This window comes from Cygnus olor, chromosome 1 (genome assembly GCF_009769625.2).
Source record: "Cygnus olor isolate bCygOlo1 chromosome 1, bCygOlo1.pri.v2, whole genome shotgun sequence".
Classification (NCBI taxonomy): Eukaryota; Metazoa; Chordata; class Aves; order Anseriformes; family Anatidae; genus Cygnus; species Cygnus olor.
The window spans coordinates 143,224,863-143,369,041 of record NC_049169.1 but is presented as its reverse complement, the minus strand read 5'-3'; the positions used below and the strand labels follow the sequence as shown (position 1 = coordinate 143,369,041).

Here is a 144,179-nt window from a genome sequence, read left to right as displayed (position 1 = left end):
AACCCCTTCCAAAAACAACAAGAACAAAAAACCACCACCGGCAACAACAAAAACACACCAAAACAATTAATATTCCTCTCTCTACTGTGGAATTCTGACCAGCACATGGACTTAAACACCACATCAGTACAGTTCCCACAGAAGACAAGGTCAGAGTCTGACCCTTCACTTTATTTTTAAACACCCTTTTTTGCATTTGAACATGTAAGTAGTAATAGTTTAAAGAAAAAAAAAATGAAAAAAGAAAGCAGCAAGGAATCCATTGATTCTGATTCATGTTGATGCACTTCATGTCCTTACTGTAGCAGTAAGACCACTGTAGTTTGCTTTTAGTGTGATGATTACACACAAGTATTTCATTAGTATGAAACATGTCTCAGAAGATGGAAGAACTGGAAAAAAAAAAGAAAAAAAAAGGAAAAAGAAGAACACAAGCTATGAAATGAGGACAAATTCATGATTTGCCTCTAGTCAAGAGAATACATAAGATAAATCAGTGAGAATAGAAAGATCCTATATGGAGTTCTGAAGGTGGGCAAAAGAAGACTTTCATTGAAGTGCCTTGAAAGAAAAGGAGACTTTGGGAAGAAAAGCTTCTTAAACATCAAAAGATAAAGGGCACAAATCAGGCTTAGTGAGCGAGTCTTTGAAAAAATGGTACCAACCTCCAAGTCAGCAAAACATGCATAGATTTAAATATAACAGCACAATCTTCTCTCGTACTTCTGAAACGTTACTTTCACAAATGAGACTGCAAGCCACTATTAGCAAAATTCCCTTTTCTGCAGTGTGCATTTCTAAAAATAAACCAGTAAAGCAGAAAATCCTAATGTCGAGAGAAAGCCAGAGGACTTTGCCTCAACTGCCTATTAAAAATCTTTTCCGAGGTTGGATGCATCCACTTGCTTACACATGCTGGTGCACACCTAATTGCTGCAGAGGACGACCCTATTCCAGCACGTCATTCAGATACATGTGCAGTTTAGGTGATATATTCTCAAAAACGGGCACTGTACGAAACTCCGCTGAGCTTGTCAGCCTCGGATGAAGTGCATGAGGCTGAGTGCAGAGCACCTTCCCTTCAATCCTCCAACAGGAGGGTGTTTTAGGGCCAAATGTCAGAGCCTGGTTAGAAGGGCAGGGGCAGGACAGCCATGGTGCTGGTTGTCTTGCTCAGCTTCCTCAGGAGCAATGCATTTTACACCACCACGCCCAGCCAGCACATACACGTCTGCATTATTGGCTTCCACGAGATAAATGGAGAGATAGAAAGCACAGTTTCGCTTCCAGCTAGCGAGGGATGATTTCAGGGAACTTTGAGAACAAATAGGCTCACTGAAGTGATGAAGCACGCTTCCCAAAGTGATGAAGTATGTTTGCCAAAGGTGCTGCAACACAGCCAGCAGAAACCACGCTGAACTTTGCATGAGCTGGACACAGCACAATGGTATATATTGTGGCATAAGTACTTTATTTCTTATATGCAATTTCTGAGGGACTTACCCCACACTCAGGAATGATGTAGGACAAAAGTGAGCTGAGGGAAGAGGGGAAAAAATGGCACGCGGGCCCACTGTTCTCCTTGCTTATGCCGAAGGAGTGGGGCACTGCGGTTGGCAGCCCCAGCTCGCTTCTCCTGCACTCCCTTGACCCCTCACCGCTTCTGATTTCCACCACACCAGGGCGGCCAGGAGCAGCTTCCTCCAGCAGCACCCGGGGATGGGAAGAGCACGGCCCCCTTCCCCCTCTGGGGAGACATTCATGGAAACCGTCCACACATCCGAGGGGGCCAGGGAGGGAGGCTCGCTGTCTTTCCTGCTTCAGAAAGAAAATTATATTATCGTTTTGTTTTGCTCCCTCTAAGGAAGCGTGAATAAGGGAGAGGCAGAAGGAAGATATTTTCCTATTAAAAATAAATGATTCACACATGAATTTTTGAGACTTTAAACATATGGCTGAAAAAATTCTTAGGAAAAAAAAAAAAAAGCCCTCCTGAGACCGAATTTCCTTTTGATCGGAATTTGAGCAAGGGTGTGCTCACTGGGGGCCTTTGAGAGTCCCTGTCAAAGCAGACGTGCGACTGCTCACTGGTGGCGAGGACACCTGGCTCTTCCTTTCATCCGTGATTTGGTTTAGGTCTCCAGGATCATGGAGAGCCTCTGCCTTCCACTGGCACACTAGGGATCATGAAGTACACTCACTGCAGAGGGTGAGAGGAGCGGGCTCCTGGGAGAGGAGAAGTGGGTCTGGCCACCTGGCACTTGCAAGGAATGGAATAACAGCCTTAAATGGACAAGGTGATGCGTGCTTTCTAATCAATGTGTCATTTTTTGCTTCAATCCTGAAGTGTCGGGATCTTGCTCAGGCAAAGGGACCACAGCATAGCGAGGGAAAAGCACCTCTGTGGGGAGGTGGCACCAGGACCCACCTGGGACCAGCGTGGGGGAAGAGGACACAGCCCCTGCATTTCAGTGGTGTGGGAGGGGACAGGGGGTGCCCCAGCAGCTGTAGCAAGTTAATGATTTTCCAAATAGCAAAGCACAGGGGGAAGGAGGGCAGCATAAAGCCCTCCGGCTGCACGAGCTGGTTAGGCCACGAATCTTTAAAAAGCAAAGATAGATGAGAGGTCGTATCCCGGGTCAAACTAGCCTGACACGATCGCTGGGGAATGACAATTAATCTGTAATTGGTGTGCACACACTAAAAAAAAAAAAAAAAAAGAAAAAAAAAAAAAGCCCCGGGGAGGAGGAGGATGGGAGGGCACCAGCCCTGAGTCGTGCTCGCTGTCCCCAGCTGTGTGACATCCAGCTGCACCGGATGACAAGCAGCCCTCCCATGGCTGCTTTTTTGGGGGGGCAGTTTTGGGGGTCAATCATTTCTGCCCCAAGAGCCTGGGGACAGAGGTGACTGGGGGGATGGCAAGTCTCTGTGTCCTGGGGCGCAGGCACAGCCTCAGGGGACGTGGACACGTGGGAGGAGAGGGGCATGAGTGCTTTGCTTGTGTCAAGCCTTTCTCCACAAGAAGCCCTCCTGGCAGCAGCCACATCCCCTTGTACAGTGCTCAGCTTTCTCCTGCTACCCCCAAAGCCCCATCTTGCTGTTACTCCCAGCAGCAGGGAAGGCAGCTGCTGGCCATGAAGCCACCTCTGCCCCAGGTGGTTTTGTTCAGCAGGCGGTGGCAGTCGTGGGGCTGTCACCACCTGCTCCCTGCAGCAGAAGATGAAGATATCGATACCCCAGCTCCTCCAGGGCCTGCCCTGCCCGTGCCTGAGCATCCCGCAGGTGACGCTTCCCATTTCCTTGTGCTGCTGTCAGCAGAAACATTAGTGCTGTTCTTGCTGTTCCTTTCCCTCACTCAGCTCTGCCTTTCTTGCCGATTCCTGTTTGCTGCACAGAGCTCTCCCCCTCCCCGAAACGGCAAACTACATTTTAGTGCAAACCCGAGTGCTGCAAAATCCATCACCAGGCCTTTTGTACTCACCCCGACTACTGCAGGGATTAACCAGGTACCCAGCGGTGCTGGGCTGTGCAGAAGGATCACTGCTTCGTTTTGCACATGCTCTTTCTCCCGTGAGAATTTCTTGTCACAGCAGCCAAACACCGAACTCCCACCCATGTCCTTGGGCGCTTGTCTTTTCAGCAGGGGTGTCCAGCGAGCCAGAAGCCAAATTGGAAATCCTCCTTCACTGCGGCATCTGGTAAACATTATCAGCTAGAGGTCTCCGGGCTTTGATTCAGGTCAGCTGGCATCAAAGGGGAATCAGGAGTGTTTGCTTTCAATTCCAGCGGCGAACAAAATAATCTATTTTAAAGCTCCGGCCTTCACCTGCCCTTGATCGGAGGTCGTTTCTCACAGGAGGAAACACCAGAGGGAAGAAATGTGCTGGGCGAAAGCCTCTGCTTTGTTCTCATGTGTTATGGCTGGCACCAGCAGGCCTCCGAGAGAGGGAGGTAACCACCCTGCCACTTGTTCAAATATTTTGAATAATAGAGATGTTATTTTAATAAATCTCCAGGGGCAAGAGTCGCCTGAGTTCAACGTTTTCCCCTTTCAACCTCGAGTGGCCGAGACCGATGGTTAGCAATCTCGGAGCGGGGGCAAGGGGAGAGCAGGACCAGGATTCAGCTTCTATAAGAGGTTTCTTTTGGTTTTGCTTTTGGCTGTAAGAGCCACTGCTGCCAATGTTCTCCATCTGCTCCCTCCTCAAACCCAGGGTGGTGGCGTGCGAAGCTAGAAAAACATTCTCTCCCCGTGCTGTCTCAGCTCAGCGTCCATCTCAGCCCAACCATTTACCTTCCTGACCAGGCAACTTCTGTGCCTGAAAACACTGATCATTTCCAGCACCTTTCCATGTTATTCCCGTCTGGCCATTTCCCTACATCTGAAATTTGTGTTGGAGTCCCCATCCCTGGAGGTATTTAAGAGACATGGGGATGTGGCACTAAGGGACGTCGGTGGGACTTGGTTGGTCAGGTTGATGGTTGGACTGGGTGATCCCAAAGGTCTTTTCCAACCTCGATGATGCTGTGATTCTGCGAGCACCAGCTTTGCTCTCTCCCAGGCAGGGCTGGACAGGCTCTCCCCATTCACTTCTATTTCCGATGGAAAGGAAGAAGAAGGGTGTTGGGGGACCCTTCGCTGTCAGGCTATCAAATCCCCTGCTCCCTCAGGGAAAAAAAAGCGATCAGAAAAGCAGACGGATGTCAGCGTGACCCCTGCAGCTGACGGTGGTTGCAATGCTGCTGCTGTGAAACCAAAAGTGGAGCAGCTTTGACAGGGAGGTGAGAGAGATGCACCTGGGGAGCCCCAGGGAGGGAGGAGGAAGCGAGCCCACCTTCCCATTTACCCAGCCACCGGGTAAATGCTTTCAATCCAGAGCCAAGGCTGTGAAGCAGAGCGTGACACTTTCTTGTAGCCTGGGTGAAGGCAGCAGGATGTAAGATGTGCCCCGTCCTCCAGCATGTCGCATTTTGGGGGCTCTCTGTGCTGCAGGGGGGACCCTGAATGCCCCACTCCTGGCCCCACTGGGGAACAGGACATGCAGTGGCTACCACATTTTCAACTTGCAGTATCAGTGGCGGCCATCAGTCCTTCGTGCCGCCTGCTGGAAGTGCAGTTTATAAGCTTCCTAACAATTAAAAGTAATAGAGCAGGACCTCCGGACATACACCTGACTTCTGCACTGACAACGGGCATGTTGCTTGCTGTGGGTATACAAGCCACTATCCTCAGCCTTTTTCCTGTTCTAGACAAAATGTTCCTCAGCTGATTTGGTCCGATGAGTAGGCTGTGATCTTTTGTGAGCATTTGCAAATGCTGATAACTGAAATGTGTCGTGCTAACTATTAGCAAATTGTTATTCCTGCTGAGGCCTCATCTATTTCTCTCTCCTCTGTGTGACCGCTTACTCAGGTTTGACAACGCCATGGGCTTACCAGCAATACCAGCTAAAGCACCCACCCTAGCCTAGTTCACACCATCTCAACACCCATAAACAAACAAACAAACAAACAAACAAACAAACAAAAAACACTCATTTTACCCCTTCCCTTCCCTTCCCGCTCCCTTCAAGCTCTGACCCTCGAAGCACAGCCCCGTCCCCAGCAGTGGGATCAGCACAGCAGAGGTGGTGTCAAGCTGCCCTGGGACAGGAGAACCTCGTCCCTGGACGAAATCACCGCTTCACCAGATCACAGCCTGCTTGTTAATTCACTTACCTCACACACAAAAGTGTTTTGGCTGTGGTGAAAGGATTGGGAGTAAATAATGTGTCTTGCTCCAAAGTGTTGTTTCTATTATAACGCAGCACATTTCAGGATGCAACCACCTGACAAATAAGCCTTTCATCATCGACCTAGCGAGCAAACGAAACAGACACGTGCCGGGGCTGAAGATTTACTGCTTTCCAATACCCTGCCGGCTGCTCTACCTGCGCGCCTGCTCCATCACACATTACTCCCCTCCCTGCCTTTCCCACTGCTGCCTCTTACAGCCGGGCTGGCTGTACACAGCACCTCCGGCCTCTTCCAACCCTGCCTTGCACCCTATTCCTCTCCCACGGCATGTGGGACTGCACGACAGCTCAGCAATGGGCACAGCTTTGGCTATTTCACTGCGAGCTCACCCCACCTTTCCCCACATCAGTCTGGTTCTTGGCTCCGAGGAGCTGAAAAGATAAAAAATGCAGCAAAACAAGGATTGCTTTTTTTTTTTTTTTCTCCTAACTGTGATACATGGATTGTTTGTGTTTGCTTTTTTTGTTTTAACAGCTTTACTACCTTTGGGTAAGGAGTCCTGATTTACTGCCGGTGTCATCGCCGCGGTACGAGCTTTCATGCGGGTTGTAGCTGGATCAGCTGGGAGCAGTTCGTGCCCATGTAGCTTTCTCTGCTAGGCACGTGGGAATTGGGTGCTGCCAGTGTGACCGCACCCGTGCCAGAGGGCTGTCCTGCTTCAGTTATAACAGATGTATGTAAGGCACTACCAAAACCACTTAGGCAAGCCCTTGTGTGTCAAGTGAAAGTGCAGCAGGGCTCTCCCTGCTGAATGAGGGTGCTCCATGTAGTCTATTAATTTCCACCCCACTATAGCCCACGAGTGAGGTGTGGGCACTTACCGTTCATCAGCCCTATACCTGCTATTTGCCTACAGGAACCCTTAACGCAGCAGTTTTCTTCCATGTCAGTGAATTTTTCCATTTTTCCTCCAACTTTCAGACTCATTTTCCCTTCCTAGCCTCACACCCTCAAGCCTTCTGAAAAAGCAGTTGCATTTGCTGCAGGCTCACACTGATTTCCATTGCATTGGTCTAGGTTCAGTCCTCAAGCCTTGCGTCATGGCTCAGATTAGGGACTCAGAGCCTTAAATACAGCTGGGTGGATCTGGAGAACCAGGTTTCCTTGTTTTGATAAGGATCTGAGAAGCCACAGGAGATAACCCTTACTTGGAGAAACATGAAACAATCTCCACCGGGCACACCAACAGGGCAATGGTTTGTTAACATTTGCTGTTCCACTTTCTACACGTGTTGCATTCACTTTCCTGATGGAAACTAGTTCTCTTAACACTTGCTTTTGCCTTCTGGCTGCCCAACACCATCTCCTGAGTTCCCTTTTTTCAAAATAACAGGTAACTCACGGCCCTACAGTTTCATCCTGGGAATGGATGACTTTGCTTGCAGAAGTACGTAAGATTTGGTGATTTGCATGCACAGAAGAGAAAACCTCTGTGGTTGTGGACGGTGGAGGAAAGCAGCCATCTCATCTGGTGACAGGGATCACACAGCTCATAAGTAGACCTGAAAAAGGCCCAAATATCTTCACAGCCTTGTTCCTGATGGGCAGAGGGGAGATTTGGGTGTTTGTTCATGTATGACTCACTAGTGTCACCTCCTACCAGCCCTCCCATGTGGCGACCATCCCAGGGCAGATGGGTGCTGAGGCTTCAGTACATCGCATTGGGATGGATGCCCCAGCTTTCCCAGCATTAAAACACTACAGAGAAAATAGCGAGCTCGATCTAGAGGCCCCCTGTTGAACTCCTGTGCCTTGAGTGTCTTGGAACATGTTGTACCAAGAGCTACAGAGAATATTCTCTCCAAATATGGGAAGCCTTCCCTTTTATTATTATTAATACTTTTAAGTTACTTTCCAACATGGGCACACACAGTCAAAGATGCAAAGTGCTCTCAGGATTCAGATGGCAGGGATCCGTGGCTTGCTCCAGCTGATGGGTGGGAGACACCACGTGTAAATAAACAGGCTGTTCCTCTCGGCTCTAACAGTAGGAACAACGAGAGACGGATAAAAAAGGACACAGAGCTGGTTAGATCCTTCTGTTCTGCCCAGCTGAACACCAGGAGAGAATGGTGCTTGCCCTGCACCTGAATGGACAGGATGATACTTGATACCTGGCCTTCCATCCTCCCTATAATTAATCACAGACACAACAGTGCTACCTGGCAGATGACTTTTTTTTTTTTTTTTTTTAAATTAGAGAGAATGAACCATAAACAGCAGTCATAAAAGCACTGCCAACACATGGCTCTGTTAATAACCTATAACTTTTATAGCATAGCTGTGGTACTAAAACAGAGTCAAAAGGAAGACGGGCCTTAAAATGTAAAAGGGTGTCACCTCATAACTAGGATGAAGGCTAGAAATTGTCAATATCTCAGCACTAGAATAGCCTGGTTATCCCCTAAATACCCCAATTTAGGGATAGGGTTCAAGTCAAAATTCGGGTTACTGTAACAGTAATGATTTGGAGAGGGACAAAACCTACAGATCCTGTTGGCATACAACTGTCAAAGCAATGTGTAGGCTGAAAAAAAATGTATCCGCTGACAACTTTTTCACCTGGGCCATGGATGCAGGCCTTTGGCTGTAGATAAGCTCAGGTAAGAGCATGGGGTAGGGGTAGGTTTGGGAGAGGAGCTCCAGTTGGCATGGGGCTGCCATGAGGTTTCTAAAGTAAGGAGCAGTCAACAAAAATATTTCTCTCCTGACATTTCTTTTCATTTAAATGATGGCTGAGGGTCTCGGCCCAGGGCTCATTCCACGTCTAGTGTTAGGGTTAAGGTATGAGTTAGACTTCTAAAAGACTCTGCATCTGACATCTTCATCATGACCGTGGCTGGTTGTCCCTGGCTACAGTTAAGTCACAGTCAGGCTTTTGCTTTAGGAGAGAGAAACCCTAAAACTTCAGTTGATGTTGGGTTTTTCACAGGCTGCCAAAAGAAGCGGTGTTCTTCCAAAAGGTTCTTCCATTCCTTTGACAGCTTGGTTTGGGCCCTTGGCAAAGGGCTCATCCCCACAGCATTAGAGTTGGGTTAAAGGTAGGGAAAGGGACAAAGTTTAAAACTCCATTTAGCTCAGCAATGCAAAAGGGCTTTTGAAGGCAAACACAAAAAGACATCTTCTGATTGCTTTTTCATCTGGAACTTTGCCCCGGGGTGCCCGGCTATGGATCAGCCATGCTCTGGCTTTAGGGCTAGAATGGGGCTAGGAATGGAAGAGGGACAAAGTCTAGAGCTCCAGCTGGCATGGCAAATGGTTTGGAAAAGGCTGGATTGAACAGCAAGGAACTTACTCACCTGGTAAATTTTTGTCTGTTATGGCTGAGTATTCACATCTACAGAGCAGCCCGCACCTCAGCTTAAGGCTAGTGTGGGGACACCTACAAGACCTACAGCTCCAGTTGGCATGGGATTGTCAGTGCACTTCAGAAGGAAGGTGGGGGGGTCGGGCTGCAAAGAGCTTTCTCCCCTGACAACTTCTTTATCCTGGCAATGGTTTGGTCTCCTCAGCGAATTCTCAGATTTTGGGTTAATTTTGGGAGAAGATCAAACCTTGAAGCTCCATGGAGTGTGGGGCTGCCAAGGGACACCTTCAGGGGGAGGGATGGGGTTCATTAGGATTTTGCCACTGTCAACTCCTTCATCTCTGCTGTGGCTTTTCTTCCTCAATGACATTCAAGGCAAGGTCAGCATTTAGGGTTAGGAGAAGGACAAATCCTGGAACTCCAGCTGAGTCAGGGCTGAAGAGGGAGGTGCAAAAATATTTTCCCCCTGATAGCTTCTTGATTTGGGTTATAGCTCACAGCACTCCAGGGGCAGTCATACGTGCAAGACATTCAACCAAACAGGCCATAGTACATGTACTTGAGCAGGTCATGAAAAGCCTTCCACTTTTTTCTTTCACTGGGAGGGTTCAATAGCCCTGAAACCTAAACGATATTTACTGCACGTTCAAGCAGGGAGTAGAAGGAAGTAAAATAATTAATAGCATGTTCTTGCAGCCTGGCTCTGCTACGAAGGTGGTGAGGAGAGGAAGGGCTTACTTCAAGAACCTGTAATTTGAGTACTGCAAGAAATCCAAAAAGCTCTTGAAGCTAAATAAATTCTCCCTGGCAGAAAAATTTGGAATAAGGAGAAATGAGGGAATAATAGGAAGGGTGAAATTATTAGGAAAGGAATCAGTAAGGGGAAACAAGAAGGCCAATGGCTCTTGTTTAAGGAAAGGGATAGTAATTAGCTATCTTTAAGGTTCCTTCCAACCCAAACCTTTCTATGATGCTATGATTAGAGTGGGTGTGAGACAGAGGAGACCCCTCAGAACCACTGCTGCTTCTCACCTGCATCCGCAGTAGGAAAGGGGCCAAAGAACGAAGCTCCCAAGCTAATAGCAAATGGGTCAGGTGCTTGAGTGATCTAGTGGGACAAGAAAGGATGCTCATGTCTGGCACTTACCTGAGGCAGGCTGGAGGCAAAAATAGATTTGGTATCTCCTATGCGTTTGAAGATATCTAAGCCATTGGGTAACAACTTGCCAGGTTTTCATGGCAGATAACAGGTCTATGACTTCTTTATCAGAAACCACATGCTCCAAGCATTTAGAACGCTGAACACAACCAATGTTAAAATTCATTCAGAAACACGTAGCATCCTTTATCTTCACCATACCACTGCAGTATCTCACGCACACACCTACATAAGGTCAGCAACTGCCTACATGATCCTAGGTAACAGGAAAAAAATGTGATTAATAGGAAACCCTGTGAAAAAAAATACCACCCTCATCTAGCTTTTCATGGATGGCAAGCTCCAAGTCACCACCACCTGTGCCTGCTGCTGACAACCTCCACAATGCGGATCACCGATGGTGCAAACATCGCAGGTGGCCTTGCATGACCAGCCCAACTGTGCTTGGAGAGCCGTGCTCATGGCACGATGAGGCCCAGGAACAGGTCTGCCTCCTCTAGCACCCGGTAAAACCATTCTCATGGAGAAAGCCAAAGTGCCGCGGTTGATTCCCAACAGCCATAACTACCTTCAGATATCAGAGGTGGCACTGCAGGGACTTGTACCTTAAATTAGTATTTCCTTGTTTGCCTCTTTGAGTGTGGTGCTTTGGGAAGATGTTCACAGCTCAGCACTAAAAAAGGCCGGGGCTGGCCAGGGCAGGTGGGCACAGGGTTTGTTTTGTAGGTTGTTTTTCATTGGAAATACAGTTTATTACACAGTAAGATGTGCTAGTAATCCTGTCATGTACTTGCACCTGTGTGCACTTAAACGGTTTGTTGGATTGAGGCCACAAGGAAAACATTCACTGGGATGGGAGAGGAGAAGGAGGAAAAGCAGGTGATCAAAGCGAGGCATTTGGCACTTGCAGGGCTAGCATTAAGCAGCTGTTTTGCAGCCACACAACCCCAGCTTTTCCCCAAAGCACGCAGAATGGGTGCATCCCATGCAGGGAGCAACCTGTCTCGGGTTGCACTGCAATCATCGGGGCTGTCCCGCAGGTACCAAACCAAGAGGAGTTTCTTAGAGGCTTGGGTGCAAAGCCAACGTGAGCCAGAGGTACGTCGGTTATGCCCTAGCTCAAAAACACAACGTTGGGATCCTATTCAGAATTAGCCCAACAAAATCAAGCAAACTTAATAGCTCATATCAGAGTTGGCCTCGCTTCAGGAAAATTTCTTTTGCCTTTGTAAACACAGCTGAGTCTCCACTTTTCTCCTTCCTATTGGCAACGTACTCCACTTGCTAAATAAAGATATCTAAACAGTCTCTCTTTGTACAATAATTTTTATGTTTTCCCCATCGGTCTACTTCAGTCAGCTACCTTTACTCTGTGCAGCATGCTGCAGAGCAGTGTTCAGAGCATGCATTAAAAATGTTTGGGTTTTTGGTCAAGATAGTTGCTGGGAAAAAAAAAATCTGGGTGTAAATCCAGGGTGAGAGAAAGCCCCTCCTTCATCACGGTCTCTAAGAGACAATGTCCTGCTATTGATTCCTTTACAAAAATCTCATTTTCTGAACAAAACAGATGGTATAAACTTATTTCAGCGTAAAGTCTTGCACTCAGAATCTATTAAAAATCTTTTCATTGCATAAAATAGTTCATTCTTCTAGTTTATATCCTAAAAACACTGTTGCTCAAAAGACATTAGTTATTTCTGCAACACAAACATTTACTCCACAATGAAATTGCTTTTATTTTTGCCTTCCCTTGGAACCCCCTATAACTAGTTTCCATTCGCCCTCTCTCCCAGAGGGGAGTTACCCTAGCCAGAAATACCTGCTTGAGGACAACTGGAGACTGATAGCTCTCCGTGCCCAGTCATTTTAGACTTTACACCAATGAACAGAAATTACCCCTCAGCTGACCGCCGCTGACTTAAACAGGCTCTTGTTGAGGGCAATCCCAGAAGCCGTCACTCCAGAGCTTCCCATCCAGGTGGCACAAGTGCACGAGGGAGCAACAAACACCTCCCTGCACCTCCAGCTGCATCAATAGTGCTGCTGCACCCGGCCTGCAGCATCTGCCAGATATTGACCCTAGAATGCAACAGGAGCACCAGCTTTGATGGCTAGACGGGCTAGGCAAGACCCTAGTCTAGTAGTTTCCCCTCTGTCAATCCAACCCCAGCTTTTCTCTAAATGTCATCATCAGATAAATGGAAACCTCTGTGAAACAAATTACCATGCTGCTGGCGTAACCCAGTCCCTATTAAAACAAAATGGAGGTGACAATGACAGGGCGCACACATCACTAGGTTAAGAGGGATGAAACCTGTACGCTTACCGTGGTGTCACCTGAACAGCAGCTCTGTGACTGATACGGGACATTTTAGGCACACATGAGGCACTACATGCTTCAGGGAAACAGCAGCTCCTCTGAGACTGGGGAAAAAGGATTTACTTGCCCCCCTGTGCCTCAGCTTACAAGTGCACTCCATTAATTCGGTTTTAAATGACTCTGAAGACAGCGCACAGTTCCTGCCTAATCTGATCGAACACATGCTTTGGGTAAAAAGAAAAGCTGTTGTCATTTCTGCTCGTGACCCAGCACACTTCCAGTGGGTGGCACAGGGGGGCTGCCAGTGACCCGGCAAGGAGGTGGTGGGCAGGGGGATCCCATGCAGCGTGCCTGCCCCATGGCTAGCCACCCTCTGGATGGGGGGTAGAGAGACCTTCCTGGTCTCTCCTAGCTCCAGGTTTCCTTAAAGGAGGCATTTTTTTTCCCTCCTCTGGTCTAGACCAAGATTTCTGCACGTGACCGGTGCAAGCAGGTACCCAGGGGTGGCAGGACTAGAGGCCCTGCATGTAGAAACCTTGGTCCACATGCTGGACATGTGCTGCTGTCCCCATGTTCCAGCACAGAAGATGGCCAGTGTCAGGACAGAAAGAAGACGAAAGGTCTGCCTGATTTTTCCATCCTGATCAGCTTCAAATGGACTCTGGAAAGATTTTCTTTTCCCCCACGGGAAGACAGAAAGAGCCTTGAAACAAGTACTGATTATTGGCCCTATTTGCACTCTTATTGCTGGAAATAATTTTGCATTATAAACGTACTTAAAGCAGAATGTGCATGAACAGAAGCAGCACCACCCACGGAATGATTCTAAAGGACAAGGTTTGGTTTAGCCCCCAAGTTACACTCACAGCTTAAACAGCCTCTCTGCTAGGATCCAAGATTTCTCTTCTCTTCTCTTCTCTTCTCTTCTCTTCTCTTCTCTTCTCTTCTCTTCTCTTCTCTTCTCTTCTCTTCTCTTCTCTTCTCTTCTCTTCTCTTCTCTTCTCTTCTCTTCTCTTCTCTTCTCTTCTCTTCTCTCTCTTCTCTTCTCTTCTCTTCTCTTCTCTTCTCTTCTCTCTCTTCTCTTCTCTTCTCTTCTCTTCTCATGACAAGAAAATGCATAAAATGCATGAGCCTTAAGAATTAGACAACACAAAATGTTCACATTTTCACGTGTTACTGAAGCCAGATCCAGACAGTTGGAAAACTGCTATGAAGAGGGGTAAAGAAGCAGGTTTTTATGACTAGCAAGTGAGGGCTGAGATGGAAGGAGAGCAATGCTACCAGTTAGTTCGCTTCAGTCAGCTGCACAACTTCTGCTTCATAAAAGTTCATGCTCACACTGAAAGCACAATTGCTAACATCCTCTGCTGACATGAAGGTTTCTTTGGATCAGGGGAGAGATGCTCAAGTGAAATTAAACTGGCAGTTCAATTCTGCTACTGTACAGCGCCTGTGTTACAAACAGACAGCATCTAAATCGGGAACTGTCAATCTGAAACCTTTAATTTACTTCAGAACTGAAAGCAAAAAAAATTTATAAAAGAAACAAAAAAGGTGTAGAATGCCTCACAGTACAGATACGTATCTGCAAAATTATAATAAGAATGCCTCAATCACACAATTTTACACAATAGCAGACTAGCTCCAGAAATGAAGCAGAAATGAAGACACCTTTTTTGGTCTTTTCTTTCTGCCTACTTTAGTTGCATTAGACATGCAAACTACCTGCAAAATACGTTTGCTTTTTCAAATGGACACAGAGAAGGCGATGAAGTAATCCTGCCTGTGGCAGATGCTGGGTGCCCACTTGACTCCTTTGTATCGAGGCAGGAAGGAAAAAGCTCTCAGATTTCCCAGAGCATTTCAGTTTCAAGACTAATGAAAGAAGAAACAGCCTCAGAAAGGGAATCGATACAAGCACATCAGCAATTTTTGCCTTAAACGGTTTGTTTCAAATGCTCTCCATGTAATAAAAAAAAGCTGTTTTTAGAAACCCTTCCCAAGGGGGTGGTTAATACCTCAGCAAGAAGCTCTCTGCTCGTGAGCCTACCCCATGGGTGTATGGAGCGGACCCATCCACAGCTTTCAGCAAACGTGCTCTCAAAGGGGGCACTTTCTCCTTCCTCTCCAAAAGCCTCTCCAGCAGCACTCAGTCATGGCACACAGGCCTGTTAAGAGACACCAAACCGATTACACATGTTCATACTTCAAAACTGTGCTCGCAGGACGACTTAATTCCCGTTATTGGCACTTGACACAACAGGGGGTTTCTCTCGACATGACCGCGGCTCCTCTCATCTCTCCTAGACCACTCCAAGGGCCACGATCCTGAACTGCTTTGGGAGCTCGCCCACACCAGAGCAAACTGGCTCTCACCTCCAGAAGGATCAGTGCTGATGCCTGAAAGATGCAGGGCGTGCGGCACCGCGCAGCATCACTGAGGCTAGCTGGCTCCAGAAGCTTTTGCCGCTGCTCCACTCGCCCATCGCTCGCGTTAGCTGCCTTGCTGCTGACTGCTGGCATGGTCCAACTATAAAAGGCCTCCCTGCTCTGCTATGCATCTTAAATTATACAAACAGAGCTCTGCGACAGGAGAAGAGCGATCAAAATGATTTATTTCTGGGTGAGCAGAAAGCGTCCCCCTTGTCTCAAAACAGTAATTACCGCGGGCCACATTCCACGACTGTCCTTAGTCATGTCAGAAATGCCTGGAATAGAGATCATTTAGGTAGCGAGGTATTTTTTAACAGGTATCAGGATGTAGGCTTTCAGCCCTTAAGCATCTAAGTTAAATACCACGTCTTTAAGTATTTCAATTTATCTTTAATCAAAATGCGTAACTGTAGTGCCTTCCTTTCTCTTTGCTGATAGCTGTTCCCTTAGATACACAGAAAAACAATTAATTAGTGCAAATTTTAGAACAGAAATAGCTGTGCAGATATCTGGGAAGATGTTAAAAATGTCAGGAGAGAAGCAAGATAAATGTCGATGTTATTAAAAATAAATGTCTGCTTAATGCAACATTTACCTACATGTTTGCCAGGAAAACAGCAAATACAGAGTTGAAATCCTGCTGTAGCACCATCACACACACAGGCTCAAAGGATAAACTCCACCCCTGCACTGAGAGGCAGCCTAAGATGAAAATCTCATTCAAAACCTAGATGTTATCTGTGCTAGTCCTCTGCACAAAAGTGGATTTTATCCAATGTGCAGTGGCTCTGTAAACAATCTACTTCCTTTTACCAGGACTGTGCTGAGCTTTCTAACGGTTCCCTCCACATCTGCAACTGTGCCTTATCAAATGCTACATGTTGGTGAGGCATCAGGATTTATATTCCCTTTTCTATGTCAGGATCCCCCAGTTACTCCTCTCCAGAACCAAAGCCCCAGGCCCCAAAAGACCTGCTGCCCCGATTGCTAAATACGAGCCCCTTTACTGGGCAAACCATCAATGAGCCCTTCCTGCATTCTCCCAGCTTATCGAATAATCCAGATGGCTCCTCAGCGAGCCGAGTTATTTGTTACCTCAGCAGTCTCCAGCCTGCGTGCACATCTGCAAGCATTATCAGTAATGGCTTTGTTTTCGAGTGAGCTATCGACGCAAGTGTTAAACAGTGAAACGCCAACAAATGACCTCTGGGGACCCCTGCTAAACACACACCAGCTCAGAGATGATTCCCTCCATCTTCCTCCGCGTGGAGACCTGTCGGTGTTGAAACCACTTTCTGTTGGATATTGTTCATTTTGTCTCTTGATCAAGATGCAAAGGAGTCATGCTCCAACTCTACTGCGCCTTTTATCAGGAAAAGCTTGCAATCTCAGTAAAATGCACCAAGCTGTTTTGACAAAATCTGTTTTCCTTAAGGTCAGGTAGATCGACATTAACCAAGTGGTCCTCCTTTAGTTCTTTATCGAAGAGTCTTATTTCAGTTGTTCCATTATTTTGCTTTGGATCGATGTCAAGACTTGTATCAACTGCCATCACTCCATTTTCATAAAATGTTAACAAAAAGCTTTTTTTTTCCACTCGGTAACTAAAAAGCAGGGTTCAGAGCTCCAAAGAGCTCCTCTCTCCAGCTCCTTAATATGAATTCCTTGCATCTGATGACTCTAAAATATTAGGCAGCAGCTGTCCTGTGTAACCTTCTCTAGTTGCTGCCTTGATGGAAAAATACTTGACTTTCTTCTTCTGTGTTACAGATCCATCTCCTATTTTCTAGAGCATACAAAGCCCTGTACATTAGCAGTGGCTTGAATGTGAGTCTCAAGAGCAATCCCTAAGGGTTTGTTCAACATTTCCACCTGAAAGGTTCCTGGGAGGTGGGTTTCGGTGCCGCCCAAAATCATCCTCTCGGCTCCACAGGAATAACTGCTGGTTTAGAACAGCTGAAAGCTTTTCTGGCTGAGCTATAGAAATTTCTTTGATGCCTGCATGACGGACTAGGAGGGAGCTTAGAGGGCTTCATGCCAAAGAGAGTTAAACCTCTCCTAAATTAGACCAAAATAAAAGCTTTGTTTTACTTGATTTGGGTTACGAGCAAGAGCTTAGATCACTTCCTAATTTGAGCAGGCTGATTTATTCACCCCCAAAAAGCTTTGCTGGCAGCGATCACCATGACACCAGGGCAATGCTCAGCTTCACACACACCCTGAGAATCATGGCAGAAAGCAGCAAGTGTCCTCACATGCACTGGCAGCTCCTAACCCTGCAGGGGTTTCGCTGCCTGACAGGACCTCGACACTGCTCAGACTAATAAGCACATGCTCGACTGAGATTTGGAAAGCATTTGCAATTGCCATCTGCATTATTCACCTCCACTGTGGTAAGAAGAGTGGCAGGCCCATGTTTCTGGAATATTAGGGGAGGAAATTCAAGATGCTCTTCACAGGTTGAGGGTCAGGACAAGCTGTAAAAAATTCCCTTCCCTTCCCTTCCCTTCCCTTCCCTTCCCTTCCCTTCCCTTCCCTTCCCTTCCCTTCCCTTCCCTTCCCTTCCCTTCCCTTCCCTTCCCTGTTGCCCTACAGAAAAGAAGCTGAGGGAAAGGCGTGGTTCTGCTGAAGGAGAAGCTCACATTGCCAAAGCTCTCGGAGAATAGGCACCCCCCCTCTTCCCCCATAACATTTTAAAATCGGCTGCAGACTTCACTGGAACCGCTGGCAGGGACAGAAAGCACGCCGCCAGTGTAGAAGAGGGAACTGCAATTTAACGCACGACGAGTGCCCGCTTTTGTGCGAGCAGGCTGTCCTAGAAAGCTACATAAACACGCTCCCAAACAACAGCTCTTTTGTTTGGCCGTGACGCTGCCCTCGTGGTGTTCGATCCAGCTAAGCAGATGAGACGAGCCCGTGTCAGTACGGATGATCTCAGAGAAAAGCAGCTCCGGGGAAGTTTTCCTGCAGAGGAGGCTGCAGCCGCGAGCCCCGATGCTGGCTGCCGAGGAGGGGTGTTTGCTCAGCACATTCCCGTGGTTTCTGGGATGAAGCCAGCATTCCCGGGACTCGAGATAATCAAGCGGATGAAGTCATGCTGTCCGGGTGCTTCAGGAGGGAAAATGGATGGTTCCAGTAGGGAGGGGGGAGGAACGCGTTCAGCGTTACCACACGGAAAAGGAGGGGGAAAAACCTTCCCCTTTTAACAATCCTACACACGAACACCACAGCTGGCATTGCTGACAGAAAAGTATTTGAAGGGACGAGCCATTTAACACAGGAAGGCCCAGACCTGCAGGCCAAATACAGGCCCTGCAACGGGGTAGCCAGGCCTACACGCTCCTCCTGAGGGACAGCGATCTTGGTGGCTATGGGGGACGCCATCTTGAGACTACATCAAAATAAGACGGGAATCGACGTGGCCACAGCCCCTCCTGCTTCGGAGCCTGCTTTGGGAGGTGACCGGGGCAGAGGAGCCCCTCTCAGCAGTGAGGCCTAGGCTGGCAAGCAGGCCGGGACGAGATATCAACGACCACAAAGCAGTTTCGAAAGCAACCCAGATCTCCAGACCCCTTGGGTTTTGGAGTTCAACTCCAAGTGCTTAAGGGAGATAGATTTTCAGCCCTATCTAGAAAATCCTACATTAGTTGTTTAAAAGCTGGGAGCTCTGCGCTGACCTGCCCCTGAACTCCTGCACCTCCTTTTTACATTCGTCTCTGCCGGCACTCTCTCCGGGGAGGGATCTGACCTTCCAGCGCAGCACATTTCTGGGGCTTACATTGCAATTATTATAATAGACAGCTTTCTGTTCAGGCTGGGAGAGAATTTGGTGAAAACCCTTTCCACTCGCATGTGTTTCCAATCATTTTTTTTTCTCCTTCTTACACACACATCTCTTTCCAATTCAAAAATACATCATTTCCCTGCAGATAGCACAGCTGGAGGGGTACAGCTCATTACTTTCTCAGAAGTTTATTTTCTTCCAAATTTCTTATATTAACTCTTGCTTTGTTCTTTCTTCCATCTGTGCATGGATCTGGGACACGGTCTCTACTGCTGGAAGCTAAATAGATGAGTAGTATATTCCAGCTATCCGCTGTGCATTATATACAGCCACCTCTGGATAAAGGGGAAAACTGCAGAGGGAGCGTGTTTTGGAAATAAAACCCATACCACGTACCATTCCTGAGATTCTCTCTGTATAAAACACGCAGCTCCAGCAGCGTGTAATTCACTCGTATTTCCATTGTTCCCATGCATCAGAGGAAACGGCAGCATGAAATTTCATCAGCGAAAATGGTTTAGGCTTCGGCATCCCAGCCCCAGATAAAGCACACCTAGCTTCTCTGTTGTCAACCAGCCCGCTGCCTCTCACCGCAGTGATTTTGTTCCATGCTGAGTCTCATGGCAAAATCCCTGCACTAATGAAGTTAATGGGAGTCTCACCCTTGGATGCTGCGGGGTTGGGATTTCACTCAGACTCTGCAGCCATCAAATTACTTCTGCTCACCTCTGAGCAGAAAGGATGCGCCCGCTACGCCCAGCATGGAGGATCAGGGCTGAGCCAACAGCCATTTCAGTCGGTGGAAAGGCTCCCACCAGCTTTAATGAGGGCTGAGATGGATGGTTAGAGGATGGGAATGTTTTATTTGACAGAGCAAAAAATGCACTAGAAAAAAACAAAATCTGCCTTACTGTAGTTGAGAATATGGCACAGCCTCAGTTACGTATGCTGCATTGAACCTCTCAGCATTAATATCTCAGCTGCATCAAAAGCTTTGGTTTTCCCTTATTCTTACCCCACAGTCTGCTTTTCTTCAGATACTATTCTAGAGGGCACCTCCTTCAAAGGGCTTACTTGCATTGTTTACTACTGCTGATTTATTTCCAATCCCAATCCTAAAACTGTGAGGACAATTTCTTTCATTCTGGATGATGCAAGACACAAGAAAAGGGGTTGTGCTCATCATCCAGGTAAAATGAGGTCTGACCCAGCTCTCTGAACCTGTGGGACAACTCTGGGTGGAGAGCTGGATGACACCAAAGTCCATGGGATCTTCAGACAAATCTTCACTGTGCATTTCCTTCAGCTGTCCAAATGAAATAGGGCTTTTCTGTTTGTCACCTCTTATTTTTACCACTCTCTTTAAGCCCTATCTCTGTATTATGGTATACTTGAAAATGGGTTATAAGGTACTAGGTGGGTTCGATCTGCTCCAAGCACGGGGCTGAAATGGCAGTAACCATTACCTGAAGCATCAGCCAAGGGTTTTTAATTCCATGTCATTGGAAAGAAAAGCAATTCAGTCCTGACTTTCCTGCCTTCAAGCCCCCACTTTCCCATTATTATTTTGGGATTCCAAGTGTGATCTCTGAGCAATGTATTCAAATAGGAATGAATAATCACCAGCTTAACAAAAGTCATTAATCCCCTGTAAGCACACTTCTGCAAAGATCTATTAATTCTCATTTCCAAGTTTTCAGAATTAAAGCGTTTGATATAGTACATGCTACCTATTCTCTTTAATTAAAAAACCTCCCACTGTAGAAGTGGGTAAAATATTTCATCAGTCAACAGCACACACAGTTGTCATGGAGAAAATTTCTGGGTTTGTCTGACACACAATAAAACACTGAACATCAGCCGAAGTTTCTCAATTTGCACTAAATCCAGTTTGTGCCAGAAGCAGCAAGGGAATTAATTCCCTTGCATCTTGACAGTATGCACCTAAAGAGAGAATTGCACAGTTCAGATTCATCTTGAATAGCCTCTGCATCCTTCTTCTCCTTCTAAAGTGTGGCTCAGATCAGCAGCAAAACCAAGTGATTAATAGCTCTGCTAATTAACTGAATGACAGCAAATCAGCAACCTCTATGAAACAATTCCGCATCGGTGCAATTTCAAGTCCATTCTCTATTGCAATTCATCACTTTGAAGGCCACTCTTGCAATGGAGGAATACACCAGCTACGCAGAGGTGAAAAACTGGGACCAGCAATACCCATACTTCATGCTGCAAAGCATGTGGATGAAATGCAAGCTCTGACAGCAGGTAGCAGAAGATACAGAGGACCACTTATTTTTCTAATTCCATTTTTAATTTTTGCTTTTTGGGGGGTGTGGTCTATAAGGTTATATAGCGTACAGAAGTAATCTTGGATATTTTTATTCATTATGATAACTAAAGGAAACACACCACTCCGTCGAGAAAGTGAGTGTTCATCTATCCGATGCAAGCAAAAGTCCATGGAGGGTTTGAATGGTGTCTCACACACAGACCCCCCAAATTGTGCTTTTTGTCCAACATGCTGTCTAGAAATCTCCCATTTTAAGCCCACAGACACTAGAGAAGGCCATGATATCGGAAGCATCAGGGGTGGTGTGGACATTTGAGGTTATTGAGCTCGTGCACAGGCAAGCAGAGTTGCAGAGCACGGGGCGAGGCGACACGTCCAGAAGAGCCTGGGCATGTAACAGCAGTGCTCCAGTAACTTGTGTTTTGGGGCCCAGAACTGACAACCGATGATTGCTTTGAGACTTCTAAGCTTTTAGGTCACTTTGAACAAGCTTAAGTGTGTGCAACTCCAGCCATTCCCCAGAGACCCAGAGGGCTGACACCAGTGCCTCGCTGGAATTGGACTACAAGGAAAACTTGGGTCATCAAGAAACATCATCTAATAACAAAGCCATCTCTGGCAGTCCCAGTAGACCTCAGTGTAGGAGGCTGTGAGTCACTGAAGACGTGGGAAAGTAGCAGCGAAAGGAAGGAAAAAGAAGACTGGTTTGCAACAGATAAACAGGTGTAAACTAGCTAGATCCTTCTGCAAGCAGTCGCCAGAACCTGATCCCTGCACAAAAACCTCACCATTCTTCCCTTTAGGTAGCCAAGCTCTGATACTAAAAATCCTATAATGAATTCTGGAATAATTACTGCAATATTAAGGTGTGAATCCAGTCAGACCCAACAGCAGAGAAGAAAAGAGTATTGCTAAGCAGCAAGAACTGTGAAGGCGAAACAAAGAGAAACCCAGAGGGACAACCCTGAAACCGCCAAACTTCGTCTAAGCTGTATGCTCTATCACTAGCTCATAACAAAGATAAAAATCAAAACCCAGGAGATAAACAAATTGAAACCCATCACTCATAATCTGCTTTTGTAGTTGATTCACATATCCATGAAGTTTTCACTACAGTAATGTAACAAGAGACTACCTCGAACACGGGTCCTGAAACTGTGACTGCTGTATAATTCCAGAAGACTGATGGAAATAGCTTTCTATGTCCCCCCCCCCCCTTTTTTTTTAATGCTTCCTTTTTATAGGTGAATGAAATGTGCAAATTCCCTATGGGATGTGAATGTAGGGTCCAAGAGCGCAGGCATGATAACACACAGGCATTCCTTCATTTGCAAGTTGAAATAAATAAAACACGAAAGCAATAGCATCCTTTTTTCCTCCAATCTGAGGTCCGTATGTCCAGAAGTGTGATACCCTTTAAATTCTTACTAGGAAGGTTTTGTCTGATAAAAATATATCCATCATTTAGAACACTCTCCTCTGGCAAGGGTAAAATAGCATTAGGAAAGGGAGCTCTGGAGCTGGAGGGCTGAATTTTAATCCTGGAAAATCTGGAAAAAGCCATAGTGATTCTACAGCAGAAAACACAGAAAGTCAGGTTCAGTTAAAGAACACTGCAACAGTTTACAGCAAAGCAAGCACGAAATCCTCTTTCACAGGACATTTTCTTTGCCAATTTGGCACTGTCTCCACTTTTTTTTTTATCCTTTTTGCCCCATTGATAAAGTATGCTTCCTGTATAATAGTTTAGAAAACACAAACATGATTCAGTCAGATTCTCCGGAACAGAAGTTTACATTTCTGATACCCTCTATCCCCTAAAATTAGGCCTCCTGAACTCATAAATGCCTTAGTACTTTCTGATATCAAACAGAAGTCAGTAAGAAACAAATTGTACTGGAGTTTGATCCCAAGCCAACTGTAGTCCCTTTGATCTTTCCATTAAATTTCAACCTGCCTTGGTGTAAGTCCTTGGAAAACACGCAAAGTGAACGTTGGTGCTATGCTCTCTGTGGCTGCTGCATGAATGTTGTGATTCTCTTTATAAATTGTTTCCTGTTTTTGCATCTCAGTTCATGTCCACTGTCTATTAAAACTAAAACATTACCAATGCTTTGGTACCAGACGAAGGATAGTATCTAGGTATGGAAAACAGCCACATACACAACGGTTCAGGTAGAAGTCTATAAAAACACACCAAAAATTAAGTAAACGCTATCATGTTCTAACACCTGAAAGAAAAGTGTTCAGAAAATATATGCAGAGGCACCTGTGTGCGTACCTGCATCACTGAGGGTTAATAGTTTTGTGTCTGTGCTTGAATGGCTGTACAAGAGTCTTGCTGATGTTAACAAGTTTGCATATTCAGTATACACGGTGAGTGTAAATTGGAAGCATCTACCTTAAGACTGTAGCAGGACCAGCCTGTTTCCTGAGCTCTGGGGCACGAAGTAAGGAGAGGAGCACAGAAACTGCCCTATGAATTGGAAAGGCTGTCAGCACAGGGCCTGGGAATGGCTCAGTTTGGAGCAGCATGCTGGAAGTTCACAACTCACCTCTATGTGACCGGCCTGGGAGGAGGTGGGTTACTTCGAGAAGTCAGAAGGCCCCACAAGAACTGATGGGGAACCACCAAAAAGACAGGCTCGGTCAACACAAGTAACAAGAAAGGTGTATTTAGGTCCAGAAGTGAAGGAGATGATAAACAAAAGAAAAAAAAAAAAAAAAAAAGAAGTCTAACCTACTGAAGGTAAGGAGAAGATTCACTATTATGTTCTCCAGCTTTACAAAAAGCACTGCAGTGAATTTTGGTGCTTTTCAGGCATCACATCACACGTCCACCTGGTTACAGCAGTGGAAAACCAGGTTCTGTGGCTGGCATTTGTATGAGTACAAAGCCGGTAATTTTCCATATCCAAAGGGAAAGGCTGGTGTGAAGAGAAGCAGGATCAAGGTTTACTTCCAAGCATCAGACTTAGATGTTGGAATAAATTTGGACAAGCAGCAGGGCTGCCAAACAGATCAGAGAAGGCGAAGGGATATGCTTCCCAAAGCAACCAAGGTGGTGGGGAAGGTGGAAGAACAGAGGACTTTGAAGGCAATTGTGGGCACAACTGCAATTGTTCCAATGCCGGCCCTCCCTTCAGAGAGCACTGAGCTCATCCAGAATTAGTCACCCCTCTGCAGCCCAGGGCAAGTCTGCACACATGTTCAAATGCAATCAAACCTTTCCCCAGCGATCGCACTGCCGCAGAAAGGTGTGTACGGACTCTGAAAGGATAAGCAAGCTAATTCTGGAACGATTCAAATTTGAAGAAGGCTTTTAAATGGACGAAAAGTAAGCCTGCGTGCACACATCTATCTGGGACAAAGGGGATTTCTTAGATGTCTTCATTTCCTGCTGCAGAAGCAGAGACTGATTGCTTATTCAAGCCTGCTGTTGTTTATAGCCAGTCTCTGCATCTCAAGAGAGAGAGCAAGAACCGCTTCAGAACAAAACTGCATTTCCTCCCGCATGGGCCCGCGGCATCTGTGCTCTTAGCAAACGCCTTGTGCAATCGCTCTCAACTTCCCTCCTGCTCTCCCGTGCCAACACATGTATCATCGCGTTCGTGTGGGCCAGCGCGCTCCTAATAGCGTTATCTGTCACCAGTCCTTTATGATACTTCATCTCCATGGCTCCTCGGTGTATGCTCTTTGTCTGCTTTCCATCATTATTATACAGTAGGCTGCAATTATTTTGGCTGCTCTCTTCAGTTTGAGTTGTTCCTTCCTTTTGTACGTGGGCTGAGGGCATTTTTTTTTTTTTTAATTAAAGGGTTTTGTTTTCCGTATATGGCTCTTGAATGAGGATTTGTAGCAGGCCCCATAATTATAATAGTCCCAATAAACTGCACAAACTATCATTTACAGCTATAACACAGTGTTAAAAGTTATTTATATGCCAGTAGAACATCTCCACTATGTCAGACTAACCATACATCAATGCACTTCAAGCAAATCGGATCTCACAAAACCAGCTACTGCTGAATTACAGCTCTCTTGGAGGACTCCTTTGTGTTTCCTCTCTTCAGTGCCAGCAAACACCATCCAGTAGGTTAGGGAGAAGAAGCTTAGGCAAGCAGGAAAGGAGGGATGGGCACTAAATTCCTTTCTTTACAACAAAACAAATGCAGCTGTACTCCTCCTCCCCTAAAACACCAGAGCAACTCCAGAATTTCACAGCTCATTTTGATGAGCATGATGTGAGACGTTTGGGGTAAATCCACACAAATACTGACCATGTCTTTTTCCCCCCCCTGTTGCAGAGTTGCAGCCACTTGGCCCATTTCAGCACCAAGTGATCCATGCTGCCAACACATGCGCTCAAGCCCTCAAACCAGGTCGCTGATTTAGGCTGGGATTACCATGTCCAACGAACCACCCCTGTGAATGATGAGAACAGGTTTGCTCAAGCAATACAGTTGCTTGGTGACCTACTGCTTGCTGTGCCCACAACACAAACACACCTCTACCCAGGGATGTGGGCCTGCTTCTCTACAACCTGCATGTAAAAAGAACAAGCGTGGAGAGCAGAGCAATCTTTCCTGTCTGATCAGTAGGCTCTAAATATTACAGTTGAGAATGGAGGGATAGTCCACAGTAAAAAAAAAAAAAAAAAAAAAAGGAGGAGCTGAAAAACTTGAGAAACCTTAGGGCAAAGGAGATTAAGTAGAGGGAAGGGGAAAAGGTGGTCTGGGAGACCACGTGCAAATGGGGCAGGAAGTCAGTACAGACGAGCGAAGCACAGGAGCAGCAGGATAACTGGAAACTCAACCACTCGAATGGAAGCAATGTCAGACCACATGGAACTGCGTTAGAAAACACACAAACAAAATCATTCATCCAGCTAATCATAAAAATAAAATCACTGCACTAACTGAAAAGTAAGTAAAATATTAAGCTAGATGACTGCGTGCTATCCTGCCCTCAAAGGTTCAGAATTGTATTTATTACGCACAGCTTGGTTTTAGACGTGTTTCTGTAGGTGGTTGATTTTATTTTTCAAAAGTCCTACTGGTATTGAAGAATTAACATCCTGTTAATGCTGAAGAAAGCAGTCTCCTCCTTCCCTTGGTAAAGTAGTTCCAGACATTGCAGTGTCATAGAATCATTTAGGTTGGAAAAGACCTCTGAGATCATCAAGTCCAACCTAAGCCTCCCCTGGAGCAATTTGATGCCATTTCCTCTCGTCGCATTGCTTGGGAGAAGGGACTGACCCTCACCTCGCTACACCCTGCTCTGAGGTATTCAGCAAGCTTCTTCATTTTTACAGTTTTAAAACAATTCACATGCATTTAAAAGTGTTTTGATTTAAACCAGAACTGAACTAATCCCCTTGTTTTTTTTTTTGAAAAATGGCCAGAGTTCATTCCATTAGCATGAAGTGCTTCAAAGGACGAGCATAAAGTAGGAAAGCACCGCCAGTTCTTACTTACCTCACCAGAGGATCGTGCCATTCAGCAAGAATGGCATTACTTCTCATTAAACCAACATTCAATGAAAACTCCGTCACTGCAGGTGGTTTACAAAGTTTCAGAACTGACAAGACGACTTTCCAGGAAGCAAGAGGAATGCCAAAGACAAATGCATGTGCATTTTCATGGAAAAGGTGTTGGGGTGGAGGACAAGAGAAGAGAGGAAAGAAAAGAGACTAGGGAGAAAAAAGCAAATTTGATGTTAATTTAGAGACACAAGTCTCCAAGATCACAGTTAAAAACAGGAGATATTATTACCATCAAAGGGACCATGACTGGCATTCTGACAAATATTCACCACGTGACAAATGACTGAGCTGAGATGGTTAAGTTCTGAAACACGTTCGGACCTCTCCCTTTTGCAGAAGAGGTAACACCAACCAGCATCAGAAGGCTGGTGCCTGATATACTGTAGATCAGAAGTGTGCTGTACATCAGAAGTAAGTGCGTGATACACTGTGTCAGAAATGACAAGTTAAAAAGGTAATGATAATTTTTTAAAATCTGTCCTGAACTTCAGGGCATTACAATTTCTCAGAGAGAAGCCAGAAAAGTGGCACGCCTGATCAAAGCTACCTATTAGCACAAGAAACTACTCTGTGCCTTATTAACACAGAACAGTCAAACACTGACAGCGTTGGCTAACTTGCTCAGTTAGCCAGGGTAAAGGACTGAAAAGTAACCGGATTAAAAGACTCCTCCACGGTACCCATCTATTACTGGTGAACACTCATTTACCAGCTTGCTCTTCACCTTAACTCTGTGCCTAGTCAGTTGTACAAGTGCTTCGACTGTATTATGGCAATTTGCTCTAAGACAATCACTTTGTCTTAATGGAGACAGGTTATGCCAGCACAAGGTCAGGCTGACACTGGTGCAAAGTCAGGTAAACACTGAGTATCCCACTTTTTACTGGGATATAAACCTAAAAGGATTTTCAGTAGGAAAGCTGGCACAAAAAAATCGATACTCATATTCACTTTCATACATTAGCTGTGCATATTCAGATGGAAATAAACGTTCTACAGAAACCTTCAGATACTTGCTTTGTGATCCCAGGAGCCTGTTCACTCTGCCTGTCTGCTGGCGCCCTTACCCTTGACTCCTTCTTTGCTGTATTATCATCATCTACAGACTTAGTATTCTAAACATACCAGCCACCACAACTGAAGGACTTCTTTGCATTACAAATTGTAATTGCTCTGAATGCACTACTGGTTCTGCAACATAAAAAGGAACAAAAAAAAATAATCATTACCAAGCTTATTTCAACTTTATGGAGTTGAACTCAGGTGAAAAGCTAAGTCAGTAACCCACAGTATTCACTGATCAATTACCATATAGATATATGTATCCTATCTGATGGAAATCAAAATAAAAAAAAAATAATAATGTAACCCATTATTCACTACCACAGTTTCAATTACAGCTGGGAGGCTAATTCAGTTCAGTTACCTGTGGACTGGCTCACACCCAAAGAGATGCTTCTCAGAAGGCAACAGAAAATTTGTTCAGATGCAAAATTTGGCTTGAAAATTGAAGCAAAACACCTCTTCATAGGTCTTCCTTCCAAAAGTGTTTCCCCCCACTCCCCCAAAAAATTCAAAATTAAAATTGTCCCCTTTTGAAGATCAGCATTGTTTTCTGAGTATGACATTGAGATTAACTTTTTTTTTTTTTAAATCTATTATGATTTTATCTGTGAAATACAACTAGTGGTCACTATCAGGGCAAAACCACCTTTCAAGGGGTTCAAGAACCACACAATGCTTTGTTTCATCAATAAGAGATACAGTAGCAAGATTTAACGTGTGACACATTAATTTGTTAACCTTTCTAATGCTTCATGCATCAGTGCCATATGATGTCAAGCTGAATTCCAAACTGAATTCACACAAGGAAATAGAAGAGAACATTTCTTACCTGTAGCTTTTTCCTCATAACTGTGGACTCCCACTACTGAAGATAATCTGTCAATTTAAAGACCTTTTTTAAACCTCCCACTCCTAAAGCACTTAATATTACCACATAGGAAAGAAAAAGCAAAGAAAAACTTGTCTAATATGTGAAAGGCTAAATGCCACTTCTCTTAGTCAGCTTCTGTATAGGAGCTTGGGTAGGTACCTCAAACAACAGGGGAGACAAAAATCTGTTTTATAACAAGAAAAGAAGCATCAAGAAAACATACCAGAGAAACTGGTGTTTTAAAATATCAAAGCAGCAAAGGGCTCCAGAGCAAAGGACCTCTATATAATACAGCTTAAACTGGAATATTTCACATTAGGTAATTTGAGGTCCATAAACATTCTCTGTATGTGTGTGAGTGTGTGTGTACATATATATATATATATATATTTATTATGTCCAACAGTTATGGATATGAATACGCAACTAAACCAGACAATAACCCACTGCTTCTGCGAGACACTAGCACAAGAAGGTACAAATGCAAGGCATTATTGTATACTAAACTTGGTGCACATTGGGTTGGAATTGCAGTATGCTTTCTAGGATAGTACTACACAGCTGATCTACTTGTTACTTAACAGCCTAATCCACCTAGGAGCAACTAGTGAAAGGAATAGCAGCATTTACCTGCATCTTCCTTTCACTCTGAAACCTTTTATTCACGTGGTCCAGGTGATCTATAGCGCTACGAAGGACCGCGCACTCTGCACTCTTGCTGCTTTATACTTTTCCACTTAAAAACCAGCACCACATTTTGTTAGGACTGAAGAGAAAAGAGTAGGAAGGCTCACGGTTCCTAGTGCAATTTGCAAGAGCTGAGAGTTACTTCAGCAATTTATCTTTCACAGCTTATCGGTATGAATATGTTAACAAGTTTTCATTTAAAAATGAGTCATCCTACCCTACTGGAGTAAGAACACAGAACTCATAAGATTCAGATCTGGAAAGATTGCGCAGGTTTCCCTTACTTCCAAATTACTGAACTGGTTTAAGACCAAGAAGAAACAAATGTCCTTCCAATTACTTAGTAGGTTTTGCCAAGCAAAATGCCAGACTTAATCCAAAAGTAGTGTGGTCCCTTTTTCTGGTTTTATTTATTTAGGATTTAAGCAAAACCTGGTCATTTTTTCTAAGAAAAACTGTACAGTGGTTTTATAATATTTCAGCTTCGTTATAACAAAACTCATCATTTAAGTGTAGATCTCGATTTGCCCTCAGTGAAAGCATTAAGCCAGGCGGTCAGTTTTACAGTATAGGAAAGCTACAATAAAGGCTTGGAAGAACCGCTGTAAACTTAAAATTCCAGATAAATTTGTAAGATAAACAAATCTGAAGAAAACACTAAATAGAATTATTAAAGACCATGACTTTATAGTCCATTCACGCTGTTCATATTCACGTTAATTAACCAACCACCTCTTCTCTCCCAAAAGGGAAGGCTAAGCAAACCCTTTGCTATTACAGTACAGTAGGACCAAAGTGAGTTCACCTGGCATGCTCTTGGTTCATTTTTCGCTTAATCCTTCAATAATCTGCCTGCAGCTGCTGTGTGACTACCTTCAGAACTAAATCAGGTCAGCTGTGGCTATCTGGAACCAAACTGTGACGTATTTTGCTGACAGACACCCTAAATCAGCTGAAAGCTGCACAGCGGTCTTAAACAGTTTCTGCTGTACTTCTCTGCAAGCCTTCCGGGCTGAGACTCAGCGTCATGCTCCAGGTTCACGCTTCTTCCAGTTTGGAGCTGGCTAGAAACTGCCTGGCTTGGGGCCTAAGGAGAAGCTTGTGTGCATTCATCTGCAAAACAGAGTAAACCCTGAAGCTCTCCCAGCACTTTGGCCAAATACCACCATCAGTAACAGCAGCATGGCAGCGGAGGCTCAATGACAAACAGCACCAGCTCCCAGCTACGCACCGCTCTGAAGCGGCCAGAAAACAGAAGCAAAACATCTCTTTGTCTTCCCTCCAAAAATAAAACAAAGCACTGGTGATAGCCAGGCCCTACTCCCCACCCATCTGGAAACTTTGCATATACACATACTTTTGTAAGACTCGACAGCATAAAAGCTTAGACCAAGGACTAAGATATTTAGGAAGAACAGTAACCACAGCATCCTTTAAATATAACACTCTTAGGAAAGGAGTGCTACAGAATTGAAGAGCAAGGATGTGCAAGTTCAGAGGTGACAGGATTTGACCGTCTTTTTGTCATCAGAAATTATTTGAGCCTTCAATGAAAACTGCAGTTGAAGAAACTCAGGTAACCACATTTCCTATAATCTTACAACAAAATTCACATCCCAGTCCTAAGTTTTGGTAAAGAGGCTTTAAGTAGTCAAAAAACAGGAATGCAGTTTTGTCAAAAGATAGGAAAAGCGAGGTAGAAAATGAGGGGAAAAAATCCATGTCATACTACACCTTTATTAAGCTGTTACCACTGAAGATTTTTAATGCTTAAGGCCCAGTCCAGAAAACGAGGTCAAAAAGGCAGCAAAACTTGCAGAAACCTATCTTAATTAGCAAAGACTGGGAACGACTGAAGACCTATTAATGAGCCCGCTGAATAGACAGCATGTTGATTAAATACAGCGTGGGCAAAAACAAGATGAAGCTTGTTTCAAAAAAAAAAAATAATTCGAGCTAGTCGTTCACAGTGCTGGGTCATAAATTAACTAACTGCTTCCAAAACAAAATACTTCAACAATTTGCACCTCTATACACAGAAGCTCTTCGCAAGGCACCAGGTGAAAAAACAAACAAAACCCAACAAGATTAAAAATCCCTCAAAGCATAAGGCATATGGTAAAAACTTCACTTGGAAGTCTACTTGATTTAGTTCTAAGTTATCAAGACTAGAAAGGGGTTAGGAACTACCAGAGCTTGTAAAAAGAAACTAGAAAAAAGTGGATTTTTTGTTTGTTTAAAAAAACAACAACAACAAAACATAGCAAGTGTATAATTGACTTTCTTAACATCACTGCCATACTCAAGGCACACGCTCAGATTTACCTAAATAAAGAACTAGATGTTAGATGGCAAAAAAACCTACATTCTCCGCAGAATTCACTTGTGAAGATTAAGAAGGAAGCCACTGTGCTGTCCTTCTGCAAGCAGACTGTAAACAACTGGCACTTCTCACCAACTCCCTAAGGAAAGCTGCTCTGTTCCCAGAACACAGCCATAGGTAGTGCTCGCCAGAACAACACACAACTGTTCTGGGCTGTCCTGAATCTCTGCTTTCCTTCATGAGGCTGGACCAAGCAGGAGTTTCAGTGCTCAATTTTTAGCTAACACACATACAGAAAACTACAGTTGTTAAAGAAACAAGATTGCAAGAGCGGTGGGAAAATAATATGCATGTAGAACTCGAAAAATCGTACCTGCCTGCCAGGGCTGAGCAAGAGGGTGATTTCACTCCCAGAGGTACCAGTGCAGTCTCCTGGCAACGGTATGGTTTGCACCACAGCAGACCGGTGTCTGCTCTGCCTATGCTGCAGCTAGGCACATAATACTACTGGCTGAAATATAAAATCTGTAAGGAACGTGTTTTAATCGAGAAAAGGTACCAGAAAACAGCTCCCTCTTGCAGTTTTCATTAAAGCTATGAACAGACTTATCACAGGAAGAATCACCATGGAGGTCGTTAGACGCTGCTTCATATCAAACTGTACTCTACGGTGGCAATTTTTTTTTTTGTTTTATGTCACACAAATTCCAAGAGAAACTCAGAATTTACTCTATTTCACCTTGCTAAAGGAACACCGGGACTACCACCCAAGGATAAATGCAGTACTCCATCATGACATAATACCTTTTTTATTACAATATCCAAAAAACTGAGTATGCAAGATTTGGAGATCCTAAGATCCCCTTCTTCAATCTCAGGAGTGTGCCATCTAAAGACTGTATATTTAAACCATAAAGGAGTTTAAATGTAAAGAAAAGAGAGAAATGCATTTTCTTCATAAACATTCTGTGTGTCTCTTCCTACCAATCACACCATCCTCTGTAAAACCTGAAGATTTCTTTCTGTAAAGCAAATATATATATAGTGTTGGTAGCCCGCCCCACCCATCCCAAGATCATTTTTTATTAATCTTCTGTATTAGTGTCAACAATCAGCTACAGATACATATTACTTTGAGAATTAAATACATAATTGTTTAATTCAAACAAGCAGAAGGGCAAGAGGAAAAAGCATTATGTGGATGGCACATTTGGTTGTAGATTACCAAAACATTCAGTCTTTACATTTCAATGATTCTTTCTCTAGTAATCAACTTTCAAATAAAATTTCTCTTTCTTGCAATTACAGACCAAAATACACTAGATAGTTTTCTTTTACTACAATCTTACCATAGTAGTTTAGGAAGTACTATTACAAAATGCTTTAATTAGTGTACTCTTTGCGAAGAGTCAGAGAGGCAATGTAATAGCAGAGTACAGTGTAAAGAGTGCTTCTAGGAGCTAGGAGTTTCTGTAATACGGGAAGCAAAATAGCTACAGAACTCACAGCCACAACCGTCATGTCTACTGTATCTCACTCACTCAGCTGCAGCCTCAGTGCATTCAAGCTGTGCCCGATGTCTCTTAACGAAGAGTTCTGTCTGCGTGAGCCGCCGGAAGAGGTTAACACTGCTTTGAATTGCAAACCCCCCTCCTTCTCATCCGAGCTACCTCCGTAAACGTACGCAGAGGAGGGGGGTTTAGAACTCGGTCATGGAAGTGAGCGCTCGCAACGGCCACCTAGTGAACGGCTCGACCTGAAAGGAGGTGATCTGAGATTAACAGAACTGAAACACAAAAGTAGGCAAACGAAAAAGGACAAATAACAACCAACAGAGCAAACACGTTGGAAAGAGCCTACTCTTTAAGCCTGCTTCAGATATTGCTCTGCTCTATAAAAGTGAATTTAGGACCTAAGGCTTGGAAGTTATAAGAGGCCTGGGCGGCCGAGTCCATCTTCAACGTCACTGAAGTGCTTTCACAAGATATAGCTTTTCCCCGTGTTCACTGGTGAAGATGGGAGCCTTTTTGTAGTGTTCCACCAACTCATCCATAGTATTAAAGCGACGCTGCCCAATACAATAGACATTGTCCACGAGCTGCACCTTGAAATGTTTGTTCTTCCCCGATGCCTTTAGAGATACCGAGAAGTCACTGGGCTGTTGAGAAGAATTCAAAAAGAAAAGAAACAGAGAATTACAAGAAAGTCAACAAAAAGAAGGCACGATTTTGCTGTTTCAGGAACAAACTGTAATAGAGCTGATGGTGTAATTTATGCTAGTCTTTGTGCTCCACAGCTCAGTGCTCTAGCTACTTAAGAAACCCAATAGTCTATTATTCAATAAATAATTGCCATTGTTATTAACATGCACAGTTAAGTCAGTTAAGTGAAAGCTCCCTAGATGCACAGTCTGAAGTTGCCAATTACATGACTAAATTGCAAAAATTATCTTAGCTCCTCAATCTAGAAGCACGAGAATGTCAAGGAGAAGAGAAAAAACTTTCATCATTTTGGTTTCTTTGCTAGTTAGAGTGCCCTGGAGAGACCAATTATTGCAATATTGCCTGGGTGAGGTGAAGAAAATCCCCCTATCACTTTTTCTTTTTTTTTTTTTTTAAATCTGTGACCACTAGAGGGCCGTTCTCGCTTTGTATTGCAAAAGAAAAAAAAAAAGCACCTTTTATCTTCATCACCACGTGTATGAGAAATAATTTCTCCTACTGAGTACACCTTTTTCTTAATAAGATGAAGCTACAGAATTAAAACACAAACCACACCGTCAAGTCCCCATCCACAGAAGACAAAGTTTCAGCACTAATTAAATTATCCAGAACAGAGTAATTTCGCACGGTAAATTTCTTAAGTCTTCACAACTGGTTACTTTAACGAAGAGAAGAAATGAGACCCTTCGCCTTTCTGCACCACATGCAGAGGCAGAAAAGAAGGAAGGTGACAGCTCCCCAGCTCCCACCCTGCTCAGCGCCCTCACCCAGGCAGAACAAGACCCACGAGGGACCTGCCGGCTCTCAGCACTGCTGCCCGGGGCTGAAGCAGAGGTGTGCACAAGCAAAGCTCTGAGCAAGCCCTGGGATGCTGGTGCTTCTGACGGTGATCGTATGTCAGATGAAAACTGGATGATGAGGGTTGGGAGACCCTCATTTTAAATGGAAGAGCTTACAAATGGAAAGTTCATAACCTGAACCAAAACCATGTTTTGTTTGCTTTTAGAAATAGGAAAAGTCTTTATGACAAAGGTTAAAAACTGAAATAACCACTTAGTGCTTCACAATGTTGTCATGTTTTCTAACCAAGCAGTTGTTTCCAGTATGCCAGCATGGGTATGGGTTGTCCAACTTCCTTGTATTCGCTAAGAATCGTAGCCTTTAGACCAGCAAGGTTGCAGCACTGATGAACAGAGAGGTGCTGGAGCAGCTCCTAGACCCCTCTCCCAAGCGCTGGCCATGCTTAGATCTTTGTGAGGTGGCCTGCACAATATGTTAAACACATTTCCTGCCATTTTGGTTACACACTTTAATGAATGAATGTCCTCCTGAACTGCTGTCCATTCTTCCCAGCCTCTGAGCTGCTAATTAGATTCGTGCATAAAGAGAAGATATCATTATTGCTGATTTTTTTCCCAGAATATATGTTACAAAGTTGCTCTTTTCATCCTCTAATTTAATTTTTAAAATAGCGGAAAGGCTGATCTAACTCTTTTGAGAGTCATCATCCGGTGCAAGGAGATGGAAGAGCCTGAACAGCTGTTGCAAAAGCCCCGAAACCCCTTCTTGGCCTCCAATTAGTAAATTCGCCAGGATATGAGAACAAACAGCAAAAGCACCCGGGCCTTGCGTTTCCTTTTATTTTGGTACTTTCCCACTGTAACAAATATGCAAAATGATTAAAAAGATTATCTCCAAAAAAAAAAAAAAATCTGTAGATAAAGCAGTGCTTTTAACACTGCTGTTCCAAAGTATGCTGGTTCGATGCAGCTTGAATCGGTTCCCTGCTGCCCTCCTTGGATTTGCTCCAAGCCTGTTTATTTTATTTACTGTTTAAGCTATTTTGTTTCAACTGCTGGCCAATTTTTTTCTCCCTTCTCCCTCTTAAATTAATTGCTCCATTTGGATGTTTGCACACGAACTTTTCCAGGAATAAAAGCCTCACGTACACTGAAGAAAGGCACATCAGAAGTTAAGCTTTAATCCCTGCTATCTATGGGGCTCTTGATGACTCTGCAACTGAATTACAGAGCACAGCCTCATGGCAGGGAACCTGGGAATACTGTTGAACTGTCATAATTGGGAAGACCTAAATCTGAAGTTAAATCGATTCCTACCACAGACTGCTGAAGATTAGCTGTTATGAGTTTGCAGCTCCTTAGTCCAGGTGTAAAATTTCTGATATTCTTTCAGAATCCTTTATTTTAACTCTTGCTTAATGACTAAGACAACAATAGGCTGCTGGTGCACATGGGAGACATCAGGCTGGAAAATGTTCCTTTAATTTTACTTCTTTGGTCTTACAAGGAAAAACAAAGCAAACCAGGGTAGAAAGTACCCTCTTCACAATCTCCATTTGAGAATGAAACAAGACACTTTTCTCCTAAGTGGAGATGCTGGGAAAAATGCCTCCCCCTGAAAGCCTTTTACTGCTCCCATCCCTTAACTTTCCTGTTCAGTCCAGTTTCACCTAGCACCACGTTTCCCTCTGTGGAAGATTTTCTCATTTTGCAGGTTAATCCGTAAGCCCGCTCCCCAACTCCTTCAAGTTACAAGCCCAGGTTTTCCTCGCTCCTCCTCCTAATTCAGTCACATACACATTAAAAAAAAGCAAGTTATAGCTCAAAGGTCTGTGGCCAAGCTGGAAAAAACAATCTGGGAGGGTTTAGACTTTGCTTATCTACCCCTCCCATCCTATTCAGATATACACAAATACCTTTCTTCTTTATGTAACATCCACCACGGTCTCACGTAAATGTTACACAGGTAAGAAACGTGAATCAGCTCCATTGGTTTCAAATGCAGTTCTAATAAAATTCCCATTTTTCCATTGAAATAAACCACTGGGATATTTCCTCGAGCCTGTTTTAAAGCTAAGCTTCCTCCTTCTCTCTGCCGTAGCTGTCAATCACAGCACGTCACGGAGCACGACAAGTGCTGAAGTTTTTGAACAGTTGCCACGTTTCATCGCTTCTACCTGACACTCGCAGGATTAAAACTCCAGGATAATAACATGGGACACCCTGAATGCTACCGAATTAGCACCTCAAAAAGCATACAAGCTCTCAGCCTACGCCTCTTTCCTCTGCTGTCACTCTGAAGCAGCCTTGCCTCGCTGGGGGCCCAGCACAATTTCAGGCCCAGCTGCGGCAGAGCGCAAGGGGCCCGCAGATGCTGGCAGCAGCTCCCTTTGGGCCTCAGGGCACCGGCAGCAGCAGGATCTTCCTTCCAGATTTGCTCCTCTCCCCAGCAGAACCCAAGTCCTGGATCTTCAAAGCACGACCATCACCCACCCAGAAGGGTCAGCCCAGACGTCGTCTCGTGCCAGGTGCTGCAGTGAAAGCACAAATCTGACCGCCTGCAACTCAGAACGGGTAAAAAGTGGCTCTACAGAGACTCTGCAGAGATTACATCTGCCTCATTTGTTAAAGAGTGCTACTTAAAAGAGACAAACCTTTTTTTTTTTCTTAAATCAGCCGAGCAGCCTGCAACAGGAAGAACAAATAAAGCCATTTTCTGTGCTCTGCTTCAGTCTCCTCTTTTACAACACCAAAAGCTAAGGTGACATTACCTCTGTGTAACAGAGTTGGTAAAAATCTTAGCAGCAGATAACTGTGCCTGTTACATAAACCACGGGCTTAATGGTTCAAACAGGTTTATGATTCTAATAATAGTATTTCGTAATTAATGAAGATAATCAGACTGCTAGCTACCCAGGAGTTCATCTCAGGGTATTCTCCAGTGCAGCAGCACCCCTTAGATCTGAGCGTAACTGAGGACAGCAGTTTTGGCTAAAGGAATCTGGCTGGGAGACAAACAAATGGTAAGTCAAATCTAGAGAAATATTGTAAAATATTGCATATAGTGAAGTTTTAAAAGGAAAAAATGACAGTCTCCCGCTCATTCAAGGGAATGCAGAACAACATAAACCCTCACCTATCCAAACAGAGCTCTTCATAGCTAGTAGCGAGCACAGAACTCAAAAAAATCTAAGACTTTCTGTAATTATGTTGATGGAAGGCTACAGAAAACAACACATCAAAGATCAGGCACAAGAACACCAGGATGACTCTGGTTTATCTATGGGCCTCTTTAGAAAGGGAAAAACCCCTGTACCTTTGGCTTTAATAGGTGGGTTCATACTACAATGCGAGGGGAAGTGCTGGTCTGGTAGAAGATCGAGCAAAGGGAGAGCCAACACCTTCCCTCTGCTCAGCCCCATCCTTCTCAGCGAGATTTCCCCTGATGCTATCGAGCGCATCCATCAGCTTATTAGACGATTCCTGGTACTTACAGAAAAATGAAAACAATCTAGCAGTCCCCAATACTTTTATAAATAACATACATTAAGAAATTATATGATAATATAATATCCATAAGATTAGGGCAGAAAAAAGCGTGGGATATAGTAAAATATGTCTTTAAACCTAACAAAAATTGAAATTCCCAAGTGGCCTCACAACAAAGTAGGCAATTTCATGCCTAACTACAAAGCCTCTCATTGCTTAAAAAAGCCACGTACAGGATCTGCAAGACCAGATCAAGATTGGAAAAAGAAAAAAGATGAGTTCTTCAAATCAGATTATTTTTTATTTTGTGTAAAAAACCTTGCTGTAACATGAACTGGGTAAACTCTCTGGGATTCCCAGAGGTGTTAGATGCTGGGAACAACTTAAAGACTGCAGTCTGAATGAATCTTTTGCCTCGCAGAGCAACGATTTCCCCAGTAACAATGAAGAGAATGAGTTTAGAAATGCTTTGAACACAAGTGTGTTTAGTGTTACGATGTCCTATTAAATTAAAAGGTTGCCTTGTCCTTTCAAGGAAATTAGTTTACTCAAGATGTAGGCTGCTAAACGCAAGGAAACGAGGTGTAACACAATGGTCAGTGTGACACAGCACGCACCAAGAAATGGGTGTGCACTTCTGTATTTTAAGTAATGCATCCATCTTCAAACTATCCAAGACCATTGGTCACTACCAGCCAGGATAACCCAACATGCAGCATCCGGATCTGAAAGTCGGCCTCCATCTGCTGGACAGACGGACCTGTCAGCCAGGGTGCTGGGCTGAAGGGACATCAGGACCACTGCAGAGCACTTTAATGGTCACCATCATCCTCTAGTGGCTTGCCACATTTGGAAAACTCTATGCCCTTACCTCAGTCTTGTCTTTTGTTGGCTAAACAAACTCAGTTCTGTCAGCCTCTGTTCATAAGTCATGTTTTCTAACTCTTTTTTTTTTCCTTCTGGGTCTCCTCTGATTTATTTTCATTTAACCTGTTTTTTCTCCCCGGTCTTCCCTGATTTACTTGCATTTGTCTTCATTTTGTGATTACAGTTAACTAAGAGCAGAAATAGGAACTCAACCAGAGAGCTTCAAAGAAAGTAGTCTGACAGCTACGTGTCTGCTGCAGAGAAAATCAATTGAGAAATGATGCCTAAAAGTTACTCAGACAATTTTCTCTATCCAGAAAAACTTCTGGAATATTACAGATTTCTATTTTCATCAATATGATGTCAAAATTTCAGGGAATAAGGAAACAGTAATAGTGAACTACCAATGTTTTCAGAAATCAGAAAGCAATGTTTAATTTGGATTTAAAAAATTCTACAAGATTAACAACTTCATTGTCTTTATGCTTTTTTTCTACTGTCACTAGAAGCCTCTGTTCATCTCTCTCGCCAAGAGCCAACAAGCCAGCCAATCCCAAATTTTAGTCGTTACATTAGAAATACAGGCTCTGTTAATTCAGAAGATATTCTGCTGAACTAAAAAGCTGCCTTTTAGATTATTAAAGTAGGGAAAGAAGTCTTATTCCGAGGGGATAAAGTGTGTGCTACCTGTCTCTGCTTTAGTACTACCTGAGATTTTGACTTCATCCTGGGACCTCTTCTGAGTAGTTTAAGAACAAAATCAGCAAGTGAAAAACGTGAAACGCTTCAGAAAATATCGAGAACTAAAAGGATCTTTACTTCCAGATTTGAGCTCAAGCTTCATTCTCCCCATTACTTAGAGCCCATTCTTCATTTCACACCACAGCCATGCCAACACGTCCTATCGACTGGTTAATGAAATCACTTACGTTAGGAACAGTACACGGGAGCAGCTTCTCCTCCGTTCACAGGCAATTATGATAAAGACTACCACCAGTTCTAACCACAAGTGATTTATGCAATCAATACAGTCTCCTGACGACACAGCGGAGTCAAGAAGATGGCTCCACTTCAAATTAAGTTTAAGGCAGTTGACATTGCTTTAATTTTTATTTGCAATCCACGCTGCCAACCAGCACACCTACAATATGGGGGAAACCTGAACAACTGTAGGATAGAGATAGATGTCTGTAGCTTACTGTATTTTGGCAGCTGTGTACCCTCAAATTAAAAGGCTGAGCGGATATAACTGTATGATTTTGAATTTTTATACCTGAAGCAGCTAAATACTTAGGTGGAAGCACATATGAAACAATTTGTCCTCATGGAATAATACAGTTGAAGCAACGAATGCTGAAAAGCCCTGATCCCAAATTAAGATTCCATTTATCTTCAAAATATATATATTTTTGTAGTGTTAGAAAGGTGTTTGGGAATTATCAAAATCTGTCATCTTTTAAAAATCACAGCAAAGGGATAATTATTTTTGAGTGCTTTAACTATGCTTTCCCTGGCTTCAGCACACATGAAAGGCCTTTCAATGTAACTTTAAATTTGAACTTTCAGAATTATAATAATCCCTAATCAGCATTACTTACATCCCTCTGATGTCATCAAGGCTCAATTTCCAAGTAATACGAGCTACTCACTTGGTCTTTTTTGTTGTGCATCATAATCTTAACAGTTAGATACAATAATAATTTTATCCTATTACAACCTAAATCATCTAAGTAGAGCAGAAACACATGAAAATAAGTTTTTAATCAATAGTTTATATAACCTACAGTATTAACCTATGTTAATTAAAGGCAAAACAAAACTGATCAACGCAAACATCCCATTTTAAACTGGCTTTAAATTCAAATTAATGACTAAATTTGCAATTTGCAAGTTTTGTTTTTCCTTGGGAGTGCCGTAAATTTGAGGACTGCATATGAGGAATACAGGAAAAGTCAGATGGAAGCTTTAAATATCTAGTTACTTGTCTGCTAATTAAGAAGCCCTGGATAATGCCAGTCTGTAGTTGTTAAATTTCAGTGTCAATGTCACTGAATTTCTGTGAGAGACTGATTCTCACCCTCAGTACATGTATCAGTTTGTACCACTGAAGCATTGCTTGTTTCTTTACAGATGAAAAGCCTTTTTTTTTTTTTTTTTTTAAGGATATGGTCATTATGAGCTTCCACACTTGTTAAACCAAATATCATGTCTTACAAAGACCGCGGCGCTGAATAGCACTTACCGAGGATTCACTATCTCTAACAAGGAAGTCTCCTTCCACTCCCCTCTCATTTAGGGCACATTCTGCTTGATGTCGGGTACATTCCCATAATACCACTCTCTTCCAGCAAATCGTCCGGTGGAAGATGGTCCCGTGTAGCTTATCTGAGGTGGATGGGAAGTGTTAATGGTAGGACCATCGCTAACGATTACTACATAGTTTTTAGGAACAAGACCAATTTGCCCTCTGGAATTTTTAACATTTCCACCATTCTGGGTCGTTTTCCTGGCTTTTCAATGACTTCCATTGTTTCCCCTTTTTCAAATTGAGCTCTTCTTCTGTGACGGAGCTGAATGGATACAGTGTCTGAACAACGTGGAGTACTTTGGTGCCCTGGCCGTTACTCATGGAAGCGCCTTTCCTCAAGCTCAGGAAGCTCGGCGAATCTGCAGTGGCCTCCTCAACTTCCTCATACCACATAGTTCGAAGGAACCAGCCGATCTGTCCGTTGTAGCTCCCTCTCCACCAGCCATCGCTGCACTTCTCCATGACGATGACCCGGGACCCCTTGACGAGGGACAGTTCATCCTCTCTCTCCGCCACGTAGGCGAACTTGACATAGGCAGGAATGTTGAGGTCGTAGATGCGGTCCCCGCTGCTGCCGTTGGACGGGTACTCCGCATCTGTGCTGGGAGTAGGCGAGGCGTCTCGCGCGCTCGTCTTCCTTTTTGTTTTTCCCAAGCCTGTTAAATAAAGACAGAAGCGTAAAGCGGTCACTCAACATCCTCCCCATGCTGCAGACGGCTCCTGCGTCACTTCCGAATTTCATCCTCGTTATCGGAGAGCTCATTTCTAACTCTGCAGACAGTCAGGAAACGTCAACACGTTTGAGAGATAATCTTTAACATCTAGCTTACATACCATTAGATACGTGCATTGGCATTAAAAATTGCTCTCTTCCCTTCCCACAGTACCAGAGTCTTAACACACACTTAAAACACATACTTTCTTCATTATGAACATTATGGATCACTGGAAGCTTTGCAGAGCTTGGTGTTGTATCTAAAAACCCAGTCAACTGATCATGCCTTTTCATTTTAGTGATAACTTTAATCTGGCTCAAGCAAAACAGGAAAATAAAAACCCTCTGCAAAATAACAAGTAGAGTGATAAAACTTTCCTTTCTCTACAGATTACATTCTGCTTTCTTCATTCTTTGGTTCAGTCCCCAGGCAGCTACAGCCGCAACCATTTCCAACCGCAAGCCCACTTATGAATCCTGCACCTCTTTCTCCAAAGCCTAGCCACGTATGGTAGAAGTGCAAATCTCAAAATGAAGGTGACTATTTGAGTACGCTCCCCTACAATGGTGTAAGTTCTCCTGTAACTGTCACGGCTTCAATTACAGCATGAAATACAGCATACAGAATAACACCAGTATCGTTAAATGCATAACTTTCTTTAGGGGCCATGCTAACGTAAGTTTACATATGGAAGGATGCTACACAATTCACTATCAAACTTTGCAGCAAGGACTGCTTAACAGCTTATATATAAACAGAAAGATAAATTGAGTAAGTAGCCTTCTATTCTGAATCCAGCTCTAGAAGTTGAGAAGATAAAATATAAAAGATGAAATTTCACTATATCACAACCAAGCCAACACCCAAAAATGTCATGCCTTGGACAGAATGCAAAAATCAACATAGAAATCAGGGCTTTTGTACTTTTCTTCGTGCTTCTAGATCCTGCCGGGAGAAGAGACAGTCACTTGAGACACGATGAATACAAACTGATTATGGAAGACTGAATGAAAAGGACAGAACTTTTGTTTCTTTAAATAGTCTTATTAGAAAGAGATGCATGCATTTCATTTTAGCATTCAGGACTAGTTAAATCGGGCCATGCCACTGCTGAAAAGCATGTGCATTTTATATTTCTATATATACACGTACACATTTACGAAACAGAATAGCTCATTGGAAGGGACCTACGGAGATCCAAGTCCAACTGTCAGACCACTTTGGGGCTGGCATACAATAAATAAATTCTGCAAAACTATTCTTTTTTGTCTCGTGTAGTGCAATTGAAACTATCTGGCATATTTCACAGGTTTAGCCAAACAACACACACAAACAATGGAGACGTGACCACAAACTTAATGCTTACTACAAGCGCTAACCACGTAACTCACAGCCTTAAATCTCAGAAGACAGCAGAAAATTACGATGATCCTGAAGTGTTTCCTGACCTTCCCAAGCAGTTCCTTGCTTCCTGTTGGGCCTGCTTACATCCTAATGTATTCTGAGCAGATAATTGGAGCTGAGAGCCGGTGGCTGCCCTTTCGGGCAAAATGACAGCGACCCACTTATTGTACTGGGGGAGACAATCGCAGGAAAAACAGCGCTTTATTCCAAGCGAGCTCTAATCGGAAATTGGCCAGGGGCAGATCTCTGCCAAGAGTGAAAATTTTCATCAGTTTAGAGAGCATTTTCAACCAAAGGCAAGGAGGTATAATAGCAGCACCACCTGGCATTAAGTTGGGGTAATACAAACAAACACAACTTGAGGGGCGCTTAGTTAGGAAATCCTTGTTACAACTTCATGCAAAACAAGAAACTGCATCTCAACAGATCCAATCCACATAAAGCCCTGTGCTAACATTGAACCTTCCAATTAAAAGCTTAGGCTTTGATGAAACTTTGTAAGGGAGATGTGCAGGACATCGCCTTGGGTTATAGCAGGAGAACTAATAAAAGTGAAAAAAAAAAAAGAGCGGATGATGGAGTAGCTGGCCAGAATATGAACTACTTCAAAATCAGAGCACAGAGAATAACTATGAAATACAGGGACGCGGTGTGATAAGAGAATGCCACGAGCAGAAGTATCTACAGAAAACAAACACAAAGTCAACAAACAGAAAAAAAAATTGACAAAAAAAAAATCATCAACCTGAAGTCTGATAAAGGTGACTAAACTTTTTAGGAAAAGGTTATCATCCATGCACTTTCTTGGAGTTTCATAAGCATGCATCTTCCAGTGCCGTGCCTGACATTTAAGCATGCTTTTCCATCCTTCCCATGCAAAACAAACCATGAATGTGTAGGAAAGAAAAAAAAAAAAAAAAAAAACAGAAATTTTGCTGGTTTTCATTATCACGTAGGGCAAACAGTGGAGTTTTTCAGTTTGAGCTTTAACGTTTAAGGTAGCCAAGCTTTTTAAGGCTAACAACACGCCTTCTGCAATAACAGTGAGGTGCACCGAAGCCTTGGTTTCCAACCAGCCTGGTTGAGGTAAGGAACCATCCCGAGCCCCATCCGCAGCCAAGCACAGCGGAGGGCGCACGCGGCGTTATCTGCTGCTATTTTTAATGCGAGGTTGTAACATCCGTAGCCGCGTCCCTGGCAGAAGAGGAAACAGGTTGTTCTGCGAGCAGAGCGAAGGAAATCTGTTGCTGTTTTTCTCCTCGCGCTGCCTGCCGCACCATTCCCCGCTGCCTGCCCCGTCTCTCAGCCACAGCCCCCTTACCAGACAGCTGCCTTTGCTTCCCCGCGTCCTGCTCACACCTGCAGCTCCCTACCGCAGCCTCCAAACTGCCTCCAAAGCCGGCTCCATCTCTCCACTTGGGCTTTTACCGGCTGGCCACGCGCCATGCCCAGCTCGCTCGGGCTCCCCCAGCGGAGCCACGAGCTGGGCTTGCTGGTGTCAAGGGGGGGACACCATCAGCGACCCTCCCAGCCGCTGAGCTGCACAGAAGTCGTTCCTTTGCCTCCACCAGTCTGTCAGGTTTGCTTGAAATTGGCTGAGTTATCGAGGGTAGGCAGATGGATGGACCATGACAGCTGACTGTGACAGCATGAACTTAGTGCAAGCCTCACTTCCTTGGGAAGCAAGACTAAAAATACAAGCCAGTAGGATGGCCAAGCAAGAATGAAGTTAGGGCCATTATAAATTTCACATACATCCATAACAAAAATCACAACTCCGTTAAAAATCTATGCTCTATGTGAGTACTCTCTAGAAGAATCAACAGTAAATCTTCATTTACTGCTATTTATAAGGGTACCCCTATTCCTGTCTCCAAACTGAATGAAGCCCATGTAAGAAATTTCATGGAAAATTGAACATTTGGGCACTTCAGGAGTCACACCTGGAAGAGCCAAGTAATCTTGTGGCTGCAGCCATCATTTTGGCCTTCTTACTGTCTTTGTTGCCCTAGCAGATGTATTCGCATTAAAAACACAACGGTATTTTCACAATCCAATTCACTGCTTGCAGTTCACCTGAAACGATAATCCCCTGTAACACAACTAATATTTGTGAAGAGAAATCCAGAACGATGGATTAACTTTCACATGAGGGGAAAACGAGTGGGAGCACAGCCGAGAGCCTCTTTCATGTTACAGCGCCTAATAGGAAATAACACTGTTCGTAATTTACAGTTGCCCCATGCTAAACTAGTTCACTTTTGTTTCTTACAAACAAGTCGCCAAGTACTGTGAGTAGGTTTAATGTTTAGGTGGATATATTGCCGAGATAAAAAAACAAAACCAAAACTGGCTAGCACCGTTTCTAGATAATGTTCCCATCCATAGAAGGGATCCACTGCAAATCTTTCTTCTCTCAACAGAGAACCAAGCCATCTGGCCCCAACACTACTAAGGAGACCCAGACGCGTGCCTCCTACCTCAGCTACCCTCTTCCTTTCCTCTCTCAGTCACAGCTTTACAGAGCAGACTGTTTTCTGAGCGGCAGCACGGAGGAAGACCTCCTTCCTATGAATTTGCTTCCTGTCTCCCTGGTCCCATTGGGAAAGCCCAGCTTTGCACCCTTTCACTACCGGCTTGTCCCTGCCGCAGCACCCGGGGGTCCTGCAGCCCTATCCTGAACTTCACAAAAGGGGAATTTCCTCCTGATCACCCCTCAGACCCAACGCTGTGGCACTGTCAATTCCCCAGCCCTAATCTGCTGCCCCTGGCCACACAACCCGCCCAAAGCTTTGCTGACTGAAAGACAGTAAGTAGAGATGCTCCCTACCTGAGCAGTCCAGCTTTGAAACCAAAAGAGGGTTTCTCTTTCCTCCTCCTGCCTCCAGTGAAGGCACTAAAGCAAGGCTGCTTAGCTACACGTTGTTCTGAAAACTGCTGCTTAGGATAGAAAAGTTCAACTGGCTTAAAATTGTATCCTACTTTACCAAATGTACACACAGCTCGCTGTACCAGTGGCAAAAAAAAAAAAAAAAAAAAAACCCTTTCTGAAAACTTATATTCCATTTGCTAATTGTGGTTTGTATTACTCACCGTCTTTGCCAGACAAACGCCCATTTACAACCCAGATATATTTGCTTCATTTCAGTAAGACTTATTTGCTAAGGCTTTTCATGCTCCTGCAAGCTGGCGTCTTTGCCCGAAACTGATGAGTTGCTACGTTCTGCATTTTAACTGCTTTTCCTCATCCCCAGAGGTGAAAAGAACAGATTCACTGATGTGGCTGCGTAATGCATCTCCACTGGCTTATCAATACTTCCATTTATTTTATTGAGTTCCCTTGAAGAACAACATCCACTACACACTGAAGATATTTGTAGTCAAATTGCCCAGCATCCCTCCACCCCGAGACTGCTCCCTAAGTTTTACTACGGCTTTCACCTAGCTTAATTTTAAATAGACCACTACAGTTGCATTTCTTTTCTAAAGGAATTTGAAGGCTGTTTGATACTGCAGACTGACTTGTCCATTCCTCCCATCTTATGTGTATCAAGTCAAACAATTCCCAAAGCCCATTTCTGAAAAATATTTGGCAAGCGAAACTAGTGTCATCTAAATTCTTACAACCTATTCTTTCTAAAACGTTCTCTGATTTAATACATAAAGCACAGACAAAAATATATTCTGCAGCTTACTATATATCAAATCAACTTATCAATTTTGCAATACAGAAAAAAAAAAAAAGGACCTTTAATAAAAAATGTAATAGAGAAAAACTATATTGCTTTGAGAAATCATCAAGGCAACACTAAACAGTTTCCCAACCAGAATTTCTCAATCGAGAAGTCATTGAAAGAGACCATGTCACTAAATATGCTACGTATGATTACTTAAGAAACCGCCAAAACTTATATTAAAATATCAAGAACAATTAAAGATGGATTTATTTTTTTTCCAGTTGCCTCCCAGTCCCCCAAGCAAGTAAACTTTAAACTCTTAAAAACGCTGCAACAACAGAAGTGCCTTAAAACAACAGAGTTCTTGGAAATGACTTCCTCTTTAAGTGACTAGATTTCTACTAAATGGTGTCCTTCACATATCCTGTACCAGTCACAGAGAGGCTGAGGCTGTCAGGGTCCTCTGGAAGCCACCAGGCCCAAGCCCTGCCCCAGCAGGGCCACCCAGCGCAGGCTGCCCAGGCCCATCTCCAGGCGGCTTTGGAAGGCCTCCAAGGAGGAGACCCCACAGCCTCTCCGGGCAGCCTGTGCCAGGCTCCGTCATCCAAATAGACTTCTGTAATCAGGTTAGTACCCCAAATCAACGCATTACGCAAGGCTCTGTCAAAAGCTGCTCATTAACTGGCCTGACTGTAGTGAGATCAACGCAACCCCCCCGATGTTGATGCATCGGCCAAACACCGAAATCTTCTTTGGTTCCCCGCTGTCACCAGCCCTGGTCTTGGGACTTGAGCCTTGTGGTTTGCAGGGCTGGGTGACTCAGTGATTTCATGTGATTAGAGCTATTGCCCAACTTCCCAATTTGGGCTCGGTGACAACGCCTTTCAGAAAGATGCTTCATTTCAACATTGCTATTCAATAGCAAATTGACTAACGCATGAAAAGGAAAGTATGAAAAGAGGAGGAAAAACGATGATATCTTCAACTACTGCCTTAAATCTTACCCACTCTACCACAGCTCTCCTGCAAAACTCAGATTTTAAGCATGAATGACGATTTAAAATACATTTATGGGGAAAAATTATAATTTAAAAAAGGATCTCCCATTGGTGTTGCAAATAATTTAATAACTGAAATTTCTTTATATTGTTCATAATTCTCTGAATTAAAAAAAAAATCCTAAGCTTACTTGTAAATTTTTTCATACACCTTTTAATACATTTCAATTTGTGTACTCTTTTAGAATAAAAGGCTTTAAACAGTACTACTTGCTTTATGGTTCAAAATTCAGCACAGAAACCAGCACAAAAAAACCATGAGCAGAGTACTACTTTTTCATGAAAATATTTTCATTTTAATCTGATTTTTTTTTTTTTTTAATATTTTTCTTCTTGAAAGTAAACCCATTATAATTCAAATTGAAACTAGGCACTCCAGAGCTGAAAAATGTAGTACTACATAATCTATTAAGACAACGTATATTTATGTTCAAGCAAAATATGTTTGAGGCTGAAAAATGTAAGGAAGCCAAATAAGCCAGCAGAACTCCTGGTATAAATACCTAGAGCAAAAGCTCATTTAAATCTTTAATAGTAACAGTAATCTCTGAACGAGTTAGTAAAATATTGTTTGGCAAAACATTTCAATCGATTTCAGTGACTTATATAAAAAGTTAAGAAATTAATTTCAGCTGAAATGGAAATAAGTTTTCTTTCCCTCAAATATAAAACCATATATACAGAACAGATCTTGTTCTAAAATCCTTAAAAAGGGTAACCAGAGCAAGTTTGTTAAAAACACATTAATCACATTATTTAATCAACATTTTAGCTAATTTTAAAGGTACTTAAAATCATGATTTTTTTGTGCATTTTAACAGAACTGCAATTCTGCGTGGCTTCACACACATGGAGTTAAAACAATTCCCCCTTTCTGTTTACCAAATAAGTTATTCATTTCCTTTGACTACGGCTCTGAATAAGTGCATATGAATGCATACAGCTAATAATTATGCAAAATGTACAGTGCCTTTCTTAAACAAAAACCGAATTATTTTAAGAAAGAAGTAATTAACTTTTCAGGAAAATTCTTAAGAAATACATAAAACAATTTAATGTAACTGCTTAAATTAATTCAGCCACTACAGAGGTAAATATAACTTCTTGACAGCTGGAATGTGCAGATCACACATTCCTGGAGCTTTATGCTAGTGGTTATTATTTTTAAAATTGTAAGGTAACTTTGCTTCATTATTAAAAAGGCATTCGGTAGACTGAAGTTTCTTACACTGAATGGAAAGAAAAAAGTTTCTGCACATTTTCAATATACAACCTCCCACCTTCTTCTCCCCCTCCAGCTCCTGAAACAATGCTCAAAGGCCAAGTGTCCATATGGGACAGGCAGTATTTCTGATGATCTCCATCAACAGCACACTTTTTAAAGGAATTTGCTGCTGTAAATTCCCCCAAAAAATCTCCAACTGAATTTGTGATACAGAAATGAAGTCTCACAGCTCTAGTAACGATTTTTTTTTTCTGTGCTCTTTAAGAAGCTCAATATCAAGAAAAGTCTCGCTAGGACAAATCAGAAAATGGAAACTCTTCTTTAAATGTCAAAGCGAAGTTCTGACATTTCTACAGCCCGGCTGCTTTATTGCCGGCTGCCCACCCCCACCCTCCCCTCCAAATACAGGAAGAGGCATTGTCAAAGTTTCCCACATATCAAACACTGCGGTACGGAGGTTTCCACGAGAAATCGACCCAACAACTGCACTAAAAACAAAGACTACTTTAACTCTTTTCATTTAGATTAAAAGGCTTCCATCAATGGCCTCATGTCTGTTCTTACTCCAATGCAAAAGTGGACTGGATTAAGTCGTACTGGGGAAAATCAAAAGAGCCTTGGGATTTTAAATTCCCTGTGGAACCCAAACAAGTCATATAAAATGAATGGGCTCTCTCAAAGTCATCAAGGTCTGTGGTTCCCATTTCTGTCTACAAACTCGAAGACAGCCTACTTTAAAATACAGTCTTTGCTTTCGAACAGGAACAGTTTTAAAATGTTTCCACCTACTTTGTAATCTTATTAAGGATGCCCCACTGGGTTTTGTAGGATGCCCTGATAAGAAAAATAACTGGGACTACCTTAACCTAAGGTAGCCCTATAATTCTAAGAATAAGTTAAGAAAAAAAGGATTTATAAGGTATGGGGAGAAGGCACAGTAGCCCCATAGGACTTCCAAACACCTTCTCTGCCCTTACGTAGAGAACGAAAGCTGCACAGTTTTGCCTCACCTTCACAAACACTATCAGAATATTGACAGAACCGCCTCCAAAACCCACAAAAACAAGTATGCAAGAGGTGCTCCAACGTGTCTACCCCAATACATGTGCCTATCCCTCAGTACATATAAAATAGATTGCATTTCCCATCTACCTCCAGCGTTTAATGTAAAGATGATTTGCATTCAGGTATCTCACATTTATTAGATGAAGTAGAAGTGCACAGGACAGCTTTGGATACAAATCCAACTTGCTACCATGAACACACACAATCTTTATTTATTTTTTAAAATAGTACTGTAAATAGAAAGGTATTTGCAAAAGGTATACAAATACCCTCAATGGGAGATGATGACCCTCCAGCTTAAAGGCTCTTGAAGATAACAGAGGGAATAATTATTTTTTGGATATAGGTGAATATAGTATTAACACGCTATTTTCACTATTGTTAGCTCAAATTTGTTCTTAATTCTATACGTGAAAATGGAAGGCTTAATAGCTGTTACAAATACAGATTGAAGTTCAGATCATCAAGCCCAAATCTAGTAAGATAAATTACAAGACACTCATCATACAGCTCCTCAACTCAAAAAAAAAAAAAAAAAAAAAAGCTTTAGGAGAGAATGATGCAAACACAGACTGAATAAGAGGAAACTCGCAGCATCAAGCATCATAAGGTAGCCTGTCCTGAAGCTGACATGGTCGGCACGCCTTCCTGTTAAGAATGTTTTAGTCCATCTGGCCCATACCAACACCTGAAGGTGCAAGAATCAAAACCAAGCGTGATGTAAATCCGCAGCATTTTACGAGAAGGTCAGGCTGACAATGCTATAGTAAACTAAGATTTGCAAGCACTAAGTACCATGGTACAAGAAAATCCAAGGTTTTTTTTTTCCCCTCTTTCTCCTTGGAAACCATTTAGGAGCATCTCACAGACTGCAATTTCATTCAAAGCCCCTTTTATGAAAGGAAAGCAAAGTAAATCCCACCTTTTCTTTACTAACTTCCTCCCTGAACATCAATGTCCGCAGCTTCGTTAATCAAGGGCTCTCAGATTACTTGCTACTACATATGCAAAAGCAGACCTTCCTGTTACAGAGGGAGAAATCACAGGGGAAAATGGCTCAGTTACCAAAACAGCCCGTCTCCTCCTCTGTATTTTCCTCTGAATGGCACTTTTCCCTACATGAAAATACATTTTCTTTCTTTTTTTTTCCCCCCATTCATTTAAAAGGTTCCAAAGACTGCTAAACAGGATCGACAGCACTATATTATATATATATAAACTATAATATACACATTTTATATATATATATATATAAACTATATATATACACATTTATATATATATTTATACACACACATACATACATATATATAAACTACATATAGTTTATATGGCCTGTAGCCAAAGTCCTAAGTAAATTTTCTGGTTCAAGCTTCTGCAACAAGTCCCCACCTAGCAGAAACAGCACCCTGAATACCCACCTGGTCAAAGCCAACACTCCTTCACATTAAGAACTGTGTCTGCCTAAATCTGTTTGTGATTTGGACACCAACTAAAAATACTTACAAGCAGTCATATTTAATGTTGAAGTGACTCCCAAAGAAAGCCATCTTTGTCACTAGAAATCCTACTTCTCAAAACAAGAGTGGACACTGTCTATTGCATACCAGGTTTTCCATCTGCTGTATGCTTGCATACACAGCCTGCATTTCGATTGCTGCTCGATGGCACGTCCACAACATGAAATATCTCTGAGACTCCGGAAAAGGAAGGAAATCTTCTTTTGTACATGCTAAGACAAAACCCAACTGCTTTTTGGCATGAGTGCTAGCTTAGAAACTTTGTGCAGTATGAAAGTACATCACTGGATGGGCACCTATTGTCCAAGTCTTCCAAAAAAACCCAAGGGACAGAGAACTGTGGAACCCGAGTGGACCCATGCAGAGAAAAAGAAAAACCGATGCTCTGAGAGTCCCTGGAAAATGCAGTGTAACGCAGCCTGAGGCCTCAAGAAAAGAAAAAGAAAAATCACCGAAGAGATCCAGTAATATTGAAAGAATTATTTGGGGATGCATGCTGGAGGAAACTTGTATCTGAATCGGAGGAAATCCTCCCGTGATGCTACGAGAGCATAAAGATCAGCCACTGCCCCAGCAATAAATAGCTCACCCTTTGAGTCACTGGCGTGCGCTGGGAAGCGGCGTCCCTGAGAGCGCTCCTCGTGCACCTCGCACGCACAGGGCTTGGGTCAGCCACGGCCCCCTGGGTTGCACAGGGGTCACAGCTCCGCACGGCAAACCAGGGACTGCCTGGGATGCCTCTGCTCCACAGGGAACGATGAGTTGGGATCTCACTTTGGGGCTTTGCTCCAAGGCCAAATGCAAGCAGGTGTTGAAACGTGAGGCTCAAAGAGGCACAAACAAGGCCCTCAGACTGGGTCAGTTTAGGGCAGCGATAGCACCAAAGAAACCACCACATTGCGTTAAGGTGATCATTTATCTTTGCAAAACGTGTTAAAAGACTAAAATGAAGGCTCGCTCTGCAGTTTGTATGTGTCAAATTGCACCTCCGAGCGCGCACGCACAGTGCATAGGGAGCAGGGAGAGAAGCCCCCACTACACAAAGCTTCTGATACAAAGCAAAGAACAAATTCTTTTTAAAATCAGCAAGATTTCTTTACGCCTTCAGCTTTTTGACATTTCATGACACCTGGCGTATTAGAAAGATCTGCTGAAAGGTAGGGCACACCCTGGTTTCCATTATACGCCTTTTTTTCAAGTTCTTAAAGCAGCAAATCCTTTAATAATCCATCCCAATAAACGATCTGCGCAGAACATAACGTATGCAAGTGTCAACTGCAACAACAGCCGAGCTGTGCTCCAGGTGCCAGCTGACGCCGGAGCTCAGGGGCACTGCAACAAGCAGCAGGCTCTGCTTCTGCTGCCACCGCCCCTGACTTCACACCTCGCATCAGATAAAGGGCCTCTTGTACGCATCCGGCGTGAGGCAGCAGTGCTCTGTGCCTTGAGTTCTGCCGAATAGTTACCTGCTGGCTTTACTTTCAAGTCTTTCGGCTGCAGGTAACAAAAAAGAGCCACGTTTCATGGTTTCTTCCCCAGTAGTCTGCTCTGGAGTTTCAGGGGTTTTTCCTCCTTAGCACATGTTCTTTTAGAAATTATAACCTGGTGTTTTTGAGAAAGTCTGGGTTTAGTTCCACAGAACATGGACTTCAGTTTGTTTAGTGCTATTTTTACTGGACATAGTTTACTTGGCACAAAAGTTATATGATTTTTTACAGGCATACAGTATGTCCAAATCAAGGAATTTCTAAGTTTCTTTTGCATTGTGGGTTACTATTCTAGCATACAATGAATAATTCTTCTGCCATTACGTATGTATCAAGCACTGAGATAGCAGACCTACCATGTCAGCAGTATCCTCTTGTATCATGGCCCATGGACAGAGCTACTGCTGTTCGTTGTCTCCAGGCCTTCGAAAGTCATCAATGGACTAAAAATAGCTGTCTAAGGCAAACTCATGTTTTGATGGCGATCATGAGGCAGACATATTTCCAGCACATCATCTGCTACCACTCTAGTGGTATCAGCACCGCTAACTCCTAACCCTGCATGCTATAGATGGGAATGGAAGAGCTGTATTCCCAGCATTGTGAAGTCATTGCAAGCAACTCCCATTTCTCCCTTCTTGGCATCTCATGACTTATTTTTGTTGAAGATAGAAAAAAATGCAATTGTTCCAGCTTCCTTTTTAAAAGCGCTCAAGACACCACACCTAGCCAGTTTCCATCTGCTTTTGCCACCACCACCACCACCACCACATCACGTTCCTCAATTTCATCATCAGTGGAGTCGGTAGTTTTGCCACCCTGCCTCACAAACCAGCACGCTTATTTTGAGCAATGCAACTAAAAAGCAGGATGTGGTGCAGCAGCAGAAGTGCTTCTGTGAAGGAAACGCAACTATGGAATAAGCGACTTTAACCACATTCAAGGAAGCTTAGCAAGAACTTGTACTGCATATGAAAACCTCCACTGCTGCTTTTCTCTAAATCTGAGCTTAAATTCCTGTATAGCCGCTGCTTAGAAGTGCCGATACACACTGATTTAGCCAGTCCTCCAAGAGACACGACAAGACACCACTGTTGTCATGCCTACACTTTCTGACAAGCTAGAAAACTTAGAAGCAACATCAAGTGATATAAGAAAAATACTTCCTGTTGTTTTCCTACAGGAGGATTTTACTGCTAATTTCAGCTAGAGGTATTTCAGAGAAATTCTAGAATCATTTAGGTTGGAAAGACCCTTAGGATCATCAGGTCCAACCATTCACCTAACTACCAAGTCCACCTCAAAACAACATCCTTAAGCGCCACATCGAGATATCTCTTAAAGACCTCCACAGATGGCAACTCCTCCACCTCCCTGGGCAGCCCGTTCCAGTGCTTGACCACTCTCTCCATGAAAAAATTCTTCCCAATACCCATCTAAACCTCCCCGGCGCAACTCAAGACTATTTCTTCATGTCCTATCACTTGTCACCTGAGAAAAGAGACCGACAGCCTCCTTGCTGCAACCTCTTTTGAGGTACCTATGGAGGTTCCCTCATACTCTTTTCTCCAGACTGAACAGCCCAAGTTTCCTCAGACACTCCTTGTATTTGTTTTTAATCCCTTCACCAGCTTCATTGCTCCGCTCTGCACATGCTTGAGCAACTCGATGTCCTTCTTGTAGCGAGGGTCCCAAAACTGAAAACAGCACTTGAGGTGTGGTCTCACGAGTGCCAAGTACAGAGGGACGGCCATGTCCCTCACCCTGCTGGCCACACCATTTCTGATGCAGGCCCGGATGCCACTGGCCTTCTTGGCCACCTGAGCACACTGCCGGCTCAAGTTGAGCTGGCTGTTGGCCAGCACCCCCAGGTCCTTTTCCGGGGGACAACTTTCCAGCCACTCTTCCCCAGGCCTATACCACTGCTTGGGGCTGTTGTGACTCAGGTGCAGCACGTGGCGTTTAGCCTTGCTAATGCCATGCGACTGGACTTGGCCCACTGACCCAGCCTATCCAGGTGGCTCTGCGGGGCCTTCCTGCCCTCAAGCAGATCTGCAAACGTCCTGGGGGAGCACTCAGTCCCCTCATCCAGATCACTGATAAAAATGTTAAGCAAGCCGGCCTCGGTACCGAGCCCTGGGGAACACCCCTTGTGACTGGCTGCCAACTGGACTGCACTTCATTCACAACGACCTTTGAGCCCGGCCATCCAGCCAGTTTCTTCCCCAGCAAGCCGTACATCCGTCCAAGCCACGAGCAGCCAGTTTCAGCAGGAGAAGGCTGTGGGAAACAGCATCGCATGCTTGGCTAAACAAAAGACTTCCTATCATTCTTTCTTTGAAATCTTTATAGATGACTAATAACTTGACAACCAGCTACGTTCTGTGGAGAAAAATCAGAATGCTGTTTTGATTTAAAAGATCAGATTTATTAAATGCCTGCTCTTGAGTGGAAAGACTATCACTTCTTACACGTCTGCAACAAGGAAGTCCAACAACACTAGGAGCTCAGTTCTAAAGAGAATAAAATAACTCAAGTTTGTCTTATAAGGCAGGGCTGTTTTTATTAAAACGAGCTCTGCAAGGTTTAAGAGACTGTGATATACACAAATGAATTTATTATACAATAAAAATGTGTTTATTCTTATAGTCACCATTTTTTATTCTGTAGTAAAATTTACCAGAAGGTGTCCAGAAAATATTGGAATTGAAAACAGCTTATTCAGAACTAATAAAAATATTTTCAAAGCAGTACTTGACCATCCTGTCATATTGCTAATTTAATGTGTTTTCTGTGATACTACAGCTAATAGGGCTATGGCAGTTTGTAGATAAATGACCACAAATTTATCAAATTAAGTTTATGGAAGACAATTTATAGCCAGGCCTGTGACAGAAATACTGCGTGCATTTCTCATGATTACACTTTTTAAAATAGTGTTGAAAAAATGGAAAACGTTCAGGTAGAAACACAACAGGGAAAAGTCCAGCAAGCAAATTTCACCAAGGAAATACTTAAGTAGTAATCTAATTTCAGGACTCAATAAAAGGATTTAGGAGTGACTGATGAATGTCGGAATACAACCTTGAACAAAGAAGAGCTTTCTGTTAGTAGATAGCTCTTAAATCTAGGGGAGGAGTTATGGAGAGTGACAGCAAATGGTAAGCTAGAGCAAATCAGGTAAGACAACAAATTTTTACATGAGGTTTAACTACAGATGGAGGATATTTTCTGAAACCTTTTAGTCAAGAAGGGTCAAACTTCTGCAAGGTATTGTGGCTAAAACACAGCAGCCTAACTGGAAATAATCAAACAGGAAAAAAAATAATCTTGGGCACGTGCTAGTTGAAAAAAACCTTCGGCTGCTGCTGGCATCTGTCAGAATCTGGGTAGAAAAGAAAAAAAAAGTAGGACATAACATGCCAGAACTACCCAAGTTTGGACACTAAGAGTTCATTTTTTTCCTGTTGTTTGTTTTTTATATCCTCAAAGCCAAAACAAGAAATAAAGACTGACCCCCACACAAGTTAAAGGCTGATGACATATTTGCGGAATTAGATTTCATGGCAATGGTTTAGCTTTGAGTTGAAATATTTGTATTAAAAAAGGAAGTACGCCAAGCCTCTTAATAAGCAGTGTTTTCCAGTGTTAAAGAAAGCAATGCATTAGAATGACCTATTCTGTATTTCTACATTTTACTAAAACGAGGTTGTTTTAAGAAAAAAAAAAAAAACTTCTCCTGGCAGTTTCCAGAAAGACACAGTAAAGGCTGTATTAATTTGCCCTCATAAGGGAAAATGTTAAGAATACACGTGGAAAAAAAAAGCTTTTATATAAATACATATATATAAAGGAAAACAATTTGGGGAGGGGAGAGGTGTAAAAACTAACAATTTCTAGAAATGATGATATATAAGCACTCGGGAACTGATGCACAGATCTCCAAACTGACACGGGTACACAACCCGGAGGTTGACAAACACAGGAAATTGTCCTGTACACTCCCAACACGCTGAAATAACGCACACGGAACGGTGATGCAAGGAGGGACCATTTTCTGTGCTTTACACATCGTCTGGCAATTCTTACTTTCCATGTGAAACATCCGGCATCCTGAGTGACTGAATCAAAAAAAGTTATGAAAACGTTTTTGCTGAAATATGTAGCTGAGTAAAGAAGAAATTTGAGGAGTCTCTCAGACAACTTGAACACTTCCATGACATCTTAACAAGACGACTTATTGCCTTCATTATCAACACTCATCCCTAGCACGTCTCTATTGTTCCTACGCATACCATGTACACTTGTCCTGTAATGTTGATGTCCAGTCTCTCTGCCTTTTAATAAACCTTTGTTTCTTTTGCTGGGCATCTGTTAAAACAATATATTAAAACTACCCCAAAAAAAAATCCTTTAAGGGTTTTTTATTTGACTGCTTATTAAAGGGAGCAAGGTGAGACACCTTTAAGAAACTACCAGCCTACAGTACTGGTTGTGAAGCAAAAGTATTGGACAGAAAATCATGGATTCACAGGAAACACTGGCACAATGCTTCCTGACCCCCCTTTGTCACTCACTTTTGGCAGGCTGCTGTCTGAGGAGCTGTACTGCTGGTAGGAAAATGATCTGTAAATGCATGAAAAAAATGCTGAAGTGTTTGGTTTTTTTTTGCTTACACAAAGCGAGTTCTTAAATATTTTTGCTTTCTTCACGTAATGGTTCTATTCAGAATGACAGAGATGAACCAGAAGATGCAGATCACTGATGCCACAGAAAAGGGATATTGTGGCTGTGGATTCAGAGAACTTGGAGGCAGCTCTGGGGTGGCACTGGCCAAACACCCATTCGGATCCACCAGAACCAGGATCCCTTCTAACCTTCCAACACGTGGGAATAATTATTACGGAAGATCTCGGTTTGGAAGATGTGTGCTGAAGGTCTCTTGCTTAGTATGACTTAACTGAAATGTATAAGAAATACCCTTCCCGCAAAATAAATACTGTACGAGGAAACTATTTTAAACTTCATTACAATGAATGAAAATGAAATTTTAATCACAGGCCTGGAAACTGGCTTTGCCTAAAGAATAGTAATAATTACCAGATTTCATTCAATATGAGCAAACAGAAGACAGTAATTTGACATGGCTAAATTGCCATTAACTTTCTACTCTCAGCATTACTCAATTAAGACAGAAAAGGGAATGAGAAGTTAAATCATTTAAAATACTTAGTAGGTGGCCTATACTCTACATTTCCTTAATTAAAATGGTCAGTTGTAGCTACGTGTCTAGGAAAGTTCACTTGAGAAAGAGATTTAAGAATACAGAAGTAATATCAAACAGAAAAATGATGAAAACAGACAACCATCAACATAAAAATCACAAGTCTTGAAATCTCTTAGTCATTTAATGAAAGAGAGAATCTTTGGAAAATTTCCCTGACGGCGGGACTAAAAGAAGATAGAAAATAACAGGGTAAGCCCGTAGAAGGAGGAAAAAAGGTTACTGGTGCATAAAAGGCTCTTGTTCTGCAAAAAGAGTAGGATATCTTGTCAGAAATTACTGGGGGTCATTTGGGATATGAAGTGAGCTGGTTTTCTGTCCAGAAGTAACTGACCTAACGAATGCATGCCAACAAGTGTTAATCAGCCTTTTAATTTGCATCCAATACATTTAAAAGAGCTGGTTCTGAAGGCGTTTTATTTGCTGATAGTCTTTTTGCAAGATGCTGAAGTACAAGGGAAATTCCAGAAGACTACCACAGTGCTGAAAAAAGGGAGGTATTTTAAAACAGCAAGCCGCATGACCCAGGTACATTCACTCCCCTGAAACCCAAGCCAAACAGCAGTAAAGCTGATGGGATTCCATTAATAAGTGTTAAGGGTCTGAAATTCAATTAATGGACAGTCAACAGTTTTAGGAAAATCAGTTTTTATCATCAAACATGCATGAGTTAATTCTCTGATGAGATTAGATTTTTTCCTGATAAAGGCAACTGCATAGAGGTAATAAAACTTTCGTACTGCACTTGGCTTTTTCTATGTGAGACACCGATGTATTAACTGGTGCCATAAACTTTCATCAGAACACACATTACATGGATTAAGAACTGCTTAGCTGATGCATCTTCAACAGCCAACTGCGGAGACTATTAATTAAAGAGCCATAGATCTTATGGGGTCTCACAATTTGAACTATGACTGGCGCTTTCATATTTACTGAAAACTGGGAAGTATAAATCAGCACTGGTAATTGCTGTGGATAACCGTAAGACTGGGAAATAGTTACAGGCAAATGTATGAGGTGGACGCCCCATCCCTGCAGGTGTTCAAGGCCAGGCTGGATGGGGCTTTGGGCAGCCTGGTCCGGTGGGAGGTGTCCCTGCCTATGGCAGGGGGCTGGGACTGGGTGATCTGCAAGGTCCCTTCCAACACAAACCATTCTACGGGTCTGTGCTATATTGCACAATGCACTACATCACTTGTGTGATAACGGTGCTTTCACACAAACTGTGTTTAAATACAAAGAAATGCTATAAATTAAGAATGAGGTAGGGAAAAGCAGATCTCCACAAGGGCACAACCACTTGCTGGAGCGCAAGGACTGACACCCATGACCACCATTCCCATCCGTGCTGGGTCAGTGGTTTTTAAATGTGAATTTTCTTGTGAGCTTAGGAGAGGCGCTAGACATATTCCTCTAAGGAGAACCTGAGAATTTGTTTCCCTGGACTCAGCAAAACTTCCCAAAACTGCCTCACTAGATCAAACATTAGTCTTCAATTAAAAAAAAGAAAAGCACAAAAAAGCACATTCTTGCTGCTCACTCAGAAGAAAGGATCCTCTAGGAAGGACACGCACTCTCCTCATTCTGAATGGGAAATTAGTCCTTAAGCTTGCCTGTCTTGCTGCACAGTAAGATTTACTGATGGACTTCAGCTCAGGAAAGGTAAAAAGAAAATTGTACAGATGTGTCTGGCACACAGTACATATTTAAGTTTCGTTATGCTAAGCAGTTCACTTTACTAAAACCATAAAGAAAGAAAACTCAAGCATCTGCATTTCTGTGTGAGAGGGGATGTCACGTTTAACTTGAGCCAACTTGTGGGCTACGTATGGCTAAGGCAGTTTCTCACCATCACAGGATGTAGCACTAGAGCTGCTTTGCGCTCCCTACGCTTAGCAGGTACACGTGGTCACTCCAAAAGAAAAACCCTGGCCTCTGCTGTTATGTTTTTTTCGGCCTCTACTGAATAAACTTCACACACAGATAAAATTACAAGCACAGGAGAATCGGTAGATTGCAGTTGTGGTCCTTCAGAACTTAGAAGTCTGTGCAGCTACACTCAAGAGGGCTGAGGGTTAAAGACATGACACGAGGGAAGGTTCAGACACGAAACCACCAAGGCTCTTTCTCACACCATTTTGTTGGTCACCGCCGTAACGCAACAAAGCGCCCTGCAGCATGCACCTCTCTTAGGGTCAAAGGGGTAAACGTGACCACATGCTAGGACGCTTCTGCGCTCCTTCACAGAAGAGAGAAGGAACCGAGGTACACATTGCTCTTGGATATAAATAAAAAACGTGTTCATTTTCACCAGGTAAATGCTCTCCACATTTTACTCTAACACTTGATGCATTATCACAACAGAAATGCAACTGGCACATAAAATAACTTCAGACAACATATACACACATATGTACACACACACATATTTTAAATAAGCTAAGTCTATATAAAGGAGCTTAAAATCAAAACTGGGATTTGGATTTCAACTAGTTCATTTATGCTGGAGCTTATTCTTCATACAAATCTTCGGAGAGTCATAATCACATTTCCTGGCATTTTAATGAATACATCACAAGAAAAAACTGCAGAAAGGTCTATTGTTTTAAATATTACCACCGTACATTTGGTGATAGCCTCATTTGCCTGCCACCCATTTTGCTGTCCTCGATTTGCATATGCTTCACGGCAGCTCAGCAATGGAGGACACGGTAATGACAAAGTGACCAAGAAATCCAAGCTGTTGGACAACAACACTAGCACTTGACACCCGAAGTAAACCTGCATGAGCTATTGCCATGTTACTTTTAAGTGAACCTTTTCATTTTCTAAGAAGTCCAATCCAAACACTATTTTTCTATTAATGAGCTGATACTTTCTACAGAAAAATGCAGCAGAATGAGTTTTCCCTACATAAGAGTTTGCAAAACACAGGCAGAAATCCAAACACGTGCAAAAACATCTCCAAAACACCTCCGGGTACATTGTTTTATTTATTACATCCTTAACCACCACCAGCAGGATTTTTAGCCTCTATATGTAAAACACCTCTTATCACTACGTTTAACTGTTACCAGCCCTATGCAAAGCCCTTTATTTTTCAGTCACTAAAAATCATTGCAAAACCAAAAAAATCAAACTCATTTCACCTGACTTTCAGATATATTTCTTCCAAATACACTCAATGTTTTTGAAAGGTATGTTATAATATAAGATGATACACTGTCATGAAAAAAATAAACGCAAATACAAAACACAGTACATATTAACAACTTGTAAGCAGAATGATTGTCATCTCAGACCACAGAAGCAGAACCCCTTGACACTGTGCATGGCCACACTACATAACCCCATTCGTGAAGTGACTTGGCTTTGCTATGATAGCTATGCTGAACAACCCATCTGCACCCTTTTATTTCTGAGAAGACTTGGCATGAGAGGAGAGGACTCCACAGTTTGTATCTCAATGAAAACACTGATCTTCAGCCACTGAAAATATATAACCTCTGACAAACTGGAACAGAAGTAAAACACTATTCTCCTGGATGCGATGTGAGAAAAACAGTTACAGACCACACCATTCTCCCCACCCCACTCTCTCCTTCCTTTCCCCCCCTCAGTCATCCAACATTTCACCTAAGGAAAGAAGTACGTTAAAAATATTTATATGCACATTGCCAATCTGAAGCTCAGCAAGCCAACTAAAATTCCAAAAAATAAAAGGACTTACCCAATGTGTCTTTCAGATTTTTAACCAGAGAACCTTTCTTCAAGCTGTTTTTTCGCTCCACATAATTTGATGGCACATATCCCGTTTTGTTGGCCGCGTTTCTTACCCTCCACCATGTCTTCGAATCATCTAATAGCCAAAGACGTTCATTTTTCTTGATGTCAAGTTCTTGGTCCTGCTGTGCAGTGTAATCCCACTTTGCAATAACAATAACTTCTTCTGTCATCTTTCATGGAGTCCTTCTGCAACAAAATAATGTAACATGTTCATCAATAAATTACATCATGCAAGTCTTGCTCAAATTTTTCAAGCTCTCCTGAAATAGGCGAGTAAAGGGAAGGGAAAACAAGAAAGCCATACAGAGAAAAAAATCTCAGAAGGGAACTGCTTTAAAAATAAGGAAAGTCCCACTGACCTTTCTTGCTTTTTCTGCCACTGAAATATGACAACACCCTGATAATGAAGTCTAGTCATAAGATCTTCGCTGTATATGAAATATTATTCAGATATATATTAACACAGTGTAAGTTATAATCCCCATTCCGTTTTTGCTATATGCGTTATAAAACTATCCCAAACCTAGCATTCGAAGTTCTGATTTGAGAAAAAAAATATAGCGGTATTCCAAAAATGTATTTCCTTCCATCCTAGTTTTCATACTTAATACATAAATCCTATACTCACAGTCAGACAGACATACTACTTAGAATTTTTCTGCATTTAAAGTTATCCATCTTTAAGTAGGAAGTTAAAACTATTTCAGTATTCAATACATTGGGTAATGTATTTTAGTGGGGAAATCTCTGCCACCAAGAGGGTACTGTTTCAGTAAGCCTCTGTCCAAATCATCTTGTAAAGGCAGCACACGAGTGCCATTTTAGGAGAAGCCTTTGCTTTGCTGCCAAGATGAGCACCCACTGTATTTTCCTGGGACCTACTGCCATTTCTTCCCTACCCTAAACTTCTCCAGAGTGCCAGAGAAGACTGAACAAATAGTCTTTTTTGACTTATCTGTAGCAAGAACTATCTTTTCAGAAGCTATTTGTCATCCACATGCCTCCACAGTTTCCTACGCATCAGGTAATTGCCAGGAACAGAGCAGCTCCGTGACAATCAGCGAGCACAACAGCGAGCAAGGAAGAAAGGAGTCCCAGGCCAGTACCACCGACATTCCAGCATATTATAATGCCAACCAAAACAGGGTTACTTTTATCCCCTAAATTAGAATCACAGAACCATCACGACTGGAAAAGACCTTAGGGACCACCAAGTCCAACCGTCAACCTGACCCGCTGAGCCCCATCAGTAAGCCATGTACCCTAACGCCAAGCCCCCACGTCTCTCAAATACCTCCAGGGATAGGGACTCCACCGTCTCTTCAGGCAGCCCATTCCAATGCTTGACCACCCTCTCCATGAAGAAATTCTTCCTGATATCCCATTTAAACCTCCCCGGTGCAACTTGAGGCTGTTTCCCCACGTCCTATCACTTGTGCCCTGAGAAAAGAGACTGACACCATCCTCGCTGCAGCCTCCTTTCAGGTAGCTGCAGAGAGCCCTGAAGTCTCCTCTCAGCCTCCTCTTCTCCACTAAACAGTCCCAATTCCTTCAACCACTCCTTGTTAATTTTTTATTTTTTTATTTTTTTAGAAATTCTTTGAAAAACTTCTGAGAAGTTGCTTCAAGTTTTCTGATTGCTGGGTTTTTGTTTGTTTGCTTTTGGGTTGGAGGAGGAGGTCAGGAAAGAGTGGGAGATGAGAATTTATTTGAAAATCAGTGTAGCAGACTACTTTTTTTAAAAGGGAAAGCTGTACATTTGCAATAAATAACAGTTTAGTAGAAGCAGATTCCAGACTACTTCAAATTATTCATGTCCAAGGATCTTTTTAGCATGATTTGACTTTGTTGCCTAATCCTTACCAGCCCACTAACCTAGGGTAAACACGGACACGTTAATAGTCTACTTGACAGAGAACTCAAAATCCATAACCTCATTCAGAAATTGTTCCGTTCAGCATGTAAGTTACACCACTTCTATTCAGAAGTGATATTGCATTCTATTCTGCAATTTGTAAGTACACACATACACTTCCTCCCTTTCCAAACAAAAAACGCAGAGGAACATACAGCAGTTAAAAACACAATTTGAGTATGGGTCTACGTAGCTGACAGCCCCAAAATGAATTTAAAAAGTTGGGATGTTTTGAACAGTAAAGAAGAAACAGAAGTCTTTCAGTTCAAAATGACTGTGGCGTACGCATACAGAATTGTGATATTTACAAGAAAAAATCATTATACCCTTAAAAAAATCCCCCCCTAAAACAGTAATGCTGTCTGACACTGACAAAGACATAGGAGAGCCTGAGCTCTGGAACGCCGTCTCCCATAAAGCACTCTGGTTTCTGACTCGCATGCAGTGGGCAGATAGCCTCCAGATCGATGCGCTGATGTAGCCATGGGGAGACTGCAATCAAGCGTGTGCTGGATGCCGCTGCCGTCAATATAAACTCTCTCTCCAAACCAGATCGATTCATTTTATCTCGGCAATTGTAAAATGGTCAATTCGCACTATTCCTGGGGATATGGAGAACATGAAGAAGCGAGCACTAACAGTGCAGCTGGCTGATGGTGCTCCCACACAGGTTCTGCTTCTAAAATGGTTATTTTCACAACACAGGCAGGCTGAAGTTATCTAGCCGTATTACAATCTGTTAATTAAAAATAACACATTAGGCATAACATTGCACTAATGACTGACGGAAAACTCTTAAACTCCTCCCATTCCTCTAAAGCTAAAAAAAATCACTGAGTTGTCCGCTGCTGTAAGAGTCACTGAGCTTTCCCCAGAGTGTTGGGCAAGGACAGAAGAGAAGCGCAAGAAAAAACATGTGTCAGGGCTGATGAGGTCAACTATAGGGTCCTTGGAAACTCCCTTGGGACAGGAGCCCTAAGCTACCTGATTTCCACAGCTCCAGCTTGGTGTTACACAGGAGTGCCACTCTGAATGAGAACTGCCATCACATCACAAGCAGACTCCTCGCATCTGTAGAAATGTAGGAAAGCCAAGTTTCTCAGGTGGCATGCTCATACACAGCCCAATTCAGTAAAGCAAGCTGGGTTTTGCTTCATGTTAATGGCACAAGCATCTCTGCCCAACAGGGGACAGGAATTACTCCTTTTTTATAAAGGGTCAAAACGCATCGTACATCTGCAGTTAAACATTTGTCCACTTAAAGCTGTCTGCATACATGCAGAGGGGTTTACTTTGTGTTTTTTTTTTTTTCTTTTAAGTGTGAGGGACCAGTATTAAAGTTCTTAAAGTTACTTTCTTAGGGTTGCTTCATTCGACTTGCTCCATCAAGGACAATCCAGTTCTTCCTGTGACATTTGCAGAGCTAAGATTTCCTTGTACGTGAATAAGGACACATTTGTTCTCCAGGAGGGGGGCTGCAGAATTAATGGTTTTGAAATGTTTCTGCCGCACAGCAATGTGCCAAACAAAGGATTAGAAGCAACGACATAACTAGATCTGGGGGAAAATGTAAGGAACAAAAAACAATGCAATCTTCCAAAGCATTTGAGCGTTCCATATAAATTTGACATGCACTCAGAAGGCAAAAATTCTTCAGTATGTTGCTTTCAGACTGCACAACCAAAACCAGTTCCTGCAGAGTCTAATGTTAACATGCCTCTTTCATATCAAGAAAACCCATTACTGCTAGGAGCATGCTAGCTTCTGGCACGTTCCTCTGCAAAAAGCTCACAAGTCCTAACAGTGAATTACCAAACCTCCTCCTCACATCAGATATGACAGCATCTCGCACTGCAGAAAGCACCAATAAAAAGCTTTGAAATACCTATGCAAGCAACTCCGAGTTCGTCAAATGCAACATAGCCACTTCTCACTACAAAGGATTGTTTTGCCTTAAAAAGCGTGTGTGTGGCCTTGGGTTTTTAGGTTACTGAATCTACAACCCAGACCTTCAAAAGGCGATCTCTGTATTAGCTACAGGACGTAACACTTCCAACCCCTCTTCTGCCTCCACTGCTAGCAGGGCCAGTAAGCTACTTGGTTTTACCACCCCTGTATTTGCCAAAATGTTGGAACCGATCAGTTGGAAACCACCAGTTCTGTGCTTTCACTGAATATTCATGGCCTACAAAAGCTAAAGCCAAGCTTGTTTAGCAGACAAGGGCTTTTGGAGATGGCATCCAGCTCTAACAACAAAAACGAGTGGTAAACGGCAAGGCTTCCAACTGGACGGGAGCACATCCCTTACTGGCCAGGCTTAAGCACTGAAACACAAGAGCAACCAGGCAAGCTTTGGTTATATCCCCAACACAGCTGTGAGAGTCCAAAAAATAAAAACTCTCTCTTTCCCAGAAAACGAGGCTGTTTAAACCCGATTTCTCTAGAAAATACACCATGTTTCTTTCTGGAGATTATAGCCAGAAGTTAAAAATGAAGCATGGAGAAAGTGAAAAGAATGACTGCAAAGCTTTGCAGGATAAAACTCTGACCAGTGGGTACTGCATTGAAATGACAAGTGGTTTTCTTAAGGGGACCTCAAGCAACTCCACTATAATGGCGATTTCATTAATGCTATCGATGCTACCATCAAAATTCCCAGTTATCTTTCCACGAGCTTCTGTGTCTACGGCTCCTAAGGTAGCAGCTAACTTGAGAGGTAACATCTGCACCGTGCTTCACCCAAGCAGCCACTAGCAGATAAAACCAAAGATAAAATACCTCAACAGCGAACTCCAGCACGATGTTGTGCGATACTAAAAGAGCTGCAGTCTTTGAACTGAAGACAGAACTTACTGAAGTATAAATGTCACGGAAAATGTCTTTGGGTACAAGAAAATTATTTTTTTAAAAAAATTATTTAGCTAGATGTAAAAGAGCAGCTTTTGGCAGCTACAGAAAAACACACGCCTTGGGGAAGGAAGACAAGCAAAAGTGAGATGGAAAAAAAAAACCTGAGTTATTGAGAATGGATTTCTAATTCATGCATAAAAACAACAGCTACCAGAATTTCCACTCTGTTCCTAAATATGGATGGTTCTGAATCAGTTTCCAGAAAAACTGCAACAACGCTAGGAATACCTGCGCGTAAGCATTGGATCGAGCTCAGCTGTTTCAAACACTTTGTCTCTTCTCTCCTGCTGATGGCTTGGATAGGAGACAAAGTCCTCCTTCAGTGGCAGCTGCACTACTCCAGAAGCCCACATGCAAATGTTGTAACACAAATACATCCCTGGGGGAGAGAGTGAGGCTGGAAACTCTGCTAGGCTAGGATGGCAGTGAACAAAATCCCAGCCAAGTTAAAGTCAGTTTTAAACAGACTGTACTGAAGTCCGCTCAGACAGGTGAGGGACATTAGCTAACCCTATGGCAGAACAAGGCGAACATCTGATACTGCTGCTCCCGCACGGACTTTATCAGAGGAAAACCTGGAAAAGAGGTGACATCCAATAACTATCAGTGGTTCAAGAATTTAACAGTGTTGAGGGAGAATAAAAAAAAGAACCATCCACTTACGGTCTTTGGAACCAACACTCTTAGCACTGAACCATGCAAGCAACACTATTTATGGGAACTTCAGCATAGAGGAACTTAATTTGCTCCCACAAACTTGTAAAACTGCTAGTGATTTGTCATATGAAATAAATTACTTGGTCAGTTGATAGCATCATCAATATAAAACTTCCTGAAGTTGTTACACAGATCTCACTCTCTACAGAGCTCCCCAGGCCAGGATTCTTTGTTTTCCTCTCCAGACAGGGATAATGAGTTTCTTCCACAAAGATAAATAGAGACGGGTCCACTCCAGTATGCCATTCGAACAGGCACCTTCTGCTTGAGCCTGACACAGGCACAGAGGGCCACCAGCTGAATGCCTGGACCCAACGGGCAGCAAAACATCTCCTTCTCTTGCCTCCAGGAGGAAGGCTGGGGGCTGTGCAGGGACACACAGGGTTAGCGAGGACAGCACGCGCGGGAGGCACGGCTGAGCTTTGAAGGCACCCTGAGAAAAGAAGCGGTTGCTCTCCCCCTGTGCACGATTCAGTTTGCAAAAAGGAACATGACTGAAAAATGACTGACAGTAATGCCTGAAAAGTAATCCCTCAGCAAGGGAACAAGCAAAAATTCTATTAATAGGCGGTGACAATGCATATAACAGACCGTTCTGGAATTGGATGTGCTCCTAAGAAAAGAGAGGCATTATGCTTAACTGGTACAGAGGCTCTTAGGTGACGCTGATGTACATAAGACAATCGCTATACAATATTAAGTCAATTCTCTTGGGTCTTGGAAGAATGAAAAGATAACTAATGAAACAGCAGAGTTTTCCCTAAGACCTGAGGGCTGAACAACCTCTCCTTCTCCCAGCCTGAAACTTTGAAACTGGGTTTCGAACCTGCACCCTGTGCTGCTGAAGGCCCAGCCACCCGCTGTCCCCTCGCTTCCTCTTTCACAGGCCACAGCAAATGAGCAACGCTTGGTCTTCCAAGGCAACACAGCTGTGGAAAATAAACGTTCAAAACACTTCTTCCAACAGGGACTCTTTCGCAGTAAGTGGATGGGCCTGCTGCATTCAGTAATTAATAAAATAACTTTTATTGTATCACTTCATCTGAAATATACTTTATTACACTGAAGCCTTCCTATTTATGAAGATGCAATCTATTCGAGCCTGCCTACTGCTTCAGGAGGTTTGAAGCTGCATCTTCACTTAAAGGTGTTTTATTTGTTGCATGTGTGTTTTTTTTGTTTGTTTGTTTTATATGTGCACCTGGATGGATAAACCAGCCATTCCATGCAGAAGGGGTTCAATAAAGTGCTGTTCTACATTGAGAATTAAGTTTCACTCAGCTCTTTAGGATCAGGAAAGCACCAAAGACCAAATTCAGAAGGAATTAAAAAGAACAGAAAAGCACATTCAAATGAAAACTTGTGAAAAAGAATACGCTTTTTGGACGTGCTGTTAGCTATTTCCGGTAGTGTTGCATTTCTGATGTTTGAAGTATGTATGTTTGGGGAAAACCAGGAAAATACCATCTCCTTCATGCAAAAGCCAAAGTTAACATAAAACAAGCACAATGTTATACATCTAATGATTGCTACAAGAAAGTCTTAAAATGCAGAAGCTTAAAAAGAGTAAACAAACTGACCCAAATTACAGCAAATAGCAGCCCTTTGTTGAAACTGGTAAAACCCTTTTGATGCTTTGTCACGACAGCTCTTCGCTGGAGCTCAGAGAAGTGGAGGTGGATCACATAAATGCCACCTTTTCTAGCTGCTTCTGCAGCTTAACACTTTAATACTGCATATAATGTGTGTCAGTCAACCTCAGGAGACATTATTTCTTTGGAAAGAGGTCACTGCAACAAAAATTATAACAAGGATACTTCCCCCACTTCCTTCTCTAAAGAAGGTTTCAACTAAATAGCGACCAAACATTCACCATCTGGCTATGCAGTTTTGAGGTGTCAAACAGATACCTGAGCAGAAAAATCTGCAACAGGGTAGAAGAGAAAGCACGATGGAGACTCACAGTCGATGCCTTGTTGGACTCGAGCTCAGCAACCCTCAATCTCAAGCTTTAAATTCAAGAACTGTGACTGGCCATCGAAATACAAACTCACAACTGGAAATTTAAAACCAATGGATGCATTGTTTTTATCAAAGGGAGAGTTAAGAAAAAGCTGAAATTGAACAAAGACTTCTCTTCATACTTTTAATTTAATGACCGAGGAACAGCAGGATTTGAATGCTTAAAGATCTATACGCATATTGAAAACATCACAATCTAACTACAGATACCAATACCTGTTGCAAATATATATATACACACATAAATAATCTCATACATATCTCGCACGCATACAAATATGTACACACCTCACTGGAAACCAGTGAAACAGTTCCTAGAATACTATCTGAACATATAAAATATGCAGACAAACAAAAAACAAATCAGAAATGTAAGGAGGCTTCAGACTGGGGATGGAGGAAAGTGATAAATACTAGCACAGAACCCATGGTTGAGTATAAAAACATACCTGGACTGCCTAAAGTTGCTGACTTTTAAAGCAAACGTGACAACTAGTTCGGGGATATTTCAATGCTAGGTCTTATTAGGATGCACTGACTATTGAGCTAAAAGTGATAGCTAAGTAAGTGCGAGTGATTATCATTAAATTTAATTTGATGTGCATTTGATGGCCAAACAGTCACAAACCATAGAAGCTGAAGTTGACACTTTAAGGAGGAGGTCAGTTTCCAAGAGCTGAAAACAATGATGAATGGAAACTGTAAAGAATAAATGTGAGCAAAAGATGTAAATAAGTTGATTAACTCTGAAGGAAGAATGTTTTATTACATTTTTGAAACTACTCTCACAATTTTGCATTTATGAAAGAACTATTATACGGTCAAAAGGACAGCCTATTTTTTAAAAACATGAGCTCAAAAGCCCTAAAGATTTTGTGTCCCCTCCCCCCTGCTCCTTTTTTTCAAAATGAAAAGTCTGACAGCAACAAGCACAAACGTTTCTGGAAATGCAAACTGAAGTATCAAAACAAGTACAGTCCATCTAACTAAGAACTGTAAAACATTATTAAAATGTGTCTGGCATAAATTAAACATTAGCAATAGAATTCACATAAAATTAGAATATTAAGTTTCTTAAACATGATTCAAGAAAAATTAAACATGATTTAAGAAAAAAGTGTTCAATATGTATTTCTACGCTATGGGATTATCCTACAGTGACAACTATTTTCTGTTCTGTCATTAGATAGGGTAGTAAAAATAGTAAGAATAATTAAACACTTAATCCTCAAACGCACCCTAAGATAGCAGAACTGCCCACAAAGCTTTTACAGTTTCAGTATCAACTCTGAAGAAAATTTGGAGCTATGAAGAAGTTCCAGAGAATTAAATCTGTGCTGCTAATTTGAAAGCATCAATTGAATGTCTTTGGTGACAATGCCAAGCAGTCAGCTTAAGTCTAACTCCAGAAAAATAAAGAAGAGACAAAGGATCCCCCCCAAAAAATACAGAGTATCAACACATTACGGATGTGCAGTTAGTACTTATTAAAAGGGCTTTCAGGAAGATAGGCATAATGATATAAACTTTTTAATATATATATATATATTAAAAAATTATATATGTATACATATTTCATTTCAGCTGCTGATTTAGGTCTATGCATCTACTTAAGTCAACATCCACAAGCTGACTGGCAGATCCAAGGAGTAACTTCCCAGGAAGGCTCAGCAGAAAACGCGAGTGCTTCTAGAAGGCCCTGAGCCATTTGCTCTCGGGTACAATAGTACAATAGTACTTAGCTTTGAGTCACTTGGAGAACAAAAAGAATAACTGCAGATAAATACTTGAGGGAGGGCGATACAACCTGGCGGACTGGTTAATTACATTTGAGATTTTTTTGGCCTATTCACTGCAATGATCCATTTCTGGTTGGCTCTAAAGATTATGCAAGTGCTTTTTTTTTTTTTTTTTTTTTTTAAGATGCCAGCTCTTACTAAAACATAATTGGGCTGCGCATCTTCAAAAAAGTGAAGGATTAGTCTTAATCAACCAGCAATTTGAAACTAAGCTAGCTAAGTAACATTATCGTGATGCTATCAAAACCCCTGCCCACACACATCTCGAACCCTCTTCCTCTTTTTGCCATCTATTGTTTAATGGCACGGTGCTGTGAGGTTTTGTTTTTTGTTTCTTCAAACGGATGCCTCTGACAGCTTTTAACCAGCACTTGCTCCTCTCTGCCCTACCGTGTATCTGGTGTCCCCATCTCTAATACGCTGCAGCTACACCACGGTGCCTTGCATCTTGGGTTACAAAACAACTGCAAACAGGAAACCTCAAGACTGGTTTGGTGGTAACGAATTTTTGCCTAGCTCCAATACAGCACAAAAGTTAAGCTTGTTTTCTGCCTTAAGAGTGGTTTAGAAGCCTTTTTAAAAGCTGCATAAAGGAGTAAAGAAGAATACAAACGAAACACACCCAGAAAAATCTTCCTTCCTGCCAAGGAGCCAGTGCGGCCTTTTACCGCTCGACAACACGAAGCCCCACTTCATACACGTTCATGTAACAACACGCTGCAAAAAGGAGTTTGAGAGAAGCCTCGCAGCCAATGTTTTCGTGAAGCCTGCCCCACGAATCAGTCCGTCCAGAGGAAGTGAGCAGGGACCGACCAAAATGCTCGTTCAACACGTGAACTCCCCGTTCAGGAAAGAGCAGCATGAACCGCAAAGCGCGCGCCCCCTGCGTGAGGCCTGCGGCCCTAAGGACGGCCGCCTTGGGGGGACTGGGCCCTGTGGGGCCAGATCCAGCTCTCCAGCTCTCACCCCGGGAGTGGGGAATAAATTCGTACCATTTATTTGGAAAAGCAGCAAGTTAAAGCATTACTTCTCTACCTGAAAGCAGAGAGAGAAAACCCTGGACAGTTACCAGACAGGCCGCAACCAAGAACAGAAACCTGAGGTCCAGCCTCCTATTCATTCACACAGCGATGCCCTAATTGTATGGGGCATTCACTCTGCTTCACGTTGTAACCTCCATACCATCTTCCCGATTTCAGAGTTATCTTTTTTTCCAATTAGTGGTACCGCGATGACCCAAAATTTCCTGGTCCGGGACACTTCAAGATACAAACACATAACAAATATGACACTCCAAATACTTCTTTTCCTGTTTATGTGATGAGCACGGAGGTGTTCTGGGAAGGCTAAGTTCTAAAAATCTTCTGATGTCTTCCTTGAAAAGGATATTTCTATACCCCTTCTGGAACAGCATGCCTATTGTAAGGTAGGCAGTGTTCATTTTTAGCTTCTGACAGATGATTTAAATTTCAAATTTCAAAAGACAAAAGCCGGTATTCTACAGGAACAAACTGGTATTACATTAACACACGTTCAGCAATACTAGTTCCGAGCCTTGTAACTTACCTATGCTTAAAAAGAAGTTATGGAGAAAGCACTCCCACAGGTCTTAGCTAAGCTAGAACACAGGATGGTCATCCATGCATAGGACAAAGGGTTTATAATAAAAAGCAATCTCAAGTCTTTCCCTACAGGTGGGATTACTATTAAGCCATCACCCAAGGACAACCTTCAGGAATTTAAAACCAACCAATCCACCAACCAAAAAAAAAAAAATCCACCATATTTCAGCTTGGTGGTTTTGTCTCTCTTTTTCCTTTAGAAATTTGTCTTGCATTTTTATTTCATTAGTTGATCTTTCATAACACATATTAACAGACATTACTAGCAATCTTCTCGAGACCAGGCAGAAAATGCTAAGACAGAGTATTTTTGGAGTTAGATGACTTTAAAAGTGCTTCAGCCAACCCAGATGGCGTTTTTGGAAGTAGGTATTTCTCCGTACCTTAAAGACCACACAAAATTGCATCTCTTCCTGTCCCTCTTATTATATACACTTACCAGAGAACACAATGAGCATCAGTTTAGTTAGCTCTGGTCTCGGTCTGCTGCAAGAAATAAATTTAAAGAAAAAAAAACAACAACGTCTGACACTAAAGCACCTCCGACCGCAGATAGCCAGCTCGCGTCACTTCTTACCCATCGCTTCCTCTGCCCCCAGCCTCCCGTGCTCGCCCCACCTGCCTTCAAAGCCTGGCCCTGTGCCTCGGGCTGGGGGCTTTCTCCTCCGCCCCCCCAGAGCCCAGTGCAGCTGCAGCTACTGCCGCTGAGCTGCTCTGCTGTGACTTCTTCCACGACCAGGCGAGGAGCTGCTTCTCGCTTTGTTCTGAATGCACTGCCATCACAAGCAATGCTTTTCTGCACTCTGGATAGCGATGGTGCAACCCCACACCGTGCAGAGAGGAGGTCTTCAGGCTCTTCAGCTGCACGCTGCACGAGGCAGATGTGAAGGAGAGATCTTATTTGGCTGCAGAGTAAACCAACCAGAACCCCAGCCTCTGCCTTACTCTTAGGTAAATACGGCAACAGCAACAGAAAAGAGCAGCAGCTTACCTGTTACTGAATTCTTTTAAAAGCGCTTCTAGAAAAGCCGCTCGGTGCACTTGAACTGGTTATTAGCTAAAGGAAACTTTTTTGGGGGTAGGGGGTGGACAACAAGACCTCGCCTCTGCTCTATAAACAGCAGCAGTGATGAATGGCCCAAACTCAGAATTACTTTATGGCTATTTCTGAAAGTCAGAGATATGGACAACCTTAATGTTTGCTGGTGTTTAGACCGTTAGTTCCCCGTTCCTCCCAGCAGACAAGACTTAAGTCTACTTGCACATTCAAAAATAGGCGAAAACCAAAAGCAAGATAGAAAAGAGGGGAATATCCTGGAAGAATACAACACCCATGAAGTGTCTGGATGAGACAAGATGAGAAATCACTTCCCAAACAAACCTCTCCATGGTCCCTTACAAAAGCAGGGTGCGGGGAGCCAAACACACAAAGTCGTAGAAAAACAGACACTGGTTTTAAAGTCAACATTTAGGTAGCATTACCTACACGACAGACTGACGAAACACGGTCTGTGGAATAACAAATTAAGCTTGCTGCTGCTCATGCACTGATGGTCTCACTTTCACACCAGCCATCAATAAGGCTAACCTTTCGCCTTGAAATTTCAAATCAGCCACCTCGGACACGGCGAAGGTTATGAAATTTTATAAAGGACGCACGCTTTAATTTCTTGAAGGACTCAGAAGGAAGTGTTCGAATGATTTGCTTCCGCTGTTTTTTCTCTTCCCTTAGCTCAAACATTCAATGATCTGTATGAATTATATTTCATTAGAAGGGCTAGTACATTTATGCACTGTATGAACAAAGAACAGTCCTCAAACGTAAGAAGTTTAACCTTGATCCTACACAGAAGGACACAGCTCAGAATCACTGTAGATTGCTACGTTTTACAGCTAATCCCTTGAAACACTGCTACCTACTTTTCCAGGGATTTCACTTTAAACTGTCTATAAAATGCTGAAAATAAAATTGAACTGCTGACCTTCTGTTCCCCAATAGAAAAATCATATATTCTAACTAGGAAGAGATGTTTTTTTCAGTTCAAAAGAGCATTTATTCCCACTAATAAAAGCAGTTTAAGCATAAAAAGAGGACCTTTTTTAATTTCTAGGCAATGCTTTACAGTTTTAAGCAATTTATCCATCACTTTACAAAAACCCTCAATCAATCTACCGAATGACATATTTTGAAAAATATGTATATTAAAACAATTTTTAACTTTTTATTTCACAGAGAACTAAGCACTTTAAAGTCCCTGTCCAGTCTCTGTTCCTGTGAGCTTTCCAGTTTGCTGCTATTTCAAATACTGAACAAATCCTTACACTTGTGGTTTTATTTGTTTATTTTACCAAATTGCCTGGAACAGAATTTTTATCCAATACAGAAAAGGTGTGTGTGGTGGTGGGGAAGACAAATGACAAATACTTCTTCAGTGAACTCTCACAGCAGAATTCTGTGCAGAATCTCACCAGAGCTCATGGTTACCCGAACACCTATTGCCCAAATCTAGAACAGAGTTTCTTAGGCAGAAAGCTACTTTCCAGAAGCAAGGTCTTTGACTGCTACAGGTTAAAATAATCGCTAGACATAAGATATCATCATTCTTGATTCTGTGCTTACGTGTGTAACCAAAGAGGCAGCTGGAAAGGTGCTGTATTAGATTTCATTAAAAGACAGCTAATGCCATTAAATTTATTCCTGTGTAAATTTGTGCATTGTTCTGAAGAAAATCAAACCCAAGACAGTTACTCAGAAACCCATCTTTTTAATTTCCTGATAAGAGATGTACACGGAGAAGGCATGATTTAAATGAAGAGACCTTCTTGCATCTTGTGTGAGATGTAACTGCATGCTACAACATCACAAGTCACTTGCCGGTCAAATCAATGACCGCTGTGCTAATGCTGCACAACACAAAAAGCATACGCAGTGGTGAAAAAGGGTTGCCTCCGTCTCCCCCTAAAGCTATCTGCCCCCCTTTGAGCTAATAACTTTGCAGAGTAAAAACTCTTACTACTCCCAAAACACAAATGCAGGTGAAATTCTAGTCATCCCCCTTTTCCCAATAAAAGAGGCTTCAAACCAACCTGTCCTGTAGATCTTAAAGTCATTTAAATTTGAAGTCAAGACCGAGCTCTCGGTCTGGAATGTTAGCAGCATTCATGTATTTTAAGAAAATTATTTCTTACATATCTTCCTCCAGTTCGAATGAGTTCCTCTTCCAGAAGAAACAGCACTTGTGAATACTCTGCCACATGACTACAGCAGGAAGCCTCTGTTAATTCCTCAAAGGGGAGGGCTACAAGGCAGCACCAAAAAGCAACACCATTCACAGAACAGGGACGTTATACAAGCATTTCTGTAGAACGTGCTCCAGAGAACTCAGATTACTGTGAGCAAGCTAAGGAGTGCACTTAATACTGAACTCTTACCTCTCAGTTCAAGGGTCAGCTGCTCTAACACCGCTTACACAGATAACCTAGAAAGTCATTGCACTGCTGTTAGCCCTAACGTGATTCTCCACTGCTCCAGAAGGTGAGCTTCTGAAAGCAAAGTTTCACCAGGCAGAGACTAGGAGTATCTGACTTGTTCCATATAAACAGTTAACCAAAAATAAGTCATTACAAGAACCTACATTTCTATCAATGAAATATATAACCAACGGAGACCAACACTGCCTGGCAGTGCTGGACTCTTTTTCTCCTTTATTCCTACTCTCAATGCCCGTGCTTGAACAAAATTGAGTCTTCCCAAACTCCTCTAAATATCCTCCTACTCTTTCATCTTCTGCCAGAAATTTCTCCTCAGCTCACTTTTCTGGATAAAATCCGCCTGCAATAAGGAAACCAGTTCAAAATTAGACATTTAGCTTTGGTTGCTACATTGCATTCCCTTTCATTTAGAAATGGTAGGTACTCTTACATGGATGGGATGTTCTATACTTGTGCTCTCACCACCCATTTTCATCCTTCCTCCCACCAGATAACAATAAAAGGCATCAACAAATGTGAAAGGGAAACAGTAGCAGCCAAATTTCCAAACATGAGAGAGACTGTGAAGATTAGTATCTGTGCTAGAAACAAAGTTAAATAGAAGAAAAACAAGTTCAGAATCACGCAGCTCTGAAAACTGGAAGTTTAACTACAGACTTACTCCTTCTAGATGAATACAAATAAAAATTTATATTGCTACTGCATTTCTGTAGAAGTGACTATGCCATCATTGTTTCACATATAAATTTAGTTGGGAGCCACATAAAGAATTGAGTGCTCAACAGCTTCTTGTAGTACTTTAGTATTGCTTGCACTAAAAATTCAAGAGTAAAACACCACAACTCTGTTGTAAAGAATATTACAACAGAAGCAGACCATTTCTTTGTTATCTGTATCTTTGACCTCACGAAGAAGCCAGTGGTGTTATCAAATCTGTCTCAGGCCTCAATGACTAACTTTTCATTAGAATTCATACACAAATACTGGAGTTACGGAGAAGCATCTGAAAGGAGTGGAAAGCAACAATCCCTTGGCTCACCAAAAAATAGTACTCTAAGTATAAGAAGAATATACCTCTAGGCATATAAAAATTCACAAATCATCTTCAGGTGATGAACAGAAAGGTGGGTGGGGAGAAGATAAAAGCACCCCCTGCCCACCTCGACATCAGGGAGAACTCAGGGACACATACGAAAACACCTCCTTTCCTGGATCACAGAGCCTGTGAATGTTTAAGTGACTAATACCAAGTATTTTTAGTTTATTTGCTCTTGTTCTTGAGCTCCTTGTTGAAAATTAAGCTCTGAGGAACAGTTCTTGGACTGAGGTGTTAATTGACGCCACATTCTTCCTCCTCCTGTGTGTAATACATTAGGTTCAAAAATTCTCAACCCTGAAACCAGGTTTTAGTTCCACAAACGTAAGCAGTCCTGTGCATTGCATCAAACACTTCCTTCAGTGTTTCTTCTTTTATTTTTAAGGATTCGAGAGAACTAGTCAGCTTACCGACTTAGGAGGCAGATGCCCAGCCACCACTTACAGGCTAGGATCTGACCCAGGGCTTGCTTTGTGCTATCGTTTTCCTCAGCTTCTCCTAAACCACAGCCAGGGAGGAGGCTGCAGCAGCCTATTGATAGCTCTGCTGCCACCTTTTTTTCCTAAGAATCGCAGCAGCTGTTCCTCACACAATTAAGACATAAACCCAGCACACATATGGGACCAAAGCCCACCACCACCACCTTTTTGGCCACATGATGATGGTAGTACACGGGAGAAGGGGTACACCTTATGGCTCTCAAGATTTCTGTAAGTTTCACAAAGTATGTTGTAGCAGCTGTGCTCCCAAAGAGTGCCTGAAGCGCAAGTCAGCATTTGAGAATGCAAGTTTCCGTCATTCCACTGATGGAAACTTTCCACTTCCAAAGAGCACAACTGTCAAAATCTCGTTTACAAGGTAGTTTCCAAAATCAGTTTTATAAACATATATATATATATACACACACACACATATATAAATAAAAGGTCTATTGTTCTAGTGAAAACTTTTAAGTGAAACTAAGGATGTCACACCCTTTGATTTTGAGATAAACACTTTACCTCATGAAATACCTCAATCTTTCATTATAAAGCAGTACTCTCTCCGGAAACAACGGAACAGACCTTTCCAGACCCTATACAAATCCAGGGCTGGTAGAAAATGCCATTCAGTAATCTTCAGGAAGAACTAAGAACGAAAACCAATACTTAATCTGACTGTTTAATCTTGAGAGACAAATTCATTAATCAAATGTAAAAAGAGGTCTAAGCCTCATCTCAGCAGCATTTTTGGAAGGGTACATGGTAACTTGAGAACCAGTACAAGACAACCTAACTTATCAGGGAATGTTCTAGGCACCAATGGACAAAGAATCGATGATTCTGGTGCAAGACAGAGAACTCACCACCAGTCTCTTAGGAAAGTCCAGATCCCCAACAACCAGCTGCTTCAGGTAAAGGATCTCTCTGACGTTGCCTCCTGCAGCCTACTTGCACCAGGGGTAAAGCTCAGCTTGCACATAGGAATGTGTTGGTTAAGATGTCAGTATTTCCCAGTAACAAAACAAAACAAAAAAAAAAGTATCGGGCTATGGGTAAGTTTTCTAGGTTAGTGGGAACAAGAGGCCAGATGGAAAAAGAAATGCTAAGAAGAAATGCAAGGACTCAGACCAGCAAGGAAAAAACAGTGCAAACGGCAAAGACAGTTGCAGGGTAGCAGGGGGCCTGCTGGAAGGATTGAGCAGGCAAACGTTGCATGCTCCAAAAGCATTCAAAAGAAAGGAGGGGAAACAACAACAAAAAAAAAAAGGTGGAAGAACAGGTAGACATGTTGCACAGAGGCTCTATTGTGGGGAACAACTAAGAGCAGCTGACATGGGAAACAGCCTCCAAATTAAGGAGGGATAGGATGAGAGCTGCAGGGGATCCCTGAAACAAAAGGTCACGCAGAGAGAGCACAAAGGGAAGGGGTGCAGAACCCAAGAAACTGCAAGGAGCCTACAATGTCTTAAAACGAGGCTCACAAACTTAAAACCAGGGACAGAAAAATAGAATTTAAAAGGTTTATATCTGTATGCATGGTATTCTGTGTTTCTTACTACTACTGGCTTAAAAAATACACAACAGGACAAGCTCATTTTCTCAGTCCCCTCTGCTCAACACAATCCCAGCTTTGTTACTGCAGTGCAAACAGTAGTTGTAATCCAAGATTAATTAACCGAGTTATTAGCAACAGAATTCCACAGCAAATATATCGCGGCAATTTTAGAACATTTTGCTTTGTGACGTCTACCGATTTTAGCAGTTACCAAGAATTCTTCAACACACAAAAGATCATCCACCAGATATGAAATAAGATGAACCGCATGTACAGTCTCTTCCCATTCATTAAAAGTATGTACAACGTAAACTTGTTTTTTAATATCATAATACATTTAATAATAACATATTTAATATAAAATTCAAGTGATATGTATTTGGATATGGAACATCTTAAGAGCACTACTGAAAACATGCACATGTGTAGTTTTAGCTGCATTTTTATTATGTCTTTTTTCTTTTTTGAATACAAACAATGAATCATTTAAAGTTCCCTCAAAACCTCCCAAACAGAAGAACCGTCTTCCAGCAATTACCAAATGGAGAAACAATTCTTCAGCTGATTTGATAACAAGGACTGATGCCAATGCTGGCCTGCGTTCCCAGCTCTGGGAAGCCCCAAATCCAAACCTCCCAAAGCGCAGAGCCCTGAAACACACATGGCATCCCTCAGAAAACCGAGGGGAGGACATCTCCAGGAAAAGTTTGCAGGCAGCAGATAACAGCAGCTCCTTCAAGGGCAGGACAGAGCTCTTTGGGTAACCTGATCTTGGAGTAAACTTGGTAACGCCAGCCTCGGCTGCCTTGCTAATCTGTTTCCTCCTTTAGGAGGGCTGCGGATTACTGAACCGCCCCGGCGCTGATACAGCCTTATCACACTGCACAGCGCTGGCACACAGACCAGCAATCCACACGTCCCGAGTTCTCCGGTCGACTTTCCCTGACAGACGCCCCCACATACAACACTTACCTAACTAATAAATGCTTTCGGCGCCACGGGATCCTCTTCCACTAATGCAGCTTAACGTCATAAGCTATCAGCAAGAGTTTCTCAAGATCATATTCTAAACCACACCAGTTGTCCCTCAGAAGTGCAGTGCGTATTCCAGTCTTTGCATTGAAACTGGTTTAATGCAGGGATATGTTTGTTCAGTAACCCAGGAAACATGGGCTCAACCGGTCCAATGGCAATCCAGTTAGCACTGGTCAAGACACCAGGTTTGGTCACCGAGTATTTTGTTGTCAGCTCATGAACAGGCACAAACTTCATCTTAGCGTGTGTGTGTTTGTGTCTATAAAGAATATACAGTTTAATTCACAGCAGTGTTCATAAGCTAAGTAATATGTTAGATTCTTTTCAGCAGGCAAAGCTTTTTTTGGCTCAGAAAAAAACTGACACGCAGGATGAGAAGACAGCCAAAGTCCATACTGGCTATCAGACCACAAAGCTACTTCCACCAAGGAAAATGTCGTCACCTTTCCGTTGTTTCTAAACTGAATTTACGCTTATTGATGAAAGCTGGAAACTGTTCTCTGTGACTAGGAATCCACATGGATCACAGTTAAAGTATACCGCAAAGGCTGTTTTGGGGGTCATAACAGGTACTGTTGGTATCTATGACTTTAAGCTGTACCTGAAGCCATCGGAAAAAAAATGGGGAAAAATATAAACAAATGCTTCTGTTTTGATATTATTGATAAATATAAACATAATTTTTCCCCACTTACTCAGTATTTATCATACTTTCATGCAAAGACCTACAATTTGATTTAAAAAAAAGTAATTGAAATCTGGAAAAAAAAAAAGCCCCCAAAATTACTTAATTCAATGAAAACCTATTCTGCAATATACTGACTCAGCCAAAATATCTGGGGGTCTACTAGTGGTTACAAGGGCAAGGGAATGGAATGGAAGTGTTCTTTACCAGCCACAGCTCCAGATCAGAAAGCATTATGCCACCAGCACGAGAAAAGCAGCAGTGTTCTCTGAATTTCATCACTATACTAAACTTCCGTAAATATTTTTAAGTAACATTAGAAGTTACATTGGAAGGTTTAAAATCAACACCTTAGGCACTTAGGATAATAGACATAATTACACAAGACTTTTTTTTTCCTCAGAAAAAGGAATCTAGACATCTAACCAGTCCGGAGCTTTCAATCACTTAATTACTGTCAGAATAAAGACTTCCCATGAAACCAACTCATACGGGTCATTAAGAATAGCTACTATTTTCCTCGGGCTTAAACTCCCCAAAAATCCATGAAAAACTACAAACACACTGAGCCACAGAAAAACACCAAGACAGACTTTGATTACAGACAGTTGCATCAAGTTGAAATTTCTGTGGTGCTTTTACCTCTTTACAGGAAGATGACAGCTGATCTTTCAGATGCTACAAGCCAGTCCCCGGCCTTGCAACACGGATGCACCCGTGTAGCTGCTGCCTAGCCTCACAGGCCTGGCTCTCCAACAAAGCGTCATGGTACTGTAACCATTGACACCTGGTCTCAGTTTGGCAAACCTGCTGAGTATGAAAGACTGTGGTAACTTCGCTTTTACCTGCTTAGCTCTCATCTCATCAAACTATCTCCCTTCTGTGTACGCATAGACCCCTGCATAACCAAACAGTACATTCCATAAAGGTGCATGAAGGCCTGCTTATTCACAAAAAATTGTATTATTGAAGAAAATTTCCCAAAACACGTTATCTAAACACTACCACTGAAAGGCACATATTAAAACTGCGATCACTTTTTAAAGTATTTTATTGTGAAATACAAGATGCATTTTTTTGGTTTGTTTTATATTCAAAGACACTGTAAGTGAATGTTTAACAAGTTTGAAAGCACAGAATACTATTACAAACAGTATCATATTCTAAAACTGTTAAATGCTTTTAGGATAGTTGCAGATTTGCAGCAGCTGAATGACCACAATAAATTGCCAAAACATTACACTTGGTAACTTCATACTAAAGTAACTGCAGACAACAACCAAAAAAAAAAATAAAAAAACAACAACAGAAAAAAAGGTGCCTTTCCATACAGTTCTCTTTTTTCTCTAGCTGAAAATAGCTAGTGTGCACAGCTAGATAAAAGATGACTCGGCAGATTCAACAACCACATACAAATTATGCCACAGCTCTCAGACTCAACAAAACTCTCTAAGGACACAGTATTGTCTGCAGTTTGGTGAAGTTCGAAGAACATTTTCAGCGTAATTTGTGAATGCTGACCAAAGGGCACAGGATTTACTATATTCTGATTCTGCAAAGCACTTCAGGTACAGGCTTTACTGAATCTACTACCATGCGTTAATTTCCTTTTTGGAAAGGTATCAGAACGCTCTGTGTTCTACAGAATCACCTTTACCAAGCTGAATACAGGCCACCAGAAACACGCACTTCGGTATACACGTGCGCACAAAGGACAGAGAAAATGTTAAATATTAATACAGAAATTAGATTCAATTTTGCTACAAACTGTTGCCTGACTGGACATAGCACATGTCCTGGGTACCTATACAGATAGACAGTGAGAGCAGAGCAAAAACTGAGATGTCCAAAGACAAAGTTCCTCCTCTCCTCCTCTTACTGCGCTATTATCTACTTACAGCCTGTTTGGGAAGTATATAAAACCTTCATATGCTGTAAACATTTTCAATTTGAGTATTTGTGGTGTTTTGTTTTTTGTTTGTTTTCTTAAGTTGTTGTTTTGAAGGGTAGGAAAAATATTCAATAAGCCAAATGTCTCAGAAATAAGAGAAATATATAGTTTTATATTAAACATTTGAAATTAATACAAGATTTGGGCCATAGTTAAAAAGCTTAATTTTGAGTAGAAATTTTAGTGGAAAAGTTAGAATCATTTAACTATGACTAAGTTCATAGTTTGACAAATCACTGTCTTTGGAATTCTATATTTGTTTTCTATTTACATTAACAAACTTTTCAAGAGCTTTTTAATTTTATTATGTAGGTCTGCTACCTACATAATGCACAAGAACAAAAATCAATCAAACAAAAAACTTACCAGCACTTCTAATCTAAAAATTAAGTCAAAAGACTTCTCAATATTAGTCTTCAGTTATATTCATTTATTGTTCAAGGCTATACACTCTGATCTGCTGCAAAAGTTAGGGTTGTAAACGCATCTTTAAATGTAATGGACAAAAATCAATTGATCTGAAAATGTAGTGTAAAAGCCCACCTGTTTCAAAGTATTTCAGAATTTCCTCTTCTACCTTGAAGGAAACCCAAACATTTCAAAAAATATATGTAGATGTTAAGTTTAAGACTGGATGAAATTCTTAATTCTAACTGGTTCAGCTGCATTTTATAAAACAAATTAAGTCTAATTTTAATGTCTGATAACACTTCACTGAATAACCATTTAACACAACTCACAGCAAAATCGAGACACACAAGGACTTCATACATTGCTTTCCATCTAAGGGCTCCAAAATGTCAATAATTATCCATCATAACTTCCTTCTGAAGAGGGTAACATTATTTTTATTTTATAAACAGAGAGCTTGAGTAAGAAATAATAAATTTGTCTGCTAAAGTAATGAGGTAAAACTGAAAACTAGGATTCCTGGTTTCCTGTTCTGTGCTGCAGCCAGTACAATGCTGAAAGTTCATTCACTGTTCTGCCTTTTTTGTATTGTTGGTATGGCTGTAATGATGTTTCATTTTAATAAAAGTTTCTGTTAAGAAATCTCCGCTAAACCACAGAGATCAACTACAGTTACTAGAAACAGATAACAAGGTACATGAATTAACAAAAGGAAGCCAGACACTGCCCCAGAAATGAATCCTATGGAAAACATCAGCTTCATAACATTACTTCAGGTCTTCAGCAACGGCCCAGAAAGGTACTTGCTATATCTTAAATGCAATTCTGATCTACTCTTACCGTAAAAAGAGGACAAAAAACCTACCACAGGTATACAAACCTTCTTTCAGTATCATATAAGCTATTACTTAGTTTTAAGAAATGAAAGAATACTGAGCCTGCTATGCAATAGGCTATGAACGACCACACCAATACATTTCATCTACAGCTCCTCTAGAGGAAAACTGTCTCAAGTCAAAGTAGCAGGTAACAGGATGTAGAAGCCAAAAAACAGCTGTAACAATATCTAGTGCTTAATTAATAATCTAATCTTGCTTTTTAAAAAAAAATTCTAATCATCTTTTTTTAAAATCTTCTAATCATCTTGCTTTTTTTTAGAAAAAGGCAAGATGATTAGAAGATTTTTAAAAAAGATTAGAGGATTTTTTTAAAAAAAAGTTTAAAAAAAAAAGACGACCTAAATCAGACTTATCTCAGATTACTGAAGGAAAAAGACCTGCTATTTAATAAATGATCCAGCAGTTTCGAAAAAAATTACAAGTACCACACCACATGAAAGCACAACCAAGCAATACATCTAGTTAACTCCTTATCTTTAGTTACAAAACTAAAAGCCGAATCACTCACCTTTGGCACACTGTTAAAAGGATTCAGGCAGTGAAAGGCAGGACTCTCCAACAAAGTTACGTACGCAAGTATCTGAAACAACAAACACGCATTTTAGTTTTAGCACTAAAATTGAAGATCATTATCAAGGTAATTTCATTTTCAAACTACCCAAATCTCTTAAGAGATTACGAAGTAAGGGGACACGAGCACAGGCAGCGGCTTGAGGGATGGACTGCTGCAGGGCACCTGCAAGATGGCGCCTGGGCTAGGCCGCATGCTTCAGGGCCCTTCAACACAAGGGCGAGCGAGCTCTGAGGGAGGTCAGGAAGCTGGCCAGACGGTGGAGAAGTCCCTTAAGGGAAGTTCTGTCTGGACATGAAGAAGAAGGGTTTCCCCACTGAGCACAGCCGTGTGTAATCCAAGGTGTTATGGGAGCTTCTGCCTGGGATATGCTCAAAAAGTTCACCTCGATGGAGCCGCAGCTCTGGCAACTGCAACGAGCCACACGCTGGACCACACGACCTCCAGAGGTCCCCTCCGGCCCCAATTGCTCTTTTAACTATTTCTAGCCATAAATATAGTATTTCATGAGAGACTTCAAAGTATTTAAACAGTTTGTTTCTATTTTCTAATGAGACTCCTCACTCCACAGGATGTCTGACAAATTCAGGCTGTGTAAATCCATGAAGATCCAAATCAAACAGAAGGAAAAAATTCTGAATGTCTTCCTGTGCTTCAACCCTTAGCTTGTAACGACACGCAGTTACAACTCTGACTCATTCGGAGGCTGTGCATGCACAAATGTTTGTGTTCAAAATCTTCCCTGAACAGAGTCAAATCAGTTGCCACACTACAAAAGCATCCTATGAAGAAATTCAATTAAAAATAGCAATTCATCTAGGGTGTAGAATTCATCTAATTCATGAGTGCACCATAATGGAAGGGGGCTAAAAAAAAGTATCGATGAAGTATTATAAATACCTTCCACAGACATTTAAAAGTGAGATTTGGACTTCCACCCTTTAACAAATGGAGCAAGAGAACCACTGAACCCCCAGTTTGATAAACATTGAAGCCAGAATTGTTACGGGCTGAAAAGCAAGAGGAGAGTCCCTGCTCCACAGCTCCACTGCAGCTGCGAGGCAAGCGGGATGCTGCTCACCCTCCTGACATGCAAGGGAAAAAAATACAGGAGGCCAATTTGCGATGAAGTTTTGTTCACTGCATGAATGAAAATACACCTGTGGCAGCAGAGAGCAGATGGGAGAAGAGAATGACCTACCACCTGCCCTCCCTTCTTCCTTTGTGCACAAGTGTGAGCCGAAATGCCTTGTATGCTGCAGCCTGGCTCTTTCACCGAGTTCTCACTAGATACAGACAACTACATTTTACCAAATCAATTCTCCTCCCCACCTACTGTACTTTTATTCTCCATGAACTATATTCTCCACGAGAACTGCTCTATATTTTAAATTACAGGACAGATCTCAAGATGTATTGTAAAGGGAAAAGGTACTTTAATAAATGAAGCATCATTAAAACCCTGAGGCAGGGTAAATCTGTTTTCCTGCTGGCTAAATGTTTTGTAGTACATTTCCTCTCCTGCCAATAAGGCAAGAACATTGTTAATAACACGGGGAAAAAGAGAAAATAAAAATCACATCATTTTGTTACAAGATCATCTTCTAAACAGCGTTCTTCTCCCCCCCACCTCACAAATCATCTACTGCCCATCAACATCTACAAATAAAATACTGTGCCAAGCTTCTGACTTGGTTTAGGGTTCTATTCTCTGAAGAAAAACTCAACACTTCTCAATTACTGCTTCCAACTTCACAAATACACATCAGTGTATAGAGCTTGCCTCTGAAAGTGAGCAAAAAAACAGGATTGATAATCACCAATACATGAAAAATTAATCTTTATTTATTAGTTAACTGGAGAAGCAGTACAGTTAGTGAAAATAAAAGTCCAAATCCTACCTAAACACATAAGGAAAAAGAGAGTCATGAATGTATTTCAATACAACAGCTATTTTCTACAGCAAGGAAGGCCTCATTTTCACAGCTCAATTAACATACATTAGAAGTATGTGAGGACATTAATGGCAGTAGCACAAAGAGTTAGAGGAGAAAAATACACCAAAAAAATCATTCCTACTGACACTTTGACTGAACTAAAATTTGGATGCACAGATACATGCACGAGATGCAGACTGGTCTGCCCTCTCTGGGCTCAATTCCATTACATTTTGACCTCTATTTCTGTTTTTCTCCTGGTAAAAATCTTCATTTTACTACAGAATAGCCAGAGGAAAATTTCTACTCTGACTCTTGTTAAGTCATTTCCCGCAAAACACAGGTCTATTGCCATCACACCTCCCCTGCCGAAAACTACATCGGCAACACTGCAACTTGCCAAGTGACTCAAACTAAGGGTGGAAACCTGCACCACGGAGAATTCACTTATACACCGAATATGTTCCTTGAAACAGCATTTCAGTTAGAGATGTTTGAGATCTTCCTTCTCACACACAGTGAATGGAAAAAATGGTTACAGTTTGAGATGGCCTGCCCCCGAGCCACAGGCTTTGCACCATGAGTAGGGATTTTTTGTTTGGTTGGTGGTGTTCTAGCAGCCAAACTCTAGAAGGCTGTATCTGCTGATAAAGCCAGGGTGGACCGGGAATATTTAAGCTTAGAGAACACAACATAAACTCCCCAAACCTCCAAAAGATTTTGAATATATGTGGAAAAGTCACTGTCCATCCACAACACACATTGGTGAATCATGAGGAAACTTTGGAAATGAATGCACGGCAGACAGCCACCGCCACAGCTGCCCAACAGCTGCACAGAGCTAGGCAGGCTTCTCCATAGACATCATCCGTGTCTTTCTTCTCTTCCTTTTGGTGTCACATCCGTATGCCATATCCATTTGTCATATCTCAGTTCAACTCCAAGCCATGCCTGGAATGCTGGGTCCAGTTCTAGCCCCCCCCAGTACAAGAGAGACTTGGACGTACTGGAGAGAGTCCAAGGGAGGCCACCAAGATGATGGAGGGCCTGAAGCACCTCTCCTGGGAGGAGAGGCTGAGAGCTGGGACTGCCCAGCCTGGAGAAGAGAAGGCTCAGGTGGATCTCATCCATGTCTGTAAATACCTGAGGGGAGGCTGCAGAGAGGACGGAGCCAGGCTCTTGTCAGAGGTGCCCAGTGCCAGGACCAGAGGCCCTGGGCACAAACTGGCCCCCAGGAGGCTCCCTCTGAGCACCAGGAGCACTTCTGTGCTGTGCGGGTGAGGAGCCCTGGCACAGGCTGCCCAGAGAGGCTGTGGGGTCTCCTCCTTGGAGGCCTTCAAAAGCCGCCTGGAGATGGGCCTGGGCAGCCTGTGCTGGGTGGTCCTGCTGGAGCAGGCCTTGGGCCTGGTGGCCTCCAGAAGTGCTCTGACAGCCTCAGCCATCCTGTGGTGCTGTGATTCTCTAATGCCAGTACTACCACAAGAGTGTCAACGCTCACACACGCAGTACGCCAAGGTCCCTTACAAGTCTCGGCTGTCTCAACATGCTACACTTACTGTGAGGTCCACAACAGAGGCACGGAAGATGAACATAAGGAACAGAAACTGCAGAGTAGAGGAGCCAGGTGAACACATGGTTACAGACACAAGGTAGCAAAACAAAGCTGTCTACATATGAGCTGCAATCTCAGTCACTCGTTTGTTTGCTAGACCAAAATCTTCCAAACCCAAGGACTATTCAAATCCCAGTTAAAAGCACTTCTAAATGGTCAAAAATGGGTTTGAAGATAGTACTTCCAAACAAGCATCAAAAGATAAGAATCAGTAGCACCTAATGAAGTATGCACCTTATATCTGTGTAATCTTTGAAGATTACAACTCTAAGAATAAATTAGTGCTCTCATAATGATTATTTTAAAAGCAACCTCCAAAGTTATTAACCACCTTTCCTTTCACTAATAGCTGTAACGTGCCCCATTTTCTTTATCCCCATGGCTAAAATCCAGATTCAGCCTTACAATAACTATTTCAATGACAATTCTCTCAGGCTCTTTTCCCAATACCCGGCCACCTTCTATTTAAATTCTGACATGAAATAGCTAAAATAATCTCTTTGATACTTAATATGCTAATACACAGAAATGACCTGACCATAAACCTGTACTGCACAGACTGGGAATTTTAACTCAAATGATAAGTCATTCAAGTGACTCTGATAACTATGATAAAATTCAACAATTGACGTATTGCTGGTGACCTTCTGGAGAACAAATGAAAAGCACCACATTAATACAAATTCTCCTGCAGAGAAGATCATGCTGGCAATCTGCCAGTTCATTACACCATCTAGCTCCACTTCAACATTAAATATTGCCTTCCTTTGTAATTGACTCAAATACACTAGAGCAATTGCAGGTAACCACTTTGGGCTATTAAAGTATTCCATTAAGACTTCTCCATTAGGCAGATATTTCAAATGAAGTTACATCAAAATATGCTATGCTCAAAATATTTTAACTGTACAGACAATTGGGCAAGCACAACCCAGTGCCATGCAGGAGCAGACAGATCAGCAATAAGCACTCAAAAGCTCAGTGCCTGAATTTGACTGAAGGGAAAAGAAACCATAAAATGTATTCAACATTCCAGTATATCCTTAGTATTTTAACGACCTACTTATATATCCTCACAAAACACACTTAATGTTACCTTCTGAAACTAAGATAATGGTAAAGTTAAAATATGCAATTATTCTTTAACTCAGAGAAGTCAATGCAGTTAGTGAACACTACATTTACAACCAGGTATACAACAGAGAGAAAGCAGAAAATAAGACCGGATTCACGTCATAAGTTTCTATGTTGCATCACAATGTGTACAACATCCTGAAGCAAACAAACAAACAAAATCTAGTATCTTCTTTGTAGCTAAGCTTTTCTTCTCTAAGACTGTGGCTCCTTAAAATTCATGTAAGCAAGTAAAATGAGACAAAAGAACAGATTCAATGCTTTGCACGCAGACAAGATTGCCAGGTACTTAAAACGCTGGAAAAGATTTAAGCCTGTATGCCAGCTGCAAAAATGAGACTAGCCCTTGAAGCAAAGGCAAACTTCAGTGTTTAAATGCGTCTTCTTAATGGTCCTGGTTTGGAGCCACCACCAAAGGCTGTGATGGTAATCTTAAGAAACATGCTTGTCTCCCAAACAGCGCACAGACAGTAAGTTGTGCATCATCTCTGTACCTCTCTCTGGGGTGTAAGAGCTGCAGTACACCTCCCGTCCATGCCCTCTGCGGTGAAGAAGCAGCAATTAGGCATGTAGGTAGCACTGGTCACTCAAACATTATTTTTTCTCCATAATATACCTGTACTTTTTCTTCTTTTTTGGTGTGTGTGGAGAGGAACACAGACAGTGAAAGCATGCAGTGGGTCACACTTGACCCCACCACAAGCAAAGAGGCTGCACTGACCTATATTCTCATTTGAATCCTGCAGTCAAATCCATATCCTCTGCAGATTCTGGCATAGATATGGCATGTTTCCAAAAACAACAATGATCAAAACAAAAACAAACAAACAATTTTACATCTACTTGCACAACCACCAACTCCTAATCCCCTACTGAAACACAGGTAGTTCATTTTCTAAATAATATTGACATTTATTTTAAATATATTTCAAAAAACAATTTCCATTACCAGCTTCCTCTGAAGCTGCAATCCAAAGTACATGCATAAATAGCATCTTTCTAATTTTGCTAGAAATGATGAGGAATGTTGTATCTACCTATTACTGATTGCATCTGCTAAGTCTACTACATACAGTATACAGAATCACATTGTTTTATTAAGGGAATCATGCATTTCTTACATTATCTCAGCCAGAAGTTTCCCTTAAAAGTTTGAGCTATTAAATAACCTAATACTGATACCAAATTACTACCTAAACTCGCTATAATATGCAAAACTTAAAAAAAAAAATAATCCTGGCTTAAGCAGGATTTTCCATCTTGATACTTATTGATATTGAACTTATTCAAATTTGATTATGCTCAGCTGCAAACTTCCAGTACAGTCCTTGCATGAGAAAAAGAAAAACCCACAAAGCAGAAGTGGAGAAATCATGAAAGCAAGGGCAGAAAGCCTCATCCCACTTCGGGTGCAAATGCTTTGAGAGGACACACGGGAAGCACACAAGCAAGGCAGTGTGCCACCAAAACAGCCCGAGTTCTGCTGAGCATTCCCATTCAAAAGCAATCTGTGGAAGGAAAAAAAATTCAAACTCCAATTGATCTCCATTCAGCTACTTACTCTTTTCTAACAGGAAATATGAGCTCAGACCCTTTCTAATTTTCCTTATTTAAGAGTTTGCAGTCTGGCTGTTTAAGTGCACATATACATACCCCTGAAGCCCACAGAAGCAACAAAGGTCTCCATTAATGCTTAGGGCAGCTCTAGGCATCTCATAAACACTTACAAAGGTACACTGAAAGACCTGAATCATCAGTTAGAGTTGCAGATAGATAAGCAGAAACCCAACAACACCTATCAAGGATGTTCTTAAACGCTGTATCACAGGATCTTTGAGGAAGGAAAGGATCAGACTTCAAACCTTACACAGTGCTTAGCTTAGCAAGGTTCTCAGGCCGTGGTTTGAACATGAGGTAATTATTTGCTTTCCTTAATAGGATACCTTTTTATTCAAGCTATACATTTGTTGTTTAAGAAACATCTTAGAATGTATAGTTAGATAACTTTCTATAGTTAGATAACTTTAGCACCTTAGAATCTAGAAGGCAGTATTTGTACTTAGGGCGTAACAATTTACCCCATGGGAACTTCAGCCTCTTTCTGGTTGATATTTTAATTTTAATTTACTGCTTGTAAAAACCACACAAAGACAGTCTTTTCCATGAGGATCCGTTCAGAACCTTTCAGGACTCAGAGATTAATAAGCGACCAGCTCAAGCAGCTCCCCAGCAAATCTACTTTTTCTATTGTAACTTTACAATTGAATGTTCTATACACCAAAATACATATAGAACTAACTGAATCAACCAATCCTTCCCAATGTCTCTATTCAAGTCAGAGCTTTTAATTCAATACTTGCGGATTTCAGATTTGCAGAAGATGTCTACAAAGAGCACGTCAATATTGTCTTTACGGTGATCTAGTGATCTGCACATCTGAGTAAAAATGCTTTCCTCCACTGAAAAAAGGCATTCACAGATGCCTTCTGGAGAAGTGAAAAACCACAGATTCTGATGAAATTAGCTACCACGGGAGGATGCAACACTTAGTCACTGGCAGATTATCAGAGCAACACGAAGCAGACACTCCTGGTTACCACTCTTGGCTAGGGACACGTGTTTGAAGTAAGCGAAGAAATCTCACATCTAGGCAGTCAGATTAAGATTTGCTCTGGGGTGAGATGTAACAGCAAATGGACTGTAAGAGGGGCTACAGAGAGCTTTCAGGCGACTATTATGGTAGAACGGAGCAAGGCATGCTTAGCTCAGTGGCAATTCAATGTTAAAGTCCAACTGTAACCCTTCTTAGAGCCCCTGTTCTGCTAAATTACTCATTATTTCTTAGTCAAAAAGAAAATCTTTCCTATTTCTGTATGTGCGCTTTCAATGAAGTCTCTTGTCTGGCCATGGCAGCACTGCCTGCCTTTCAACAGCAGTGCCATGGCTCTCTCCGTGCCACAGCTACAGACACGGTGATGTTAGAAGGGCTACGACAAGGTCAGTGGTTGTCTTTGAAACCTCCAGGGAGATGAAGGGAGTCAGAGGAAGCGCACAGAGCAGATTTTGTGCTTTTTTTTCCCTTCAGTTGGGCCATCAAAGGACATTTGGAAAAATATTAAATCTGGAATGTCAGTATTTCCCAGCCTTGGATGTACAGATGTGTTGGGACAAAAATATCTTGCACCTCCCACAGGAAAGATCCTTTCTATCAGTGCATTGCTGGATTTTACCACCAGGTGCTATTTGAGCATATTCCAATTTAATTACGGGATTTCCCCCCCCCAAGTTTCACTAACAGTTTCCCATTTACTGTCTGTTGATGCCAGTTCTACACCCCTGCATTTTTTATTATTGTGGAAGAAATACAGAGCCCGAGTACACAGCTCATCATTGCCAAAACTACTCTTTCTGCCGGTGGCAATTCTGAGACAGATTTCTTTAACTTGTTCTCTCAGCTGAAGTCATTATGGATTTCTTAGCCCGAGGGCCAGGGTGCCTGGACCTCTTGCTGCCATCCCTTCACGGTGAAATGGCTCCTGTTTATGCTACCAGGATTTCAGGTGCAGTTTGCCTGAAGAGACTAGGGCAGAGCTTGCATACTCTTCAGAAAAAAGATGCTCTGCTTTGGCAGCAATGCCTCCAGCATCTCTGCATACCCAGTCACCGTGCACCTGGAGGAAGGGAGCGAGCCAAAAATCGATCATCCTCAGCAAAGAGGCGATCAACTGCTTTAATAGCAAGGGGGAAGTGCTGAGACCAGGCCTTGTTCTCACCTGAAAGAGGGTAAGTTTAGATCAGATATCAGAAAGAAACTCTTCACTCAGAGGGTGGTGAGGCGCTGGCACAGGTTTCCCAGAGAAGCTGTGGCTGCCCCATCCCTGGAGGTGTTCAAGGCCAGGCTGGATGGGGTTTTGGGCAGCCTGGTCTGGTGGGAGGTGTTCCTGCCCGTGGCAGGGGGGTGGAACTGGGTGGGCTTTAAGGTCCCTTCCAACCCAAACTGTTCTGTGATTCTGTGGTTTTCTGGACGTTGCAGAACGGCAGTCACCAAAGTCAGCACCTCGAATTTGCAGATCAAAACCGAACTGTGAGGTTCCTCAGATCCAAGAAAAGAAACAAAAACTTGAGTTATTAGATAGTTATTTCACAAGAACAGAGATCCTAAAACCACCTCTTTTTTCTTCCAAATTTGTGATTGGAAACCGTTCAAGCATTTTTTGTCTGAACTTACTGAGAAATTTCACTTTAGGTGGACAGGAAGAACAGAAACTTTCACATAGCTTTGGTACTACTGCAGCACCGGCACTGCTATTACTGCTGTTTGAATGATAACTAGATATTCCCAAATCTCATAATATCCAAATAAAATTTGGCAACAGCTTAGCTTCTGATGTTTTCAGCACCGATTTTCTCCCTTTCTTGTCTTGCCCACATCTGATGGTCTCTTGTTCTACTCATTTTATTCACACCACTTCAGTGAAAAAAGACAACAAATGAAAATGCAATGAGAATTTTGCAGGCCTTGTAACAATAGCCAAAAACCCAAGATTTCCTATGGCAGTCGTCAAATTAGTGACATCTCCAAAGCTATCTATATACAGTATCTGGGCAGAAATCCAATTATGTCATTTCTGTCTCAATACCCCAAAAGAGAGTCCTACTGGGGTTAGAAGTGGAAATAATTGTAAGCACAGATTAGCTACATAAGCAGCTCCACACTTGAAACCGGAACAAGGGAACAAAAACCTGAACGCATGACATTTATCTGGACACAAGGGAGAGGGAAAAAGAACCACTAGACATCTGGCAAAAGGTCAAAGCCAATTACGTGGTCCAAATTTGCCCCCCACAAGATAATAGCTTCCAGGTTTGTTTCTTACAAATAAGGTGTACTGACTCCAGGAATTAAAAGATTTCTGCTTACTTCTACATCCTCCAGTATCACTGTATTTTTTTCCAAAACTTCTTTTCCCCTCCCAATGTATTTTTCTAGACTACAGTTTCAGGCTGTTATTACAAACCACAATTACAAGTAATTGTCGACATTTTCCATAGGCTTTTAGAAAGCTACTGGTAGGCAGTAACTGAGAGCTCTGCTATAGCAAGGCTGCGTGTCTGACTACCGGAACTACCTTCCCAAAAACACAAACTACATTGACCTAAAGCTTACGTAATCAAAATAACAATAATAATATTCCTCCCCTTTAAATACTGAAACCCCGAATACCATTTGTCACGGCTGATTTAATTCAAGCGTATGGTTTCTTGCTGCTTTTGTTGTTTTCTTTAAACTATTCCAGCCACCGATTTCCCTTTTACCTTTGGAAGTGTCTGTTACTGCTTAATTATGTGGCATTCGCAGCTTGCTAAACTTCACCACAGAATTCTGTTTATTTGCGGTTTTAAAACACACAACTATCAAATAGCCTTTTAATTCAACGAAGAAAAGGGAAGGAATTTTTTCTCTTTTTTTAGGCATATTAGAGTAACTGCTTCTGAAAATACAGGTAGGTACAAGTTTATCAGTGTTTCAAATGAAGCTATCCAAGAGATTGGCTGCTAAACTAACAAAAATGCAGGTGACAAATAAGGAATATAAATTGTTACTAACTAAAAACTAACTAGAAACCTTTATCTTAATTACAAATAGATAACTAAACTTTTAAGTAAATAAAGTGAATGATGATGAAATACACCAGGCTGATTTAAACCACGTTTCTTACCCTGATCCTGGATCACCAGAGTAAACACTTTGAAAGGTAAGAATATACCACACATATATCATGAGTGCTTCTGCTATCAACATAGTATAAAATTCAGGAGAAAAGGAAGCTAATTTTAAAAAATAATTCAAAGAAATGGGTAGCGCACAAACATTGGGTTGTGCTATATGACTCCAGACAGTTTGAATTGAGATCAGTGCCTGTAAAGACCAGCTACAGTCTTCACCTGCTCAGTACGTTTAATCTCAAAGCAACTTCTACAGGCATGTGCAGATACCCCTTTCCAAGCCAGCAATTCGGGGTATTACAAGTTTAGACCAAATTCAAATCAGAAACTTAACACATTTTCTGATGCCACAGCATAACGTGGAATATCAGACTTTAATTTTAACTAAAATCCCTAATAATATGACTTACTTCAACTATTATTTTACAATGAAAAACCCCCCACCATACAGTTTACTCAAAAAATAACTTCCAACTGAACCATGCAGTCAAGTAGCCTGTCAGACACATTTAGGCAAAGCCTAGAGAACAAATTTCTTCAGCTTCCAATTTATTTATTAAGGGAGCAAGAATATAGTCGAGGAATCCATTTGTTGCCACTTCTTTATTACAAGAGATTTCATTTTTGCGTTTGCTCTCCATAGCACACAGAGCAGCAGTATCATGAATCCTGCTCTGTCATACATGCACTGCAAATCCAATTACTGCTCTATTAGATCTCATTTAAGTCCCATACGGCGCGACAATAAACTGCACAAAACGAACACCAGCATGCTTTTCAACCATCTTTACAGTATGATATAGGTGGCAATCACAGCTTAATAAAATTTAATTTATAACAAAGGCAGCTCCAAATTGTCTCTGTCTGCCACGTGTTCCAGGGAGAATTCAAAAATACCTACCAACCACAACCCACTGAATTCAACTTCTACTCCAAAGGCATCATGGTTTGGTTTGGACTGGTTGGTTTTTTGGTTGTCATTTACTTTTAAACTCCCCTGGGTAAGCAATAACCTTGATCCAGGGAAACGTCAGATTGGGAAGTAGAAAGCGGAGAGCAAACCGAAACTCCATAGAAAAGGTGATATGATTTTTATTTTTTTTTTAGGTGAACTCTTACCCTAACTGGTTGTAAAAAAGAAAAGAAAAAAAAATTCTCATTGCTGAATATTGCAAAGTAAATCTGCAGAAATTTCAGAAGCTCTGAACACTTCACCACTTCAGTGGAGTTATTTTATGGATATTATAATCATGTGGCCCTCTACTTTCATTTCAGTATTCCAAACTTATCTCACTACCCAGCAACTACAATAGTTAGACATGTTCAGAGGTATGTCCTTTTTGTTTTTCCACGAATTCAGTGGGGAAAAAAACAAACAAAAATCTCAACATTGTTCAGTAGTAAGCACTTGCCACACTCGGAGCTCTCTCTAAAGGATGCATAAGAGCCCTGTTGAATAGCTCATTCTTTAGCGGCTGACCTGACTAAATCGGCTTTGTCGTGTGGACTAGAAATAAAAATGTCACACTGACATTTACACACACAATCTGTTGTTAAAACATGAACGCCAGGTAAACATATTCCGTCGGCTTTCAAAACCAGTGCCCAAATCTGGACACTTTGTTTGCAGAACAGAAAGGCTCAACCCTTCCAGAACCGGCTTTTAAATATTTCAGTCACCATGTTAAACAATTTTAGTAGTAACTTTAGCACTCCCTCCCGTTTATCTTCATTGTAGACCTAGAAATATGGGCAGGGTGTAGCAGGGAATTCCCTGACAAGAGCTGAGGACCACAGACCCCAAATAACCATCCCATTCCGCCTGCAGCTTTGAGCCAAGGAACAGACCTTGAGGAACGTAGGCTTCACCTACAAAAATATGAAGGTGTCAACTTCCTGACTCAAACGTCTTGCCTGAAAGCACAGCTAAGGGTATCTCCCAGTCTGAAAATCTAATAAGGAACTGAAAACGTTAAGTTTAAGGTACTTGCATATTTAAATGACTGGGAAAATTCTGGTTTCCTTCTAAGGAAGTGGAATGATTTCCCCTCATTTCTAGAGAAAGTTCATCACGTCTGCTTTCATTTTATTTTACCATTCCTTCAGTAGCCTACGCTGGCAAATACTCTCTTGAGAAGCTGCACCTCTCCGGCTGTGGAAGAACACAAACTTCTCCTTGGGGACGCAAAGCCTACTGCCGTGACATCCAAGGGTAACAGCCTCAGAAGCTCCCCATCGATTACTAAAGCAAACACGCAATTTTGGTTCTCAAAAATGAATCCATTTAAATCAGTAATATCACAGATGCCACAAGGGTTTTTCCTCTTGACAAATATAAAGGAACAGTTCCCAGTAAAACTCTAGGAGTTTCAAAGACAGTCACACTGCAGTCTGTATTTAGGCTTTAAGTGCTTAAATTATAGTTACTGTATTTTTGGAAGCATCAGATACCTCAAGAAAGCAGTGAAACAAGCTTCAAGCTCTTAACACATTTGGCATATGGTATCAAAGAATTATAAATAATATCAGTTCAGGAACAGACATCCTGTGCAAACGGGATTCAAAATTCTGGTGACGGTCCAACAATCAGAACCAAACACACCACCACGAAGGTATAGCGAGGGCAAAATGAACGATGCATCATCTAATACTGGTTGTGCCTCCTTATGAGGTATGCCATTAATTTGTTCCTTTGCCAAAAACCAATTCTCACCTTACATTTTACTAACTTGTTGTAGTACATTTACGTGCGCAAACTTATTTGTTCAACTACAATTACCTTAAACTTCCTGCTGATTACGTATATTAATGACCTCAAGAAGGGAAAGACAATATTCAGCATTTCAAAATACACCTGGAACAGAGCGGTTAGGGCTTACCGATTTTCACTACAGACAGATTACCATCTCATTTTGTGAAACACAAAGGAAATAGGAGAACAGGAAAAAAAGCAACCCTCAGGAGTGCATATCCACCAAAATTACCTACCGTGGATGCATATGGCTATTACCGATCAGTGCTGTAGTTTTGAAGAAAGCTGTGTTACAATTATAAAACATATAGCAAAGCCTTAAACACTTGGCATAAGTTACGTTTCTGAAGCCAGTTTTAGATGTAACACCTAAAAGCTGGCAGGCTTCCTCTGAAAGAAAAGTAAGAAAATTCCTTCCAGCGGAATAAAGCTTCAGATTCTTGAAGGAAGAATCACCACAAAGGAGGGCAGCATTGCTTCCCGATCAATCCTTTTACTATATCTACAAGCAGAAAAATTCTTTTCCAAGACTTCCAGAGAACTGCTTGGCCTTCTGATGAATGAATAGATATGCTAACAAGCAAGAGAGTATGCAAGATGACAAACACAAGCTTTAAAAAGTTCTTGGCACCTATTGCTCAAATTTATGAAGTCAACTGAAAGAGTGAGCCACCAGACAAAGGAACACATCTGCAAACTCTGAAGGTATCCCGCACACCTATACAAAAGCATTACTGAAAAACAGAGTAAGACTGTAGAGTCCCCAAAAAACTATAGAACTTTTGTAGGTCTCAGTCGGGTAGGATTTCCCCCAAAATTTGAGTCTGACTCAGGCTAATTACCACCAAATGATAAAAACAATTAAAAAAAAACCACTATTGCTTCAAGGAAAACTTACAGAACTAGAAAGTATTTGTACATCGATTGCCTGAAGGCAGCCTGAGTTCTGGAAAAGCCCTGGAGACCTGAAGCAAACAGCACCAAAGTGTAAAGCAGAGTACCAAATCTACAGGGGATATATTCTGGTTGCTAGACCATACTCTCCCATCTTCATTACTGTCATTACCTGCAATATCTAGATTAAAGCTTGAATGGGCATGCACTCATTTCTTAATTTTATTGCAGAGAGATCTGCCAAATTGCTTCTCGCTGATGTCTTTGAAATGAGTGCTTAGATAGCAGATTTAGTCTTTTAATAAGCGACTGGTAAAGATCCCATGACTTGCATAAGATACGGAGCGAGAGACTGCTGTAAAATATAATGGTGTGAAAATAAATAAGAAGGTCGAGTGGTGCAAAAACCGAGGAAGAAACAGGACAAAAACGGTCAAAATGTAAGACAAAAAGACATCAAAAAGAGGCAGAAAGATTTTATGCAATTAGTAATTCCTTGCACAGACAAGGGAAAGGAAAACACATACAGAAGCACTCTGCAGTTTTGTTTTGTCAATTAAGCTGATGACATATAAATGTCATTAATAACCAATTTTTAAAATTATTCAGAACAATCTGACAGAAAATAAAGGTAATAGTCTAGGGAAGGACATCCTTTTTGATACATCTAAGTTTCCGAGTTAATAAATTTAGAGACATTTATAAACAATACAGAAAACGCAGACCACCTACACTGAATATTGCACCAAAACATCACAGGTTTCAGCTGAAGTTTTGCATTTGACAGCTTAAAATTTAATCCTGAAAAACAAACTAAAATATTAATGTATTCAAGCCAGCCTTTCAGAAGACAACTGTGGAGATTTTTGTTGTTAATTTTGATCCAAGTCAAAGGTACAAGATGAAAAGGTTCGGTGTACAGGGATTCTTCCAATGTCTGAATCCACGTTCACTTGGCGATTTTAAGGGTTTCTCTTAAAAGGTTAACATGCATAGCTTTTCTAGAAAAAGTGAGAGAAGAGCTTTCAGACGAAGACACAAAGAAAAACGCCTTCCTAACAAACCCACGGTGTATTAACATCGCTCTTAAGCTATCTTACTACCAACGTTTATGCACAGAGGGAAATCTGAGAGTTGCATCTCACAAAGGGACCTGCTTATAGCATCAGGCACAGCACACTGTGTGTCAGCCCCCGTTCTGAATAAGATGCCCCGAGCAGGGACAACAGTGACCTACTTGTACCTGTACGTGGGGGAGGCACTCCGGGGTGCACTAGGGGAGCCTGCAGCGTATGCCCCAAAGAGGCTCCTGGTGCTCCTAGAGGAACCGCACCTTCCTGCTTCTCAGTCCTGAGCAGAAGCTTCATCCTTGCCAAACGGGTGTATTAATTAACATAGGCTTAACGAATCGATTATTTCCCAGGAATAAGAAAAACATTTCTCCACTGGGACACTGCAGCAGGAAGAACTGCTGGTACCTACACACACACACGCACAATCACTGCCCTGCATCACTTAACAGCACCCCTCCACGCTGATGCTGCTTCTGCGGTGGGAATGCACAACCACATTTCCTTCCCAAGGTCAGAAACGGCAGTGACCAGGCACACGGCGCTGAACCGAGCTACGGAGATGGTTGAACACACAAGGGTGAGCTTACAAGCAGGGCTGGAAGCTGTTAGGAACAATCGCTGCAGCAAGGTAAAACTGCTTTTAAGAAAAATGGGGGGAGAGGATTTAGTAGAGTAACCCTTTCCCCAAAGAACCGTCTCGTACTGCTAAAGGAAGACAGAATTAAATTTAAATTCTACCAGCTACGTGACTTCTGAAGCAAAATACTAATCATTCAAATTACATATGCCACAAGAAGATTTCCCCCTCCTCATATAGGAATGAAATTTTAAAATTCATCATCTTTAACTCTGTCAAAAACGTGTGTAACTGATCCTAATAACGAACTACCTTATTAGTTTGCTCTCCGCAAGACTGAGGTGCTTTTTCTAACCTAAACCAAATTCCCCAAACATCTTTTCTACATTTCAGAAGTTTTCATAGATTTTCTGGGATTAAAAACAACCCTGGGACAAAGATCTCCGGTAAAACTTCCTCAGCTTTTGCTAACCAACGACAGCTTAAGAAAGCTACTCAGGAAAAAACAATCAATAGAGTACTTTTGAAGGAGACGTGGATATAAAAATAACAGTTCAACCATATGAAAGAATTCAGTTCAGTCATTAAAGCCTGAAAGAAAGGTTAACTCATAGAAATGGTTGAAAATTAATGGCTGAAAATGGTAACGGAGCTGCCAGGAGCAAAAAGAAGCGCAGGGCACAGGCTCCCCATTCCTCAGCATCTGTGAGAATAAACACAGCCTCGCATAAGCCGACAGTCCTCCTGAAATTAGCGTGCGTTTTGGCACATAAATTACATCTACACCTTGCTGCATTAGGGCTGCAGCTCAGAAATAAGCATGCGATCCCTCAAGCTGAATTTACTTCAAAGCCTCCCCCATCATCTGCCTACAGAGCTCCGCAATAGATAAAAATTGAGAATGTGGTTTTCATTCATTTCTTCCAGGCACTCTAAAATTCGCACATGCACCTCAGAGTGGCTTGAAATCTGGTGTGCCATATGGCAGTGCATTTGTCATTTCCAGAAATATGTTGAGTATCGGTTCCAGAGACATAAAATCCCAATAAAAAAGATACAATAATAATAATAAAAAAGCTCACAACTCCTGAAGCCGACAGATTCTACCCAAACGCCACCAGCTTCATACTGCACACAACCGGAGAGCTCGGGCTTTGATCAGGCTTCAAAGAACCTCTTCATTTGCCCCGGAAAATAAATCTAATGCATTACCTCGTGGAAGCTCATTTCCCTACTGTTTTACAACGATGTAAAGTTATTTACACTTTCCTTAAGTGAGACTGAAGCAGAAACAATACATAAACATTGATACCCAAATTATACAAATACATTGCACTCGTGGCACCAAGTAACTGATTTACACGCTGCAGAAGAGTGGAGAATTGGGATCAAGAGTTTTATGGCTATTTCAGCGTGAACCAACTGAAGAAGAAATAATTACTTCTTACCGTTCCTGCATACAAAGTTTAATGGTGCACGTTATGAAACAACATTCAAAAATTACAGAACAATTACCAAACAGATATGATTTTAATTTTTTTTTTTTTTAACCCGGGAAAGAAATAAGATCTCCTGCTGGCTGAAAGAACCACATAGTCTCCGAACTAAGCAATTTAGGGTGAGGTTTCAAAAAATTGGCTGAGCTGAACTAAACATCTTGCTGTTGCCAAAATGAGCAAGTCCTGCGCCGTAGGTACAAAGCAACTAGTTCATCCTTCCGCTACAACTTCTGCTTTGCAGGGACGTCTGCTTTCCACTATCGGCAATCTGTGACTAAATGATCCTTTTTCAAAAAATATGAAAAAATATGGATTAGCAAGCTGCATTCGAATCACATTCCATGACTGGAATGTCTTTCTTCCTCGCTTTCTTTAGCAAAGTCAAAATCACAGATCGTAGTATTTTCCAATAGACATAAATGAACAATTATTCTTTTGTTTTGTTTTGTTGGCACGCTCAGTTTTCCCTGTTTTTTTATCCTTATGTTGTCTCTTGGAACAAAATTATCTTAGCAAATAAATATCTTTTTACCCCAAGGTTGAAAACGAACAGCAAGTAATAACTCTGCTGACAAGAGGTGCTATGGGGTGGTACTTAGTTTTTTGAAACACACAAACATAAATTAAGAAAAATCTTACTGCAGACAGGTGGATCCGAGAGTCTTTGAAGAACTTCCAGTGTGCATATTCCACAGCAAAAATTTGTTTTGGAAGCAGAGGATCTACATAATTTCTCCAAAACGTGGAGGTACTGGAAAGACTGAAAGCAAGTACAGGTGATTCTGTAACCAGAGTCATCCAGAACGTCTATGAGCAAGAAAGAAGGGAAGGATGCTACCAAACAACAGCGCTTCTATTCTAATGAAAAGAAACCACTCGCGAGCACCTAAAGCACCTTATGGCAGCAGCAACTGGGATATTCACCACTGCACAGCCACTGTTGCAATGCCCTCATCAATCCTGTTCGCCCCAAACCAGGATCCATTCAGCTGCTCCAGCTCCCCAGAGACGAGGTTACCGCGTGGCTGCCACTTGCATCTGCTAACGATGACAGCGCATCTACTCACTGCTGCTGGAGGCAGTGGGGTTTGAGAAAGCCAGTGCCTTTTTCCCCAGGCGCAATGAGCACAGAGCTGCCAGCTGCTGATGTTGCCATCTAGGGAACCTATTCCTAGAAAAGCAGGAAAAAGGTGTGGGCTGAGCTGCAAAGACAATGTTGAAACCAAAGCAGGCAGACGAGTCCTCTGTAATAAAAGAAGAAGTGAAAAAAAAGTCACCATGCCTGCTGAGATTTAGGTTGATGAGCAGACCTCTCCCCCTCAGCCAGTATCTGGGCTTTTTAGGCATACTGAGCTTGTGGGTGGGATGAAAAGCAGCTTTCACATGCTACAGCAAAGTTTTACTGTGCCCAGCAGACAAGTGAAGTATGCTAGATTTCCTGAAGATTTTAAGATTCATTGCAAGGTGGAATTAAAACAAACAAAACCCCTGCACTTTACAGTACTTTCCATGTGTTTTGCAGGTTGCACGGAAACCACCTGCTGGTGCTGCCAGAACAACTCAAGAAGAACCCAAGACTGAGTCTGACACGTCCAGACCTGCTGCAAAGAAAGGAAAATCCCACTTGGGAAGCTGAAATGAGAGAGACTTCAGTGTGACACATGGAGGTGTTTCTGGATAAGACAGAAGAAATTCCTTCTGGACTTCTGCTTGCAGGAAGACACAGTGGCCATCGGTTTGAAATTCGCCATCTATCACATTCGGTAACTCTCGGCATGGGAAGCAGAAGAGAAGTCAGCTAATGAAGCTGCACACATGCTGCCGTCCTCCCACTGCTATTTCCACACCGTTGGCGGAATTGCTCCAACTACAGCTGCCCGTACAGGCACGGTCATGCAGCTGGACCCGACTTTTTACCGCGCCGTCACCTAGGCTGGCTCCTGGCCACACAAGTGGCTACAAGTCTGCGGTAGCCGTCTATCCTAAGGCTCTCTGGAGTAACTACAGGATAGAAAGACAAAGTTTTATAAAACAAGACGCGAGACAACAGTTTTGAGTGCAGAATTAAGGTTTAACAAATACACGAGTATCGTACGCCTCTGCAGCGGGCAGATTATTGGCTTCCTATTACAATGGGGTTTTAGTCTGTAGCTTTTGCTTCAAAGGAAGGAAATCCTAACAGCCACTGTCAATGGCAGGATACTAGCCTGGCTACATTTGGGACAGCAATACAGGACTTGCCTGGGTCCTAAGGGCCTATCCTAGACAGAAGTATCTAGAAAAACAATTCTTACAATGTCACAACTAAAACGTTAAGAAGACAGAACTGATTCTCAGCTATGCATACTCTTCGTTCAATTACTGTTTTCTTCTTCACATATGTTTTTTCTTCCCAAAGTCCCAAATCTAAGTCTCTCAAAAGTTAACTAAATATATTCATGCGTAAGTGGTTTAAGTATCCTAACTCGGTTTATTACATTTTTGGAAGAGTTCAACTGGTGGCTTTGAACTGAAGCAGAGAACCAAACCAGAGCTCTGCAAGTAATAATATACTCCTTGGGGATCTATCATTAAAATGGTAACAATCCCTTAGCTGAAGCAAAGCCAGAAGATTCAAGATGGGAAATGAAGGTATGAACAGTAAGAACGTAGAAGTTCACTTCCTGGGCCCAAGGTTAGCAAACTGTTACAACTTCAAGGTACAAGCCAGTAAAGCTATTTTCCTTTCTCACTTACAGATTTAGCCTTTAAGGTGTTCTGTGCAATTTTTTTTCAAGCTTTCTGCATATTTTAATTTTACACTTAAAGATCTTCCTGCATTCTGAGACAATTCTTACTATTTTCCTTTGATGCTTTTTTCCTTGGATGTTTTCCAGATCAAGCTCTAAATTGAAGTTCAGTAGAAAAACGATCAGAGCACTACATTTCAATAACAGAAGCACTGAAAATGTGGCCTTCAGTGTATTAAACTCATTGCTGGAAGCTACATATGAAAATATATTACCCACCTCAGAAAACTCTCCATTGTTATAATTTGGTCATTTCACACACCAGTGATCAATCTCAGCTGAGCACATTCTGTAAGTCCACACATAACGATAAAAAATTAGACATACCAGAGAAAAATTAAAGCCCTTCCTTCACGAACAAGTTTATTCACCTAGTGATTTCATATAAAAATCACTTTTCTACTGCTTCTTCTCATGAAGCTAAACTAGCTGAAGATATATAAGTTGTTGATTACAAGGGTCAACAGCGTAGCCACCTGCATTGTGCCTACTTTGCAGTGAAAGATGGTACACACCAAGAATCACCTTTTATAAATATAGAAGAAAACAGTCTTAGAAGTACGCTCATTTTTTTTTAAGCTACAAAACGATTTAATACTAATGAGTGTAAATCATGAATCCCTCTTTTCAGTCTCTTTAAGCTCAAGTTTTATACTCTCCAACTCACTTTCCTGTACCTACCCTTAGAAATAAAGTTTCAGAGTGCACTAAGGATCCTCAGCGACTGGCATGAAGCATATTAAAGCCCATATACAAGCTGAAAACCTAAGGCTATGTTTCAGTACCAAAGAACAGACTTTTCATAACAACAATGTTATGAGGAATATTACTAAGAAATGAACATCTAGCTATTGGAAAACAGAAATACTTAGGCAAGACCGTATCTGTTGTTCCTGCAACTCCCTATCGCACTGAGACCCAGAGCTGGACCTCAACAAAATTGCTGAGAGGGGGTAAGCAGGAGGAGGACATTGCCAAGGGAGGGAAAGTTGGGTTTATGGTCCATTTTAGCCCAAAGCCAGTTCACACTGCTAAATCCTACCCCCAAATGGGCCACAGGGACATTGAAAAATTCAGTTCAGATTTACCAAATCATTCCCGAATACCAGGCTGTGGGCACGCACATATGTGGGTAGAAAATAGAAAGTACAGTAGAAATAGTAGAAAATAGAAAAGTACAATATCCAACAGAAAAATCCATACGGCACCACGTACTTACTCCCATCCCAAACAGATGAAGCAAGCAGACGACCGTGCTTTTGCGGCTGGTGTGGCACTACATGCTTAGCATAGTGAACCATCACAGCAAGAACAAAAATATCTTCAGCCAAATCCTCTTTGCAGCTGTTAATTTCAAGGAATGACTCCCTGGACGTGATGGATATACGAGTAACAGCCTCTACAGAGACTTTAAGAGGGGGCTGTTGGACAAGGGGCTTCTGACACGCCAGCAGGATGCCATTCAGCTACTCGACAGCCACTCGGAAAGTGAATTAATCCCAACACGTGCATTTCTAAGGCGATGCCCAGCGCCCACATGGAACTGCAGAGGAAACAGAAGGGAGGCTGGGGGCAGGAGGCACACACGGATGCTCTGAAAGAGGGGTTAGGGCACGGGGCTGCGGGATTTCCGCAGGGGGTGGGAGGAAAGACAATGTCCTGCCACGGCCCTCGCACCGCAGCTGCAGAGCCACACAGCCTTCTCCCCGGGACTGCTACAAAAACACAGCACTCCTCGTTTCAGCTTTCTGCAAATTAACTGCCATTTTAAAACAATTGCACTGAAAACGATACAAAACCAACGCAAAACCTTAACGATTTTTCCTCAATGTGACAGTGCTTCTTTTTATTTGGTGAAAACCTTTTATTGACTGAAGCGTGTGGGAACTCACCTTCCAGCTGAGCCCAACCCAACGTCCTGCTGCAGTGCCAGAAGACATTAAAGGAAGAAGAAGCCAGCTTAAAACAATTCTACAGAAATGTTGCAAACGAGGGTTCAGAAGTGTGGATAAACTGCGCTCATTTCAGAAACCTCACCCACTGCATTTTTTTTTTTTTTTTTTAACAAATTTTAACTGTGGCGTTTGAGTCAGCTCTTGCTGATTTACTTCTTAAACGAGCAGAAATACGCTACGCTAGATATAAGGGTTTTTTTTGGTTGGTTGGTTTTTAGTTTCATTTAATGATTTTTTTAATTGCTAAAATATTTCCACCATATGAATGGAATATAGACAACTCCAAAATCTATGCACTCGCTGTCAAGTCTATTCCCACTCAAAGCTACGTACAAAAACACCACAAAATGGAAAAGCAGGAAGGAAGAGACTCACAAACTCCCCAAACTGAAAGGCAAAATAGGATTTATTTCCCCCTGGCCCAAGCCAGCTGGGCTGAGAGCTGGTGGGTGGCAGCTGGCCGGGGGATGTGACTGAAGCTGTGTGATGCTATGTTTCGTGATCTTGGTTTTTGAACTGCTGGCAGCTTACAAGCCCTGCCCTGGACCTTTACAGGCACCTCCCACACGAGCAGAGAAGACCAGAGGTGACACGCAGCAGTCCCACGGTTACTGATTCCCAACCACTCCTTTGTCAAACACATCTAGTTTGTACACTGGAAAACAACTTTTAAACTGCCAGCTGCACCTGGAACTCGAAATGCCAAGCTGTTCTCTACATAGTCAACGGCAAAAGAGACTTTACAACCGCCAGGTAGCCGACAATTATTTTGCTGAAGAGCACACGCCTTCCCAGGCTGGTACTGGCATCTCAAAAATGCGTTCTTTCTGCAGTTAGCTAAAGACACAAGCAGAAAGTGGAGGTAAAGAAAGATGACTATCTAAATATGTAAGCACGATTCTAGCCAAGACCTTGAAGAGTTGCATCTAAAATGCACTGTATTTCCATTTTTAGGTATTACCTGTTAAATAGGGCAGTTACGAAAACAGTTTATGACTGCTTGTAAATCGAGATTTCAATGTTTTACAAAAGCTTAATGAAGACTACAGAAATGGTATTAACAAAGTTAACCTGTAGTACCCATATTCTGACCTTATATTTATATATTCAAGTTATTTTATTTTAACATGCTGAAGTATTTTGACACATACATCTAAAACCATAAGCCATTTTGAGTGAATGCACCACTTTTAATGGATGCACTTGCCACAGCACAGCAATCCCCTACTAGATTTGTTGGTAACTGAAGGGACTTGATAAAACAGCAACAGGTGCTCTGCCTGAAGTATCAGAAAAATCATCTTGTCTGGTAAAACTCCACCTTGACTACCTGCATTCATGATTTTCTGGCATCAAACTCAGGATTTCCATCTTGGAAGAATGCAGCATTTAAAATTACACTAGCTACTTAGCAAGCACAGCATACTGAATACCAAGCTGCTTCTGTTGCTACACACGCACGCTTACTAACATACGAATGCCATTTTTGCAGGAGAGTAAGACAATATCCATTCATCCAGATACCGTAATTTGCAGTTACAAGTGGTATCATTTTTTAACCATGAGTACGTAGCTTGTATTACCTCCAAGGAACCCAGATGCCCAACTACTTGTCCACTAAAATTACCCATCCAGAAGTAAGAAAACCAAAGAACAAAGCAGATAAATCACAAGGACAACCTGAAAAGACTTATCAACTATGTCCAGTTACACCATTAAACAACGTATTATAGTTAAAATGTGTTGAAATAAGTAGCTTTTAAAACTTTCCCCAATCAGAGAGAATTCTCAAAGCATTTCAGGGCTTTTCTTGCACTGTGCTTTTTACTTTGTTTTCTTGCTTTCATACAATCTGCTTTTCTGTTTTAAACTCTAGCTTTCCATATTTTAAAATTAAACACCAAACTAAACTATTCCTTGTTCTTCCCAATGAGGACTTTCCTTTGCCCATCACCTTCAGCAGGCGTTCCATCAACCACTGCCTGATTCATCCCTGTTTTTATATCTCAGTATTGTCGTTCATTAAATAAGGCTGAACTACCAGCAGCCTCACTAATTTTATGGAAATGCTCAGGGTTATGTCATTAGTTAGCGGATAGGTGTTGAGTCTGGCTGTATGACACTGCAGACAGGAGTTCAGCACATAATTTAACATGCGTGTCTTGACAAGTTAAAGAATGTATAGCTTAAAAAAAAAATAGGTGACCGGCAATGCAATTTTGGTTCTTGACTTGAGAAGACATACTTACGGGCTTAGCTTCGTGTTTTGTAAATACAGACAGGCATTTCAATAGGACCACTAGCAGTAGCTAAGCACATGCCTGCATTTTCACAGGGCCGCAGTAACAACAGGAAAAGTTGGGATACAAAAAAAAAAAAAAAAAGAACATTGTGACTAAGCTCTAACAACTTGTCTTCCTGGTATTCCGGGTCGACAAAAGGAATATCTGAACAAAATAAACAGCCAGGACCTCTGATCAGCAGAAATGGAAAAGGCCCTAGCGGAGCGCAGCCGTCAGTATGACAAGGTAGTACTCGCGGCAGAAGGCTCACAAAGCCCCAAGAACAACATTGCACAGACTTCAATAGTTTCCTGTCATAGGAGGCCTGTAACAGTTCATTACGATTCCCCGCGCATCCCTTAAGAGCCTCAGAGCTCATAAAAACGATGTGTCATATTTTGATACTCGTGCTAAACACAAGCTTTATTATTACCCATGTTTAAACCCAATACAATCCACACAGTCCTCACTGAGATATCTGATGAAATTTCTAATATTCATGAACTAGATTTTTAATATTGAATGCTCAAAATGATTCAAGCCTTTTGATGTAATGGAACATAAGTCATTCAGTGTCAAGTGGAAGGCAGATCCTTTATTATAGCATTAATTATTTGGGATATTAGCATTAACTTCTTTCTCTATTTGAATTAAATCGAATTCAAAACAGTGTGAATTTATGAATAGTCCACAATATAATTATTTCTGTTATCCCCACAGCACTAGCAGAAAGAGTGCCTACAAACTGAAAACATAAAGGAAGGATATTGATCATCGTTTTTCTTTCAACCTTTTTTTCTTTTTAAAAGACAGACACAGTGAAGCTCAATATGTTTTGCTCTAAAAGGCTTACACTCTTCTGATGTAAAAAGTTTCAGCCTTTATACCTACAAACACCATCTACATATTTTTTTTATTCAAGATGTAATGATTAAAGGAAAACAAATTTCAGCAAGATATACTGTAGCCAATTTCTTTTATGACTGGAACAAAAACATTCTTAATTAAAACCACAAAGCTCCAAAAATAGCATGGACTTTCACAAAATTTCAATACTCACTGGGAAAAATGCTGTGCCTTAGCTTACGGTACCAAAGTTACTGCATCAACAGGGTTCCGTGCAGTTCTGGCAAGAAAGACCAAGGATACGAAAATGGTGCTTTTTTCAGCAGCTAAATACCTATTTTTACTTCTTTTGTGGTACAGGCACAGACAGTGTTGCTAAAAAAAACCACAAAGCACTACTCAAAATAAAAAAATAGAAAATAATAAAAAAGTCAAATACTATTCATTAAAAACTGCTGCTTGCATATCAGTTGAGTCAGGGCTACCACAGAGTGCTAGATACTTAAGGATTATAACCCAGCATAACATTCCCATCCTAAGTACACACAATCAGTATTTACAGGTTTGTATTCATCTTGACAAGACTTCTGGAGTCTGGTTAAACCAAAACCAGCTGTCTAACTGAAAGTGCAACGTTATGAATAAACAACAGCCGAGGCCAAAAATAAACCACACCAAATGTCTGTGCCACCGTCCCTGCTCTCCCAGCCCATCTATACAGGTGTGAGCTCCCTGCCCTGCTCTCCGCAGCGCTCCTAACACGGGTGTTTGCAGGCTCCCTGGCAAGACAGCAGGAACACTACCTGAAAAAACAAAATAAAGATCAGTAAATAAAGTGCTTGCTCTGGACTCAACGCTTGGCCTTCTGGTTTTGTTGAAGTTCTTAATAAAAACACTGAAAGCATTCGAAGCATACTGATCTTTAAAGTGACCAGATGACGTACAAATATGTTTTCTCTTCTGTTAATCTGGCAAACTATCAAACTTAAATTACTAAGTAACTTTTCAACAAACACTAAATCTATTCAAAAAACAAAACAAACAAACAAAAGAAACCCAAAGGGCAGTCAGTTTTTTTCACCTGAGCTCAAAACCAAGGAAAACCTGCAATAAGTTTTGTGAAGCCACACAGAACATTCATCCAGCCCCAGCCTCCAGGATCCCCGGCACGTCATCCTTCCAGACCTGTCAAATTGGGTAACACCCTTCGTATGTTTGGAGGCACACCATCCATTCAGAGAAAAGAGCATCTGATTTGTTGTCGTGACAGCTATCACAACTCACCACAAGAACGTATCTTATCATACAGCCGCGCATCTTTCCTTCCACGTTACGAAGTTGAAAATAATTCCCTCGCCTCCATCCACAACAGCGTTAGGATGTCAGCTCAGAAGTAACTTTATCACCAGCAGCAGCAGCCCAAGGTGGCACTGGAACCACGTCAGGACCCACAATGGGCGGGGGAGAAAACGAAGGTAACCAACACACTGCTATTGCAAGGACAGGAAGGAAAAACAGCCACACCACGCCGTGCCAAGGGTGCTCCCCGTGCATTAAAGGCAGGAGGTCGTGCCGATCGATACCTGGGATCCCTCCCTGCTGTTATCAGTGCCAGGCTTTGCTAAACGGGCAGCTTAATTTATTGCTGTTCCTTGAAGTGTTTGATTAGTCCAGAATGCCCTAAAGAAATTCAGAGTTATACAACGATTTAACTCCCTATGTGTACAGTAAGTTTTAGCTGGATTTAGTGTTCCTCTTCTGTCCTTCTCTTCTTTTCCTCTTCTGTCCTAAACCTGAGAAGGGACTACTATTTTCCTACATAGTGAAGTAACTTAATCAGTATACAAAAAAGCATGATTTTGTTCATCTTAAATTGGACAAGGACAAGTTAGAAAATCCTATATTTGCAACCATAGATTTAACCTATATTTTGCATACTTAATAAACGCAATTCCTTTCTAAAGCATTCCCAACCTGCAATGATCTGTTCTCATTCTGAAGGGTAAGTTCTAAAACCATGCTCAGCGACTACTCTTTAATATAAGGACAATAAAGTTAAATCATAAGAGAACTAGACTTGCTTTTAACAGCTTTTACCTTCTTTAAATATAAAAAAGCACACAAAAAAGGCCAAACCACCACGCAGACCAGACCTTTTTGCTAACCCTGCTCCCACTGTCCTGCAGTCGCACTGCTTCCCCAGATTTGCACCAAGCTGACCTAGCGTAACCCATACAAAAAGGCAGCCAAGCAGCCTCAGAGCAGCTCCTCGCACCCTAACAGGACACGCCTCAGCGCTCCTGCTTCACCAAGGGGCCTCAACATCCTCCTCTCGCAAACTGGGCTGTCTGCTTTCATATCCCTGACATTTCTCCTTATTACAGCCCCCACAAATACTCTGAACACTCTAGATCTCAAGAACTGTAAAAGGGTTAAGGCTAAAATTTGACTTTCCACAAAAGGAAAAAAAATCTGAAGGCCTGCTCATTTATTTTCGGTTATTAATCCATTTTGGCTAAACGCTCCGGCCCTGACACAGCAAACATTATCCACACTCTTCCATAGATGATGCTTTAGGTACCTGCTAAGTGACAGACAAAGAAAATGTCCTACCTATCAAAAGTATTTCAGCACAACCTCCTGAAACCCTATGAGGCAATGAGCTACCATCTAACTGCACTTTCATTCCAAAACCATTTTTAATTTTAAAAATATATTTCGTTTGACTTTTGCTTCACGTTACTATCAAATTTTGTAAACGTCCTAAATATAGTAGGTTTTCTATAGTAAAGTTTCAGCTACACTCTACCTGTGGTATCTCTCAACACCTGTTTTCACATTTCCATAGCTATTTATATAGCTGTGAGCTGTCTGCAGACAGTAACTTAAATGAGTCAAGGTTGAGTAAAACTGGATCAAGTTTCGTCAGCTTAGATTAAAAACGCACCTGTATTGCATTCATTTTGCACCTGTATTCTCATGACTAAGAGAAATGCAACATTTTTCAGAATTCAGGTATCTATCAAAGGTCCCAGCATGTTCACTCCACTGTGCTTCAGAGAATAAAGACCATTAGTTACATGTTAACCATATTAACACTTGTTAATGAGATCAGGACCAAAAGCAGGGCAACAAACCTATAGAGGGAAAAAGCCTCTAAGCCACGCAGTGTGTTTCTACCCCTTTGAACAGATATTGGACATACTGCCAGGTCTGAGCTTCCATTCCAACAGTCGTTTTTCTCAACAGGAGTATTTCTAAAACTTCGCCGACAGCGGTTTATTGTGCAATACCTGTAATAATGTAAAATGCAACGGGTCGCTGTTCTCTAATCAAGATTTATTTCTCTGCGTAGGAATTCCCTAAATTTACAATACTCTACCAAGGCTTAAGAATGTACGCTGCCAAGCCACCTCACTGCACACCAAGTTATTTATGCTGGTTTTAAAACAGGAACTCAGTTTGTTAACGGAGAGAGACAAATTCATTTGTTGCGTCATATATATTTAATGGGATATAAAAATATATATTTCATATGTCAATGCACTTCCAATTTACTCACTTCGTTAGCATTTATGAAATAATTAAGAACCCTCATGACGGGGGAAAAAAGATTACTCTAGGAAAAAAAAAAACAACACTTGAAAGAATCGCTTTACCCACCACTAAATAGAGCAACAGTTTAACTGGGCAGAACACCGATGACTACGTTACGGTGAGGAAACTAGTGGATCTAATTGAATTGGCAAGAAAAAATTAAATGGAACACCCTAAAACAGGAAACAGCTTAGGATACCTGGGCTGGCCAACCTTCATGTACTCGCAAAGCAAAATAAACAGAAAAGCTATTTTTCAAAAGGCAGAAGTCACCAGATCTCATCCAGCATCTTTTTCAAAAGACCACACGAGAGTATGCTAGTTAAATTAATCGTATAGGCCTCGTCTGTGTGCTTTAGGAGGAAGAAACAATGCTATCTGCCACATCACAAACGCCACCCCTGTTGTCTGTGAAGGCCTTCCAATCCAGGAACTACTAGGGATCCTTGACTCTCAGGCTCTGTGGGAGCTATCGTTTTGCAACATTTCTGTATGCCTGGTAAATAGAAGGATAAAGGGTATTGTCTGCAAGTTTATTATTTCAGCAGAAGCAGAAAGCAGCTTGCCTGCAGCGCGCCTCAGCTCACAGCACAGGCAGACCAGACCACGCGCAATGACCTACTTCAGCTCAGCGGTGTGTCCAGCACCTTACCTCAGGTCTGACCACACTAACCAAAATACGGCAGCATCTTGGTTTTGTTGGTACCTTCCTTCAAACATCTCTGCTAACTCCCGCCAGCAACCCCCCTTTCGGAGAGCACAGGGGACAAGAGCGGGAAGGGAAGAGCCATGGCTGAGAAACCGCAAGTCCTCTCAAACAGAAATCATTTTCTAGAACATCCGTAACCATCAGATTCAAAGACATCTTGGTTTTGATTTTGATCCTGCAGCAAGTAAATTGATAGAGCACCTGCCTCTGCGAGTCTGGAGCAGGTTTTATGCTTGTATGGCATGAAAAAGAAGGACACTTCAGGCAGTTCTGCTGCTGCTCGAGGCTATGACCAGCAAACAATACTGCCCAAACATCACTGTTGAGTCACTACTGTAACTGCTAAGGAAAGCCATGAGCACCATGAGAAAAGGAATAACAAATGTCAATAGCAACACCAAGATAAAAAAAATGCAAAGGCTGGAAACAAAGCAGATGCTGCTGACCTTGTCCTTCTTCTTTAGCACACAGTTGATGTGACATGACACATAAGAGAGCAAATACCTTTTCTTAACGCTCCCAAGCAGCTAGGCAGGAAACTATAGAGAAAAGAGAGGAAGGAGAAAAAAGGGATAAGTTCCCTTTCCATTGCAGTAGCAAGGCAAAGGCTGAAGTTTGGGATTTATCATATATTCAGCAGCAAGGACATAGTATAAGCAACCATCCACCCAATCAGTGACTAACTCTGCTGTTGGTTTTGGAGAAAAACAGCAAAAGAGATCCTGAGTCCCACTGTACCACAACAGACATCAGAAATATCATCTAGCAGAGGTAAAAGGCTAGTACAGCAGCTAACAGCGCAGTGACAGAAAAGCTGCAAGGAGAGCTAACATTGCAATGAGTCTATATCTGTTTCATGGCCTATATTAAAATATTTGCTAATTACAGTCTTGATCTTAGCAGTACAGGTGCCTTCTGTCTCTACGTTTACTCGCTGCTCCCAAAAGCTACATCTTCTGTCAAAGTTTCAAGAAAGTCAGCTATGAGGACAAGACTGTTTAAAACTACCGGGGCCAGCCCTGAGACTTCAATATCCAGAGCTGTAAACCTGGGTACTTCTGAGAAGCTACAAAGTAATTTTCCTTCAGAAGCTCTAATCCTCCCTCCCGCACACACGGTGCCACTGCCACCATCTACGCGGTGCTGGCTGCTGAAGATTCCTCAAAAGCAGGAGGAGAAGCAGCGCTCTCAGGGAGACATTCCTGCCGAGCTCCTGCCCTGCCAGCCCTTTCAAATTCCTCCATGTTAAGCTCCCGGCCCCAGCTCTCGATGACATAAGGCACGCGTGGCTAGGCCGGAGAGGTCCGTGTTTATAAAGGCCACTCGTGGATGACGAGCCCAGCTCTCCTCCATCGGCCGGCCACGAAGGCAGCGTGTTCCCGGGGAGCAAATATTGCCTCACGGCACACAAAAGGAGCGGAGTCCAGCTAGGGGAGGCACGCTGGGAAGCGATCAAGTTTGAAACTAACAAAAGAACAAGACGGCGGTGAGCGGGTGCCGCATTTAATCCACGGAGGCACCTCAAAACGCAGCGAGGTGGTGGGGCACCCTGCCTGTGCCTTGCCCTGGGGGGGGGGGGGGGGCTGTTAACTTTTGGGGTTTTAAAGCTTTCTGTCGTCCAGCTCACGGCGAAACCCTGCAGTTTTGGGTCTTACGTTGTCCCGCTCATTGCTTTTTTGGGCTTCTGAAGTGGAAGCTAAGGGATGGAGAGAGGGCTGGGGGGGGGGCATTGCGAGAATATTCCCCACCGCCCGCCACCTTTCACCCCTGGGATGAGGACACGGCCCCATCGGGGTCCCCCTCACGGGAACTTTTGGGGGGACGGCGGCCGGCCCCGCACCCAAAGGACCCCCCAAGCCCCCGGTCCAACTCCACTCGCCTCCCCCGGCCACAAAGCGGCGGCTGTCGGGGGATGGAGACTGGGATTAGGATTAGGATTGAGATGGGGGGGGGGGGCACCGCCCGCCTGCCCCCCCCCCAGGTGACACCCACCCCGCCCCCCGCCGCCATATCCCCCCCCCCCCTCCCCCCGTTCGCCACAAGTTTGCGGCGCGGGGCCCGTCCCGCACCGCCGCCACCGCGCTTACCTCGGCTCGGCCCGGCCCGGGCGGCGGGGAGCGGAGCGGAGCGGAGCGGAGCGGGGCGGGGAGAAGGCTCCCAGCCCGGGCGGGCTCCGCTTCTTTGTCTCCTCGGCGGCGGTGCCCGCTCGCTCGCTCGCTCCCCCCCCTCCGCTTCCCTCTTCCCTTCCCCGGAGCGGATGCAGGCTGCGTGCTCCGCTGGGGGCCGGCTCCCCCCTTCCCTCTTCCTCCTCCGGACGCGTCCAAGGCCCCGGCCCTCGGCGGCTCCGGCTCCTCCGCTCCCTGCCCGCCCTCAGCCCGCAACGCCCGGCGGCGGCCCCGTCCCCGGCCCCTCCTCCAGCAGCCTCCCGCCCGCCCCCCCCCCGGCACAGGCACAGCCCCGGCCCCAGCCCCCGCCCCCGCCCGGCCCTTCCTGCCGCTGCCGCTGCCGGGATGGCGCAGGAGGAGCTCCCCGGGCTCCCCCTGGCGCTGCGGGAGCGCCGCCCTTCCTCCCCCCGCAGGAAGGCCCGGACGAGCCGTGCTGAGGCGGGCAGGGCGGCTCCGTCCCCCCCCGGGAGCGCTCGAGTTGAGGGGGGCACCTCGGCAGCCCAGCCTCAGCCATCCCCCCCCGTGTTGAAGTTGACGCCCCGACACCCCCTCGAAGTTGAGGGGGGCTTGGCCAAAAAAAAAGCCCCAGCCGCAGGCTTGTGGTCATCCCAAAACCCGCCGCACACCGTGGTGTGGGTCATCCACCAGTGGCCAAACGTGGGAGGTCCCACAGATGTCCAAAGGGTGATGATGGAGGGTTGAGATGGTGGTGCCAGGTACGGCCTCTGTCATGCTGCCAGCCCTATCCCACCCCCACAGATCCACAGAGTAGTTTGGGTTGGAAGGGACCCCAAAGATCACCCGACTCCAACCCCCCTACCATGGGCAGGGACACCTCCCACCAGGCCAGGTTGCCCAAAGGCTCATCCAGCCTGGCCTTGAACACCTCCAGGGATGGGGCACCTCCACCCCTGGGTGGGTCTGTGAAGTGGCGAGCTACAAAAGGTTTGGCCTTGTGGAGGTGGCCACGGTGTCCAGCAGGTAGAAAGCCACATGCAAATCCAAAATAAACTCATCAGTGCTGAGAAACTGCTGTCCTGCTTTCCCCGAACAAGGAAAAAAAACAGTGGGGATAACCTCATGCAGATTTTCAACTCTTTACATATACCAGTTACAGAAATACATGTCCCGAGACTGCCCTGTGTTTCTATTTGAAATAGTTCAGAAATCTTTGAATAATTCCCTCTTCCCCTTCTTAACTTTTACGTGTTCTTACAGCGTTTAATTGATGGTTTCGGCAGCCCCGGTTGCCTTTTGCATGCCTGCTAGATAAAACCGAAAGAAAAGCGTGGCCTCTTGTTTCTTCCAAGACTTAGTGTGCACCTCAGGAAGGGACAGAAAGACTCAAGTCCTTTTGTACACACGTTTGACTGATTCAGAGGGTTGTTAATCTCCCCTTCTGCACAATAATCTGACCCTGCTTTTTGAGAGCTGGGAAATATTTGGGGTCCCAGGAAGGGGAATTGCACTCTGCTCCCCAGCCTCCACCTCACCACGAGGTGAGGCCTCGCTCCAGCCTCCCTCCAGGCTTCAGCCTGCGAAGGATTACACCAAATTTAGATGAGACTGGCTGTTGAAGTACTTTTGGAAACATGTCTTTTGTTCCTGGAATAAAATACACTGTAGGGGCAATAGTAGAGAGGTGAATAATCCAGCTTTAGTTCACATTTATAATGCACAATCAGTGTTTTTTTTTTTTTTTTTTTTTTTGGTTTTTGGGTTGTTTTTTTTAGGTTTTGTCCCTCCTTACCACAACTTTCTAATTTCATCACGCAAGAATCTCCTTTTTTGTCATTTTTTCTACAATGCCGCTGAGCTGAGGCTGTGCAGGGGAGGGTGGCAGGACAGTGCCAAGTCTCCAGTCCAAAAGAGACCTCCAAAAGTGTCCAGCAGCATAACACACCAGTAGAGTGTGGCAGTAGAGTAGGGCAGTAGAGCTCAAGGCTTCCCAGGTACCTAAAGAAAAAAATAAAAATAAAAACGATGAAGCGCACCTAGCTCAGGCAGATTAATGCTAATAGGATTTATGGACGAAAAATGTTCTGAGACAGGATTTGAATGAAGACATTGTCTTCAGGCAAAGAACTAATTTGAGGACTCTGAAGCATACTGTTGTTAAATATATTTAATTACATTAAGAAATGATCCATTAAAGCTGTTTTTGCCATACTGTGGCTTATGACAAACAGAGGACACCGTAGAAAGGGATTGGAGTGGTATGTTGAAGGGTGCTCAGATTGCCTGCTGGAAGTATCCTTTCGTTTCGCCAGCAAAAAAAGACCATGACGTTGCTTTGAGTAGTATTTCAAAATGTTGAGCCTACTGAAATATTAATGTACACTTTTTGAAATATCATAATTAGCTGTTATCTCTGGAATAACTGTTATTAAACAGATCTGACTGCTTGTGATTCTAATGAGAATTATGTTCTAAATATGAGAAGATGATAAATTTGGGGGAATGTGCACAGAAGTGAAAGCAGTACATGATGCGGTGGGCATGCTATTTTGTATAAAGAAAGTAAATATGCAAAACATATACTTTTGCATATGCATAAGAGTGGCGCAGTCCTTAGAAACTATATACACAGGAGAGAACAGCATGAATATTTCTCCCAGCCTAAGGCTATAACTGTATAGTAAAAATAAAAGAAAAAATGGTTAAGCAATAGGAAGATGTCTCTCCATCTTGGTTGAAGAAGCAGTCTACCTCACACTACTCAGAATAGGGTTACGTGCAAACTACAAATCTAAAGGTGACTACTTAATGGCAGTGATTTGCACAAGACACTGGAAAACCGTATTCTTTTCTTTTTGCTTTTATTTCTTTATTTTTTCTTTACCTTTCTTATCTTTTTGACCACCCATTTCCATTCCCTGTGTAATGCTACCTGTGTTGTATTGCCCAGCACAGCCGTAGGTTCCCCAGGACTGTGATGCAGCTGTAATCTCTGCCACGAACTCCAATCCTGCAGATGTCATGCATTTACAACTCAGAGAGACATGGATGGGATTGCTGTCTCTGAGATAAGTCTCCTTCCTCGTTCTGCACAAGTCACTCACCCTTTACCCAGATACTTCAGTTCTCAGCTGCCCAATCTAGACTCTGAGTTAATACATGTTCCTGAAGGCCGGTGTGAGAAATTCCTGCGAGGATGTCAGAAGGAAGAACTTTCTGTTAAAATCTGGAAAACAGCATAGCCCAGATCAGATATGGACAGCAAAGGCATTTTGCCCCTCTGTGTTAGTTCACTGCAGAGAAAATATACCTAAATCCAAGTATACCTCTTTTAAAAACTGTTACTCCTGCTTTACGAAACTGCCTTTTAAAGGCAACAGTATTTTAGTAAACTCCATATATACATGCAGTGTTGTAATACTACGATGGAGAGGTGAAGGAGCACAAGGTACTCTGTCAAAAAAAAAAAAAAAAAAAAAAAAACCACCACAGGGTGGCTTCTAATTCTCTCTAATCTGAAAAGAAAATAAGGTTAATCTTAATAACACCTTTGAGAAAAAATACCAGCTTACGATTAAGTAAATTTTAAAATACTGAAAGCAATGTCAGTGTGTTTTCTCTCCCTCAAAAAAAAAAAAAAAAAAAAAAAAAAGATCTCCTTAAAGGGTTTACGTTGCTACACATCATATAGTTTCTACTTGAAGCATCTGTTTGCTTCCCCTGTACATGATGAGGAATTACAAGACCACTACCAAGGGAGAATAGATCCCAAATACTCAATTAGTTACTGCTGAGTCACTTAAGTGTATTTGCACAATGATTCTAATTCAGCCTGACAGTAACACGGCTGCTTTTCGCAGTTGCTGCATGACTGCTGCATCTTCAATGACATTTACAAAAAACATTGAGGGGGAGAACGTGTCCTCAGAGCTCCACATACATCCAAATTCTTCTATTCAATGGACCAGAGCTACCCAGAGGTGCTGTAAAACTGCAAGCTAAATCTATCAGCAGATCACATTTTATTATGACAAATTCTATCGTTATCTTTCGTAGACAGTTGCTAAGATTCAGTGTATTTCTGCAAGGAAAACAAACCCGTGTTGTGGGCTTTGGAAATGTCAGGGCCCTTGATTCCGCTGTTTATTTAAAAGTGGAAGCGCGCTGAGGGATGCCTTTTGAACTCCTTTCAAAGGTTAAAACTGATCTTTCATATAGCTCTGAAATTCAAAATACTGCTGCTAAATGGTTTGACTCTACAGCGTAATCTTCGCTTTGCATTTAAATACCAAGTCCTGTCCGGAGCTGGCTGCTCGGCAGGCTGCAGCGACCCAGGCGCTGCATCTTCCAGCCTCCTCTCAAGGGAGGAGAACGACCCCGACACGTGGCAGCGCCATGCAAGAGTCGAGAGCAAGCTGCGCGGGACGTGGAGCCCTGCCACCAAGGTGGGTGATGTTGGTGAAATGCTATTAGCCATGCTGGACTTTTCTTGGGGCCGGAGGCTGGTAGTTCCTTCTTGAGGGGAAAAACAGGCAGGGAGAAGCAACGGAAGAGAAACAGAGCAGGTCGCACCTCACTCGGAGCCCCAGCAGGCTGCCTGACTGATCTAGAGATTGCATGTGCCCAGCGGTGCGTTTCTTTGTAAGGAGCATTTATTTGTCAGTGTGTGTGTGTGTGCGTACCCCTACTGATGGAGGGCAAAACGCAAGCTGGTGGTGGGCCTTTGCCAAGCCTCCCCCCCCACGGCTTGCTCGGGGACCACCAGCCGCGGCCCTGCAGCAGCCGTGGGCATGGGAAGGACTTCTCTGCCCCCCTAACTTTGGTGTGGCAGCTGTGGGCTGGGCAGGAGGGCTATGGCAGGTCCATACATACGTTGGTTGGTCCCGTCACCTCAGGGCCCCGGGCACACGGAGCAGGGGGATGGTGGCAGTGGTGCAGGCTGAGAGGTTGGAAAAACAGCTGCAGGTTGTGAACGAAGGCAACTGGGCACTCCTGTGAGGTGACACGGCCTTAGCTTTACCTTTAGACTGCAGAGAAGGAAACCAATACTCCTTCTTAGCCTTCCCATGTCTTTTATAAAAAATGATGGCCCCGCCTTTGAAAACTGCATCACCAATTGTAGTATTGCCATTGTTATACATAATATTTGGCTTCTCCTGGAGCCCCAGCTCCAAGAAGCATAAGGGTATGCGAGAAGCTCAACTTTCAAAAAATATTTTCATCCTCCGTGACTGACAGGGTAAGTCTGGAAACCTAATATCCCAATGAACTCAGAAACCTGTAGATAAAAGAAAAATCAATGGGCTTTTAAATGAGGACTTTACGTTGGTCTCATGGTTGGTGTCCTGACTGAATTTTTGAGTATTTGAGGTTGGTGATTCTGAATCAGGTCAGAGAGTGAAAGTGTTTTTCTGCTGTTACAGGCTGGCTATGAAATTTAGCTTCATGCAACATTTTGTATCTGAACGTGTAATGTGGACTGTTACCAAATGGCACACAGTGTTTTAGTCTGCGATCCACACAGATCTACACATGTCAAACATCATCTAGGGTCTGCATAGGTCATAGCCATATCTGCTTTGTCTGATTCAGGCAATATGAAACTGCAATCTGTATTTTACATTTCAATCTAGAATGAAAAGACAAAAAGCCCATAACTGTAAGGTGATTGTGGAAAGTATGATTTTCCCTGCATCTACAAGATCTATAGTAACAAGAGCTAAAACACCAGGGATATGTAGTAACAAACCAAGACTGCACCTGCCTCTGATGAAAAACTTGACTTCAAGATGAATTGCTTGGCCAGTTTTTAAAGTTGTTTCTTAATCTTACAGAGCTTACAATCTCCACACTTAACAAATGAAGTCACCCTTGTTTTCTAATGAGAAAATTGTTTTAAAAGATTGGAGGAAGACAATGTATGACAAATGTAACGTCTGTCACATCTTTTGTCAAGGATGTTTTTAAGCAAGGTTTGTTACACAGGGAAACATTCGAAGTGACTGTAACTAGGTGTGACTTTAAAAGCGTAACTTGGATATACAAGATGATATACTGCTGTTTCCAGTAGAACTGGTACATAATTATTGTAAAATACTGTGTACTCTGGTATTTTGCTGTCACTCAGCAAATAACCTCAGTCACCACTGCGGAATTAATTGAATAGTACATCAGCACAATCAATTGCTGCTGTAACTAATTAAAATTAGAATTAGCTGAAAGAAAACTAGTATAAGGAACTAACACGATTGAAGGAGAAATTGTCCTGTGACTCCATCAGTTATAATTTAAATTGCTGAATGATTATACATAATAGGAAAACTGAATACAAGACAGCAGTGTAAAAATCACTGGTCAAATACAAATATTATGTAAAAGAATCTGGAAACACTGAATTGTTAAATTGGCTATGGTGAAACTTTTAAGCTATACAAAATGATAAATATAGGTTGTTAACTGAAATCAAGACAAAGTAAGATTTATTTTAAATGTTGATTGTATTTTAAATGGAACTCATGCTCTGTATGCTTAATTATTTTAAGGAACAAATTTATTTTTTAGTTGTCACAAAAGAGCTGGAAAAAATAATCAGGTTGAAAAATATGGTTACAGGTTTCTTCTTTTTTTGCTGTTGTTGTTTGTGGGTGTATTTTTTAGCTTTAAACCAATCCATTTTTCAACAGCTATTGCAAAGACAGCAACCTGGCTACAGCAAATGGTTGAGCTTATCTAACCTCAGATCTGCTCCACTACAATTTTTTTAGCTGATCTCTATTACACACAGGTATTGTCTAGAGACAAGAGAAATAATTCAGAAATCAGTGTTCCTGGGCTTTGTTTTCTATCTGTCACTGTCACCAAACTGCTGTATAGCTTTAGCTTAGTCAGTAAAGCTTTGGCAGTTTAGCCCTCCTATATGATTATATATATGAGCGCTCTTTTATTTGATTATAGTTCACTGGGATGATGGAGGGCTAATTTGTAGATGTAAAGCACGGCGGGTGTTGTATACAGGTAGTATATTTTAGTGTTATGACTTGCAGCAGCTCAGTCAATTCTGATTTAGCTGAAAATTTCTGCACTCAGCTGATGTGTATCAGGTGCTTTTTAAAAAAATACGGGGTGGATCTTTTGAATTTATAGTTTTGACACTCATTAGGCAAATACTTTTGTCATACTAATGTAAGTCAAGCTGTGTTGAACTATAGTGTGTGAACTTAGATGGGCACATGAAACAAGAAGAATCTGGATGTGCGTCTGCGCCGTTGCCATCTCCCAAAGGAGGAGGAGAAGCTGACAGCGCTCCTTAGAACAAATCCTGCTGCTGGCAAGAAATAGGCAACTCTGGGCAAATGGTCCACATGGTTCTGCAGATTCCTGATTTGAAATATCACGACTCTTTCAGTGCCAAACTCCTCTTCAGCAGAGACCGTGGGTTCTGCCATCAGGCAGGAGGGACACGGAGCAGGTGCTGCAATACTCAAAACACCAGAAAGAAAATGCAATGGTCCAATGCATTTAGGATCTATTTGACCTAATACTAATGACTGGGTCTATTCTCGGTTTTCAATCACCAACCCGTTAACATTTAAATGTATGTGACGTGAGTTGTTTCTCACAAGCATCCACGTGGTGTTTTCCTCTTGGCCTGCTGGAGGGGTTTCTGCAGAGCTCGCCACCACAGTATCGTTCTGCTCTCCTGGGGTTTTAGCCATGGTTGGTGAGGTCCCTAGCTGGCAGGGCACATTGTGAAGCAACTTTAATTGCAGCTCATTTACTTTATATCAATACCAATAAGCCTCGATGGTTCTTTCTCAGATCAATCAACCAACAGCCCGTGTCCTTTCCCCACACCCCACAAAGCAGTAGGTTCATTGACCATGGGAGTTTGCCTGCAGGCCACAGGGAAACCTGCAGAGAGCTGGAGGTCCTCTGCCTCTGCAGCCCCGCTCCCCCCCCCCCCCCCCAAATCCCCCAAATCCCTGTCAGCACAGCCGTAGCCAGCTGCCGATGCCAGAGCTCCTGTGGGAGGAAGGCTTCACGCTGCCGTGGGAGGGCGGGCGAGCAAAACGATAACGGGGAGTGGCTGCATTCTCCCCATTCCTGCCCCAAACCTCCCAGTCACCGGGCCCTCCCCACCAAAATACCCACGGGAGGGGAATTCCTGGGAGGTAGCCAGGCTGGAGGGAATGAATTGTGCCTTGAGTCTCGATGGTACTGTTTATGGAGACCTAAAGAGCTGGCCCCCACGCTGTTCTTTACCAGGTGCAGGACATCACTGGCACTTTTTTTTTTTCTTTTTTTTACTAGGAGATAAGTAAAAATAAGTCCCCCATCACACTTTTAACAGTGCTTATTTGGGGTCACGAGCTCCGAATAGTGGTGGTTGACAGTCTGGGTGTTTGGTTGCTCAGAAATTTCCAAGTATCTCCATGTGGAAACCCAGAAACTGCATTAGCTCATCATTAGAGCATTGATGTTTTAACCCCTTGCAGCAGGGTTTTGAGGCTCAACAAATGTTCGTGAAGCACTTTGACATCCACAAAGGGAAAGCATTGAAGGAATGGTAACGCTGTGTTTCTTCAAGTGCTTTTGAATAGCCTAGGTCTGAAGAAGGAACAGAAAGCAGGGCCAGAAGGGACTGTGGTGGGAGTCATCTGAGATCTCTACCACCACCTGGCCACCCTCTAGCCCAACATTTCACTTTCTGCCTCAACATGTGGTGCAGAAATGAAGTCAGCTTCATGCTCTTCCGCCAAAGCCGAGCCTATGGAGAGCACCGATTACAGTGAAAAAATTGAACTATGCTTGCAGGGGAACCCCTTCTGCTTTTTGATGTGCTGGAGCCAGGAAGTCACTAAGTGAATGCAGCCCTCTGAGTGGTGATGCCTCTGAAAAGCAAAATCCATCCCGGTTTTGAGAACAACACGTTCAGCTCCACTGGCCAGGCTAACAGAAGGGTAAGTTATTTTTCCCACAATTTGGCTAAAAGTGGCCTAACTATGACCATTACTTTATCAGAGTTGTTACCTTTGCAGTTGTAAACAAGAAAGCCTTGCCAGTTTTCCACTCAATGGGAAAATTCTGTGTGCTTTGATAGCAATACACCAGGGACAGCACATAATGGAAATGCTATCACGGAGTGCCAGCTCAGAAACAGAGGAAAATGGCTGAAGAATTAACTCACAACAGACTTTTTTCTTTTTCTTTCTTTTTTTTTCTTTTTTTCTTCTTTTTCTTTTTCTTTTTTTTTCTTTTTTTCTTCTTTTTCTTTTTTCTTTTTCTTTTTCTTTTTCTTTTTCTTTTTCTTTTTCTTTTTCTTTTTCTTTTTCTTTTTCTTTTTCTTTTTCTTTTTCTTTTTCTTTTCCTTTTCCTTTTCCTTTTCTTTTTGCTTTTCCTTTTCCTTTTTCAAAGAGCCTGCCCTGTTCAGAGCTGTATTTTGGTCCTAATTCTTTTCCTGCAGCAGTGCAAAGCCATGTGTTCAGCCCAAATACACCGAGTCCTCTTTAATTCAGATTAATTATTTGCTGACCAAAAACAATTGGTTATCTGAAACAAATGAAAACTTTACTCTAGACATTTGTGGTTTCCCTAGGGCTAATTTCTAGATTAAATTGTAAATGTTTATACTGTGGGATGAAAAGTTTATTTGAAGCTAGGAGGGAACGTATCCAGTACGGACATATCCCCCAGCAGCCGCCATCTAGGCCGTATGTCACTACTTGGACAGCTGCCTACATTCAGGAAAATGCTCGTTCATCTTTTTTTAATAAAGTTGTACCAACATTCGTCACACGTCGGAGCCTCGGTGCGAGGCTGTGGATGCAGCCACCGAAATGCTCGGCTCAGAAGAAAGGGGAGAGGGCTGGTGTCTCCGTCCCCCTGGTTCATCATCCTAACTGTTCCTCACTGACTCATTTGTGAGGCGTAAAACTGCACGGGGTTTGCTGCTGTTTGTTTTGTTTTCTTCCAGGCTGTTGAACAGAAGTGGTTCAAGTGCAGAGCCAACACACGAGCACCAGCGTCACTGCAAGATGCCGAGTGGGACCATGCGGTGGCCATGGGTGGGATCTCTGGCTTTGGGGTCACCAAGCGGTTATTTGGCTCCCCAGGACTTGTGAAACCAAGTCCTTGGAGCAAAGGGTGACAGTAAGGATGTCCTCAGCCAGCACTGTCTGCAGGCAGCTCCTGGAGGCACAGGGATCTCCTGAAGATCCCACCCTTGTTCCTCCAGCCAAACTGAAGGGAGCACAGACTTGTTTTGCGGATGAGCAGACGAGCATCTTAGGATCCATCTCTGTTTTCACATGCATTTTACTGACTCTTTTCCACGTGAGGGCCTGGTGCATTAAACGATGACACCACACACCCATACTCTGGCCCCATAAATCTTGCCTTCGCCTTCAGAGACAAAGCATCAGGGACATCCTGGGCATGGAGCTGGCGGTGTCCTGGAGTCAGACAGCAAGGCGTGGATTTGGATGCTGAGTGTAGGCACCTTAATAATACACAGGTCTTTTGTTAGTCACTTAAGCCTTTCATTGGGTCCAGCCCTAAGCATGTCATTTAGCTCCATTTATGCAATCAGGAAGCCAAAGCAATGTCCTGTAGAGTCACTGCCCCCACCTTGTCCCTGCTGATTACCTGTGAGAGCATGGTAAGCAATCCTGCCCAAAAATGACTTCTATCAACTATTTCACAGCTACTGGAAAGTAAGGTGCATGCTTGTGATTTGTGACTGACTGGAGAATCAATCTTCCTATTCCCCCTAGTTTTCTTGAACATTTGGTGTGCTATTTGAGCAGCTGTCTAATTTCTTCAGATTAAATTGACAGTTGTATTTAGACAAGGAAAAATCTTGCACAAGTGTCTTATTTTACAGATTCTCGTGTATTAGGAACAAATCCTTTATGTACTTTAGGTGGAAGTGGATTTGATGAAGAAACAATAGTCTGAGCATCAGCCTTCGGGAGCAGCATTTTGTTAGCAAAAATAAAAAATACGAAAAACAGCTGTAGAGAGGGAGGTAGAGCCTATATCTGGAAATTATGGGAAGATTGCAGCCAAAGAAAAGGGAGGCTGAGGGCAGGATTAGCAAATGAATTTCCCTAACTCCTCTCCTACAAATAAGTCAGTGGAACATGGCTGACCCTAATTCTGGGAATGAGAGGAAGCAGGCGGTAACCCTACCCGCCTGCTTGCTTGCGGCTTGCTTCGCCCCCTGCAATGCCCTGACCCCACTGAGCAGGCATCCCAGCCTTGTCCCGGGTATTCAGGGAGCCCCAAAGTGCCAGAGCATCGCGTCTGCGTCCAGCTGGAAAGTCAAACTTCTCCTGCAAAGTTCATCTGTTCGCTGCTACTAGAAAAATGTTCTTCCCAGCATTCATTTTTTAGAGAAGATATATCGGCATCCAAATGCTTTGATATAACAAATGAATTTAATAACACTTCCATTCATTTACTGCTTGCTGAATGAACAATGTAATCAGTATGTCTGATAAAGGAAAGCGTTCAAGAGGGATGTTCGCACTAGGACAGACTTAGAAGAAATAGTATATATACAAGAAGCAATTTACTTTGGCTTTTCTTTTTTAGGTATGTTGCCTCCTATTCCATATGATGCAGTGCTACCATTTGGAATATAAATGATTAATCAAATATGATTACTGATTGCTGTATTCATTTTTACTGAATCTGAGGAGATAAAATATGTCTGCTATAAAACATGACCGTAAACTTCAGTTACATCTCATACAGCTCAGGCAGGCAGAGAGAGAAGACACCTCTACATTTGATATATATCCTGGAACTATGCATGTCTTATTCATACGTAGGAAAATTTGGCTTCAGGGTTAAGTGCTCACTAGTTCAGATATTAGGATGATGGACCAGGTATAAAATGTTAAACCTATTGCATAAGATGAACACATACACATTGAGAACTTGGGAGGGAAAAGGAGATCACCAGGCACAATGCAGAAGCATTCTGCAGAAGCAGCACAGAAATACCGATCTCCAAATTTCCCCTCGTTGCAACTTTTGCGGATGATTTTGGGTCTGGGCAGAGGAAGAGGCAGTGAGCACATCCGCGTGCCCCAGCACTCGCTGCTTGACAGAGCTGATGCTCACGTTAGGGATGCAGCCTGAAACACCCAGGTGAAAGGACCAAAACAAATGCTCATCTGTAGTACCAATATAACCCCTCGGTTTAGTCTGAAACACTCAGCCAAACCACAATATTTTGAGAAAGAGAGGATATTTAAGTACCCATGTCCTTCCAGCCAGTAAAACAAAACAAAATAAAATAAATGCGGCACGCAGCCGGTTATAATGGACAAACATTCCTTTTTGGAAGAATTTCCCAAGTCAACCATTAAATTCAATACACTTTCCCCTGTTTGCTCTGGGCTCCTAAAGAAAGGGTAGAACTCAGGGGAGGACAGGGTAACTGAGGAAATGAGATAAAAAAGCTACAGAAATTGAATTTCCTTGCAGAGTTATTCTTCCATAAGCTGCATAAACTTTCCTTACTTAAACAAATAGTTTGAGGCCAACAAGTTTTTACATTTCCAGTGTAACTAACAGTGGCCTTTGCCCTATGTTGTGACTGTCCAGGAATCTCAGAAAATAGCTTGTACACTTACATCCTATATAACACCTTGAGATAGACAAAATATAGGGAAGCACAAAACTCTTCCAGACGTTCTGCAAATACCAGAGCCTTATAAAAATGAAATCTACAAATGATTTTAAATATATATATAAGAAGAACCTTGGTCTTTTTGGTGACTGTACCATAAACACCTCTGTTTCTTTCAGTGTCAGTGCTTGACTGATTCTGCCTGGAGAGGCCGCATATAAGGACAAAAGGAAATAATGGGGAAAGTGTTTTGGATGCTTAGGCTAGAAAATATCAACCTGAATATCAGCTATAATAGCACTAATGCAGTATTTTCAGTATATACAGTTCTGCTCTCTCCTGGAGTTTCCCATGAGGCAGGTGTACTTTATATAGAGCTCCATTTAGGACAAAGAAATTGTGGCATACAGCAGTTAGGAGAGTTGCCTTTGATCAGAAAGCAGTTCATTATTAGACATGAAATTCACCGCAAAGCTCCTTATTCCACTGCTGCCATCCGTTGTCTTAACAGGAAGATAAATAATTCTACATTTATAAGATGAGAATTAAAATTATTTTTGCTACAAGTGATTTTTGCAGTTCAGAAGTATTCCAGAAAATAAACTCAGCCATCAATTTCTTACCTGATCTGTAATCTAAACAAATGATAATAGCCATCCCTTAACCACTAATGCCACATATGTGTTATGTAGCAGCATGGAGTCTAATAACATCAGCTCTTGACAAGCAGAGACAGATAAAGTCTTACCTCCTTGATCTACCAGAGACAGCCTTTGGAGAGTTTGTTTTTAATCTCTTTCCTCTCTATTAAATGAACAGCTCAAATCAGATGGATTGCTTTATATGTATTAATTTATTTTTTCCTCCCTGATACTCCTTTATAAAGATCTATTTTCCGTCCCTGAAAGAAAAAAAATCTAAATAAAAGCAAAGAACAAGCAGCAAAGCAGGATCTGTGATTTATTCAGTCTGGTCCCTTCCGAGGGTCCAAACAGCTGCAGTCTGCCAGGAAGGCATCTCGCAGTGCCGGAGAATCAGTTCTTCACTCAAAACTGAAGCACAGAGAATTTAGAGCCAAATTAGCTCCTTTCATTCAAAGAAAAGACAATGAATCATCACTTGTTTACACACAGTCTGTCTTACTCTGCTCTGGGTAGAGGAAGTGCTTTCACCCACACATTGCTCCGCCTGACCTGTTCTTGTTCAGATTTCATTGTCAGATGTCCTTGTCATCAACAATAACAGGAACTAAACATGGTTTTGTAGTATTTAAATTGTTTCATCCAGACCGTCAATAAAAAATAAATAAATAAAGACACCTTAAAGTTAACCTCCTCAGCAGAAAGAGGATAAAACCCATCATCCATATAGATTTTTTTCCTTCACTACTCATACTGCGCTCTGCAGTGTGGCCTTCAGCTCTGCATGGCTGGAGTTAATTACCTTTAGCAGAATTTTGCTGTCCCCTCACTTTTATTGTTCAAAGTAAACTCTTTCATCATAAATTATGACCGCCATAAACTGAACCACGGAACTAAGATGATGATTATTGCTACCACCAATAATGAAAAAAGTTATCTACCATACTGGAACAAATCCCACAGCCTTTTAAGTTTCCTGCATGAATAATCTCTTATGTGCCTGGTTTAAACCTTTACTAACATTGTCTCCTGGTTTTGAGAGCTTTCAGAGTTTGACAGGGTAGTTTTAATTTATTGCAGCCTAAAGATCTTTACAAGACCGGGAATAACAAGACTCCTTGTCTAAATGGCAGGGAAGAGACAGCTGCAGGCCCATTACCTGCTACGTTTGCAAATACTGCGCTAGCTGATGATACTCACGGGGGCTAAAGCCCCTTCCATGCTTCTGTTTTCCTTCTCCTCCCCTCCCATCATCTCTTCTCGGTGGCTGAAAACAATATTTTCAATAAAACGCTGCCATCGGAAATAAGGGAAATACAGCGGAACGAAAGGTGAATGTATATTTTTAGTGCACTGACCTGAAAACTCAAACCAAATCGAACTGACTCATTTATAGTACGAAGAGATTTATGTTATTTGTGCTGGCTGCATGCATACTTCTGCAGTCTCTCTTACCAAGAAAATACCGTCACTTGAACTGCTTGGAATAGCATCAAGTGAGTTCTGTGGTAAGAAGACACATAAGCAACAACATCACTCAGATATGAAAGCAGTCATAGTAAAAAAAAATTATTCTTACTCTATAATGAAGCATTACTTTTACTGGAAACATTGGAGAGTGTACTAGAATAAGTGGCTGTGCACCTCCCCAGATTTCTTCAATCTACCTAAATTTCTTCAATCTCACATAAAAAGGGACAAAATTGATGGGAAAATCACTTTGGGAAAATGTATGAATAAAAGTAATATTTAAATAATTCAGTTCTCTAGAATGGTCTCTGAAGTCTTTTCCCCATCATAGTGAAAAATGTAACATCCACTTGGGGCAGCCTATAGATGAGGACTGTACTAAGAGACATTTAAATCAGGATGTGATTCCAACTATTTCCAACTTCCCATGCCTCAGAGAGCACTTCTGACATGGACTGAGGTTATAGGAGGTGTAATAAATATTCAATTTATTCAAGAGCTTACACAATTTTTAGACTATTTACTACCTAGTAGCAGAACCTTTCAAAGAACAGAACTTAAAACAAGGAGAGAAACCCAGCTCTCCCACAAGATTTCCGTCTTTGCAGGATTTGTGGAAAACAGAGTACTTTGCATCAACTGAATTTTGCATCAAAATTCAGATGTAATGGACAAGGATTGGAACAGAAGAGTGTTTTTAAATAGATAATGTCCCCAGAGATACATGGTTCTTGGGACTGCAATATTCTTGCATCTGTGCTTGGGGGCAGGGCAAACCTCAAAAGCTATTCTTATGGGTCGTATCTGTGAAAAAGAGCTTCATACACATGCTTTTTTTGGAGGGGAGGGGGACATGACACAGGGGACACTGAACAAGAGATATCCACAGGGTAAAAGGTCCTTTCCCAGGTCAAGTGACAAATGCCCCATGCAACACCCACAGCACCTCCAGGGAAGAGGGGGGTCTCAAATCTCTGTTCCTTCCCCTATAGGTCCCCCCAGCACATAGGTGCCAAAAAATAAAGACCGGGCCTTCAAATGCGGTCAAACACAAGAACCACATTTTCAAAGATACATTTCTGCACAATCTTTATTAGAATTTTGTTTTCCCAAAGTATGAGGGCAACAGTGTTACAAAAATAAAGCCAGAAAGATGAATTGGAATAAAACATTTGGGTGGAAACACTGAGTTGTTGCCATGACTAAAGGGAGCTAATTTATTTACTTATACATTCTTTGTAATCTCATCTTCTCCCATGTGACTGTCAGTGACTCATAGTTTGTTTACTGATGAAGAAAACATGCTTTCTGAAATCTATAAATGGAGGCAGCTTCTCCGGACGGACCGCATTCCTCCCACGCACAAAAGAGGCTGAGCCTCCTCCACGAGGCCAGCCCCACGGACGAGGCTGAGCATCTTTGGGGTCGGCAGGGCAGGAAGAAGTGGCGAGGCACCTGCACAGGTGCTGCCCATAGGGATCACTTAGGGCAGATATTACAGCTTGGGCTTGATTTGCTTCTCCCGCAGGGTTTCCCGACCTTGGTGGTTTGGGGACTTTCTGGACAGAGAAACTGCCTAGTAATGATGCTAGGAGAGCTGTAAGACCAGCAGTTCAGAGTCAGCTCTGGTGCACTCTGCTGCTGTAGGTTCAAGCTGTAGGTTCAAGCCTCCTGCAGCCCTTCGTGGGCATGGGCTGCTTCTTAGGATCAGCCAGGTTGCGCCACATGATGTTTTGTCTGGTTGCATTAACAACCCTCCGCATGGGGCTTAACCAGAGAGAGAATTATCTGCCTCATTGGCACCATAATGCACGAGGCAAACTAGTTAGCAATCCCAAAAGAAAACAAAACAAGGAAGTGCATAGTTTCTAGTTCACAGATTTCTACAAGGATGCTCCAGCTTCCGTACCGAGGCCAGTCTGCTGTACTTCTGGGCTTGATAATATGCTGTTTCAGACACCACCACTGAGAAATGCAAAAGGGGAGATGTTTGTCATGTCTCTCCTCTCCTCTCCTCTCCTCTCCTCTCCTCTCCTCTCCTCTCCTCTCCTCTCCTCTCCTCTCCTCTCCTCTCCTCTCCTCTCCTCTCCTCTCCTCTCCTCTCCTCTCCTCTCTTTTTTCCACACACTCACATCCCCATCGTGATAAAGATGAGCAGAAATTGAAATGTAAAGATGTTCATGAGATCCTTCTTCATGTTAGCAAAACAGAAAATTTTCTGTTGTTAAAGAAAAGAACAGAAATTCATAATTGCTAACAAAGAAAGCCAGCAAGAATCACTGTGGTAATCTGCCAGCATCTTGGGAACGAAGGAGGCTTGCTTATAGGTGTGTCGTGCGAAAAGCTGCTACTTGATTGTTTGTCTTTCAAAGGGATTTGCTGGACCTGACTCCAGGAGTTGTTAACTGGCTGTGTACGTTACCAGCAGCACGGCTGAGCACGTCTCCTTCTGCCTGTCCCCAGGACACAGCCCAGTCCTCCGTTGGAGGTGACGGAGAGCCGCAGTCATTTGACGCTGTGGCTTTGCATCACTCTAGGCCTCCACTTATTAAAAAGTAACAAAACTGCTTGCAGATAAACACATGAGATCATCAACCCTCCCATTAATTAGAAGGGAGTGTTCCAATACTAGCCATAATCATCTCAAGCGGATACGGAAGACTAGCCTCGTGGTAGGACTTACTACAGCAGGAAAGCTCTTAACACCAGGAGGTAACGTTACTCATCTGGGAAACCCTGAGAGGCCTCTCAGAAAGTGAGGCTAGGCTGCTGTCTGCAGCTGGAAAACAAACGATGTGCTGTGGGCTAAGTCATGGCATGTGCCTAAGTCCACAAATTCTGTCCATTGCTTAGCTGTAGACTGGCCTTTGACAGCCCACTTCATGGTGCTGTAGCTCGGTTCCTGTAACTGTAACATAATGCAAAAAGAGAAAGCCCTGGATTCAGGAAAAAAAAAAAAAAAAAAAAAAAAGGTTGAATATACATGCCTAAGTCAAAAACCACAGCTTTGAAAGCCTCTGTCTTAGGCACCACTGATGCCTTGATTTGGCAAGTGAAGCTTTCCCCAGCCAAACCTACCGGTGTAGCTCATGCCACTGTTAAGGTCTGCTGTACTGCAGCGGTTAAATAGATTACTAGAAATATTTTTAGTTAAGATCTTAACCTGCACTAACCTTACGGGTGCTTTTGTTTCATAGAAATGAGCTGCAAAAGCAGGAAGCCCTGTCGAGCACAGCACTCCAGGAAGGACGCAGAGGGTGCCAGCAAACCTGACCGCCTCAGAGTATGGCAATTGAGTGCTTTTACGCGTGTTCATCCCTGAACCTTTGCTTACATGAAGATTCAGATGGACGTATAATTTATCTGTCTCTAACCTAAAATTCTCCAGGGTGATTGTTTAGCTTCTAAAATATTTAGATGCACACACCCACACATGGCCCATTTTGTTTTTTGAACGGGGTTTGTATAGTTGTATGCCTAATTTGTTTATGCAGCTTATGTCACTGAATATTCAGATTGTAAATGGACATGCAAATGCTTAGATACAAAGATACCAAACTCACTTTTCCTCATTTTTTTGTGAAAACAAGAGAAACATCGAATGCATTTTGTCACACAACGAGTAGACAGCAGTCTGTGCTTTTTAAAAGGAAAGTGGACACAGGAAGAAAAAAGTTCCAGTTACCCCACCACTAAATGCATTAAGCCTAAAATAAGTTGTTCTAAAAATATATGTACCAAAGCTGTAAGTGGGAACTATTCATAGTGGATGGCCACATTCTTGACCCCAGTCTGTGTTGGCTGTAAGATAACTGAAGGAATTCCCAAGTTGCATTTAGAAGTGCTACCCTATTCTAGAAACACTTGAAAATGAAGTTATGGTTACTGTAGAGAGGTACTTCTGATTTTTATTTATTCACTAATTCAAAAAAAAAAAAAATTAAATGTAATTATCATATTCCTAGAGGTTTGTTTATGTTAAACTTCACCAGGGTTTTACCAGATACCTTACATAACTCCTAGTTAAAGCTCACATAAGTTTTAAACTTGCATTAAAGGAACAGATGAAAATAATGTCACAATCAAGGTGCACAAAGAGCCTATATAAAATCATGCGGTGTTGGCATATCAGCCAGTGCCATGACTCATGTTAAACTGCATCATGAGCACCATGCCACTGGGGTACAGCTATTGCCTTTGAGAGATCTTTTGCCTTACAATGCTCTATTGCTTCATTCGTACTTCTGTAAATTTGCAGATGTCATCCTCGTGGAATTCCTGATTGAATGCCCACCCTCATCTCTGCAAACAGCCTGTCTTCTAGTTGCACTCTGCATCTCTCTCAAAGCAATCCCTTCCCTCTCCTTGGCATTTTATTTGCCCTCAGATTTTTCTCCACTTCCCCTCTGAACAACCACCTTGTGTCTCCAGAGGCTGGGAGGGAGAGCAAGTGCTTTCTCTGTTTTGCCAAAGGCCAAGACCAGAGACATCAGTTGTGATGGACTGGGGAGTCTGTGAAGTGTCTCCTTCCTCTTCTGAAGTCCATGGGACATTTAGGGTTGAGTCTGGGGGCTGCTTGTGCCAGCTGATATGCCCAGGGGGAGCTGATATCCCCACGTGGGGCTGGCAGATGTGAAACAGGACCTGCATCCTCCTGCATCAAAGCCAGGAGTTTGGGGAGCTACTGTGCTGGCTAAGTGTAGGTGCCTATACTAAGATTGGCTGACATCATTTTAGACATGACTTTTAGCTGTCAATAACTATATTGAGCTATTTGTCCATTGGGGTAAACAGTAGGAATTTTAACATTCAGCATGTGTGCAGAGACAGACATTTGGAGTCTTCATCTGCAGCTAACTCCTGCTCCAAGCTCTCAATTCAGCTGGTTAAATGGAAAAACCTGGAGCATTTTGAGATGCCTAGGACCTGTCCCCTCCTGCTTGGCCTCCAGTTCTGTGCTCCAGGGGGACATGGGTTTCCTGTGGCATATCTGTCAGTTCCCAGTGCATCTCACAAACTCTGGGGCCACCAGGCCATGTCTGCATGTGAGCAAGTGAATGAAGCCTTAAATCACTGCTGATTATAAAGGGACATTCAATATCTCTATCATGTGTAGACACTTCCCTGTTCAAACCAGCAAGCTGAATCTTTCCCCACATCCTTTTCCCCCATCTTAATGTACTTTTCATTTTCTCTGAGACACAAGAAATAATATGCAATTCTATAATACTTCCTTCAATATTATGGATGAATTCTGTCAGGGCAGTTAATCTACCAAATATTTTCTTGCATGCTTTTTTATCAACAGCTAAAATGTTGTCAATATTTCTTAAGTGCCAGCACTCCACCTTCATTTTTCTTTCTATTTAAAAAACATAAAAGTTTGAAAATAGTTCTGTATTATTCCTATTTTGTAACAATTTATTTCACTTCCATCTATAGAAAGAGGCCTGCTTCCTCTTTGGTACAGTGTTCATTTTATCTGATGTCCCTTTGGCTATCCTTAACTCATTCTGCTTTCTTGCTGTTTTTGTCTTTTCCTGTGGACTTTAATCGAGTCTGACAAGCAGTCTTTCTAAAGGCACACTGTCTGTTTCTTTCTCCATTTTGTTTTCTCTTTCATGGGGACTGCAGACAGATATGCTGCGAATGCAGTTTCTTTTAAAGTTCTCCAGCATTCCTATGAACTCATGTTTAGTTGTTTGTTCAAGTGCTCCATTGCATCGCAGTCACTAGTGTTCTTAATACCTTCCAAATTTGATTCCACACCTCTTACCTCCTGTAGTAAACATCCAATCCAAAACTTCTGGTTATCGGTGTTTGTTTCCTATACAACAGATTGTTTTGGTTTTGCTTACTTGAACTTGTTTCACTGTGAGTGACAGGATCAAACTTTCCTACTACTCTCACATACCTAATTCCCCTTCGCTGGGCAGAAACAACTCAAGGCTGACATCTTCTTTGAAACAATTCCAGCTGTGCCAAACCCAAAAAAACGAGGAACTTGTAGATCATCCTTTCGGTACACAACTATGTGATACTGTTTAAAAAAGGAGCATTGGAGGTCAAGAAATCATGGAAGTAAGTTAGCTTTTATTTGTGTTCAGGTCCTCTGAGCATACGGGCCATCCTTTTATGCTTTTCACTGCATGAGGGAGAGAAAAAGAGATAGGCAGAGGGATGAAGGAGGGAGAGAGGGAGAAAGGAGAGACAGAAAGGAAGGGGGAGAGAGATGGAGGGAGAGAGGGAGGGAGGGAGGCAGGGAGACAGGAAGGCAGGAAGGCAGGAAGGAAGGAAGGAAGGAAGGAAGGAATTTTTATGTAAAAGGAGAACTCTGACAGTGATGTTTTAAGACAACTCTTAAGAAGCTCACATTAAAGTTAAAATGATTAGCAGCACAGAGGCTCTTTATTATCTGAATCATGATGCAGCTGTGTCTGCAACTTAGAAATGCCTTGATATTTGCAGTAGCTATAAATGTCACACCACACCCACCTCTGGGGTGGGGTGGCCCCCTGGTCCTGGTATTCCCAAGCTCTGCGGTTGTCAGTCCCAGGATTGCTCAGATTCCCTCTCCTCCAGCCAGGCCCTCGCTTCCCTACCACTTGTCCCCCACACCCGTTCTTCATTTTCCTTGTTAAAAACAGCCTAACTCCACATACTCTGCCACCCCCTTTCCCGGCCTTATCACATCCACCTCTGTTAGCACCCCCTGCCCCATCGCTGTCTGCTGTGACACCGTGCTGGGCCTAGGCCGCATGCCCATGACCACCCCACCATGGCACAGCCCCATGGCCTCTCTTCTCTGCTGGGACCCCGGGTGCCACGGGGGCTGCTCCCTGCCATGGGGTTGCTGCCACGGGGAGGGTGCCAACCCCAGGGTGCCGTGCCTGAAAGCCCACGTCTGGAGGAGAGACGGAGTCCGTGCTGCAGGTGGCCTGACACAAGTGCCTCACATGCTGGAAAAGAAGGAAATTAGGGGGTTGGCAGCTATCAAAACTAGTAGAGGCTTTGTGCTGGAAGCACTGGATAGAGGTGGTATGAAGACGAAATGATAGGAAAACACCAACTTCACAAAGTAAATCAATATTGTTAATATAACTAAGACCTTCTTGAAAGGCGACGGCACAAATTTCTGACATTAGTTGTTGTCATAACAAGTGGTCCCTACTGCTCACATTTAAAAATTGACCTTTTCATCTTTCATTACTGCCATGGAGATCAATAATCTCATGCATGAGGAGAGCTACTGGTATCTGTAGGATGTCCAGAGGATTAAAAAAATAACGTTGTGGTACTTCTTGCACTGTCTGCCTGGGCACCTTTCTGTCAGTCTTCCAGAACAACCTGGGTGAATTCCTTCTACTGTGCGGAGATGGAAGATAAGACGAGAACTCATCATCATTCATGCTACATAATTAATCAGCTATGATAAAAGCTTGATGAAGCAACATTTGCAGTAATGCAGACTTTAAAAATAGATTGTATAATTCCCTCCACGTTTTCAGTCTCAGTCCACACTCATGCAGAATGCTATGCAAATGCATAATCACATCCTTTACTCCCACACACATGTACTAGTAGGAAGGCTTGCTGATACGTACAGGAATAAAACACACATTCCAATGCAAAAACATGCTTGTGTTGAGGTGTATAAATTAAACATGCTAACATTAAATATTTACATTATTTTCATTGTTCTTTTCAACTGCATATTTCTGTATGTGTTTACATACCATGCCAACATAAGATATCGCGTAAGCACAATGGTATCCATATATCAAGCTGCTGAGACATGAGATGAGCACTGCTGGTGAGGATACATTGTTCAAATGCATCTCCATTACATACAGGTGTTCAAAAGATTTTTGTCTTTCCTAGGTATATATCACCAAATAATTGGTTCCAAGGCATTTTTAGTTTCTATTTATTAGACAATACATATAGACAGGGAAAAATGAGAAAGGAAAATAAGAAACAATTAAAATAAACAAGGGAGAAAGTAAAGGGGAAAAAAGAAGTAAATAGTACTTTCAGTGAGTCTCTACATAATGAAGATTACAATGCGTACAGTCTTTCATAAATATATGTACACTGTCCTACATCTGAAATCTTTCTTTTATCTCTATATACATATACCTATAAATCCATATTTTCATTTGTGCTTGTACCTATGCACACAGGTGTGTGTATATACATGGCATATAAATACCAACCCAAGCACAAAACTTCTGCAAGGGGAAGACAGCAGTGAATCCAACCCCAAAACGCCTTACAAAACAGGGCAGCCAGCTTATGCAACCTGTGTCTGCAGCTCACCCTAGGCACAAAGGGCTGGTTCCCGGGGGATGCGCTGCTGCTGCCAGCAGTGCCTTGCAGGCAGGTTTGCTGCACAAGCAGCATCAACCGCGGCAGAGTGGGGATAAAGTCACTGAAATCGCTGACACGGCTCCTCAGCTAGAAAAAGCCCCGTGGTGGCCCAAAAAAAAAAAAAAAAGAGTCAGCCAATTTCTTTCCTCATCACATCCTAATATACACCGCTGTCATGTCTTGGAAGAAATTCAGGGCTTTCTCCTGCAAGAAATAGCAAAAAGGAGGATAAATTGCTTTATCTCTGGCAGAAGTGGAGCAGGCCTTCAGTTATATCCCCAAAGCTGCTCCAAGGAGAGGATTTCCTCGCATGTATTCAGGCAATTATTTCACACTGAATGAGGAGCAGAAACGTTTCTGCTTTATGACTGAGCCTCCCCCGGGGTCCTCTGTTGCGAATGCCTGGAGCCTGCCGTGCCTGGGGACAGGGCTGAGGGCAGGTCTGCTGTCGGCAGCCCTTTCCTCCCCCAGAGTCACGCTTCCTTCATCAGCATCAGTTTTTAGAAAGGCAATGGGCAGCCAACACTGATTCTGCATGCAGAATGACCATTTTAATTCTCAGCTCCACACAGTTTCCTTCTGAACTCCATGATATAGCTAGAGGTCAAGCACAGCCCTGGGTAACAGCAATGAGGCATTCATAAACTGAGGGACACCCGAACTTCCAGGACCGATCTAGTTATAATTTTGTACAGCAAGTTTGTTTTCCTAACTATCTGCTTACACTTATGGGCATCAGACTTTCAAATTTACTGGGGCACACCCATGGTGAATACTGTTTTCTGCAACTTTTATTATTATGGAGATTGAATCCCAGCAGAACATTAGAAGAATAAAATTGGACTTGCAAACTTTATGTCCTGAATCCACCCACATGTAATTGAAATAAATACTTGGATGGTTCATTTCCACTTAACTGAAACTCATATTGATTGTGAGGGTGACAAATATTACATAAATATATACGTATATATGTAAAGATTTGTCGATCCTTTGCATCTCTAAATGATCTTCACCTGAATTTTCACATTGATATGTAGCTTTGAAAAGTGGAATCATTTTCATTTTTACTACATTCCCATGTGAAGACTAGCTCTCAGCATGAGAGACTAGCTCTCAGCATGGATTTTTACCAGAACTACAGCATCTGACCGACTGCCACATTGCCTTTAAGTGTAATAATTAGTTTCTTGGTATATTGAAAGCACTTGGGACAGAGGTCAAGGAAGGGGAGAGAGTTGTTCTATTTTCACAGAGTGGAGGCAGAACAGATTTGGCCAACTGTGCAAAGTTACAGAGCTGACAGTATTGCCACAAGTAATTTGGGTGGGAGAGGAGCCTGCTCAGCACTTGTCCATTTCCAGGTGCTTTCTGCACCCACGTGCACAAGCTAACACCACAAAGAAACCAAGTCTTTGGTACATCACTGTGAAGAGAGTGGAAATTGTAGGGAGTTTTATTTGTAAAATGGATGAAAGATATTTCCCAAGACACAAGGCTTTGCTGAGATAAGAAGAAGCCATAAGAAAGAGACAGGAGCAGCCCGCTGAAGAGCAATGTGTTTGCTTTCAGTGACAGGGACGTGTCTGGCACAGAGGGTGCTGCCGCTTGTCTGACACCAAGGTGCCCTGTGGGAAATATAACATCGGGGGCTGGGAAAACAGGGACCATTTCTGTACAGAGAGCATCCTGTTTGTGGCACAACCACTGCAGTTAAGGGAAGAAAGGGAGACAACAAACACGGCATGTGGCAGGAGAGGAAAGAAAGCTGTATTCGGTGAAGGCTTAAAACTCAGAGACATTGGCTGGCTGAGACACCCTGCCTGTGGACATTTCTGAGCTCTCATTTCACCTTGGCTAGTTGGCGGCACACTATCACATCCCAGCACACCCACCACAGCCCTGGCACTGCCCAGGCACGGCACCCACAGAGCAGCTGGGGCTCGAGTCACGAAATGCGTGACAGTAAAAACACAGCTGAAAGAGAAAAGACAGAGGCTTAGGAAACAATTAAGCTGCTTAAAAGCTGTGTGAGACTCTTGGGGGAAAACAAACGAAAAAGAGTTCTTACAGCTCTCAGCAGGGGAGCGGGGAGAGGTTTGCGCAGCTCTTTCTCGCAGTGCTGTTCCTCTGACATTTTGCAGATGTGACCTCACCTTTGTTTAAGGTCAATTTTCCGGAGCTTGAAGTTACTAATCCTGCTGAATAGTCAGGCCCCAAATGAGCTCCATCCCGAAGGGAGCTGTCAAGCAATGCTTCCCTGCTTAACTGATTAAGACCTGTTCCTAGTTTTTTTGCAGGCAATTGATGGATCTAGTAGTTGTCTTCCCCGTGCACGGTAGATCAATTGACAAGAAAACTATTTAATGGCAAAGCTTCTAAATGCTTGTCTAAATTCTTTTTGCATTTTAAGAGTGGAGACAAGTTATTCAATCAAGCGTGGCACTTCACACCACGGTGTCTAGTTAAAACATATCAGCCTCTCTGAAGAAAATGCTTCGGGTCATATTGTGGACAGAATATCCTGAGGAACATTTAATGTGACAGGCTTTGTCATCCAATATCTATGAGTTTTGGTTGGAAACGAGCTTGCAGAGGTACTCGAAAATGCCATCTGAGCTTGCAAGCATGTAGCCTGATTTGCTGGTTTAATCCCTAAGGGCACTGCTGTGGTTGCAGCAGTGTGAAGGTGCAGATGGGCAGCTGGTGCCGTGCAGTAGCCCCGGATCTGTTGTCTGCTCAGTTGCTGGCTGCAGGCTTTGTTTCACCTCTACACAAGCATTTTTCTGGTCGCGGTTTTGTTAGGCAATGCCTTCTCACAAGGTTTCTGTGTTTTCCCTACCTTTACTAATTGGAGGCACACTAGATTACACTCTTGCTGAATAGACTAATTTATTTCTAAGTCACTGCTCTTACATATTTATGAATTTGGCATGAAGGAGATCTTACATCAGTCTGGAAAGTTTTCAATCACAGTCTGTTTTCCCCGTATTAATAATCCTGTTCATAAAGAAATTTGACTGATTTTATACATTTTCAGCATTTTGGGAGAGTACCAAACTTTCCAGCACTCCAAGAGGCAACGTAAACAGTGCACATATTTATTGCCTTGCTGAGCAGGACTTCAGTTCAAGAGGAGCCCGTCTGAGTCATTGTGGTAATGGCTCTCAGAGAAGATGGCATAACCCAGTCTGCTTTGAGATATTCAGAGCAAAAAGCAGGCTGACTCCAAGGTAAGAAACTATTCTCTCTGGATTGGATCCTGCTCCTCTCGTCAAGGAGTATCTTGCCCAGCAGTCATTTCTAAACTGAGCATTTCAAGCTGAAGAGGCTGCCACCTGCATAGGGTCAAATAAAGCGGGGGAAGCCAGCCTTTTTTGTGCTGAGGTATGTGCCCTTCCTGAGCTCACTAACAGCAGAGTCGTGCTTCAGTACTCCATCCTTCTGTCAGAGAAACAGCAGAGGGAAAGCAAGCCTGGAGCAAAACCACAGGTTGCCCTTGGGATTTTCACCTTTTATTGTCGTACCTGCTTATCTAAGGCAGGTCGTGCTTTCTAGTCTTTCATGTTTGTGGGCAGTCTGAACTAAAGACCCCAAAATGCAGACAGTTTCAAAGCTGCAAACTGTTAGAAAGCACTCTCTGTTGCTCCAGTCTGAATCGTGGCATTCCTGCCTTTAACTATCTTTCCCCCTCTCTGGCACGGACATTTGTTAATAGAGGCTCTCTCGCCTTTTAAGCATTAACATGAAGTTTATCGGCTTGAAAGACAGGGTAAGACTAGTTAGTGTATGATACCACACTCATATCTATCTAACTGAAAATGACCATAATTTCCCTGCAAATTTATTTGGCCAAAGAAACCAAATAGTTCCTTTCACGATGCCCCAGCTATATT

At 42.5% G+C, this 144,179-nt stretch overlaps 1 protein-coding gene and 1 long non-coding RNA gene across 2 annotated transcripts; both read right to left on the bottom strand.

Moving 5' to 3' along the window:
* Nucleotides 1-14,602: 14,602 nt before the first annotated feature.
* On the bottom strand, nucleotides 14,603-16,581 carry LOC121059638. Its single transcript, XR_005814601.1, has 2 exons — nucleotides 14,959-16,581; nucleotides 14,603-14,750 (listed from the first exon to the last, which is right to left on the bottom strand). It is a non-coding gene; the product is annotated as an uncharacterized LOC121059638 (long non-coding RNA).
* A 15,795-nt stretch (nucleotides 16,582-32,376) lies between these two features.
* NCK2 (NCK adaptor protein 2) lies at nucleotides 32,377-117,447 on the bottom strand. The gene is given in 8 exon segments (XM_040536669.1): nucleotides 32,377-33,741; nucleotides 41,204-41,283; nucleotides 41,286-41,439; nucleotides 41,441-41,925; nucleotides 62,439-62,680; nucleotides 85,594-85,665; nucleotides 103,501-105,939; nucleotides 117,127-117,447. Coding segments are annotated over 5 exon segments (1,140 nt in total). The 5' UTR covers nucleotides 62,665-62,680; nucleotides 85,594-85,665; nucleotides 103,501-105,939; nucleotides 117,127-117,447; the 3' UTR covers nucleotides 32,377-33,546.
* Nucleotides 117,448-144,179: the final 26,732 nt, after the last annotated feature.